The 126,485-nt window shown below is 46.9% G+C and overlaps 4 protein-coding genes across 14 annotated transcripts; 2 read left to right on the top strand and 2 right to left on the bottom strand.

The window, feature by feature from the left end:
* Positions 1-24,666: 24,666 nt before the first annotated feature.
* Positions 24,667-55,072, top strand: NHSL3 (NHS like 3). 4 transcript variants are annotated; one of them, XR_012079332.1, is made up of 8 exons: positions 24,667-25,223; positions 45,118-45,288; positions 45,375-45,430; positions 45,753-45,876; positions 46,467-46,583; positions 46,667-49,204; positions 49,629-49,917; positions 54,941-55,072. XR_012079332.1 is itself a non-coding variant. In XM_072974855.1 (7 exons), the coding sequence occupies exons 1-7, from the start codon at positions 24,989-24,991 to the stop codon at positions 49,649-49,651; spliced, it is 3,264 nt and encodes a 1,087-aa protein (XP_072830956.1). In that variant the 5' UTR covers positions 24,667-24,988; the 3' UTR covers positions 49,652-51,841. The 4 variants fall into 4 exon arrangements, 3 of the variants coding, with proteins under 3 accessions (XP_072830956.1, XP_015096429.1, XP_072830957.1); XM_072974855.1 differs by lacking the exon at positions 54,941-55,072 and having other exon boundaries at positions 49,629-51,841; XM_015240943.3 differs by lacking the exons at positions 24,667-25,223; positions 54,941-55,072 and adding an exon at positions 34,207-34,430 and having other exon boundaries at positions 49,629-51,841.
* Positions 52,121-78,031, bottom strand: YARS1 (tyrosyl-tRNA synthetase 1). Of its 2 annotated transcripts, none has more exons than XM_006196942.4 (13): positions 77,216-78,031; positions 74,204-74,350; positions 73,893-74,068; positions 68,284-68,413; positions 66,016-66,096; positions 62,231-62,323; positions 60,273-60,408; positions 59,713-59,798; positions 56,872-57,007; positions 56,029-56,126; positions 54,971-55,164; positions 54,290-54,431; positions 52,121-52,962 (listed from the first exon to the last, which is right to left on the bottom strand). In XM_006196942.4, the coding sequence occupies exons 1-13, from the start codon at positions 77,270-77,272 to the stop codon at positions 52,852-52,854; spliced, it is 1,587 nt and encodes a 528-aa protein (XP_006197004.1). In that variant the 5' UTR covers positions 77,273-78,031; the 3' UTR covers positions 52,121-52,851. The 2 variants fall into 2 exon arrangements, with proteins under 2 accessions (XP_006197004.1, XP_031539823.1); XM_031683963.2 differs by having other exon boundaries at positions 74,204-74,410; positions 77,216-77,462.
* Positions 77,611-108,367, top strand: S100PBP (S100P binding protein). Of its 4 annotated transcripts, none has more exons than XM_015240967.3 (7): positions 77,611-77,733; positions 83,266-83,381; positions 84,108-84,952; positions 85,612-85,703; positions 86,940-87,043; positions 103,838-103,925; positions 105,767-108,367. In XM_015240967.3, exons 3-7 carry the CDS (start codon positions 84,110-84,112, stop codon positions 105,876-105,878), a joined length of 1,239 nt encoding a protein of 412 aa, XP_015096453.1. In that variant the 5' UTR covers positions 77,611-77,733; positions 83,266-83,381; positions 84,108-84,109; the 3' UTR covers positions 105,879-108,367. The 4 variants fall into 4 exon arrangements, with proteins under 4 accessions (XP_015096453.1, XP_015096446.1, XP_031539828.1 ...); XM_015240960.3 differs by having other exon boundaries at positions 83,266-83,408; XM_031683968.2 differs by lacking the exon at positions 77,611-77,733 and adding an exon at positions 78,163-78,550 and having other exon boundaries at positions 83,266-83,408.
* A 3,168-nt stretch (positions 108,368-111,535) lies between these two features.
* On the bottom strand, positions 111,536-121,095 carry FNDC5 (fibronectin type III domain containing 5). 4 transcript variants are annotated; one of them, XM_072974854.1, is made up of 7 exons: positions 120,973-121,095; positions 118,882-119,187; positions 117,188-117,303; positions 116,519-116,717; positions 116,068-116,157; positions 113,964-114,097; positions 111,536-113,053 (listed from the first exon to the last, which is right to left on the bottom strand). In XM_072974854.1, exons 2-7 carry the CDS (start codon positions 119,087-119,089, stop codon positions 113,015-113,017), a joined length of 786 nt encoding a protein of 261 aa, XP_072830955.1. In that variant the 5' UTR covers positions 119,090-119,187; positions 120,973-121,095; the 3' UTR covers positions 111,536-113,014. The 4 variants fall into 4 exon arrangements, with proteins under 4 accessions (XP_072830955.1, XP_072830954.1, XP_072830952.1 ...); XM_072974853.1 differs by having other exon boundaries at positions 111,536-112,962; XM_072974851.1 differs by lacking the exon at positions 111,536-113,053 and having other exon boundaries at positions 113,663-114,097.
* Positions 121,096-126,485: the final 5,390 nt, after the last annotated feature.

Below are 126,485 nucleotides of genomic sequence, written 5' to 3'. Positions count from 1 at the left end.
GAGTGTGGGAGCGGGTGCTCACAAGCAGATGTCCTGTCTCTGTGATGGGGGCCTGCATATGTGGTCCTTAATCCATGCTTCTGAGTGTGCTGCCTCGGACAGTATATTTAGATCTCTCTGTCTAGTGCGAGGGGGTGGGAGATTAACACCCAGGGCATCCAAATACACCCTTGTATGGTATGCACGAGAAAAAGTCGGGTTTTGGAGGCTGCTGGTCATTTTCTGACTTACCTCTAAAATATTCCAGGGGAGGAGGTTGGCAGAGCCTCAGTGGCTGGTCGTTTGACAGCGGCTGCCAGTCAGGGGGGTGTGGAGAGAACAAGGGAAGGGCCTGCCAGCAGCACTGTTTGCTGCCGTGCTAGGCAACAGGCAGCGAGTGTGACATTAAGACGGGCTGTCTCTTCCCCTCCAACCCCTAGCTCAGGACCTGGTCCCTGGCAGTCCCCAAGACTGAATTCCTTAACCCCTCTCCACCTTCCCTTAGCCCTTCTTTATCTGAATCCCCCAGGGTCCCAAGAACACCTCCAGGCCATTGTTCTTGCTGTTCCCTCTGCCTAGAACACCCTTCCAGCTCTTCATGTCCCAGTTTCTACTCTTCTTCAGGTTTCAGCCTACCTGTCATCTCCTTAGAAAGGCCTTCCCTGACGTGCGCCTCCCCCTCACAAATGTCTATCCACTTACCGTGTGTCCCGTTACCGTTTATTTTCTGTACAGCATGTACTCCCATCTTTAATAATACTGCTCATTTTCCATTTGTTCCTTTTCTGTTTCCCCCACTAGAACAGAAGCCCCATGAATGCAGGGACTTTGTATTTCTTATTCACTGTTGTGTCCCCAGGCCCCAGCACAGGACCTGGGACCTAGTAGGATCTCAAAAACATTGTTGGAAAAAAAAATTGTTGAATGAATAAAGGAAGATGGACGGTCCTACCTAGGCCAATCCAGGCAACATTTGATACCTGCTGTGTGCCAGGCCTGGGCCACTCACCACTAAGGAGACCCAGTGAACTTAGGGAAATGGACATGCACATGTGCCCATACTGTGTATACCAAGGCAGAATGAGGTCAGTGAGGCCATGGGATGCAGTTGACTTGGCAAACATGAGCATTTGGCCTGTGTGAGGCCCTGTGTTAGAGCAAATGGCCTTCTTTGGCCCAGGCCTCTGCCTGCAAAGAGCTCACAGTATAAAGACTGTTAGAATTGTCCCCTAGGGAGACAAACCCATGCAGAGAATAATGCCAAATCACTGAGCTGAGTGATGTGCTAGGCATTGAGAACCAAGGAAACCAGGGATGGGAGAGACTAACTCCAGGACTGGGGACAGCCTTGTGGATGAAGTAATCTGGGCCTGGAAGGAGAGAAAGGGTGTTCCAGCATCAGGCACAGATGCTTAGAGAGATAAGTACAGCCACTTGGTCTCTCAGCCCCTCTGCAAAGCTAAGTCCAGGAAGAGAAGAGAGCCCCCAGGCTGGGCTGGCTACTCTTTGCCTAATTTCCATTTTCAGTGCTCTCTGCTCTGCTCTGTGTTTTCCTGGGATGTCCTGGGATGTCCTGGGACTGGCTCCTGCTGACAGTCTCACCTGGGCCCTCCACCTTATGGTTTCAGGTAAAGTGTGGCCATTAGGAGACACTGCCAGGAGATCAGAGGGAAGGAGGAGAGTGAGATCAGGACAGTTATAATACTGTGATTCAGGCAGGTACTCTGTTCCTCCACTAAAAGCCACGGCTCCTGTTGGGTGGCCTGTACCCACAGGCATGACTCCCGCCAGGTTCATTAACAAGGTTCCCTTCCCTTACTTCTTTAGGCCCTTGGAGTAGTGACTGTTCCACTGTTGTGAGCCCCAGGGTATTTCACCGTGCCTTCCCTCATCTCTGTAAATTGTTCCTTCTTTAAACCCTCTTCTGGCAAATGCTTTTAGTCTTCCCCTGTTTCCTGCTGAAACCACTAAAGTAAGAACTAAACCTAGGGAAGATGAGCCCTTGGCAGAGAATTTGGGGAGAACTTTTTTCTAAATCACCACCCAAAACCAGGTTCAGAAAAGTTGTGAACTACTACAATGCTACAGTAATCAAAACAGTATGGCACTGACTAGTATAAAAACAGACACATAGATCAATAGAACAGAATAGAGAGCCCAGAAATAAACCCACACAATTACTGTCAATTAATCTATGACAAGGGCAGCAAGAATATGCAATGGAGAAAATACAATCTCTTCAATAATTGGTGCTGGGAAAACTGGACAGTTACATGTAAAAGAATGAAATTAAAACATTTTCTCAAACCATATACAAAAATAAACTCAAAATGGATTACAGACCTAAATGTAAGACTAGAAACGATAAAACTCCTAGAAGAAAATGTAGGTGGAACACTCTTTGACATAAATCATAGTAATATTTTCTTGTATCTGATTCCTAAAGCAAAGGAACTAAAAGCAAAAATGGGATCTAGTTAGACTTAAAACCTTTTGCACAGCAAAGGAGACCATTAAGAAAACAAAAAGACAACCTGCTGAATGGGAGAAGATATTTGCAAGCCATATGACCAATAAGGGGTTAATATCTAACATTTATTAAAGGTCATACAACTCAACATGAAAAAACAAACAATCCAATTAAAAAATGGGATGAAGAACTGAATAGATATTTTTCCAAGGAAGACATTCAGATGGCCAACAAGGACATGAAAAGATGTTCAACATCATTCATCATCAGAGAAAAGCAAATTAAAACCACAATGAGATATCACTTCACACCTGTCAGCATGACTATCATCAAAAAGACCACAGATAACAAATGCTGGCAAGGATGTGGAGAAAAAAAACTCTAATACACTGTTGATGAAAATGTAAATTGGTGCAGGCACTGTGGAAAATGGTATGGTGGTTTCTCAAAAAAACTAAAAATGAAACTACTAGATGACCCAGCAATTCCACTTCTGGGTCGATGTCCAAGAAAACCCCTAAAACACTAATTCTGAAAGACACATGCACCCCAGTGTTCATAGCAGCATTATTTACAATTGCCAAGATACGGAAGCAACCTAAGTGTCCATCCATCAACAGATGAATGGGTATTAAATTATTAAAACAAAAAGTATTTTTCAATGTATTTGCTAGTGCTGAATTGGATTTTTTTTAAATAAATGGAAAATTTTGGTGTCCAAAAAAACAGATGAATGGATAAAGATGTGATGCATATATACAATGGACTATTACTCAGCCATTAAAAAGAATGAAATTTTGCCATTTGCAATAAAATGGATGGACTTGGAGGATATTATGCTAAATGAAATAAGGCAGACAGATAAAGACAAATACTGTATGATGTCACTTATATGTGGAATCTGAAAAATAAACTATTGAATATAACAAAAAGGAAACAGAATCACAGTTACAGAGAACAAACTAGTGGTTACCAGTGGGAACAGGGAAGGAGGAGGGGTAAGATAGGAACAGGGGATTAAGAGGTACAAACTATTATGTATAAAATAAATAAGCTACAAGGATATATTTAAACAGGAAATATAGCCAATATTGTATAATAACTATAAATGGAGTATATATAACCTTTAAAAATTGTGAATCACTATGTTGTACACCTGTAAGTTATATAATATTGTACATCAACTATATCTCAATTAAATTTTTAAAAACCATTTTCTACTAAAAAAAAAATTTGTGAACTGATTAAAATCCCATTGTAAGTGAACAGTGAGCTCCTGGCCACAACTCCGAGCAGGGTCCCAACCCAAGAGGTCACTCTTAGCTCACTTTCTGAGGCTTAGGCCTATAGTTACCCTGACCAGGAGAATGGGTCAGGGAGGGGCTGAGTGTGAGGAAGCGACTGGCAGAGGGATAAGCTGGGGAGCAGAGAGGCTCCAGAGGGCAGCAGAGGGAGCATACCCCAAGTGTGCCCTACATAAGCTTGGGAAGGCAACCCTGAACCTCAGTTCCCAGACTGTGAAATGGGCGACTAATACCCTCTTCACAGGATTGTCATGAAAAGCAATGAAATGTGAGGTTCAGCACAGGAGAACTGGAAGTGAACCTGCTCTGAAAGCCGAAAGTAGCACATCCCCCATTATTACTGGGGCAGATGGAGACCATTCTGCTGAGTTTCTGTGTGCCAAGAGCTCCAGCAAACCAGCTAGAGGTGAGAGGAGGATGGTGAGAGACGCCCCACGAAGGCCCTCCAGCACACTGCTTCAAGAGAGCCAGGTTCAAATCCAAGCTTTGGAGATGGCAGGCCCACACCTAAAATCTGCCAGGAAAATCACTCTTATCTCACAGAGATTTTCTTTTCTGTAAAATCCAATAATGCTTTTGACTTCAGGGTTTGCTGTGAGGATGAACTGAGAATATTTAGTTGAGTACCTGATGCAATGTAAGTGCCCAAGAGATATTTACTATTATTTTATTTTTAAAAATTTTCTTAATGGAAATGCAGGGGATTGAATCCGGGACCTCATGCATGGGAAGCATGCACTCTACCACTGAGCTGTACCCTCCACTCTTAACTATAACTTAAAAAATTCCCTTTTTTCCCTCTTACTTTCCCTGAAACTGCAACCAGGGACTGACTGACTGCAGTATGTCCATTCATTCAGTCCTTTATTAGTTCATTCATTTCAACATTTATTAAGCCAGACAATGTGCTAGATCTTAGGAACACAAGACTAGGAAATAATTAAAGCAAGAAAAAAACCCTGTATTTCTTCACTGCTGAATCCCTAACCCCTAGGTTTTAAATAAATAATGACCATATGAGCAAATGGTATTAGCTATTTTCTTGAGCACTTATTACACGCTGGATGCTAAGCTAAGCATTTTGTCTTGCAAAGTATCCTCAGAACAGCCCTAGAGCATAAGGCCTGGGAGTTTGATATTTACAAATGTTAGCCACTATATATAAAAATAGTTTTTTAAAAAGTTTCTGCTATATAGCACAGGGAACTATGTTCAATATCTTGTAACAACCTTTAATAAAAAATATGAAAACGAATATATGTATTACATGCATGACTGGGACATTGTGCTGTACACAAGAAATTGACACATTGCAACTGACAGTACTTCAAAAAAAAAGCTTAAAAAATAGAGCGTAAGTCCTGTAATAAAGCTCATTTACTGATGTTTATGTAAAACTGAGGCTCAGAGGAGTTAAGCATCTTGGCTGTCCAAAGTCACACAGCAGGAAATGGTGGTACTCAGTTTCAGTATACTGCTCTGCTAATGACTGAATTATTTTTTATCATCATTGTCATTGTCATTGTGCGTGACTTCAAGAGACTTATAGCCTAATGAGGGTCTGGTGCCCTTTTCCTTCTCGGACTTACGGGAGAGGAGCTCCTGGCACACACTGGGGCAGAGTTGGGTTCAAATCCGGTTCTGCATCCCTGGGCAAGTTACTTAACCTCCCAGAACCTCAGCTAGGCTGGGTGGGCATTAAATGAGAAAAAGTGGAGGAAATGCCCAGCACCTTGCCTGGTATACAAGAGTCGCAGGTAAGTGTTAATCCCTTTATTTCCTCCTTCCTCCCCGCCCTTTGGGACCGCTGTCTGGGGGCCCTCAGCTTGCCCGCCCTCAGTGCTGACCACCGGTGCAGTGTGCCACGCTCGGCTGTCGGGCTCTGGCAACAATGCGGAACACTGCCTCCAGAGGGCGCCACCACACGACCCCCACGCCCTTGTCCCGGGAGTTGTTGTTCCCACCGCTGCCGCGCGGGGTCGTCTGGACCCGGAGTTTTCAGAGACCGCGGGCCGCGAGGAGGTTCAAGCCTGAGATGAATCAAGGATGTTCTTCCGCATCACAGTGATAATAATAAACAATAATAATAGTAATAGCACCAGATACAGCGGGAACCAGCTGTTATCGATTTAAGAGACGGATTCGCGTGCTGGGACGCTGTGGGACTCAAGGGAAGGAGCCAGGCTTAGTCTCAGACTGCGTTCTATTACACACAGCTCACTGTCGCGTTCTGCTCTGTGACCGTGGGCCTCTCTGCGCCTGCTTCATCAGCATTAAAATGGGAACCATAATAGTATAGTTCTTGAGAGGAATAAATGAGCTCCTGGAGAGCTCATTGGAGAGCAACTTGGTAAGTGTATTTATTGTAATTCTCACCTCCACCTTGTGAGGGAGCTATTATTAAATTCCCTTTACAGCTGAGGATCCATTGGTGGCCTTTCCCAGGCTCCCTCCTTGGGTCTCTCTCAGCACAGCCCAGAGGCCAGTCCAAGAGCTCACGCCCTAAACTCACCACTCAGCAGTGTTTCCTCTCTTCTCTGGAGGTGCGGCTTCACTCTCACACCTTCAGGCTCCTCTGGACACTATCTGTCCATCCCAAGGTACAGACTCAGGCTAGCAGACTTCCTCTTGCTCGTCCCACCACAGCCCCCTCCACCCTTAGACTGAAACTCTGCCCCCTCTCTTTGCCTACCTACCTCTTCCAGACCCCATCCAGTCACCTCCTCCAGAAAATCTTTCCTGGGATTTCTCTCCCCAGGTCCACAGCCTTTACACAGGCTGTTCCCTCTACCTGGAACACCCTTTCCCCCAGCCCTGAAACCTGTTACTCAGGGCACAGCTTCAATATCAGTTCTCCGAGGGAGTCCACCTCCCTATGCTCCTGCAGGCCCCTGTGCTTCCAAGCAGGTTGCAGCATAGGGGACTGCTTTAGTGCTGCATCTACCACCCTTACACAGTGACGCACCCAAGGACAGACACCACACCTATTGAAGGCTCCATAGCATCCCACGTGGAGCCCAGTGACTGGGACAAAGTGATCCTTCAATGAATGCATGTTCATTGAATGAGTGATTAGATCCAACTGGGTCCACTCACTGAGACTTCTCAACAGCCTCAGCTCAGAGGCACATGCCTAGTCACCGAAACAGAGGCAACAGTCACACCCAGAGTCACATGCACACACAGAGTCACAGTCATATGCAAGAGGCATATGCACAGAGCTGAGTTCATCTGTGCTCATCTCTGTTTCTCTTTCTGGGTACCTTTGTGTTATAGATATGTATTCACTCTCTTCTGCTGTGACTTGGGGTCCCTGAGAACAAGAGTTGTGTCTCCCTTCCCAGCCTGCTAGCCCCTAGGAGAGGGTGAACTGCCCTCATCAGACTGGGACCCCCAGGGGAACTGTCTCCCCATGTAGTTTGGGAGCCTGGGCCAGGTAGTGTCTTCCCTACCAGCCTGGGAGCTCTTGGATTAGACTGTCTCCCACATCAGTCTTGGAGCCCTTGGGACAGGGCCATCTCTCCCCACCTGGATAGTCTAGGGCCCCCAGGTCAGAGAACCCTCTTGGGTACTCCAGGAGCAGAGCTGAACTGAATATTCCCCATCAGACTGGTGGTTCCTATGGGCATGTATCCCCCTTTCAACCACTCTCCACCCCTGCCACCTGTCCACCAGCCAGGCCCTCTTCCCACCATGGGACAGTGATCAGGGCTGGGCTGGGCTGCTGGGCTTTGGAAGCAGCAGCAAAACTAACAGCAAATCTGGGAGAGGCTGGACCTGCAGGATCCCCTAGAAGGCACCAGGATCAGAAAGGCTTCAGCAACAGGGGACCTGACCCAACTCAGTGTATCTGACAAGTCCTTCATGTGTCTTCAGTTCATTCACCAAGCCTGTCCAGAGTCCCTAGGCCTGGCCCTGCAGCCTCCACCTCTATTATCTTGTTTAATTCTCTCACCAATCCAATCCCGGGAGGTAGGTGTGATCATCACCCCATTTCTAGATGAGGAAACTGAGGCTCAGAGAAAAGCAGTCACATAGCTGGGAAGTAGCAGAGTTGGGCCTCCCACTGCACAGGCTGACTTCGCCCAGGTTTGAGGAACACTAGGGAGATAGGGTTCTCAGGGTGGGCAGTTACTTGTTTTTGTTTTTGTTTTTTTTAAACATTTTTTTATTGCTTTATAGTCATTTTACAATATGGGCAGTTACTTTGTGTGTGTGTGTGTGTGTGTGTGTGTGTGTGTGTGTGTGTGTGTGTGTTTCTGGTTCAGGTCTGTGTGCTGGCTATGGAGACCGAACTGCCAGGGGATGGGAGTGCCTAGTAGGGAGAATGGGAACAGTGAGGAGAAGCAGGTTCCACAGGCAGCCGGCCAGGGCAGGCAGGAGGCGGGCCTGGGCCTGGAACCCAGTCGTCCCTGTTTGCAGAACCAGCATCCCCTCCCCACCAGCTCCTAGCACTGGAGTCCTGGTTTCAAGTCCCATTCACCATCAGACCCCTCTCTGAGCCTCACTTTCCCCATCAGAGAAACAAGGGCAGGGACCTGGTGGGGACAGAGCCCGGGATTCCTGCCCCTTTAAGCCTTTCTCCCTGGAGGGTGTGGCCTGCTGCAGGTGAGCGGAGTTGCCACATCAGCAGGGCGAGCCCCGCCCAACCCCTCCCCCAGCTCCAGAGGGAGGCCCCAGAGGCCCCAGAGGACAGTGGGAAGTGGGTGGAGAGAGAGCAGAGCCTAGTTGGCTGAAGTGGGGGGATGGTTGCTGGGGTGGGTGAGGGAGGCTGTGTGAGTGTACCTGACCCTGCTATACCTGGCCGAACATCTGTGAATGTTCCAGAACATACAGGAGTGTGTACACACAACAAGTGTGAGGAAGTACTCAAGGGTGCAAGCTTGTATGCCAGCATATGCGAGTGTGTATCTGAGTATGTCTGTGTGCCCCTGTGTTGGCACGCCGATGGCCCTGGGTGTGCAGGAATGGGTAGGATTGTGCCCGAGTGTGTTCCTTTTGGTGTCTGTGTGAATTTGAATGTGCAGTTGTGTGTGTCTTTGAGTTTGCCCTTTTGTCTGTGTGGATGTTGTGGACAGGAGCTTCTTTGAATATGTCTGAAGGTATGCCTTTGTGTGGCTCTTCTTGAAGATAAAAATGTGTGTGGATGAGTTTGTGAAAGTCTCTGAGTGTGTCTTTGTGTCTGGGGGTGACTCTGAATGTCCTGAGTGCACAGCAGTGTGTGACTGTGTCTGTGTGTTTCCAGGGTGCCTTTGTGTGACCACGTGGACAAGGGTGTGGGTGACTGGGTGTGTTTTGCAGAGTCCTATCAGAATAGTCTGAGCTTTTGTGAGTCCACATGGCACAGCAGCCCCCTTCCACTGACCCCTGACACTTCAGAAAAGCCCAGCCCCTGTGCCCTGCTCTCTTCCAGATGATTCACCTCCCTGCCATCTCTGCCCCCCACCAGCCTCCTGCCTTAAAGGGAAGTCCCTCTCTTGTCTACTCTGCCTTCTTCCCAGTCAAGCTTTCTGTGACCAGAGGAGACCTGACATTAGCTAAGCCTGTTGTACCCCCGCTGGACAAATGTAAACACAGGCTCAAAGTCCTGCAGGGACCTGCTGCAGGTCCCATGGTGGGCACACACATTTGATCCCATGACTCCTACAGCTCAAGGTAGGACGCCTGGCCTCCTCCAGCTCCATCAATGGCCTCAGACCAGGACTCTGGGAAAGAGAAAAGGACCTGACACTAAGGGACCCCCAGCAGGTTGTTTAGCCCCTCCTATGTCATCTCACCCACTCCAGTCTTGCTCAGAGAAGTCAGGCAGCTTGCCCAAGTCACAGGCAGGAAGATACTGAGCCAGGACTTGAACCCAGGTCTCTCTAGCTCTGGAGCTCATGCTTCTAGGGGTAGGGGTAAGGGTTGGGGGTCAGTCCGGGGCTGACAGGCCACTAGTCCCCGAGAGAAAGGCACAAAGGTGATGAGACTTGAGTAGAAAGGAGGAAAGGTGCTCAAGACAGTTCCTGTGCAGCATCACACCCAGAGCCGAGGTGACATAGTCTCACGTGAGCCCCTGTGATGTCCTGGCAGGACTTCCTGTTCTAACTGGCTCCCTGTCTCAGGGTCCCTTCCCCTGGACTGAGGAACCGGGTTGAGGAAAATCGTGACTAAGTGGGCACGGCTGCTGGCTGGTCACAAGTGTTTGAAATTCCACCTTTCCTCTGACCTCTGTCCCCAGAGGCTCCCCTTTGAGATCAGAACCCCTGGCTCTGGGGACAGGGCGGCGGCGGCGGGGGGGCGGTGTCTGGGATCACCTCCCAGCCTGAGGGAACTGATTGGAGTGAGGGTCTCAGATGGGTGGAAGTCCTGGATGCCCTTCTGGAACAGGGATGGGAGCAATGAAATGGGACATGGGGCAGGAGGCAGTGTGAAGGGTGGGCCTGGGCAGGAGGCGGAACGCGGAACGGGGCTCTTCACCACAGTCTTGTTTCATCCTCCCAACAGCCCCTGGAGCAGCAGGCTGCACTCCTGTGTTTCTGAGGAGGTAACTGAGGCTCTGAGAGGCAGATACCTGACAAAAAAACAGGACTCATATCTCACCTTTGGACTTCAGGTCCATGGGGGGAAGGCATAGCTCAAGTGGTAGAGTGCATGCTTAGCATGCACAAGGCCGTAGGTTCAATCCCCAGCACCTCCTCTAAAAAAAGAAAAAATGAACTCAATCACCTCCTTCCCCCAAATTAAAAAACAAAACAACGACAACAAAAACAATAATGGACTTCAGGTCCAGGACTGTTGCTAACGTTTGTGGCTCCCTCTGAATCCCAGGGCAGGTCTGAATCCCAGGGCGGGCTGGCTAGGCTGGGAAGAGGCCAGAGAGGCAGGGATGGAGAGGCAGTATCCCTTTGACTCCTTTAGATGAGAAGGACCAGGGAGACTCCCACCCTGTGCAGGAAGTGGGGCTTGTCCTGGGGGATGTGGGGAAGTAAGGAAGACAGGGAAGTGCCCGAACCTCTGGGCTTTACACTGATGTCTCCCTCCCACGGGTGTTCAGGAAGCAAACAGCTCCCCTGACCTGGACTCTCGTCTTGGCCACGGCTCCCAAGTTTGACACTAGTGTCATAGAGGCTTGGTCATTTGGGCCTTCACTTCTGTTCTTCCTGCATGCCCTGCATGTCTAGAGTCCTTGCTGGACTTGGCTCCTGCGGCCTCATGACCCTGTGCCCGGCTCTCTCTCTCTGAGTTGCTCCCTTACTCCCGAAGAGAAGATCTGCTTCACTCAGTGAATCTGATACCTGGAGGGCAGTCTCCAGCCAGACCACTTCACAGGCCCCTGGCCAGCCGGGTGAGAGCCAGGCCAGGCCCACCTCTGGTTCAGTCAGTGGCAGGGCAGGTGGGTCACTCGTTTCATAGTACAATGACCTAAGAAACCCTTAGAAAGGACTGTGGGTGAGGTGTGCATTTAACTTATAAACAACTCTCTTGAATCCAGACCCTGATTTCAGCCACTTCTACGAAGAGGGGGACAGTGCCTTGTCATCTCTTTGCCTCTAGTGGCCAACACAGAGCTGGCAGGGATGAGTTGTGGTGACTGTGTGGAGTCAGACAAGGAGCCTTGGGGCTCTGTTGAAAGCTGCAGCTGTGCTGTGGGGCCTGTGATTCCTATGTCCTTGTCCGAGCCACCCAGGATCACTTTTACCTCCAACCTCTCTGGACATGGGTCTCCCTCCTGTGCTCCTGCGTCCAGGAAATACCTGGAACACCCGGTGACCACCCCTGCCACTCTGGACTCTGGGTATAAGCCACAGCCTCTCCGCCTGCAGGTCTGACTGTAGACTTCTGACCCTGGAGCTCATAGCCTCTCTCCCTTGTTCCTTGGCTGCCTGGGTGTCTTTCTGTTTCTGGCCTCCATGTGTGGCCCTGCCTGACCCTGGCCTGGCCTGAGGGGAGGGGTGGGGGGATGGGAGGGGTGTGCACAGTGCAGCTCTTGTTCAGGGGATCGGGGTGGGACCCACGCCTGCTCGCGTTCCAGACCCTGTCTTGACTCTTGGGGAGCCAGAGGGGGAGCTGCCTCTCTGCCTGCAGGATCATCTCAATATCCTTTCCACTGGCAAAGCAGCCCCTAGTCACGGTGGAAGCTGCCCAAGAAAGCCCTTAGCTGGGCTCTCCTTCTAGGCTATTATTGATCCCTTTGCCTCTGGCTCTTCCATCTTACAACCCATGCCCTGGGCCGTGACAAAGACAAGGATATGGCCGGAATGGCTATGCCAGAGACTGGGTGGACACAACACTGGTCCCAGGGCTGCAGTTTCGAGTGGCTCCTCTAGGAATTTAAAGTTTACCAACAAAGCTACATTAGGGAGATAAGAAATCAGTGAGGGGGTGGGGCTCTGTTCGAAGAATGGGAGCTCAGTGAGGGTGATGGGGACTCAGGCACACAATGTTGCAGAAAAATGTGTTATAGCTCAGTGTTACAGCTTGGAGCTACAGCTCAGTTGTGACAGTAAACTGGATCTGGGGGAGAGACCAAGCGGCACTTGGAGAGTTGGAGAACTCAGGTTACTCAGGTTTATTACGCCAGCTGGGCCAAGAAAAGTTAACACCTCAAACTCTGGACCCTGTCTACAGGTTTACACAGGCTTTTATAGGCTGCCAGTTTACACTTTGCAACATCATATGCAAATAAGGTATAACAAAAGTTGACTAATTAGGAACAAGCTTTGTAGAAACGGACCAATCAGGAGGGAGAGAAATAACCAATCAGGAGTGAGCTCAGGGAACCAATAGAATTATAGGGGTAAGTTCCACTTTCCTAGAAGTAAGCCATATTAGAGGCAAAAAGTGAGATAGAGCCTCTAGGCCAGGGAACCAGATGTTGCTGGCAGGAGAGTAGTGGCCCTGCCTGGGGGTCCTGCCGGTCTTTTTATGGGGCTTCCCACCTCAGCAACACCAAACAGTCCTCAGCAATAGACTATAAGGTCCTAGGGGCTAGAGAGCCAGGGCTGGAAGTGAGCCCCTGGAGACCAGTGAGAGGGAGGTCTGGCCTCGGGCCATGAAGGACAAGGGAAACTTTCCCAGGTTTTCTCATTTCTTAGGAGTGTTCTGTCACTTCTGAGGTCCTGTAGACTGCAGGCAGCTGCCAGAAAGGCCTTTGGAACCCTGGGATGGCCCTATCAGGATCTCCAGGACCACTCCACTTGCTCCTCAGGTTATAGCCCTTGGCAAGCCTCCAGGACTGGGATGGGGAGAAAGGGATGGACAGTGAGACCACACCTCAGATTCTTGAGATTTCTCCCCCTCAGTGAACTCCCTCCCCAGCACCCTCCTCACCATTGAGTCCCTTGTTTTTTATAGAGGACCTCCCCCTTGACTGAGCCCACCCCATCCCTAGAGAGTCCTTAGCTCTCTCTGAGTTTCTGTCCCCTTACTGAGCCCAGGTCCCCTTCACAGAGCCTTTACACCCTGGACCCATCCACCCAAATCAGGCTGAGGCACTATTGCCCAAAGAATTGCAGGGGCTACTAATGAGAGAAGATGTGCTCATTTGCATTTATTTGCATGGGATCATTTAGTATTCAAATTCCAAGCTTGGGCTGGTGAGGAATGGCTTCTAGAATGTATGCTCTTTGCATACTTTATTTTTAGTAAGAAAAACATCCAAACCCTCGTCCCTCTCCAGCTCCCCTGTTAGGAGACTGACTTGAGGAGACCCTTAGTTGGGCTTTGCAGAGAAGGTACAACAATGCAGAACTGTAAATAGGAACTAGTCCCCAGAAGTATGCTGAGGACAGGCCTGGGGGAGGAGAAGGGGCAAGGATGCACTCCACATTCCCCAAAGGAAGCCAGGATCTTGAACAGGGAGTAGAATGAAAAGGGAGAAAGCTTCTTAGAATGTTAAAAACTGAAGTGATTCTTAGGGATTTCTTAGACTACACAGTGGCTACACAGGAGACACACATACTACCACTACTGCGTTCTGCAACTGTAACAGACATGATTAATGGATCATGGCACTCCAAACCCAGAGCCATTTAACTTGATGTGAAATGAAACCTGTCTTCCTTGATTACTTCAGTGCTTTCCTTTCCAGACAGGGAAACTGAGGCCCAGAGAAGATGCAGAAAATGCAGATTATATCCACCCTCAACACTGCCTACCCAGCCTGGAAGCACATGGGTCATTCTTTTGGAGGGTGAGGGAGGGCAACTCCACTCTGTAAGAAAATCATCAGCAAAAGGTGCTTCTGGGTGGAATTACAGGTGATTTTGATTTACAACTTTGTGCTTTTCTGCATCTCTCAGATTCTCTTTGAGCATGAATTCAATCTGTAATCAGAAATCCCTCAATAATACTAGGTATCTGTGTGTGTGTGTGTGTGTGTGTGTGGTTTTTCTTGTTTGTTTGTTTGGTTTTGGTTTTCTGGGGGAGGTTTGTTTGTTTGTTTTAATGGAGGTACTGGGGATTGAACCCAGGAACTTGTGTATATTAAGCATGCTCTACCACTGAGCTATAGACCCTGCCCCCAAGGTATCTTAAAAACAAAACAAACAAACAACAACACTACCTGCTTTAGGCATTATCTAAATCAACCTGACAACCACTCTGATAGGGAGGTGTTATGATTGCTATTTCTGTTTTAAAGAGGAAGAAACCAAGACTTAGGGAAGACTGGACGTTTGCCCAAGGTCACACGGCAAGTGTGTGACTCTAGCCACATTAAATGCAATGAAATCAATGAAAAGTCAATATCAGACACAGTCCAGGGTCTATGGAAGAATGCTGTTTGGAGTGCTCTTCTGTATAGTATATGTGGGCTGCCCCAGCTGGAAGGAGGTCAGTGACTTGCCCAATGTCATTCTGGATGTCATGTGGACAAACGGCCTGGGCCCCAGGGAAGGCTACTGAGCAGCCTGAGAAGAGAGGAGAGGCCTGGCATGACCCCTGCCCCGCCCCCTCCCAGGACCTGGACACCTCTCCGTACTCAAGACAATGGGAACACTGTGCCCTGGCAGAGTGCAGGATAGCAGGACAGTCTGCCAAGGCCCCTGCTATTCCTCTCAGCATGACAGGGTGAGGAGAAGATGAAAGACACTGAGCAATGAGGTAGGGGTGCCTCAGAGCTGAGCCAACAACAGCAGGGGCAGAGGGAATGGGGAGGAAGGAGGGTCTGCCCTCCAAGGGGCTTGGAAAGGAGCCATTTTGGCAGGAGCATGGGCCAAGTGCCTTCCCCGACCCAGCTTTTGCAGGCATCACCCACTCACCTGAGCCCCTCCGCCTCTTTGTCCATTGTTTCCAAACATCAACCCCGCCTGTGTGCCCAGAGCTCTCCAAATCTGTGTGGCCTTGCCCAAGCCACTTTGTCTCTGAGTTTCCTCACCTGTGCCATGGAGACAATAGATTCTACTTTTCAGGGCTGTTCTAAGCATTAAAAGCAAGCACAGAAGCAAACGACCCCAGCTGGAGTGGGTGAAGCAGCCCAGCAAATGCTAATGCTTGTTGTTAATATGACAAGGGCTCTCCTCTCCCAGCCTGCCCTACTCAGCTGGCAAAGAGAGGACTGGCCAGGAGAGCTCGTCGGGGAGGAGTCCTCTTCCTTCCTGCCCCTTCCATCTGGGTATCAAGATCTGAGACCAGATGTGTGGCCGAGTGACTCAGCCCTTTCCTGCCTGGAAACTCCTCCCTGCCTGCCTCACCAGGCTGGGCCGGGGAGGGTGAGACAGCAGATTGGAGGTGGGGGTGGCTGGTCTTGAACCACCTCAGGGAAGCGGTGAGGGCGGGGTAGGGGAGGGAGAAGAAAGGATGAATGAGGCCAGTATGGCTGGGCCTGCAAGATGGGGATGGAACGGAAGAGGAGGCGGGATGATCTCGCGGGGCTGTCAAGGAAAAGATAGAGGATGTCCTTGAGTCCAGTCACTTACTCAACCTAAAATGCTCAGATGCTCACCCCCTCCTCCTCCCACCTGCTTGAATCCCTTCCCCAGTATTTCCAGGCCAGCCTGAACCTGTTTGCCCCATCCTCCCAGACCCACATACCCACAGGGTGCTCCCTTCCTTCCCTTTTCTCTGCTTCTCTTTCTAGCCAACCACCTCCACTTTCTCACCTCCCACTCAGGCAGGTCCTATTACTGACTCCTCGAAGCACGTGGAAGCAGCTCTCTGGAAGGTTGCCTCTTAGTTGCTAAATCCCTCACCCAACCCAGCTTGATCTCTCAGGGACAGTAGGCACTGCTGACCTGGCCCTGCTAGGAGCTCTTTTCTTGGCCTCAAACACCTCCCTGCTGGTTTCCCTTTTATCTCTCGAATGGTTCCCTCTCTGATCTCAGCTTCCTACTCTCCCCCTTAAAGGTATATGTTCGATAAACTCAATCCTCCATAGTCTACCATATGAAGGAGGGATTAAGTGCATGGACTCTGGCACCATGGTTTTAAATCCTGCCTCTGCCATTTACTAGCTATGTAACTTTGGATCAGTTACTTTACCTCTCTGAGCCTCAACTTCCTCCTCCATCAAATGGGTTGATATTACCTATCTCCTGGGGATCAAATGGGATAATGCACATAAAACATTCAGCACTGGGTCTAGCACATAGTTATTATTCAGTCACTGGCAGTTGCTGTGAATATCTTTTCTTCCTGGTCAGTTTTCCTCCCCACCCCACCCCCAACTCCTACCTACCAGGCCTGTCCAGCTGGATGTCCCAGTGGCACCTCAGGCTCCAAATGGCCAAAAGCAAAATCCTATCCCTTGTTTTTCCTCCCCAAATACTAGCTTCTCTTCTTGATGACCCTATTTCTATTAATGTCCCACCATCTTCCACTAGGCCCAGCCCTCGTCATGTCATTCATTTATTCAACAAGTTCCTACTGAGAATGCAAAGCTATGTGCAGGGAAGATAGACTTGAAAAATCATTGTCTTTTGCCCTTAAGGTGCTCACAGTCTGATAAGGGAGACAAGCAATTTAATTAGAGGATATTATCTATACTCTATTTGCACAGAGAAATCCAATCCAGAAAGCCTTCCTGGAGAAGGCATTTGAGTCAGCAAGTGTAGGCTGAGTAGGAGCTTAAAAGGTAGACAAGTCAGGGAGAGTTGAAGAACCAGCCACTGGCAAAGGCATGGCAGTGTGAGGTGTGAGAGAGCAGAGCTTAGCTGGGTCCTTAGATGTGGAGGTGCATGGTAGTATTTTGGAGAGCTCCCTTGGGGCAGCATAGAGGACTGCTGGAAGGAGGCAGAAATGGAGGCAGTGGGGCAGCAGGGAGACCCAGGAGGAGGATTAGGGTCTGAAAGTTTTCCCCACCTTTGCCCTGCATGTGCTGTGCAATCTTGGGAAAGTCACTCGATCTCACTGAGCCTCCATCCCTCATCTGTCAAATAGAGATAATAATAGGCACCCGAGGGGACACTGGGGAGGGCTGGATGAGCTAATGGAAGGGAAAGTGCTGGACAAATGCAAGCTGTTGTTGTAAAAAATCCGCCAGAGCAGGCTGTATTCCAGCCACAGCCCCACCTCAAAAATGGCCTCCTTGAGTCTCCTCCGAGTCAGCCCACATCCTCTCTGGCTCTGGGGTTGAGGGGGTAGGCTGCAGGGGAAGAGATGCTACACATTGACTCTGGATCCTGGCTCACTGGCTGTGTGATCTGGAACCAGTGTCTTTCCCCTGTCTGAGCCTCATTTCTCCAGCTGCAAAAATAGGACTGAGAACCCAACCTGCAGGGCTGTTGGGAGGATTCTATGGCACCTGGTAGGTGGTCATTAACTGTCTGCAGTTCCCTGTCCCCTGCTCTCTGGTCCCCTCCTCCAGGGCCTGGCACCAAGCTGAGCAGAGTGTGAAACAGTAAATATTTAATAACGGATTGGCTGAGAGCTCCTGACGGAAGGGACACGTGGAGGAGCTAGAGGACACCTGCTCCCCCAGCAGGGTCTGCACAGATATCCCTGTGCCCTAGGAACAGCCACATCCCGATCCTGAGGGAACTCTTGCGTTCAGCGGCTTCCTGGGGAATCCCATCTAGCAGGGGCCCTCCCAGGGTGCCCTGACCCCCCAGGTATCTCCTCTGCTCTCCTTATTCTGTCACTCAGGGTGGCAGCAAGTGGGTGGGGACCTCATTTAATAACCATTCACTGAGCCCCTCCTCACTGTCCAAGCCTGTGCTGGCACCAGAAGGAGGCCAGTCCCTGCTCTGCAGAGCTTCTAGTCTAGCTGGGAGGGCAGTGGAAACATGTTTGCTATTACGTGATTGTATGTGACCTGGCCAAGGACTGACTTTTTTTTTAATTAAAAAAATTTTTTTCCTTAATGGAGGTAGTGGGGATTGAACCCAGGACCTTGTGCGTGCTAAGTACACACTCTACCATGGAGCTATCCCCTCCCCACCAAGAACACAACTTTGAGGAAAGCAGCCCTTCAAGAAGGGACTTAAACCTTTCTGGGCCTCCATTTAACCATCTGTGAAGTGCAGACAATACTGATCTCTTTAGGGCTATTGTAAAGATTAAGGGAGGCAATTATGTCATACACTTAGGGCAGGCCTTGGAAGCTGGTCAGTCTGTGGGCAGAGAAGCCATGATGGTGACTATGAGCCTCATGGGGGATGTCTGCTGAGCACACTGTGGGGTGGGGGTTGGGGGGTGGCGTAAGGTGGGGGGGTAATCTGCATGGGGGAGTCAGGGAAGGCTCAGCCAGAGGAACATTTGAGCTGGTCCTAAAGGACAAGTGCTTTGCCAAAGGGAGAGGCAGGTTGTGCCGGAGAGTGAAGGGCCCTGTGTGTCCAAGAGCCTGGGATTTCTACTGGAGTCAACAGGAAGGGATTTAAGCAGCGGAGGGACAAGGTCCAGATTTAGCCTTCAAGGAGAAGGGCCCTTTGGGGCCTGTGGAGAAGGGATTGAGGGAGAGAGAGGTTGGGAGACTGGGGGAAGCTGGAATTGGAGCTGTGCCTGCTCACTTAGTCACCTGCTCACCTGGGGTCAATGATTCAAAGGTTCCCGTCCCAGGAACACATGTGCCCCTTAACAGGAATTTATATGGACAACGCCTTTAGCCAGCGGAGCCACCCAAGGGACCCAGAGTAATCAGGCAGAGAGCCTGTTGGGCCTCCCTTCCTCTCCAGCCCAGAGGTGCAGCCCTTCCCCCTGCTCTGGGCCTCCCCTTTGTGAATTTGTGTCTCTGTGGTTGTCTGTGGGCTGAGGCAGCAGAAAGTGTATTTTGGAGTGAGCCAGAGCTAAATCCAAATCCTGATTCTGCTACTAACCAGCTCTATGGCCTTGGTCACATTTCTTAATCACTCTGAGTTGGTTTTGTGGAAAATGTTCAAACTTGTATTACTTATATTTTTTTTAAATTTATTTTTTGGTGGGGGGTAGGTGATTAGATTTATTTATTTAATTTATTTAATGGAGGTACTGGGGATTGAACCCAGGAACCACATGCATACTAAGAATACACTCTACCACTGAGCTATACCCTCCTGAAACTTGAAATGCTTGTGTATAAATGCATAGAAAAACTGTATCCATACTGCCCACTGACATGAATAGTGGTGGGGTGGGGGTGGGGAACGTGTGTGTGAAGAGGCATTTTCACATCTTACCCTATTTACTTCTGCATTGTTTGGGCCTTTTAGGGGCATGTATTAAAAGGCGGGGATAATACTGCCAACCCCAAATTGTTGGAAGGATTTAAAAAAGATCCTACAGATGTAACTCCTTCCATGCTGCCTGTGCAGAATTGACCCTCACCAAGTGCTAGTTCCCTTCTTGTCTCTTCCTCTTGCCTGGATCTGTGTTGGGTATTTGTGTATCTGTGCTGCTCCTCGTAATTGTCTGTTCATATCTGTGCAACAAGGTCTCCTGTTTGTCTCTCTCTGATTTATTGGCCGGTAGGTATCTGTGAGTGTTGTTTTTGTATCAGTGGATGTCTGTATGAGTGTGCATCGGGAAATGTGGGCCTTTGTGTATCTATGTGTGTTGGTGTATCAGCATGTCTGTATCATTGGGTATGTTTCTGTGTCTGTGTGGGTTTACATCTGTTAAGACATCAAGCTGTCTTAGTGTACCTGGGTGTTTGTGGGTATCTAGCTGGGTCAGTGTGTATCTGGGTTTGTGTTTTGGTGTGTGTACCATGTACCTGGGTACGCTGGTGTGAACTGGTGTGCATGTGGGTGTGTCAACGTGTGTTTGTGTCTCAGTGTGTTTGTGTAGGCCTCTGTGTGGATGGTGGGGATGGGGGATGTCTCTGAGAATCCACACACAGATGTTTCCCTCTGATCATGGGCAGGCAGCTCTGCCCACGCACATCTTGACCTCTCCCCCAGCTTCCAGAAGGCCCTGAGTGTGGGCACTTCCCTCCCAGCCCTGCCCTTGGGCACAGGGCCAGCTTTACTGCCCAGAACTGGTGGAGTGGGTGTCTGCAAATACCTGGAGGCCCCACCCAGCAACTCCCTACACGAAGCCTTATCAGCTTGGCAGGCCAAGCAGGTCATCCTCCTGTTTTGGGGGTTAGAACTGATCCCTCTCCTTGGAGAGCAGTGAGCCCTGTGAATCTAGGGTCAGGAAATCCCGGCTCTCTCAGCCTAGGTCAGTGTCCATCTGGCCCGGTTTTCTGTGCTTGTCAGATGCAGCCAGACAGTTGGGAAACAAAGCATGTCTCCATGGCAACTCGCCTACGCCTTCGAACTTGGGCAGTTAGGTGGTTTTGTGGCCCCTTCTTCAGGCCCAGTGCTGGGATGGAGTGGGCGGTAAGGATGAGTAATAAAGCTTCCATATATGTGTGCTGTCCCACCCCACATACCCCAACACATTCTAATACCTCCACACACACTCTCCTTTTCTAGGTGAAATCGGATGTTCATATGGGGACACTGGTGCCCAGAGAGGGCAAATATCTTGCCCAAGGACACCCAGCAAATTAGTGGCAGGACTGAGATGAGAACCAGGTTAGGCTAACTTTTAACAAGCCAGTAAGCTGGGCTGGATAACCCATTTCTGTGCAGATTTCAGAATCAAACGTCTTCTGATATTTCTACCAAGTTGTTAAAACTCTTACCATTGGCCCCTGCTTGTCTATGCGGTGCAGTATTTTCTAATTACCAACTAAGAGAAACTGCTGCGGAAATTAATTGAACACTGGCTCTCCATTAAAACCATAGCCATCACCTATAACTCAGGGTTTCAAAATTTTAATCTGTCAGCCTTCCATTGGTTTATGTTATGGTAAGTAAACACATTTATACATTTTGATTTATAAAAATAAATTTGGATGTATAAAGCATTGCTTTTATCCATCTTATCTGTCAGATAAAATTCAGGTGGCTTTTGTTTGAAGGGAAAAATAAAAGCTCCACTGCTAAAAAAAAAAAAGGTTGAAACCCACTTGTCTACACTGTGTACAGCTCAGAGAGTGACAATCTGATCACAGACTAACTGGTCAATCTGGAAGCCTCAAGCACAGAGCTGGTGCTCAGGAGATAGTTGTTAAAAGAATGCAAGGAATCAGAATTCAATCCACAATGGAGACTGGGCAGTGGCAACAGTAACCTCTCCTTTCTCTCTGTCTCTCCCTCCCCTCTCTCTTTCCTTCCCTCCCTCAGCCTCCCAGGAGCTGGCAGCAGCTCAGAGTTAGGAGCCCACAGAACTCCATCTCCACTCCAGCCACACACCACTAACACCTTGGGCATTATTTCACTTTTCAACCCAGCAGGGCAAATGGGTGGAATTAGGCTTGGTTTCTAAGGGATGCTGGGAGGATCAAAGATCTCAGCAGGGATGGATGTTGTTTGAAATGCTGACACACTGCCACAGATGCCAAGAGTCACAGAGTAGGGGGCACAGGATTGCCCACTGTGGGGATGAGGCCTGCAGGGTCCCCCATCCTTAGGTTAGGGAGAAGAGAGGTGAAGGGCATTAGATGCAATAAGCCCCTAGCTATCTTCTCCTTCCACTTAAAAGGATCAGAGGGTAGGTTCTTTGTTCACTCTGAAACAGGAACCCCTTTGAGAATCTGGCTAAAGCTGTGGACCCTTTTCCCAGAAAGAATGCATAAAAGTGCATTTGAAGTTAAGCAGAACATTTCTGGAGGTTCCTGGAGGCATAGCTGTGGCCCCAGGATAAACACTTTCCTTTTCCAGGGTGTTCCCTGTCAACCCTTGAAAGCAGCGGGGGTAGGGCAGGGACACAAACAAGTGATCCATTAGGAAATACGTGCACACACACACACACGAAGACATATCAGCTTTAAATTCCACTTCTGTCCAGAGGTAGCTGTGTGCCTGTTGGGAAGTCACTTCATCTCTCTTTAGGCTTTCTTGTCCATTGAAGAGAAGGATTATTAATCTGTCAACTAGCTTTGCAGAACTGCTCTGTCCTCTGACTGGCCTAAGAACTGAGGGAAGCCACAGGGGCTCCCACCAGTGGGTGTGTGATTTATAGGCTCTCTTCCTTCCTGGTGTGGGGAGGCTCAGCCACACCTTGGCCTGGCTGCCTGGTCTGGAGTCTGTGGGTGGAGGTCAGGCCCAGCAGGGGACAAAGCTGGAGCCTGTGGGAGGCAGGTCTTCCAAGGAGGGGGTGTCAAGGAGCATTGGGTGGGCATAAGGGCAACATGGGGTAGTCCTTGGTTTTCTAAAAACAGAGGGAGCAAAGCTGGATGGCCTGGGGGCTGTTGCCCCAAGCCTGGCTGTTGCTGGTTCCTCCCTGGGGACCGGCTGGCAGCTTCCTGCCTGGTCAGGTGACAGCATGACTCCAGGATGGACTTTGGGCCCTGCGGACAGGGGCTGCTGGGAAGTCAATTTCCTTAGCTGCCCAGAGGGCCAGCAAAGAAATGTAGCTGAGCTGAACAATCATGCATCCAGAGAGCAGGGGAGCAGGCTAGCCCTTCTCAGCTAGCCCTCGGGGGCTCAGAAACATACCTGTCCATTAGGCCAGGGGACAGGAAGGAAAGATGGGCTGCTGGCCTGAGGTTGGAGATGGGAGGTAAGAATGTCTGGATGTTAGAGTTAGGAGCAGTGAGGGGAATACAGCCCTAACCTCTCCTCACTCCTCTCTCCTCTTCCCACCTCCAAATCAGGTGACCCAATCTATGCATTGACTCCCGGGGATTGTGTTTTGAGAGAAGCCTTTGCTGATGCATTGGCAGGACCAACTTCATGGGTGTCGCATACAAGGCCTCATACTCAGTTGAATGCTCTGCTGTTGCCCTTCTTGAAATTTTGAAAAATTCTGGAACAAAAGGCCCTGCATCTTCATTTTGCACTGGGTTCTGCAAACTGTGTAGCCAGTCCTGGCCACCGGGAAGAAAGGAGGTGCAAAGGGTTGGTGGGGGGCAAGACTGCCCAACTTTCGTCTTCTGATCACCCCTGCCAAAAGCCAGAGTGTGTTTGTCTTCCTCTGTCCTCCCTACCAACCCACCCAGACTACCCAACAGGGCAAGGCCCTGAGCATCACTCTCTCTCTAAGTCTCAGCCCTGCCTATGACACTCTTCCTCCCATACTCACTAATGGAATGAGAGGTAGGGTCCTTAGGGCTAGTGCTGGGCTGGGCAGAGCACCATGAGGACAGCGCCCACTGTGATGCCTGTGCATGGCACAGTATCTGACCCAGAATGGGTGCTCTGGGATTGTGGGCTGGATCCGAATGAATGGTGGTTAGATGGGAAACTGAACCCTAGCATGGACAGCAGTCTGCCCGAGGGCCCCCAGGTTGGGGGAGTGTCAGTGATGGCCCAGGTTTGCCACAGCTGAGCCCCTGGGGGAACTCAGGGAGCCAAGACAGGTCAGAGAGGTCACACTGCACACTCTAATCATTCTACAATATTGCAGTGAGTGTTGTCTACATTGTGGCACAGCTGACTGGCCTGGTTGAGTCTCCCTGTGGTTCGAGGGAAGCCTAATAGCATCAGGAGAAAGCTGTTATGTGACTTGGGTCAGGTTAGGTGATGAAGACAAATTCTAACTGGTGGGGTGATCACAATGCTTTTCTAAGGACCCAGAGAGGGAGTCCAAGAGCCCTGATCCCACAGTTGGCCCCTAGGGTAAGTTCTAGCTCCTGGGGGCCAGAGAGAGATAGGACCTAGATTGTTGGTCTTAGCTCCTCTGCTGTGGACCACTTCTGTGCTCTTGGATAATCACTATCCTCTCCTGACCTCAATTTCCCTTCTATACTATGGGGGTATCACTCCCTAGTAGCTTGTTGTGGGATCAGATGATATAAAAGTGCTCAGTCAGCTACAATAAAGAGCCAGAGGCCTGGGGGAAACAAGCACAGCATTTTTATGATTCTTAAAGGCTTCCTTCCTTACCAGCTTCCTCAGTCACACTTGGCACCTGCAAAGGATCTCAAAGCACTTTATAAAGCTGTGAGTTCAAGTCCAAGATCAGCCCTAATCCAGACCCAGCCAGGAGTGCTCTCACAGCCTGGCCCAAAGGTAAACTGAGGCACAGCTCTCTTCATCCCAGTTACCAAAGGATGAATCAGGAACCCAGGAGGATTGATGGAGGCTGGGGGAAGGTGTGGTGAGGAAGGGGAAAGGAGCGAAGAGACCACTCCCAGCAGCTAGATGAGAGAGGAAGGCCCACTGTCGGTCACAGGTCTCAGGGGGTTCTGAAGTCTCAATCTCTAGAGCAAAACTTCCAATACTGTCCGGGTCCTGGAATGCATTCTCAAAATTCCCTTATTTCAGAAAAAGAATCCAGAATCCCCCATCTCGTCCCTGACCAAACTTAGGACACTAAGTTCTCTTTGAATCCAACGCCAACATTTCTCTTCCCTCCTTCCCTGAGCACCCCCCACCCTAGTCCCAGTACCTCCCTCTCGGAACGCAGCTTGCTCCCTTTAGTGTCCCCGCCGGGACAGAACCTCAGTACCGCCCCCTCCAGGACCCGCCCCGCGACCCCGCCCTCTCCGACCGGGCCAGTCGGCGCCGCTCTGGGGCGCCGGACCACCTCCCCTAGGGACCCAACCTCGCTGCCCCCAACCCTCGAGCTCCCGGACCCGGGCCGCGGGCAGAGGAGGCGGGGAGGGGCGGCAGGCAGCGCCGCCCCCGCCCCGTGGCCGTTCCCTCCCGGCCGCCTCCACGCCCCGCCCGCCACCCCGCGGCCACTCCCGCCGCCTGCCCGCCCGCTCCTCGCCTGCTCTGCCTCCGCCGCCCAAACTTTTTTCCGGGCGCGTTTCGCGGCGGCGCTGTCTGTCCGCCAGCCCCCGGCCCATGGGCTCCCCGCTGCAGGGGGCCTGAGCCCCGCCGCCAGGTCCGCCCGCCGCGCCATGGCGGCCCGCGCGCCCCCCGCCGCACCTGCGGCCGAGGAGTCGGGGGGTCCAGGGGGCCCCCCGCGCAGGAAGAAGTCCCGCTCCGGCGCGTCCAGCCTCCGCCGCGCCTTCAGCTGGCTGCGGGGCAAGCGGCGCAAGAAGAAGGCGGCGGTGGCCGAGGGCGCCGAACCGGCCGCCCCCCGGGCCAAGAAGGCGGACGACAAGGCCAGGAGGGCCAAGGGCAAAGGCCGAGGTAAGGCGGCTGGGCACCTGGGCAGGCTCCAGGCGGCGCCAAGGGTGCGGCCAGGGTGGCTCCGCTGGAGGTCCGCGGCATATGGGAGGGGGACGACTCCCTAGGCTCGGGTGCTGGGGGATCGAAGAGCCCAGGGCTCAGCCTGAGCACCCCTACTCTGCACTGCCCCGTCCCCAGAATCCCAGACTCAGCCCTGCCCTGCTCGAGGGGCAAGGGTCCCCTGGCTGGGGCAGAGATCCCCTGGGTTAGGCAGGAAGTGCTGGCCGCCGGGCTCCTGGGACGGTGAGGCAGTCCCCTTCCCCCAGGCTCACTCAGATTCTGCCCTCTGCTGAGTCAGGGGGTCAGAGACTTGACTCTGGCGTGGGGCCAATGGGAGAGGCAAGTGGCCTTGCATCTCTGGTGGGGGGGTCCCCCTGGGTCTGGAAGGTCAACTGCACTCAAAAGGTGTATCAGACGTTGAGGTGAATCTGGGTTTCTAGCCCCCAAAAGGACCCAGCACGGAGCATAACATGCTTTAGGTTCTTAACAGTGTTAGCTTTTCCCACCTAGCCCCCCTCACCACTTACCTGGGCCAAACCGCAAACATCCACCTCCTGAGGTGGTGAGCTCAGGATGTGAGCCAACTGCCACTCCTCCCACTCCTTCCCCCAGGCCTGGTAGAAACGTTCTGTGTTGGAAGTGTGCTTGCAGGTGGGGGAAACTGAGGCTCCCGAGTTGTTGGAGAGGCTGTACCTGGGCGGGGGTGGGTACTTGAGGCTACAGCTAATTGCCTGCGTCTAGGCTCCCAATGGCCTGATGGAGGGGCAGCCTGAGGGGAGGGGTGGCTGACCTGGCCCATCCCTACTGGGGTCACTTTTTTTTTGGCCGCTTTTTTGGTTCTTCCCTCATCTTCCTCTCTGTTTCTGTCTCCTGCTTGAGGGGGAGAGCATGGGTCTCTGCAAGAGGGTGGGGCTCCCCTGGGGCCTGCCATCCTAGGAAGTCTGCCTTTCCTGTGCTCCTGCTGCAGTGCTAGAGGTGAGGAAATGGCGGTGTGTTCTGGCCCATCCCATTCTGCCTGTATTTACCCTCCCAGTGTCCTTTAACCACCTTCTCTGGAGGAGAATTGGAAGGAACACTTTAGGGGTCAGGAAGAGGGTGAAAAGCCTCTTGTGTGATTGCATCCGGCCCCATCTTCCTTTTGGACATGGGCCCTGCTCCCCTGCGGCCCAGCCACAAATAGAAGTTGGGTACTGGGGCTGGGATGGCTGAGCCAGGCCCTGAGGAAAGGTTTGTGTAAGGGGTGTTTCCAAGGGCTCTGCAGCCCCAACAACATGTGAAGTCTGTCCCAGGACTGCCTCACTGGGATTCAGTCTCGAGTCATCCCCATCTCACTCAAGGGGGCATGGGTCAGAATAGCAACAGGGTGGATTGTGGTCAGACTGTAAGGACTGGAGACAGAAGGCTAGTGGTGTACCTCAGGGCAGTGGACCCTTTTCCCTTGGGAGACCAGGCTGGAGGCAGGGGCTGGGAAATCTGACTGTAGGTCTCTGCTCTGACAGCCTCAGTTAGGGCTCCTTGGGTCAGTGGCCTGGCCTCCCCCAGCCACTGTGTTTGGTATTGGGTAGCACTGGGCTTTCTGGGCAGCAGGTTGGCCTGATTTGGGCCCACGTGCGTGGGCAACACCTCCCTGCCCCTGGCTGTTGTTTTCTTGAGTCTGAGGGTGGCCCCAGGTACATCTGGAGGAAATCCTGCTCCCTTTTGCTCCCACCTCCTATTATTCCAATTGTTTCCTTGTCACCTGCCTGGCCAAACTTCTTTTCTGTTTATTAAGAGAAATAAATCCGATCTCTCTAATCTCCACTGGCACTGCTGGTGAGAAAAAGGAAGCCCAAAGAAGGCTTAACTCTTTCTGGGGAAAATGTGTAGAATGGAGGTTGGGGGAGATGGGGAGGAGGCACACACAAAATTCCTGGGAGGTCAGGGGCCTTTGCTAGGGAAGTCGCTATCTCCCCCATCCCAGTGGCTGAACCAGACACCCGCAGATGCAGGTCTTCGCTTCCCTATTCTGAGTTTCCTATTATAAATGGGAAAAGAGCTTGGAATAGATTTTGAACATCTGTCTTCCTGGACTCTCCTGCTCTCCTCACTGGCCTGCACAGACTTAGAAAAGAGAGGCAGTCTGACATTTATTGATTATTCTGAATGTGCCAGGAGCCCTGTATCCATTATCTCATTTGCACCCATTTGCAGATGAAAAAATTGAGGCTTAGGGACAATGAGTGATTGATTTGCTCAACTGGGATTTGAACTCAAATCATTTGTCTCCAAAACTGGTCCTGCCTTCATGATTCTTCCAAGGACATGGACTAGGAGGGTAAGGCTTAAAGATCTTTTTATTCAGCCCAGTCTACAGCTAGGAAGAGGCCCAGAGAAAAGTGAGGGAACTGACAGAGTGGGAAGAGTATCAGTCAGGCAAATTAATGAGAGTCCACATCCTGGCCCAGTGGTTAGCAAGCCCCATGACACAGGGCAAGCAAATTCCCTGTGGCCTCACTTATTCCATTACTGTCTCTAGAAGAGAGGGGACCTTTTCACAGGTGTGACCCTCTGGCTGGACATATCCTTGATGGGTCTGTGAGCTTTCTGTCTCTCCAAGTCTCACAAGAAAGGGTGTGAAAATTATATGATGTGAAAATTATATGAATGTGAAGTCACCACAGAAATGTAAGGGGTCGCCGCTATTATTGTGTTTGTGAGTTTAATCATCTGAGTTGTAAGGACCCAGTCTGGAAGGGATGGGCTCTGAGGCTGACAGGACAACTCCATCCTGGTCCCTAGTCTGCCCATCTTGGGCCATGTGACACTAGCAGGTTATTAACCCCTCTAAGCCTCAGTTTCCTTATCTGTAAAACAGAGATAACAAATCTGACTTCACAGGGGTGTTTCAAGGATCAAATTAGGTAACAGACATTCAGGTGCTTTGTGAACTGTGGAGCATGGTCCAGATGGCTGCAGGTTGCTGCCGTTGTGATGCTGAGGACTTGGGCATTAGCTCAGTTTAACCTGACCCATGTTTAGAAAACAACTCTTTGGTTACACCTCAGATGCCCATGATGATTATTGAGGGGGGATCCACAGAAGGTGGAGCCTTTCCTTTTCTGACAGAGGACTCAGGTACTAGAAAAAGAAAGAAAAAAACAAGCAGGAATCCATATTTCCCAGAATATCACCTGGACTCTAGGCAAGCATGTGGGGAGAAGTGTTTCAGGGACAGATGCCAGAAATGGAGCCTCGCAGATAATCTGGGGAGGCTTCCTGGAGGAGGTGAGCAGAGTTTGGAAAGAGGGCAGAGTGCTGGCTCATTTGAAGAGGAACATGAAGGCTGTTAAGTGCCAGACCCTGGCCAGGCATTTTTATGACTGTCTTCCCTTGTCCTCACAACCACCTGGGAAGTAGTCAGTTATTACTATTTATAGGTGAGAAAATAGGCCCAGAGGGTGAAAGTAAGGTGGTCAGAGTCACTCAGCTTCATTCATTTGAAGAAGACCTATTCCTTGCTGTATAATGTCAGGCACTGTTCAGGGTAATGCAAATATTTGGGACAAGATGGCAAGGTTCCCCCTTGCATGGAAGTGATGAACACAGCGTGGCAGTGACAGAACCACTCGGTCTGCTTCCAGAGGCCACACTCTCTAAACAAGATAATATGAGGTTGGATGTGTCTCTGACGCTGGAGGGGAGTAAGTGCTGTAGAATCTTAGGACCGACTTTGGGGAAAGGAGCATACAGCCCTCCTGAAGGTTTCTTTCAGGCAGTGGGCCACTAGTGGCTGGGGGTGGGATGGGGATGGCTGTGGTACTGACAGTGAGAATTTAGGAGCTCCCTCACCAGACTTAGCAGATGTAACCCCATGAATTTTGGCCACTCACTCAGGGAGAACTGTCCTTGGTGTGGGGTTGTGGAGAGACTCCTGAGTTTGAATTCTGCTCTGCCGAGTGCTCCTGCCCCACTCTTGGCAAGACACTGTCTTAACAAAAAGACAGGCTTTAATGGCCTCTGACCATTGATGGCCTCTTCTCATTTTAGAATTCTTTGAGTTTGAGAATGGGCTGGAGGAGCAAGCTGGTAGGGGCTGGGGGCCTGGGGGTGGGAGCTATGTTTAGGAAAGGAGAGCCCACCTCTGGCCAGTCAGTTGGATACAACATTGGGACCCAGTGGCCCGGACATCACAGGAAGGTGGGTGAGGAGAATGCAGTGTGAATAATGCCATCTCTCCCTGCTGAGGAAGGGGCCTGTGTAGCTCTAAGGTAAAGTGAGGACACAAAGGCACTTTGGTTAGTGGGCACTTGGCCTCTCTGAGGTCAGGGTGGCATCTGTTTGCCTTCCAGTAAACACTCCATGTATTTCCACATTCTGTGCCATTGCATGTGCTGTCCCCCACTTAGGATGTGCTTCCCTTCACTTTTCTATCCAGGGAACTCCTCAAGGCCTGGTCCAGTGTCATAATCTCTGTGATACCCCTGGGGAAATTATTGCCCTCAGGCCCTAGAGCAGGGTGCGGAAGAGACTTGGAGTTGGACAGGATATGCTTTCCTGGCTACCTTCTTGGATAGGGCTATCTCAGTGTCCTTAGCCTGGGGCCTGGACTGATATGATGTGGGCAGGGCTCCCTCTGCTGTGGGACACATCCAATGGGGGAGTGGCTTCCACAGAGGAGTCTGGGTCCACCTCCTCCAGGCCCCTCTGAAGGGATGAGCATTGTCTGCCTTGGGTCCAAATGGGAGAGGAAGGGGTCTCACTAATTTATTGCACAAATACTTATTAAGTATTTACTATTAGTAATAAGTACCTACTATGTTCCAGACCCTGTCCTGAGGGTAAATGAAAGACACGGTCCCAGTCCTCATGAACCTCACAATTTGAGGCAGGGTGGCAGACACTGAACAAGTAATTAAGGGTCAAGAAGTGTGACTAAGGAGGGAACAGAGTAACCCCAGGTGGGGTCAGAGACAGCTTCCCCATGAGGTGATACCTGAGCTAAGATGGAAGGATGAGGGGAAGCTGGGGTGGAGGGATTTGCAGAGCTGGAGTTAGGCAAGGCTCCTGCTGGGGGCTGGGACCTGCTGGCTGTTGGGTTCTTTGGGGCACAGGAATTGCCATACTTCACTGTTCCAAACACCCTGAGGGCAGGAGCCATGTTGACAGACTTTTCCCTCTGCACTGCCCAGCACAGGGCCTGGCCTTAATTGGCTTTGGGTGGTAGGTGGGTGATCTGATATGGGCCCCCAGAGCATGGACATCTCCAGATCGTGGGCACTCAGAATGGATGGCCTGAGATGTCACAGGGGGCCCTCATGGCACATACACATGGGCCACTGAGTTCCCGAGGAGGAAGTGGCTTGCTCAAGGCCACACGGTGTTAGAGGCAGAACAGCAGCCCACCCCTGCCAGGCTGACCTCAGCTTCCCCACTCCTTTGTTCTAACTTCAAATGGAAAATCCTTTCCCAGAGAGGTGCCTCTACCAGGGGAGGGATGAGAGGAGCAGGAAGCCAAGAAGGCCTCATCCATCCCCTCCCTTACTTCCGTCACCTTCAGGAACCTGTTCCAACAGCCTCTCCCTCTCCCCCTCCATGGAGGCCCAAATCCCCACCCATGGCACATGGCCCAGGTTCTCTTGGAAACCCCCCTCAGGCTGGGGGGTCATCCCCCCGCCCTACTCTCTCCCTCTCCTGCTCCTGAAGCAGGGCTGCCAGCAGGGTCTGCTGCACTGGGTCAGCTATACCTTGTGGCCGGCAAATCTGTACTCTGGTCTGCAGAGGGCAGGGGGAGAACCTCCCATCGCCCACCTGCCCCTGGGAAATTCCCTTCTCCCCAAACCTTCAAAGCTGTCTCAACTGCTCCTGGCCTGTCACATGCTGAAGAAAACGCATGAGAGGAGGCATTGTATATTGTTCAGGCCGCAGTGAGTGTGGCGGGGTGGGGAGAGCAGGTATACACACCTCCACCTCCCGTCTGCAGACCCCATGGCCACCTCCAACCCTGCGGCTGACTCGGGTAAGGAAGTTGGTGGAAGTAGCTTCCTTGGGCAGGAGGGATGAACTCCTTGTCCAGCTCCCCCGTTACCATACTCCCTGGACTCTGTGCTTTTGTGTTCCACTGTCCTGGGGGCTGGTTCATCAAAGGCTGCCAGCTGCATTCACAGAGTGCTCTGTGGGGGCATGGAGGGGCGATAGCTCAGCCTCCCAGGAGGTTAAGCCCCAAATCTTCTGGCAAAGTGCATGCTGCCCGGGGGCTGCTGGTGGGATCTAGTCCAAGTAGAGCCTCCTGTCTGCTTAAGGACACCCTCTCCTCCAAGCCCCTAGCCAAGCGAGGCCTTTACTGGTCTCCAGGAGAGTCAGGAGACACTCAAGCCCTGCCTTTTGGTTCCAGGAGTTCTGGTCTGTATGTCTTCAGTACCGCCTACTTCTTCCCGCCAGTCCTATCCCAGGCTCTCCCATGCTCTTGGCAGTAGGCTTCCTCCTGGATCCTGGAGCAAGCACAGCCCTTGTAGTGAAGGAATGAAAGACTGGGAGAGTGCCTTGGACTCTCCTCCCTGTGCCTGTTCACCTCCATCAGTACTTAAGTGCCATCATCATCACTTCTGCCAGTTTCTGTTTAATACCTACTATGTGCCAGGTACTGTGCTGAGCCTGGGGTTACTAAGGGGAGTGAGAAGATCACTGCCCTTGGGGAACTTGTTTTCTGGTTGGAAAGGGAGACACCAAAACAAACCCCTGTCTTGAGATAAGTGCTGGGATGTGTTACACAGGGTGCTGGGGAGCCCTGAGGTGTGGTCAGTACTGTATCTGAGGACAGCACTAATGCCTGGGAGCGCTGAGAACTGAACTGGACCAGGGGCAAGGAAGACACTATGGAGGAGGACACTGCTGAGCAGGGCCTTGAGGACAGGCAAAGGTGGAAGAGGAAGGAGCATGTGTGAAGGCCCCGAGGTGTACACTGGGGAGTGGCATGCAGTTCTGTGTGGCTGGTGCTCTGAGAATGAGAGGGCTGTGGTCTGAGATGAGGCTGAACTGGTGGGTGGGGGACTCCTGCAGGGCCTCCTGCTACCCTCCAGACATCCTTCTAAGCTCTTTGTATGCCTGTCCTCACTCAGTTCATGCCAAAGGATTTGGACTTTACCCTTGCATGTCTCTCTGCTTCCCTATACCATCTTTCCCCTTTATGGGCCTCAGTTTCCCCGTCTGTAAATTAAGGGAATTGGCTAGCAGATCTCTGAGGTCTCATCAAACTATGACACTAAGACCCTCTTCTCTGTGCAAAGCAGGGAGCCTGGTGCACACAGTGTGGTATACAGTGTATGCTCAATAAGTATTTCCTGGGTATATGAATAAAATACCAGCTCCTCAGGGACTGCACTGTTCTCAACCTCGGTCTCTTAGCAAGAGATGGGCCTCAGGGAGGGTGTGACTTCAACTCTCCTATTTTGCAGGGAGGGAGCAGGATGTCTTGGAGCCTCTGGGCATAAGAGGCAGTGTGGTATAGTGGAGGGGCTTGCCTAGGTGGCAGAAAAGATGACCATAAGGGGATTAGAACTGAAGGCTGTGGACTCCCAGCCCAGCATGCTCTCTCTCTCTCCACCATGCTGCCTCTGGTTGGAGAGACAGGGTAGTGATGGTAAAGATAAGTCATTGCCCAGTATGAGGGGCCCTGGGCAGGTCCCTGGATACAAGACACTTGTGAGGACATAAGGGTGGGGGCCTTGGGCAGCCTGGAAGGCTTTCAGAAGGGGTGAAACTTAGCCTGCTTTGAAAAACAAAGACTTGTACAAGGAGAGATGAGAGAGGGACAGAGAACTCCACAGATGCACGTAGACATGGGTGGTTCCACGTATGTTTACCTATATGCTGCATTACTTACACATAGACCCCCCACCAATGTAGATATGGGCATATCAACAACAAACAACTGCACAGTCATACTGATACACAAAAGCACATGCAATTACACAGTCTTATAGAGAGACATTTTCACTTACATGCATGCTTACATGTAACAGGCAGGCTGTTACAATTCAAATACACAAAAATCAGTGATATTAAAAAAAAAGTCAATGATATTCAGCCACCTTGAGAGAGACGGTCACAATTATATAGGCAGATACACAAAAGTACACATCCAGATCTATATAAACAGACTCAATTAAATGGATACAGACATGCAGTCACATGCAGATGATTATACGGAGAGGAACCCATAGGTTCAGGGTCACAGATACACAGCTACATAGCCACATTCAAGCACACGATTACAAATGCCCAATTACATGCCCTCCTTCAAGGTCATGCAGAGGCATAGATAAAGTGGAGGGGTGGGTAGCCTGGAGCAGTGAGTACTGGAGTCAGTCTGGGTTTGAGTACTGGCTCTGTAGCTTAATGCTATTTGGCTTTGAGCTAATCAGTTGACTTCATGAAACCTCAATTTTTCCATCTGTAAAATGGGGATGGTATAAGTACCTCCCTCACAGAATTATTTTGTGGATGAAATAAACTAATTCATGAAAACAGTTATCACAGTGCCTGGCACAAAGCGCTATATAAAAGATGCTGTTACTAATTTGAATACTATTACTGCAGAAATACAGTCAGATAGATAATTGTACACACAAGCAGAGACAGGAGATATACACACAGACACATGACACTCACGGGGTGGTGGTTGGTGGGCCCTACGAGCAGCAAGGCTCCGTAACTCGCCTGTCTGGAGCCTGGGCCCCTTGTTCTCTTGGTTCCACTGCAGATCTCAGAGGCAACCCCTGAGTTGGGGGAGCGAGCGATCAGCCAGCCCCACCTGGACAGGCCCGGCCCTTCCCAGAGCGCTCTGGGCGGGGCGGCTCAGCAGGTCTCCCAGGTCCTAGGAGGGGTGGAGCCTATGGGACGTGCGCCAGGCCCCGCCCCTTCTCCGGCCCCGCCCCCGCCCCGGCCATTGGCTGCAGAGCTCGGGGGCGTGGCCGAGCTGGGGCTGGGGGCGCCTGCGGTGGCCGCCCGCGCTTCTCTCTGCCTCCCTCCTGTGGCTGCGGGCCCGGCGGCCGGGCTGGTTGGGCTGCGCTAGGGTTCCCGCGCCTGCTCCCGCGCCCACCATGGGCAACTCACACCACAAGAGGAAGGCCCCCAGCGGCCCCCGGGCCCGCAGCTTCTGGCGGTTCGGGCGGTCGGCGAAGCGGCCGGCAGGTAGGGGCTGGGGGTGGGGGCGGGGCAGGCGGGGAGGAGGGTCTCCCTGCCGCAGCCGCCGCCGCCGGTGCTGCCCCCTCCCGGGGCTTGATGGGTGTGAGTGTGGGGGGCCGGGAATCCCCCTCACAGACCCTACCCCTCACAGGCACACAGAAACAGGTACGCAAAAATACCCACGGACGGGCACACGTACATGTTCACAATTTACACAGTCACATGCACAACACCCACTCAGATGTGCGGACATGCAGACACAATCACATACATATTCACACACACACCATCGCTGTGGGACGTACAGATCCTGAGACACAGGTACATATACCTGTATATAAGGTTTACACAGCCACACGAACTACACCACACGCGCAGATTCAGACACAATCGTACACATCAGTCATGCAGGTACAGTTGCCCAACGTCTTAGGCACATATATGTACACACAGGTTCAAAACTGCATGACCAACTAGACACACAGGCTCAAAGACAGACCCTAAAGCACTTATACACACACACATTCACGCACACTTGTTCCCCAGGCTTTAACCCCCACGGACTGAAAGTTTGCAGGAGGGAGGGGAGACAAAGGTGGAGGGGAGAAGCAGGAAACCAGGGGCTGGAGACTCGGGCCGCCTCCATCTGGCGTGATCGGGAGTCGGACTGGTTCTCTGGGCTCCCTCCCCACCCCCATCCGCGTCGCCACTGCCTCTCTCTGTTCCCCTTCCCCCCACCCGTGGTCCCCGTGGTCGCTGCCGCATCTCCCCCCCTTTCAGTGCAGCCACCGAGCTGGAACGCAGCCTTTGCCGGCGTGCTGCGGGATCCCTCCGCGGGTCACATTCCATCCTCCAAGTCAGGGGGGAGGGGGCAGAATGGGGAAGGCCTCCAACCCCAGGGCTGGGAGCCGGGATTTCTGGTTTTCCCCAGGGAGTGTGGTGATTCAGGGTATCCCCGGGTGCCAAGGGGTGTTGGAGGAGGAGTTGTCGGGGGTGCCTAGTTCTCTCACCTGGTGAAGCCAGACATAGGGTAGGGGCAGGGTGGGGGATCCACTCCCCAAACCACAAGATAAAGAATCTCCAACAGAGTCGGGTATCTGTTGGTCTTTGGGAGTGAGAGAATCCTGAAGAAGGTGGCTTGGGGGAGCTCCCTGCTGTGGTGGGAGAATCCACTCTTGTCTTCCTAGGATGGCCCACATTCCTAGAGGTTCGGAATTAAGCCTGATGATCTCATCCCTCCAAGCAGGGGGCAATAGACAGGGCCTAGGCTGGGAATTATGGGGTCTGGGTTCTCAGTGCGGCTCTGGCTCCGGTATGGGCTCTGCGACCTTGAGCAGATTGCTTTTATTTCCCTGCACCTCTCTGGCTCCTAGAGGGGGGCTGTCTGCGAAATTAGGGCAGCTTAGCTTAGGTGACTTCTTGGGACCCTTACAGTTCTGGCTAGTCATTTCGTGGATGAAGAGATTGAGGTCTAGAGAAGGTAGGTGGGCTTGTCCAAGGTCATCGCGTGCAATGGTTTGAAGAATAATCATGATTATTAGGAAAAGGGTTAATTAAGTTCTGTACACTCTCTGAGATTCCTCAGAAGGTGGGTTGATAAGAGACTCCTGGACCTTCCAGTCATCTCCCTGTCGCAGTAATCCCGAAATCTGGCTGTGCCCACCTGTCTCTCTTGAAATCTGCATGGGGGTGGGGTGGGGTGGGGTGGGGTGGGGCTGGGCTGGGGCTGGGGCTGGGGATCTTCATCTGCCCTCACATGGCCAGTCTAATCTCATGGTTTCCTGAGAACCAACTGTGGGTCCAGACTTGTGACCATTTGTGGTGGGGGCGAGAGAGATTAAGAGGTCTGTGTTTACAGAATCTGCTCACTGGCCCTTGCGGAAGACGCATGGGGCTTCTAGCACCCTTTGTGCTTTTCCAGTTCCTGCTGCAACTCAAGGGTCAACCAGGCTTTAAAGGTGTTCCTAAAGCCAGAAAGCAATGTCAAGGCAACACAGAAGTAAGTGCGGGGGCTGGAGAATAGTCTAGATTATATATTAAAAGACTTTTGGGTTGAGGTCAGTTTTAGAAAACTGGGGAGTTGGTCTTAATTTGGTCTTTGAATTAACGATAGGGTTGGAATTATTCCTAAATTGTTGATTAAATGAGAGAACCTGGCCAGGGATGCATTTCAACTCTGGGGTATGGTCAAGAGCAAAGGCATGGAGTTGAGACAGAGTATGGAGGTTGGAAAGAAAAGTAGTTGAGGCTTCTTCCTTGTGCTTGGGAGGAGAAAAATTTCCATTGTGAATGCAAACTTCAATCCTTTTGGTTTTACTTACGCTGAGGATTCTAAGGCTTCCCTGGACTCAGCCTCTGCTGTCACAGGCCCAGGTATGGGACTGGGGCTTGAGAACTTACTCATTTGATTAGTCTGTGAAGGGATAGGGGAGAGAATGCAAGGCAAGCAGAGAGGGCTGGTGACTACAGGCCATAGGGAGCCAGTGAAGGTGTTTGAGCAGGGGAGGAACCGACGAAAGTAGTGTTTTAGGAAGATGGCAGGTGCATTCAGGACAGGCTGGTGGGGTGGGGCAGTGAGAGTAGAAACTCATAGAACTGTCTGGAGGCTGTTGCAGTAATCTAGGGGAGAGGTGATGAGGTGAGGGCTGGGGACAGGGTGAGGGCTGTGGGAGTGGAGAGGAGTGGCAGCTGCAGAGACACTGTGGAGGAGGTGGGAGAAGTGATAGGACCTGGGATTAATCAGATGTTCAGGATAAGGGCTAGAGAGGGCTGCTTGGCTCAGGGATGGTAGCAGATAATACAGAGATAAACCCTGTGCTAAACCCTTTACATTGATGAATTCATTTGTCGTCCAACAGTCTTACAAGCTAGAAGCTATTATTCTCCCCATTTTACAGATGAGAAAGCTGCAGCTCAGAGAAGTGACGTCACTTGTCCAAGGCCACTCAGCAAGGTTACCAAACGGGGATTCAAACCCAAGCCTGTCAGATTCCAAAGCCTGTGCTCGTCATCATTGTAGGCATAGATGAGTTTTCTCTTATGATGAAGGGGCCTGCACGTCCTCTGGGCAAAGAAAGCCTGAGGCCCTGAGGGATTTGGACTGTGTAGAGACCACATGTGGAGGAAGCACTGTGGGGGAGGGGGCGGAGGAGGGGTTGAGGACTAAGCATTGAAGCCCCCAACAGCTCAGAGAGGGAGCAGGTGGGCAGTGGGAGGGGAAAAACCAAGATTCAAGGAAGAGTTGTTCGATCCTATGTTACAAATACCCTTAGACCACAGACAAGGGTGAGGGTGGATGGGGAGAGGTCTCCCCACTGCTGGAAAGACACCCTAACCTGGTTGGGATTGCTTGGCCTTGGCTCTCAGGCATCCTACTCAACCCTCCCACTCCAGTCCAGCTGGGGGCTTGGTCCCGGGAAGTTAGCGGATTGGTGGAGGATGTAAATTGGAAGTTCAGGGAGTACCCCTACCACTCTGCCCTCCTCCTGTTCCCATGCATTATACTGTCAGGTTTACACACATTGCCCTCCTCCTAGTAGGGTTTATTGTTCCCACTTTGCAGATGAAGAGATTGACTAAGTCATTGGTGGAGTCAGACTCCCCTGCCTCTGGGCTTGAAGTATCAGGGGCCACAGCTGGGGGAAGGCCTGCTCCTGTTACCTCCACTGCCCCCTTTCTTCCTATGTCTCCTCCCCTTTATTAGGGTGGGGAGACCTGTTACCAACTGTATGTCTAGACTTGCTTGTGGGAACCCTGGCTTTCAGATAAGGCACTGGCCCAGCCCTCTCTGGTCTGAGGGATCTGAGATAAGCTGAACCCCCTTGTGCCCCAGGCCCTGAGCAAAGAGTGGGACCACTGCCCTCATTCTAGGGGCAGAGTCATGCATACTAAGGGCTCTTTAAAGATCATCTCTCCTACCCTCCCACCTCACAGATGAAGAAACTGAGGCCCAGAAGAAGGCAGGGCCTGGCTCAGGATCATGCTGCAATTGAGGGGCAGTGAGAGCTCAGGCCTAGCACTCCTGACTCCCAGGCAGCGGGATGCCTGGTCTGGGCTCTGAATTCCCTTTCCTCCCAAACAGGGGTGTTAGGGCTGCCAGACAGGACTAGGCCACTGAGGAGCTGATACTGGAGCTGATGTTAAGTGTCCCTTATCAAACCTTATCTTAACAATGGTTCTTAACTCCACTTGAGATTTGAAGAGCACTCCGGAAGTGGATGGGCTAGGAGGCCTCTGGTGGCATGGGAAGAACATGATTTTGGCAGCCAGTCAGAGCTGGGCTCACATCCCGACTCTGCCATTGCTAGCTGTGTGACCTTGGGCAAGTCATTAACCCTAGGGGAGTGTCTCTGTATGGTGAGGAGGATTTAGTGAGACCATGTGTGTCTCAGTTGGCACTCAGATCCTGGAGAGGCAGAGGCTCCTGATGACGACAGAGACTTTGTGTTTACACTTGGTTGCGTGGCTTTAACTTTCCAAGGCACTCTATGAGGTGTGTATTAGTCCCACTTTACAGATGAGACTGTGGCCCTGAGAGGCTGGTTTGTTTGTCCAAGGCCTGGAATCCAGACCTTCTGACTCCCAGCCTTTTTCTCTCTTGAGTTCATGGTGGCTGCCTCTCCGGCATCTATAAAATGAGGATAATCATGCCTTGAAGGAACAAAGGAAAGAGCTTTGGAAAGTCAGAATTGCACGCTGGCCGAAAGAGATTATTATGTCATTGTCAGCAACAGATACTGACCCGGAAACTCATTATGACATTTATTAATATCATGGTAGCTAATTCCTCCCTGTGTTACTGCCCGTTCCCCCAGGCGCCTGTGGGAAGGGATCCTCCCCTCCTTGTCCCAGGCACTCCCTGCCCCCCAGTATTTACCGTAGAACCGGCCTGTCAGCTCTGCCCTGGCCAGGGTGGGGCTTCACACTGAGAAAAGGAAGGAAGGAGATTCCCCTTCTGCACAGATGGGGTGCAGAGCTCCCCCACTTTGGGCAGGGACTGAGACTGGGACCACCCCTCTGACTCCCCACCCCCTTAATTTCCTGAGACTTAGGATCACTAAGGCATTTGGAGTGAGACCCAGGTTCGAATGTGGGCTTGGTCATTTCCTTGTTGGGTGACCTTGAGCAAGTCACTTTCCCTCCAGCCTCCTTGTGCTCATTTGTAAGAAGGGAACGCACACCTACCTCTCAGGTTTCTTGTTCTGCGAGACTGTAGAAGAGAAAGTTTTTGAAAATTGGAAAGTGCCTCCACCTGAAAGTTATGTCCACTTTCCTTTGTCTTGCCCTTAAGAGAATAAAATCTATACGTGCTCTGGTTTCTGCTCCTATGGGAAGACCCTGGCCCCCTCTGAACCTTGGTTTGTCCACCTGTAGGACAGTGAGGGGTTGAGACTTAGGGTCTCCAAACACCCTGCCTCCTGGCTCCTGAGCGAGGCCACCTGGGCAGCTGAGCCCTCCCCCTTCATTCCTCTCTCCTGAGTCAGGCCGGCCTGGCTGTGGGTGCGCCGCAGCCCCCGCCCCTTGCTCTGGAACAGGACAGGTTGAGGCCTCACCCGGTGCAGGATGTTGCCAAGACTTGCGTACACATGCGCACATCCGCATGTGGCCTTAGACGGCAGGGAGCTCCCTCCATCATTCCTTCCTGTCCCTAGGCTCAGGAAAGCCCCAGAGTGGTGATACATGCACCTGCCTTCATGTACACATAGCCACCCAGCAGGGCCCTGTGTGCGTCCGTGCATTGGCACTCATGTGCATGGAGGACGTGGACTAGGGAGACGTGGGTGTGCTTTGTGGACGTGACCGTGAGAGCACCCGCCTGGAGGGATGGCCCAGTGGGACATTTTGGAGGTGTGTGCCGCACATCTCTGCTGGGGAGCTGTCGCTAAGCTCCTGAACTTGCAGATGTGCTTCCTGATGTGCCCTGTGCCTTGGGAGGTGTGGCCGGGGAGGTGGGCAAGGTGTGTTCTCTGATCCTGAAGCCTCCTCCCCAGCGCAGGTAGGGGAGGCTGAGGCTGCAGCTGCGTGGTGAGCCTCAGCGCCAGGCTGCACCTCTGGACTTTGCCGGGCAGGAAGTCCTGGAACACTCCATGTGGCCTTGGGCAAGGTCCTCCTGCTCTCTGGGCCTTAGTTTCTTTGTGAGGTGCCTGCCCTCCACCTGAGACTCCAGTTGCTGAGCCTCTCCCCCAGACATGCCACAGGTGTGTACACCTGTGCCTGGGGTGTCTCAGAGAGGGCCTGGCTCTGGCCTAGCCTTGGGTGGGTAGGGGGAAGGGTGTTGCTGGGGGAACCAGATGTTATCAAGTGTGAGAGCCTTGGATCTGGCTGGGGAATTTGCAGCTGTGGCCCTGACTGCCTGCTATGGACCTGGGACCTTGAGCTGATGTTCCCCGTCCCCTGACTTAGCAGAGCTCAGCCCTTAGTTTCGCTGGTTGAGGTAAGCTGAGCATGGCTGTATCCTGCATGGTTGAAGGCTCCACTTTTGGGGCCAGCCACAGCGTGGGAAGTCACCCAGCTCTCTGAGCCTCATAGACCCATGGTCAGTTACCAGGAGAATATCTTCGAGTACCCACCTCGAAGTGCTGTTGTCAGATCTGTGAGGGCAGAGACTGCCTTCCACCAGTTCCTGGCAAAGTGCCTGGCATGAATTAATCAGCCTACAAGTGTCAGTCTACTGTTCTTTTCCATTTGAGTGGGACTAATAAGAAGGGTGGATGAGTCTGGCCTACGAAGGAGGGAAGAGGGGACAATGTGGTCAAGAAGCCTCAAATTTGCAGGGATGATATAGGGTCATTCAACCCTTCTTCAGAGGAGAGATCAGGTTTGTAGCTGTCACAGTGGACAGAACATGGCTTTTGGTTTTAAGTGGGTCTTGATTTCAAATGTTGCCCCCCTATTTACCAGCTTTATAATGCTTGCTCTCTCTGGTCTCCATTTCCTAATCTGCAAAATGAAGATAAAAGTGCCTACTTCTTAGGAGTGGTGTTTAGATTTCAATGATCTGTGGATATATACCATCCAGCCCCACAGAATTTTTTCCAGAGAGCCAGGGCTCGGTTGTCTGCATGAGTGGTCCCTGAGAAGTGGCTCAGCAACGGGGAAGGACCAGCAGAACGGTCTTGCAGGGTGGGAGCCACTGCAAATTCTTAGATCGCTAGGGACTCGGAGAGAGAAGGGCGCTGTGAGAGGGGGGTGTCCTCAGGTGAGCTTGGGGGACAGCACTTCCAGTTCACAGGCCTTCTCGTCCACCGTCTCAGCTACTCTTCGGAGTTGCCAGGGGGAATCTCTTTTAACACTGTCAATACCCAGCTTAACCTTCAATATTGACCTCCTGGGTTTCTTTAAATAAAATCCAGACTCTGCCAAGGCCCTACCTGTCCTACCTCCTGCCTCTTCTCATGTCCTGCCATTCTCTCCTTTGCTTACCACGTTCCAGCCACACTGGCCTCCTCTCTGTTCTGGGAAGCCCACCACGCCTGCCTCAAGGCCTTTACATTGCTGCCTCTTTCTAGAAAGCTCTGTGCCCAGCACTTGCCCTAGCTGGCTCCTTCTCGGGTCTCAGTTCCAGTGGCCTTTCTTTGATGTCCCCTAACGGCACCTACTTCCTGTCACAGCTCCTCAGCCCTCACTATATAAAATTATTTTGCTGGTTTATCTAATTCATGTATTCATCAGATATTTATTGAACACATAGTATTTGCCAGACACTGATTTAGACACTAGGGATATACTGGTGAACAAGATGAAAGCTCTCCGTTAGCTGTAGCCCTTAGTACTAATTTAATAAATATTTGCTGATTAAATGAATGGATACAATAGTCTTATAGAGGAGTTATTGGCCTTGTTTCCATACGAAGTCATGACTTGTGTGTGATGGAGCTGGATTTGAACCTGGGCCTGACTTCCCTCCAAGTACATTCCTCCTGGCCCCAGTCTTACTGCCCTCATCTCTGAGCTGTTTCTTGGCTCATTCTGCTCTCTCTGCCTGGTGATCCAACAGAGTCACTGAGTCACAGAATGAGGCCAATGGGAAGAATCCTGGGCTGGAGGAGCATGAGGTCTGCACTGAAGGCCTGTCTGTGTTGTGTGACCTTGGAGAGTTTACACATTACCAAAGTGGGAAAATAATCCTTTGGAAAATCTGGGGCTGCACCTACACATGAGGGGTTATTAGCACCAGCCACTGTGATTCTACTCTGGGCATCTCCTTGGCTTCCCAGCCAGCACTGTGTCCTGGGCTGGCTTCTACGCCTCCAGGGACCTCTGCCAGTGGCCTTGCCATCCCCGCCAGGAGTCCTGGGCTTCTGCCTGACTGATCCATGCTCTGAGCTCCTTCCCCAGGGAATCATCCTCACCAGCCAGGAGGACAGCAGGGGTGGGCACCTTGCCAAGTCTAGTCTAGTAGCTTTTCCACCTACCATCTGGCAGCTGGGACCCCTGCCTTAGCTTTGGACTGCTTAGAAAAGGACTCAGGCACAGGGGTAGTGGGTTGCCCCTGGAATTATATCTTTGAAACTCCTAGAGGTTCTCCAGAGACTCTGGGCCTCAGTTTCCCTGTCGGAGTCTGGGAGGGTTTGTGCCCATGCAGGACACTCGAGGGGCGGGGTCGGTGGATGGGCGGGATCAGCGCTGAAGGTGGGAGGAGGACCTGGAGAGCAGCCCCTCCCCCTCGTCTGCCTGGAGCCGGCGCTCTGCAGCTGGTCGCAGACTCATCCCCTTCGCGCTGGGTCATGGTGAAGGCGTCACCCGGCGTTCTGGAGAGGTCGAAGTAGGGGACGAGCCGAGTGGCGCCCGCAGTCATGGTGGTGTTCCTGGGCCGCCACCTCCCGGCGCTCCTCGGCCTTTTCAAGAAGAAGGGTGAGTGGGTGTGGCTGGGGGGAAGATGAGGTATCCCTGACACCCCCATTTGCCAGACTCTTCTGTAGAATGGGGGATCAAGGCCGGGGAAGGTAAGGGGGTGGGGGATGGGGGCCAGTAATGAGGCCAGACTCCTGTCCGCGGTGGTGCCTTTGTCCAGCTGCTTTCCCACTGCCTTTGTCTGATCTTTTCTTGTTTGGAGGATGGCTCCAGGTGTCTGACCTTGAAGCCCGCAGTCCTCCGGCAGGACTGCTTTCCTCCAGGGGTACCCACACTTTACTGAATACATTCCAGTACCTCAGTTCCAAGAGGTAGGGGACCCCCTTCCAAGTCAGCTCAGTGTGTGGGGAGGATGGGATGTGGGGAGCAGAGTAGAGAGGAAAGTAGTACCCCTGGAAGTTGGGGGTGGAGCAGATAAGCAAACACATGTCTAGAGACCTGGGGGTGAAATTTTGGTGGGAGGGGCCTATGCCAGCTTCCTTCTAGGAACTGGGCTTTCAGGCCTGGAGTAAGATGTGGGGGTCAGAGGACCCCCAGGTTGAGTGGAAACCTCGGGTTTAGTCCTGGTTCTGACTCCGATTTGCTGGGTGACCTTAAGCAAGAACTTTATGCTTGTTTTTGGAGCTGTAAATTCATGAGATTAGGGAGATGGTCCCTGAGAAACCTCCTAGCTCTGACTTTGTGGGATTCCTGAGGATTCCCTGGGCAGGAGCTTGGCTGTTGAAGAATGGGCTGAGGACCGAGGACAGGGCAGGCCAGGTGTCAGCTGAAGACCCGGATCTTGGGGCGTGGCCCTTTAAAGGGCTTGTTTTGTTCCTGTCCTTCTACAAGGTACTGCCAAGGTCACATGACCCTCCCAGAGCTTTTGCTTATGCTGTGGGTTCCATTTAAAGGGGGGCTGGAGCTGCAAAGTGCTGACACAGCCCCCTATTCCTAGGGTTGGATGACCAGCTCCTCCATGGGCGGGGCCTGTAATAAGATCCTTTGTAATGGATCTCTTGGCTCCTCTGCGCCAGGGGCCTGGGCCTCCAGGAGAGGGGGATGCCTGGGACTGTTCCCCCAAGAGAGGCTGGGGCTGCCTCATCTGGGAGTGGAGGGGCCCAGATCCCTTTTCTCCCCTCCCCTGCCTATCCTTCCACTAAGGGACAGCCACATGGGTGAGTAGGGGACCCAAGAGACCATATCCTTGGTTTGGTCCATACCCCAGGACTTCCTGGGAATCTGGGTATGACCCTTGCTAGTGCCCACCCATTCCTAGTGTCCCATGGTGTCTTTTTCTTGGACCTGGGCCAAGGGGGTGTACAAAAAGATGGGTTGTTTTCCTGTAAAGTTTTCGGGATCTGGAGACAAGAGGAATGTATTTGTTATGGGCTCTGTGTACACTGGGGTTCCTTGCATGGGGCCCTGAGTGACAGTTGTGTGTATATTTGGCTATTGTTTGCGTCTGTACAGAATGGGGATTGTGGGTATCGTGTGTACACCTGGGGGCTGGGAGTGCTCTGGTGCGGGTACACAGATGTGGTTATACTTGGATGCTGTTTGTTTGTATACATATTGAAGCCTGGGGGTCTTGTGTGCATATCTGATGGGCATATGGGCCCTGGGTATGGTACCCTTTGTGGGGTGTGGTGCTCAGATAAATGTACCCTTGGATGTAGTTGTGTGTGTTGAATGTATACCCTAGAACTGTGTCCTGAGTAGACTGGGAAGTGGGTGTTGCATGTATGTGCAGGTGCCCTGTGCAGTCTGGGGACTGTGGGTGCCCTTGTTGTGGGGCCTGTGCATCCCCAGGGCCCAGATGCCTTTGGGCCTCACTTTCCTTCCTCCTCCATCCCACCAGGTTCTGCCAAGGCTGAGAGTGACAAACGTCTAAGTGTAGGGCCTGGCCAGGGGCCAGTGTCTGTAGTGGATGAGCACCAGGATAATGTCTTCTTCCCCAGTGGGCGACCACCTCACCTGGAAGAGCTGCACACGCAGGCCCAGGAGGGGCTCCGTTCCCTACAGCACCAAGGTAACTTCTGCCTCCTCCCCTCCAGCGCTGCTCTCAGCTCCTAAGGTCTGGTGCCTTGCTCAGTACAGCTTTCTGGTGTCTTCCAGAAAAACAGAAATTGAACAAGGGTGCTTGGGACCATGGAGACACCCAGAGCATCCAGGTGAGCCCTGCCCCCAGCTCAGTCCTGACTCTACCCTTCCCTCCCTGGTGATCTCAGGCAAGTTTGTCTTTGCAGCCTTCTGGAACTGTTTCCTTTCTGTATCATGAAGGGCTAGACTAGATGCCCCCTGAGGGCTGGTCCAGGATTGTTCTAGCTGATGCCTGCTCAGTACTAGGTGACAATGGCGTGGGGGTGGGAGGAAAGGGAGGTGAACCTGGGTTGAAATTTCCAAAGGGGAGCCTGAGGAGGCAAGGGTAAGCCCCACTCACACCTCTAGGGTGGTTCTGGGTCTGAGGCCAAGGCCTGATCCTTCCCCCAACAGTCCTCCCGGACCGGGCCTGATGAAGATAGCATCTCCTTCTGCAGCCAGACCACGTCCTTCACGGCCGAGAGCTCCACGGCAGAGGACGCTCTCTCTATCCGCTCTGAGATGATCCAGCGCAAAGGTGTCTGCTTACCAGCTGGGATTCTTGCACAGGGGAGAGGGGTGGTGGCCACCATCTGGGTCCCAGCACCTGCAGCTTCCCCTTTTCCTCCTAATCTAGTGTTTCCCAAGGCTCTGTGACTCAGTGAATTCAGGAAATATATAGTACCCTGTGTCCTCCTGGAGATTCATGATGAACATTAACTGAAAAGCAGGCCAGTTAAGAGTTGGGAAACCTGGGTTTGAGCCTAGTGTTACTATTTACAGCTGTGTGATCTTGGGCCAACCCTTAACCTCTGTACTTCTGTTTGATGTTCTATAAAAATGAGGATAGAATACTTACCTTACTGGAATGAATGCCAAGTGCTTAGCATGCTAACACACAATAGGTGTTCGCCAAATGGAAATTACCATTATAGACCTAGTAAAGCCTTCCAGAAGGCTTGCAGAAAAGAAGTCTGTAGCTTTGCCCAGCCTAGCTTTGCCCATGCTTACTTGACTGTGGAAATCTTTTTTCGCAGAGCTCTTCTTAATAGTCTATAGAAGTAGCGCTCTGCAGAATTTGCCCCGAGACCTGCTCTAACAGTTTCTCTCCTCTGGACTGGCCCCTAGGCTCCACCTTCCGACCCCATGACTCATTTCCCAAATCATCTGGAAAGTCAGGGCGGCGGCGGCGGGAGCGGCGGAGCACCGTGCTGGGACTGCCACAGCATGTGCAGAAGGAACTCGGTGAGCCCCCGATGTGGAGGTGTTGGGTGGGGAGCCCTGGCCAACCCCTCTGCTGACTCCCACGTCTTCCCTGTCCGGTCCAGGCCTGCGGAACGAACGTGAGGCTCCAGGTACTCCTCGGCCTTCTGGTCCACGGGAGGCCGTACGCATCCCCACAGTGGATGGCCGCCCGGCGGGAGTAGCCGCAGGGCCAGGGGCCAGGGTGTCCCTGCGGGCACTGGAGGCAGAGGCAGAAGCTGGTGCTGAGGCAGAGGCCATGCTACAGCGCCACATCGACCGTGTCTACCGGGATGACAGCCTTGTGGGCCGGTCCACGGGGGCCCGTCCCTTGCCACTGACCCGGCCCATGTCCCTAGCAGTGCCCGGACTGACAGGAGGGGCAGGGCCGCCGGAACCCCTGAGCCCGGCCATGTCCATCTCGCCCCAGGCCACCTACTTGTCGAAGCTGATCCCACATGCTGTGCTGCCACCTACAGTGGACGTGGTGGCCCTGGGCCGCTGCAGCCTGCGCACACTGAGTCGCTGCAGCCTGCTCTCAGCCAGCCCAGCCTCTGTCCGCTCACTGGGCCGATTCTTCTCAGCCTCCAGCCCGAGGCCCCGCAGCCGCCACCCTTCCTCCTCCAGTGACAACTGGAGCCACTCCCAGTCCTCTGAGACCATCGTATCTGACGGCTCCACCCTCTCCTCTAAGGGTGGCTCTGAGGGCCGGCCGGAGGGCTCTGTGGCCAGCAATAGCGTGGTGCCCCCTCCCCAGGGGGGCAGTGGGAGGGGCTCTCCCAGTGGGGGCAGCACTGCTGAGGCCTCGGACACCATCAGCATTCGGAGTGGTGGGCAGCTGTCTGGCCGCAGTGTGTCCCTACGTAAGCTGAAGCGGCCCCCACCACCTCCCCGCCGGACCCACTCGCTCCATCAGCGTGGCTCAGCAGCACCTGATGGGCCCTTGGGATTGCCCCCCAAGCCCGAGCGGAAGCAGCAGCCACAGCTGCCCCGGCCGCCCACCACAGGCGGGTCAGAAGGGATGGGGGCAGCACCCTGTCCATCCAACTCAGCAGGTGGCTGGGTGCCTGGCTTGTCTCCAGCTGGTTCCCGGCGCCCCCCACGCTCCCCAGAACGGACACTCTCACCCTCCAGTGGATACTCGAGCCAAAGTGGTACCCCTACCCTCCCTCCCAAGGGTCTAGCAGGGGCTTCTGCTTCCCCAGGCAAGATCCAACCCCCTAAACCAGAGCGTGTCACTTCCCTCCGATCTCCTGGGGCTTCTGTGTCCTCCTCTCTCACGTCTCTCTGTTCCTCCTCCTCTGATCCAGCCCCCTCAGATCGTTCTGGTCCACACACATCAACCGCCCTGGGTGACAGGTTCGTCATACCTCCTCACCCCAAGGTGCCTGCACCCTTCTCCCCACCTCCCTCAAAGCCCAAGAGCCCTAACCAAGCTGACCCTGCTCCAGCTGCCCTGGCTGTGATCCCTGGGCCCATCTCTACCACTGCTGCCAGTCCTGAGTCCCCACCCACTCCCCAGGTATCCCTGACCCCACCTAAGGCATCTCCTGTTGCCTCCAAAGCCCCGTCACCCCCACCATCCCCACCCCCATCTTATCATCCACCCCCACCACCCACTAAGAAGCCAGAGGTGGTTGAGGAGGCTCTGTCTGCCCCAGAGACTACTGAGGAGTCCCTTCAAGATCCCAACTGGCCCCCACCCCCACCTCCTGCACCAGAGGAGCAGGACCTCTCCATGGCTGACTTCCCTCCACCCGAGGAGGCCTTTTTCTCTGTGGCTGGCCCTGAGCCTGAAGGCCCTTCACAACCCTTGGAGCCCCCTTCAGCTACTGTCTCCTTCCAGAGCCAGCCCTGTGATACCCCAGACCCTCCTCCAGCTCCACCAGCCCCACCTCCTGCTGGTTCTGTCACAGGGCTTCTGGCCAAGGCCCCTCGAAAGGAACCAGTGGGCTGCAGCAAGGGTGGGGGGCTCCCCAGGGAGGATGCTGGTGCACCCCTGGTCACGCCCTCACTCCTGCAGATGGTTCGGCTGCGCTCTGTGGGCGCCCCCACAGTGGCTCCAAATCCAGCAACAGGGCCATCACCCCCCCAGAAGCCACTACGAAGGGCCCTGTCAGGGCGGGCCAGCCCAGCACCTGCCCCCTCCTCAGGGCTCCATGCTGCTGTGCGACTCAAGGCCTCCAGTCTGGCGGCCAGCGTGGGCCCTGTGAGTGCCCAGCCCAATGGACCACCTGAGGCAGAGCCACGGTCCCCTGCCTCTACGGCCAGCTTCATCTTCTCCAAGGGCACTAAGAAGCTGCAGCTGGAGCGGCCTGTGTCCCCTGAGGCCCAGGCTGACCTCCAGCGGAACCTGGTAGCTGAACTACGGAGCATCTCAGAGCAACGGCCACCCCAGGCCCCAAAGAAGCCACCTAAGGCTCCCCCGCCCGTGGCCCGCAAGCCCTCTGGGGGAGTCCCCCCACCCGCCTCCCCCTGCTTTCCTCGGGCTGAGCCCCTTACTGCTCCTCCTACCAACGGGCTCCCTCATGCAGAGGACAGGACTAAGGAGGAGCTGACAAAGAATGGAGGTGTCCTGCAGCTGGTGGGCCCAGAGGAGCAGAAGCTGGGCCAGCCCGGCTCAGGTACAGTGAGCAGCAGTAGGGTGTGTGTCCCATCACTGGTCATGGGAAATAGGTATCAGAAGTCCTGCCACTAGGGATTTGCTTTTGGATCTTTCAGATTTTTCTGGTCTCAGTGCCTGGGAAGGGTGACCTGTCACCTCTGATGGGCTACAGTGAAGGAGCATGGTGTGTGGAGCTTTGGAATCAGACCTACTAAGTTTGAATTCCAACTTTGCCATTTTATCTACTCATGCTAGCCTCAAGTTCCTCACTGTAATGTGTGGGGCAGTGATATGTTATAGTGGCAGAGGGAACATTTGTGAAATGTCTAGCCCAGTGCTGTTGGCATGGTCAATAAAGTGAGGGGTGAGGATGTGCCCTGGGCTCTTAGTGGCCAAAACCAAGCTGGGAGGCCCCTTGTTGAGTATCTCTTTTCCCCCCACAGACCCACAGAAAGAGTTGGTCTGACCACTGGGCACCTTGCTGGCACTGCTGACCCATCCCAGGAATACAATCTCAGGGACCTGAGTGGCTCCAAGGATGAGAGGATAACGGTGGACACTTAACCTAATAGAGAGGACGCCTGCAGCCTTAACCTCCACGGCCTTCGATATTTATGCAAGCCTGGTATTGATCCTGCCCTCCAAGTCATCCAGCTCTCATGCCTTTTCCTGAGTGGATTCATCTCTGGCAGCTGCAGTCTCAGTCTTGGCCTTAGCCTCATCTTGAAGGAGGTAGCTGGTGGGAGTGGGTGGCTGCGCCCCCTGCTGGCCTCAGGGCCACAGAGTTGGGAACAGAACACCTCACTTGAGTTAAAATTTTTTCTTTTCTTTTTATGTCCAAATCATGCACATACTGTAGTCCAGAATCAAAGCACTTTTGAAAAGTGGCTGCATGTCCATCCTCCAGGGCCCATGAAACCACATTCCGAGGGCCTGTTTACATGGCAGCAGCATCAGTCCCCAGCAGCCAGCCCATGGCTGGGACCGATCTGTCCCTCTCCTCTGATCCACTTTGCTCCTTTTTTTCAGTTCTTGGAGGTGGGCAAATCATTGTATTCCCACAGGCTTCTCCAGGCTGGAGGCAGAAGTGGGGCTGTGGAATTCCAAAGCACAAAAGGTGTAGTGGGGGTGTTAGCCTTCCTGTGCCTCAATGTACCACCACCCACCCTCCTGCCTTCCAGTTCTGCCAGGTGCTCCACGCCGGAACAGGAAGTGGGAGTCTGCCAGGTCCCAGATGCATTGGGGAGAAAGAACCAGAGGGGAGGTCCACAGGTTCGCTCTGTCCTCAGTGAGCAGAACAGAGTAGGGAGTCATCTCAATGGGCACTTGGCCCTATTTCACTTCATCAGGTTGGGGTGGGTGGGCACGACTCTTCAGAGGCAGAAGCCCATGGTCCATGGCAAAGCTGGGTAGGTCCCTTTCAGCTCAGCAGAAGTCCTGAGGACCTGGATGCAGGGGTGGGTCTGGCAAGAAAGAGCTTATTTGGGCAGTGGGCCCAGACCTGGCCCTATGGGTTTCATTCTCTGGCCTTTCTTTCCTCTGGTCCGTGCATGTCCTTTCAGCACAGGTGGCTCCACTGGGGGAGCTGATGCTGAGTGATGTGGATGGCAAGCCAAAGGTACATTCTGTTCCAGACTCTTCCCCTAGTCAGTGAGGGGGCACTCTGCTCCCACAGGCAGACTGGTGGTTGCCCCCTAGACATCAGCCTCTGCTACTCATCCCTTCTCCAGGAATTTCAATGACCTTTCCATTTTCAGCCTGTGCCACTTATCTAGGTAAGCCGGCTTACCCACTGGCCCCAGTGGCTCCACGGGGGTGGCCCTAGTGCCTCCTTCCACTGCAGCGTGGCTGCCACCAGGACCACCCCTTCTGTCTTGATCCTCTTTTCTCAATAGTGACTGGGGCTTGAGCCTGGCGTGGAACCTCGCTTTTAGCTGCTTCTCCTCCACCCAGGAGAGGTTGACCCCTTCCCAGTACAAGAGCTGGGGACAGGGGGAATGTGGTCTGAGAACCCAGGTAGCTCTGGCTCTCACTAGTCTCTCCTTCCTGTCATTATAAACCAGTGTTCTTCTCTGCCCTTTGGGTGATGGAGAGCTGCTGCTGGGTATGCGCTGCACCTGCCCAGTGAGTAGGGGAAAGAGGACAGTTAGTAAGCAGTGCTCAGCTCAGAGCTCCTGACTCAACCCCCTGGGAACCGGGAACCAGGACCAGGCCAAAGCTTCTGTAACACCAGGCCCTGGCAGTAGCCTAGAGCTGCTGGAGGTGGGAAGGAGCCCACCTTGTGTGTCTTTCCCTCCCCTCCTCGTGTTATTTGAGCTCCTTATCTTCAGTTAGAATCTTCTGAGCTTGTTTCCCCACTGGGTGGGACAGAGTACAATGGAGAAAGGATCTCCAAGAGGCAACCCTTCTTTGTCCTCTGGGATAAATGAGCTTGACCTAGTGCACATGGAGAGACCAAAAGCCTCTGATTTTTAATTTCCATAAAAATGTTAGAGAGAGAAGTATATATATATATATATTTCTTTAAATTTTTGAGTCTTTGATATGTCTATACAAACAATCCATTTCCTCTGCCCCAAAGCTGGAGTGAGACACATGGAAAAGCTCTGTGTGGGTTTCATTCAAAGGTGTTAATTAATTAAATGATTAAAACTTGGCTGTGGCTGCTGCTTCTTAATGGGGAGGGACAGGGCAGTGGTCTGGGCCCACGTTTAGAAGGGAAAATGTTCTGGACCCCAAAGTGAGCCTCTTCTGTTTAACATTGCTAAAGGAACAGTCAGAGTGTCCGCCGTCCAGCCTAGTCTACCCCTGCCCCCATTTCAGGGTCAAAAGTCCAAGATCCAAGCAACCCTAGGCTGGGTGAGGGGCCCAGAAGCTGCTATACACTATTCTTCTCTCCTGATATGGTCCAGCTCACAGACAGGTCCCATCCAGACACCCTTATTCAGACATTTTATTTGAATTTACAACAGTGATGCTTGAGATGCCTTATGGAGAATTACTCCACCCTCTCTGAAGAACCAGGCTGTGCCATCCACCCTACTTCTGATGTTAACACACAGCTGCCTTAGGCACCTAGCAGGATCAAGGGAAATTCCAGGAGCCCTGGGGCAGATCCTGTCCCACTCCCCACCTCCTCCCCAAGCCTCAGGGTTGGCAGGCACTGGGGAAAGCTGCCAACCACTTGGTAGACCACTAGGTTCTCTGTTTTCCCTTCCCTTTCCTTTTCAAATCCCACAGTTTCCTGTTGGGGAGAGGCTGTAATTAGCCCAGTTCAGGCACGAGATCCCAGCCAGAGGCACCACTGCTGGGATAACTCTAGGAAAACGGGGAACCAATATTTTTCCAATTAGGAGGATTGTGGCATAAACTTTTTCTGAGTTGTTATATTGAAACCAGATTTCTCAAGTCAGCTGCCAGGGAAAGAAGGCAGAGCTGAGCTCCCTGTGTTGCCTAGCCCTCATCACTGCCTGGGAGGCCAGCCTCTCACTGTGGCCAGACAGGATGATCCTGGATTCTGGGGAGGCTGAGCTGCCCCTTACTGAGGTCCTGTACCAAACTCTTGCTTCAGTGTCCTGAGAGATGGGTAAATGGGTGATGGAGGGAGCAAATTAAGGAGACAGCAGATGACTCAGGATGAGAGACGGGAGGAAGATGCTGGGCTGGCTAGCTGATGTTCCCCCCTTTCAGCGATTTACAGGAGATGGACCCCAGCTTGGTCATGAAGTTGGTTTGCTTCCACTGTGCGATGCAATCCTCAGAAATTTTAAAGTCAGTCTGGACAAGATAAACCAAAAAAAGTGATTATAGTGATGATGGCAAGACGGCAAGAAAACAAAGACTCTGGTACTACTAAAAGAGTAAAGTGACTCAATTTCTCTAAGAGCAGTTTGTGAAAAGCTTTCATGTCAAGGTATTCCTCTCTTTTGCCTAAGGTAAGTTCATTTTAGGGATTTAGTTTAAGAAAATAATTAGAAATAAGTACAAAGAACTAGGTACCAGGACATCCATCGTAGCATTCTAATAGTGAAAAATGGAGAACAACCCCAATGTCAAATCAGGTTTTGGTTAAATTTGATAGTCATGATACAATACTGTATTATAAGATCCACCCTTTCAATATTTAAGAAGATGGGGAAATTTTTGAGGCATAAAGTTAAATTTTTAAAAAAGCAGAATAAATATATGGTATGACTTAAACTGTAAATATAGTATCACTATGCATAGAAAAAGTCTAGAAGGAAATAATCACTAATGACATTTTTCAGTATCACTAGGTGGCAGGACTATGGATATTTTATTTTCTTTGTTTTCCCCTACATTTTAGACATTTCTACCATGAAAATTTATTTTATAGCTTATTTTTATAGCTATAAAACTATTTTTATAGAAATATAACAAAACTTATTTTTATAGAAAAAAATTAGGGAATCAATAAACCAGTGTGGAAAACTAGGAGAGGGAATAGACACAGCCATTTGCCATTTGCAGGAGGATGGACAGAGGTAGACACCACTCTAAATGCCCCCCCCGGAAACACTTTGTCTAAATGAGGAAACAAGGTATTAACTAGAAAAAGTCACACATGTAGTGGTGATTCCACAAGGACAGTGAATCTCTGCTGCCTTATTCATTGATGTAGCTAGGACAGTGCCGGACATTTATGTTAGGGATTCCATGTTTGCTGAATGAATGAATGAATTCGAGGCAGGTCATGCAAGTCAGTGCCCCTCAGGGCAGAGAGAATGAGTGGGCAGGAGGGACCCTGGGAGGGCTCTGAGCCAGGCCTCATCACTTATGGTGACCCTGGGTGGCCTTCGCAGGTATCCTGTGAGGTAAAATGGGGATAATCTATCACAGACTGAAGATCTAATGAGGAAACCTCAAGTCCTTCACACAGTGCCTCACATCATCTGTCAGTGCTCAGTATGTGTGAGGGCCCTCAAGCTCCTTAGGTGCCTCAGTCAGAAAGGTCTGGAATGAAGAAGGAAGAGAGGGGCTTTGATGCAGGAAGGCCCGGCTGGGAAAAGGGCAGATTCTGTAAGAACAGTCTGGGGACACAGTCCAGGTGGCCTGGGTAAGAGGGAAAAAGCGAGTTTTTTACCTGCAACTTCTCAAAGACTTTCTTCTTGGGCTTAAGCTCTTCATCTGGTTGACCCTTCTCATAGCCCTCCACGAATACTCGCTCCCCGGGAGCAGAGCCTGCAGGAGGGTCCAGAGGCTCAACCTGGCGGCTCACCCCTTCTCTGGGAAGACACACAGGACAAGAAAAGAGTGAGGCTATGGAAGGCCTCCAGCTGCTGTGGAGGCCAAAGCATTGGAGCCTTTACCTCGGGGCCCCCACGGGATTTAGGGCACCCCCAGTGCCAGACCCCAGCAGTCTCTCACTGCTGTACTACGTACGTCTTTGGATATCACCAGCACTGGGTTAACTGGGACTAAACTGAAATCCTATGTCAGGAGAGATTCCAAAATCTGGGCTTTTAGGGGAGGAAGTATGACTTAACAGCCAATCAGAACTGGCCTTGAATCCCGGCTCCACCTCTTACTAGTAGTGAGATGTGAGTATGCACACAGCTTTAACTCATCAATTTCTGTTTTTAATAAAGTTATCCTGAGGTGAATTGCTTCCTCCATGGTACTTGCACAACAAATACTTCCTCCATGCCTCATCTTTCAGGTAGTGTTCTCAGGGCCCCCACCTGGCCTGTGGAGTGGCCGTGGGCTAACTCCCTGCTCTTCTTGGCTTTCCCAGGTCCTGTGCCCCGCCCAAGCCCTCACTCACAGAGAAGCACACAGGAGCATGCCTTGGGACTCGACTCCTCTCATCTTCTGGGGCTTCAGATTGCACAGCACCACCACCAGCCTGTCGTGCAGTTCCTCCTGGGGCACAAACTGCACCAGGCCGCTCACCACCGTCCGTGGCTCAGCTTCCCCAACATCAATCTTCTCCACGTACAGGCTGTCGGCATCTGGGTGCTGCCGGCAAGAGATGTCAGTCCTGGAGAGTCTCATAATGGAATGGATCATGGGGCTGGTGAACCCTGTGACTCCAGAAAGGGGACGCCTATGCCCCACAGAGGCTCAGGAGGAACCCTCAGAAGTTAATTCTCCAGGTCCCAGACAGTAGACATGAGGAGGCCCTGAAGAGGCAGATCTGAGTAACAGGAGCCTAATTACTTGTGTTAGAGGCAGAAGGAATCTCTAGCAGAGACAATGGCCTGAACTGCCTGGGTGGCTATCATTAGGTAATGTGTTGCCTTAGGTCAAACTCAATCCCGGGCGGACTGGAGGATTGGGGAGGACAGCTGCTGGTTTAACCACCTGAAACAAGAGCATGAGCAGCTATTTCAAAGTAGTTTGGTGGGTGGTCTATATGGTGAAAAGCAAATCAATACTGGGAGAAAGAAACCCACACCAATGGTCCAGGCCACTGGTTGCATAATCTTCTGTCTCTGGGAAAAAGGAAGGCCTTCTCCCTTCACCATTTTCCGGGGCAGGGAGAAGGAAGGACCAAGGGGCTGATTCAAGATAAGGCCTGCAGCTAGTCCAGACAAGCTGGGAGAGACCAGGTGAGTCCATCAGACTGGACTGGACAGATAAACAAGTTCCCTCTGACTAACATCCCCTCCCAACTCTGAGTTCCTGGCTCTGTTTGGTTGCATAAGGTCCAGAGACAGCAAAGGGAAAAAAAGCCTGACACCTGAAATTAGATGCCCGAGTTCTGACTTGCAATATGACCTCAGGGATGTTACTTCCCATCCCGGGCTAGGTTTCCTCCAGATGGAAACAGACAAACCTGACCTCTGTCTGCCTCTCTAGGATGTGGTGAAAAATGAATACCTTGTCCACACTGATGATTTTCCCCACACGGATATCCAGCCGGGATGGGATGACCTCCTCTGGTTCTGAATTCTTGGGAGGGCCTTTGGCAACGGACTCTGGGAATGAGAAGAATCCAAGTGCTCAGAACTCTCCTCCTTCCCACGACAGGTCAGCTGCTGATCCCACCAAATGAGGATACTTAGTGCGGAATCCCCAGAATCTACCTACTGAATTACACGTCCTTTAAAACAGAGCCGGCAGCCTTTGAGGAGCAACAGGCCAGATTTCACCTCTCTCCCTCGTGTGTCGAGCTGGAGGAGGGGAGGGGCCGGCAGGAGCTATGCTGCCATTCCTGCATTCCGCTTGTATGTACTGAGTCTTTTCTGGGAGGGCCACACAAAACCATCAATGTTAACACCTCAGCATCATGGATACAGGGATAGCCAACTAAGAACCAGTCAGGAGCATGTGGAAGGTAACTGGGCAAATCTAGAGCTGAGCTTCCCTAAGAAGCTGGGCAGTCCCGGCCCGAGCAGCTGCGTGACCCTCTTGGTCTAACCCAACTGGTCTCCTTAACTGAAAGGGTGCATTTTGTGACAGGATCAGGGACATGGCTCAGGCCAGCGCTCAGCAGTGTTGGTAGAGCAGGATGTAATCACTTCATAGGACCAACCAAACCAAAATCAGGAAGACTGGAGTTCCATTCCAGGAGTCAACAGGGCGTGACATTCCTGCACTGTAGACCCCCTGGCTTCTTGGGCCTCAGCTGAAGACAGAGCCTTTTCTGAGACCCACCGACAGGCTGTCTACCCTGATGATGTCAACCCCTCCCTGGCCTTTCCCCTCCCCAGCTGGCCTTACTCTGCTTCGAAGGGTCTGGGTAGGCAGCGCTGGACAGTTTCTTTAGTGCAGGGTTATTAAACTTTTCCCGGATGGGATCCAGCAACTTGTTCAGGGCGACTTCCACAGAATTCTTTAGGTCTCCAGGGTGTACAACCTGCAAGGGTACAAGGCCAGGTGAGACAAGGGACTTGAAAGGCCCACAGGACACCTGAATCCAAGAATAATGCATGTATAGGAATGGAGGGTGTTTTCCTGGCAGAGTCTTACTTGATCCTCTGGACAACCTTGTGAAGCTGGTAGAGCAGAGAAAGCTCTATGGTATCTAACTTGTCTGAGACCCAGGGCTTTGGACCCTGAATTCCATACTAACTTGAGGGGTTTTAGAGGCTGAATGCATTTATTAGTCAAACTCTTCTAGTCCCTCCATTTATGCCCAGAGTAGTGGCATAAACCAGTGCTGTCCACAGGCAGAGGAGCGTTCACAGGGGCAACCCAGAGGTGGGAGACAGCCTGAGGGAGAGCAGATGGGCAAGAAGACAGAACAAGGGCTCTCTAGACCACCTGGGGTCAGCGTCCCAGCCAGCTGGGTGACCCCGAACCACGCACTTCACCCCTCTGAGCTGTGGATTCTTCACTTAAAAAATGAAAATAATGCCACCCATGTCTCCTAGAGCCGGAATGAGAATTAAATCACATAATGTGGGTGAACGTGGTGAGTAGTGAGTGCCAGTACATGGTAGGAGTCCAGTAAGTCCGTTTTCCCTCTCGTGTCCGGTGACTAGCACTTTTCCACCCTAAAGCTGGCCTGAAAGGAAATTCTAGATATTCTGAGGGGGTATCCCTTAGGCATGAATGCCTGTAATAAAACAATGCCCACATTTTTGTTTCTGATGCTACTCCTTCATTTCCTTGGGAATGTTTAATTAATTAAAATTTTTAACAGACCCTTGTAAACTGATTGACTTAATAGATTGCAGCAGCAAGGGAGCTGCTCTGCCACGTACAAAACCCCAGGGAATGTTTCATTTTTTTTTAAACTTTTTTTTATTGAGTTATAGTCATTTTGTTTCATTTTTAAAAACAGTAAAATGTTAGACCTGTTCTGTCCAATATGGTAGCCACAAGCCTCAGTGTGGATATCTAAACATAAATTAAAGTTCAGTTCCTCAGTTGCGCTGGTTACGCTATGAGGTTCAACAGCCACACGTGGCCAGTGGCGGCTGTGTCAGTGCGGACAGAACCCGTCCACCGTCACAGGAGGTGCTGCTGCTGAACGCTGCTCAGGCTCTTTCTCCAGAGCATTTCTTCTATGCCTTCTCATCATTCCCACCAAGGACTGTTCACAAAGCTGAGGAATGGAGTGTGGGTTCTGTGACCTGCCTCAGACTGCAGATGGAAGGCTTTCAGAGAATGGCTGTCAAATATCCAAAATATGGGCCTTAAGGGCCCTCAGACCTCAGAGGTCACTGAGTCCTTTCCTTGGATTTGATGCTCAGACCCTCACACAACATTGTCTCTATCCTCTGGCCTCTGCCCAAACACCTCAGTGATGGGGACACAAGGGCAGGTAAGACAGCTCTGTCCATCACCACACTGCAGTCATTGGAAAGTTCTAAGCCTAATTCAACCTCCTGGTGGTCCCCACCTGTGGTCCTGGTTTAGCCCTCTGGTGCCACAGGAAGAAAGCCAACTCCTCTCCCAGGAGAGCCCTTTGTGCATTTAAGGACGGCTGAACACAGCCTTGCTTCCCAGCTAAACATGCCTGGTTCTTTCAGCTGTGCTTTTGTAACATGGTTTGCAATCTGTTTCCTCTCATGGCATCTTTCCTTTCCCCACCAACACACCTCAGACTGTCAAATTAACCTCATAAAACTGAAGTCCAGGGCTGAACGCACAACCCTGAAGGCACTCGGAACAATGGAGAACTGAGCGGACGGTCAGCTCTCTGGTTCTGGACTCTACATTTCTGATGACTTAGGCCAAGACCTCGTTGCCATTTCTGACAGCCCTGTCACATTGCTGATTCAGCCCAGATTCAGAGTCAGTCATGACCCCCCATGTTATTCCCCACATATACTGTCAGCACTCTTTCCCTCTATGACCTGGCCCTGCCTATCTGCCCCACGGTGCCCCGCCTCACCTTGTAGACACCAGTCAGACCAAACCACTTGTGATTCCTTATGCATCACGCTGTTCCACCTTATCACGTTTGTGCACAACGTATTCCTTCACAGATTTCCTTGTGAACACCTACCTCATCCTCAAGTGAAACAGAGTCTGGATGTTGTCCCCTCCACAAAGCTTTCCCAGACAGCCAGTTAGTCACTTCCTCCTGCTCTACTTCTGGACCATGTATACATCTTTACTGTACAGTAAGCAGTAAATGATGTTTGTTTACATGTCTGCCTCTCCTTCTGGACTACGAGCTTCATGAGGATGGCATCCTCTTTGTAATGCCAGCCCCTAGCATGGTACCTAACACATGGGCACCTAGTAAATCTTTCATTAAACTGTTTGTCGAAATGAATACTATCCTCTATTTGGTCCTTTTATAGTTATGTCTCTTTTCTGAACCTTGATTTTGCATCTGTCCCTGAAATGCTTCAGCTTGCTGGGTTTTGTCCTTTGTTCCAGGTTAAGTCCTTTCGAAAATGATGAAGACACCAGCATATTAGCTTTATGCCACTTGCTAATCCAATCCGTGGACTACCTGAACCCTCATCTAACAAAATTTAACAAAATCTGTAGCCTCGAGAGCATCATGACAGAGCCCTGTGGCACAGAACCAGAAACCTGGTTAGGCCACCACAGAGAGGTTTGTCAGTATGAGCACAGTGGGGATTACTCCTCTGGTATTACCTCATCAGCAAAGTCCTTTTCCAGGTCCAAGTAAGCTGTGTAGGTTTTGTTTCCACCCCATTTTTCATCTCGAAGGATCACAAACTCTGTAAGAAAAAGGATCGATGCCAACAAACTCACTGATAATGGCAAGTCAGCATCCCTGGCCCAAATGTCTGGGTATTTGTAGTTTCTGCCACATATTCTGAACTTCATCATACGGTACTTTATTGTTTTTAAGTTGGATGAGTGGCAATGTTGTACACCCAGCTAGCATCCAAGCTCAAAGGGAAGGACTGTGTCTTACATCCCTTTTGGATTCCCCTGGTCTGACAATGTCTGCCTGCCCCCTTCATATCTACCACCCATGCTGACACCCAACTTAGAATCTAACCTGGTAACAAACACACAGACAGCTCAACGTTATCTCCATTTCAATCACACGTTATGAGAAATCAGAGCGGAGAAATCAGGAAAGCCACCCCCTGGAGCAAGCCTCTGTGATAAACCACAAGCATGATCATGGCACTGGTTTTGCTATTTCAGCCTGGCCTCCAAGGAAAAAATGGAGAGTGCCTCACCAGACTTGAGGGGGAAGAGGACGTGCTTGATGAAGGACAGAACGCCATTGTTCTCCACGTTCCCTGGCTCACAGAAGGCCTTCTTCAGTTTTTTCTTCACATCCTCTTTCCGATCAAGGAGATCAATCTTGGACTCCTAGAAGCCAAGGAGGAAAAGAGGACCTCTTGTGGTTGAAAATGAAAACATGCTCAACTAATTTGTGTGTTTTAATTTTTTTGAACAAAGATTTAAACATTAACTTTAACAAAAGCAGAATTAATCAGAGTGAGGAACCACTCACAATACTGCCACCCAACAAATAAAAATATTTTAATTTTGGGGGGTGGGGGTTATAGCTCAGGTGTAGAGCACATGCTTGGCATGCACAAGGTCCTGGGTTCAATCCCCAATGCCTCCGTTAAGGGGGAAAATAAGATGGAAAAGGCATTAAATTTGTACAATAAAATATTTTTTTTAATTAAAAGGAGAAATTTTTTTTTTCTGTTCTTCCCAGGCCTTGTTGCAGCATATGGAATTGTTACAAATTTGTAGCTGGAGAATAAATGCCCTTTATGTTTTCACTTGAGACTATGTCATAAGTACTTCTGAGTGGCTACGCAGTCTTCATATGTAATTTTCATGCTATTTTATATTCCCAATTATTAGTGACACCATAATTTATTTAGCAATTTCTAAACTGTTAGATTATGAGCTGATTTTTACAAATTATACACAATGCTATGATGAACATCTTTGCAGAGATTCCTTTGCCTTCTCTAGGATTATTTCTTTAAGCTATCAAAAACTGCTAGGCCCCAAACGGTCTTCTAACAGGCGTACACCAAGTGACACTGCCACCAGCAACATGTGAGGATACCTATTCCACAACAAACACCAACACCAGGTAGTATGTATTATTTAGAGCCGTTTTTCCTTTTTAGGGTAACAGGCTTTGTTTCTTATTTTAGAGTGACTGAGCTCACGCTCATTTTTGTGTTCAGTGGTTACCAAGCTCTGGTCCACATGTGACTGGTGTGAATCACCTGGGGTGCTTTAAAAAAACATAAATTACTGGGCTCCACCCAAACCTAATGCATCAGAATTTCCTGGGGTTGGGCCAGGCATTTGTATTTTAAAAAGTGATGCTGATGCAGCCACGTCTGGGAACTGCTGCTAGCACTGGTTTCCAGGATGAAGATATGGTGAATGTTACCAAATAGGATGAGTGATAACACCTTATCAGAGAAGCAACTGACAAGTGGAGCATTTTAATGAAAGAAAAAGGAATGAGTTTATTCCTTTAAAAAGTTTCTATGCTTATATTTACCAGTTTCTAGTCAAAGATCTAGAAATCAGACTTAAGAGAGCTCAATGAGAGCCCAAAAAAGAATCCAATGAGAATCAACTACGAGGATTTGAAAAAAAAATAGATTCCTGAGTTGTTTCCCAGAGCCACGTTACCAGCATCTCTAAGGACAGGGTCTAATCAACTCTCTCTCTCTTTTAAAAGTTCCCCAGGTGATTCTGAAGATCAGCCATGTATGGGAACCCAGCATTTAACATTTTTTTACATCTTTGGGTTCCACTAATTCCTTTATCTGTGATCAAAACAGAGGTGTACTTTCCCTGAGCAGAGGAAACATCACCCTAAGCATCAAGATGCTAACTGGCGAAACGCAATCACAGCCTTCTCACTAACAAGGCTGAATTTTATCACAGTTATATGAGTGAAGACATTACTTTTGCTTGTGTTTTTTACCAGTAGCAGTAAAAGTATTAAAATTGATTGCTTTCTATCAGGACTGCTTCCTGGGTCCTTCAATATTCAAGAACCACTGGAATTAACTGGGTAACTTAAGATTCCTTATGGCTCAAATATTTGAGAATTCTAGTTAGCCAAGTTACTGTTCTTTCTAGTCTTCAATTTCTTCATCTCTCGCTAAAGATTTCCCAACTCAAGTCAGAGTTGGCAACCTACCTCTTCTGAAGAGCTCATTTTGCTGCCAGTTAGTCCTGGAACCATAGGATTCATCAGATGGACCCGTTTTGAGTAGCCAAGTGCAGGGAGGTACTGAGGGGTTAGAAAGAAACACAAAAAAACAGGTATTAGTGTAAATCCTCCTCGGTGCCCCAATCTCATCTAACTTAGCCAGCCACTGAATAGTTTGATATATTCCTTCCAATCTTTTCTCCACTGAATATATAACTTTTCAATGGTAATCATAATATAAACAAAGCTTTTTTCTCCTACTGTTTTTTTTTTATTAGTATTACATTGTGAGGTTACTGGATTCACCCAACCACCATAAACAATTCTAAAAGATGGAAGTACAGTGTAGGGCTACAAATCTTAAGAGAAGGGAAGTTGGGTGACCCCACACCACCCTAGCTTGCTCCCTGATGGCATTTTTTTCAAACTGAGTACTGAGAAAAAGAGACCAAGCAGAGAGCAGCAGTCTGACTAAGCAGAGGAGACAGAGACTGGAGTTCAGGGCTGCCAGGAGGCCAGGATTTGAGAAGCGTTCTAGAGAGAAGGGAGCCCCCTCTAAAAATCTAAGTCAACATTCTCCATTGAGTGCTTGACTGACTCACAGCTGTGTGTGCATTCAGAGACATCAGGAAGCCCAGCAGAAAACAAGCTCTGGGAGGCTGGAGACCTGAGCAGAGGTGTGAGGAGAGGCTGCACAGTGCTGGGGAGACAGAGGTTGAAATTTAGATCCAATCAAAGCAGAGAAGGCTTTGTGAGCACCCTGAGATTTCAGTTTGAGACCCTAGAAAGGCCACAACCTGAGAACAAGGTCCACATCATAGGAATTAAGGCACATTGAAATAGATCTGTTCTAACAAAGTCCAAAACCAATCCCTGACAGGATCAAGGTGATAAGTCAGTAATTTAACAGCCTACAGAAGACATAGCACTCTGTAAGCACAATCCAGAGTCTCTACAGCACATCTACAATGTCTCTGATACAATAAAAAAGTACTAGAAATGGAAAGTAGAAAAAAAGTGACTGATAGTTCGGAGGAAACAGTAAGTAAAAGCAGACACACAAACAATCCAGATATTGGAATAAGCAGATCAGGACGTCAAAATAATAACGATTGGTGCACTAAAGGAAATAGAGGAAAAGACGGAAAAAAGGGAGAAAAGATGGAGAACTGTAAAAGAGAATTAAGAATCTATAAGAAAGAATCAAATGGAAGTTCTAAAATGGCACAGCGTGATGCTGGGTGGCTTTAACAGAAGACACGATTAATGAACATGAAGAAAAGTCAATAGATAATATCCAAACTAAAGCACAAAGGGAACAAAGGAAGGAAAAGAACAGAACAGGCCCTGAGACACATGGGACGTGATTAAGAGGTCTCATCTATGTAAAATTAGCATCTCAGGAGAGGAGAGAGAGAAAGGACAGAAGACATTTTTTTTCCTTTTCATTCTTTAAAAAAATTTTTTTTAAATTGAAGTGTAGTTGATTTACAATGTTAGTTTCAGGTGTACAGCAAAGTGATTCAGTTATACATATACATACGTATATATTTTTTCTTTTCAGATTCTTTTCCATTATATGTTATCATAAGAAATTGAATATAGTTCCCTGTGCTATGCAGTAGGTCCTTGTTGTTTTGTTTATCTATTTTATATATAGTAATGTGTGTCTGTTAATCTCCAACCCCTAATTTATCCCTCCCTGTCCTTTCCCCTTTGGTAACCAATTTGTTTTCTACGTCCTTGAGTCTGTTTTTGGTTTGTAAATAGAATTTGTATCATTTTTTTTTCAATTCTATATATAAGTGATATCATATTTGTCTTTCTCTCTCTGACTTACTTCACTCAATATGATCATCTCTAGGAGGGCAGAAGAAATATTTAAAGGAAATAAGGGGACAGTTAAAGAGGAAAATTTACAAAATTTGATGAAAACATTGACCCACAGACTTAAGCTCAGCAAAATCCAAGCAGGATAAATAAAAACACTGTAGCCAAATTGCTGAAAATCAAAGACAGAGAAAACCTTAAAAGCAGCCAGAGAAGGGGAGGGTATAGCTCAGTGGTAGAGCGTGTGCTTAGCATATGGGAGGTCCTGGGTTCAATTCCTGGTACCTCTGTTTAAAAAAAAAAAAAAAAAAGCAGCCAGAGAAAAGATATATTATCTGCCAAGGAGAAACAAACGATACTTACAGGTGACTTTTCGATGGAAACTATAAAAGCCAGAGACAACAGGACAACTCCTTAAAGTGCAAAAGAAAAATAACTGCAAACCTAGAATTTTATAGCCAGCAAAAGCAAAAGAAAGTTCTCGGACAAAAGAGCTGAAAGGACTCATTACCATGAGACCTGCAATGTAATCCCAAAATACAAGAGGGTCTTTTGGCTGAAGGAAAATGATCCCAAATGGAAGCACAGAGGCACAGAACAGCAGGAAGGAGTCAAGAGCATCAGAAAGGGTAAATATACATGAAAATTGACTGTTTAAAAAACCATTATAGTCAAGTCTTTGGGATTTAAAATATACGTAAAAGTAAAAGTAAAATATATTACTATAGCACAAAGGGCAAGAGGGTATGAAGTGGGGTAAATCTGTTGTACGTTCTTGCATCTTTGGGAAGTTGTAAAAATATCTAACAAACTTTACTAAATTACAGAGATAGATGTTGTAATCTCTAGTGCAGGGCTGGGCAAAACTTTCTTGAAAGGGTCATGTAATAAATACTGTAGGCTTTGTGGGCCACATGTGATCTCTATTGCATATTCTTCATTTGTTTCAAAGCCCTTAAAAAATATGAAAACCATTCTTAGAGCTTTTGAGTCATATAAAAACTGGCCATAGGCCATATCTCTGCTAGAATAATAAAAGAAGGCTCAATTAAAAAATTAATAGAGGAGATAAAATGGAAAAATGAGAAATACTTAAGTAATTAAAAAAACCCCTTGCTTAGTAAACATTTCCCCATTCATTAAATATATCCAACAACCATTTAAAAATATTATATAATATTCCATTCTGAGAATTTATCACCATGGATTTAACCAATCCTTTGCCACTGGATATAAGATTATTTCTAGATTTGCTTTAAATTGATAACATGATAAATATTTTTATACATAATTCAAGTTGTACTTTTAAAATTATTCCTTGAGGACACATTTGTATAATTATTAGGGCAAAGGGTAGAAATATTTCAGAGTCGTCAAATCACCCCCTAGGAATTTACATTTCCAACAGCAGTGTTTTTTCCACACTCTTGCCAATATGAGGTTTTGAAAAGCCTTCAAAAATACCAACCACTTCTCAATAGCCCTTTTCAACTTACTTGAGTTCTTCCCCAGGGAAGAACTAGCATGGGCTTGTGCTGATTTCCTCCTTTTAAACCTGTTAAGCCTCATCTCAGAGATGAGTGGTTATGGAAGATCCAGAGCAATATGGACCACATGCTCTGGGAAAGAACAATGGTTCTGACTGGTGGTTCCTTTCCCTGGAAACTGAGCTGTTAGGAAAGAAGCAAATACAGGTCTGGGGGCAGCTTCCTAGTGGCAGCAAGAGCCCAGGCTTTTGAGTCAGACAGATCTCAGTGCTAATTCCTGCTTAGTCATTAACGGTGACAACCTTCTTATTCTCTCTATCCTCAGTTTTCTCATCTGCAAAACAAAGAGAAAAATACCTACCACACAATATGATTGCTGGGACCAGCACATTTGAGAGACTTTAACTCATACCCCTGAGGCTCAAAAGAGGAAAAGAGAGGAAAGAGAACACTAACCTTCTCTGCAAAGGTGAAAATCTTTCTCTGATCAACGCCTCCAAATTGAGCATCTACTTTCAAATACTCTTCATCCAAGGCCTGTGGAAAGAAACACATGAGCATAAATTCCTACTGTATTTCCTCTGTATGCGTCTGAGAAATCAGATACTTTTGAAAACCATTAGGTTTTTCAGAAGGAAGCAAATAAGCAGCATTCAGCCTCAAGAGCCAGATACACATTTGCTGAGTGCCTGCAAGGAACAGTCCTCCACATGGATGTCACGGGGTAAAATAAGCAGCGTCTCCACCCTCAGGAAGCTCAGAATCCAGAGGGAAGGAGGGAAAGAAATACTATAGTCATGTCAAAGGTACCCAGTGAACAAGGCAGCCTGTGACTAGTGTCAGGTAACTGGCACAAGAAGCAAGTGCTATGAGAGGGCAGGAAAAACAGGGAAGACTGAACTATCACTGATACTAACTGATTATCACTCACTACATGCCAGGCCTAGTGCCAGCCCTGTGGATGCAGAGATGAATCAGACCCAGATTCTTCAAGGAGTCAATCACCCAGTTGAGGAGAGAGACCCGTACCAGGGCATTTCAATACAGGGTGCCAAGAGCTAACCTGCATGCTCACTTATGGAAGATGCTAACATGAAGAAAGAAATGGTTATTTCTATCTGGTCAGACAGGTGGCAGTGAAGGCTTCCGAGAATCAGATTATGGGCTGAGCTTGGTTTTGAAGAATATACAGATGTTTTTCACCATGCAGAGGAAACAGAATGTAAGAAGGCACAGAAGTGTTAAGTGTTTAGGGAAATTATAAGTGATTCATTCTGCAAAAGCACAAATCTCAAGGGATGTGGGAGATGGTGCGTGATAAGGTTAGAAAAGTTGGTGAGGACCCTGAATGGCATGTGAGAATACCTAGCATCATCCTGGCCAGTGAATGATTTGAAGAACGGAAGGAAGAAACATGTCCCGCACGGCAGAAAAATCACACTAGTAAGAGAGTAGAGCGTGGAGTGGTGGCCTATGGGCTGAAGACAAAGAGAACAGCTAAGAGGCTGCGGTGAGAGTACAGGTGAGAAATAATGATGAACCAAGTTAGTGGGGATGTAGAGCAAGAATGGGGGGAGGGTATAGCTCAAGCAGCAGAGCACATGCTTAGCATGCACAAGGTCCTGGGTTTAATCCCCAGCACTACCCCTAAAATTAAATAAATAAATGAACCTAATTATACCCCTCCCCCCAAAAACCTAAATAAATAAATTACTCTTTAAAAAAATGAATTTAACAGATTTTTAAGAAGTAGAATTGATAAAATTCAGTGCCCGATTGGCTAGAGGGGAAGAAAAAGGTGAATAAGCAGTTAGAATCTAGAACAGCACTGTCCAATAGAAGTTTCTGTGAGGATGAAGATATTTTCTATCTCTGCTGTCTGACAGGTTAGCCACTGGCCACACGTGGCTTGTGAGCAACTTGAAACACAGCCAATGAGACAGAAGAATTAAAAATTTTAATGATTACTTTCAACAGCCACATAGGACTATGACTAGGGGCTACCATAGTGGGCAGTGCAGACCTAGAATGTCTGACCAAGGGCAGGCTTGATTTTCTTACATCATTCAAGAAATATACAAAGGAAAAACTAGGTCTATTGACATTTTTTATCCTACCTTCCCTGAGCTAATAACCAGTATTAACAGCTTGGTTTGAATTTTTCCACACTCTCTCCATGCTCATACAAATACACACACACAAGAAGTACGATGTGTTTGTTTTGCTTAATGGAAAATAGGATCATGCCTAAAATTGACTTTTACCCATCACTCTGAAATTAACGTTCTTCAATTAAGGGATTACGATTAACATGAAGAAGATGTGTGAGATGAGCAGTGTTTTTAAAGAAAAATTTTTGGGCGGGGGGTAGTAATTAGATTTATTGATTGATTGATTGATTGATTGATTGATTTTAAAATAGAGGTGGTGGGGATTGAACCCAGGACCTTGTTCATGCTAAGCAAATGCTCTACCACTGAGCTATACCATCCCCCTAGCAGTGTTTTAAAGGACAGACAGGTAGGCGAAGACTTACAGCTGAAGAAGTCAAACAGTGGTCCAGGGAGTCTGGGGAGAGGGGTGTGGGGAAGGAAGACAGGCCGACAGCATGATGAAGGAGCAGCCCGTATGTCAGTCTAACTGGGGCTGAGAGACAGGTTTGCGACCAGTAGTGAGAAACAGTGCAGAAAAAGTCACTGGGCAACTCCATCCCTCCTATGTTACCTGCAGCCCCGGGTACAGCAGGCCACTCAGCAGCGGGTGCTCCACCTGCTTTACCACCTCAGCTCCAGCCTTCTTGGCATCGTGCTGTGTGACCACGGAGGAGAGGCGATACACATCTAGTGTGTACTCTCTGAGGGGGAAACAAGAGCGGACAGCTGTAAGGCTGGGCCCAGGCCTCAGTCTAATCCTAAAGCGCGTTATTACTTCACTCTCCCAGTCTTAAGACATTCAAAAAGAACACTGCCTGGTAGTTTCTAACATGTGAGTGGTCCACCCTCTCATTGAAAATACTACTTTATTTTTATTTTTCCTTTCTTAAGATGGCTTTAATTAATCTATTTCTTTGCTTATCTCTTGAAATACAGCTTCTGTGCCATTCCCCTCCATTCTCTTCTGGAATGCCTATTAAATAAACAGCAGAATTTCTCAATGTATCTTTAATGTCTTTTGTTTTTTTTTTAAACGTAAACACATGTAAGGAATAAAGAACAATATTAAGAATAGAGTAGCCACCACTCAGTTTAAGAAAAGGGACCTAATTACTTCTGATGCTCCCATGCAACCCTCCACGACCCTATCCCACTTCCTCCTTCTCCAGAGTAACCACGAGCCTGAACTTCTGTGTTTCTTTCTAGTTTTATACTATGTTGTATCTCTAAACAATGTGTTATAAATATTCTTACATGTGTATCCTGGTATACATGTGCAAGTTCCTTTATATATGCTCAGGAGTAGAATTTCTGATCATAGGAGATTTGCACCTTGAACTTCAGTTCAACATAACATCAAACTATTTTCCAAAGTGGGTTTTTAAAATCAGTTTTATTACTTAATATTGTTATTATTTTAAATTTTGCCAATTTGGCAAGCATGAGTGGTTTCTTACTGCAGTTTTAATCTACATTTAAAAAAATAATAACCAAGGAGGGTAAGCATTTTTCCATAAACGAACTAGTCATTTGGTTTCTTCTGTGAAATGCCTGTTTAAGTTTTTCCTACTGGACTGATTCATTTTTTTGACAATTGCTTTTGTAGTTTTTGACATATAATACTGGGCATTATCTCTTTGCCAGTTATACGTGTTATAAATATCTTCACCCAGTTGGTGGCTTGTCTTTTTACTTTATCTTACTTTCGATGTACCGAAGGTCTTAATTTTAACGAAGTTGAATTCATCAGTCTTTTCCTGTGATTTGTGCTTTTGGCGTATCTTGTTTAATTTTCCCTGACCTGCGATCATAAGACCGTCTTATATATTGGCTTTTAAATGTTTTATAGTTTGGCCTTTACAATTAAATCTTTAATCCACTTGCATAAAGAGATCATTTTTTTCCCTATGTGGATAACCAACTGTCTCTGCATTACTTTTTCTTAAAAAGTTTATTCTTTCTCTGCTGACCTGCAATGCCAGCCCTGTCATAAATCAAGCTTCCATTATCTGTGAGGATCTATTTCTGAACTTTCTATTCTGTTCCAGTGGTTAATCCTCTTTCCCCATGCTATATTAATGGCATAAGACTTGGTATCCAGAACACTTAAGGAACTCCTAAAAAAAAAAAAAAAGTTAAAAAATGGGCCAAAACACTTGCATAGACACTTGATTGACAGAAGAGGAAACACAGATGGCCAAGAAAAACATGAAAATAATTTTTTTTGATAGATATTTTCAGGTAGTTTACTTCTACACTCGAATGGCAGTTTGGGTGGGTAAAGGTTTTTAGGCTGGAAATTCTTTTCCTTCAGAATTTTAAAGGCTTTGCTTCGTTTTTTGGCTTTCAATGTTCCTTTGGAGAAATGCAAAACCATTCCAATTCCTGACATTTTGTATATGACTTCTTTTGTTCCTTTGGAAGTATGGATAATACTTTCTTTTTGTCCCTAGTGCTTTGAACTTCCAAGAGAATGCACTTTAACGTGGGTTTATTTTCATTCATTGTATTAGGCACTCAATGGACCCTTTCAATCTGGAAACTCATGTCCTTTAGTTGTCCTTACATTTGTATTTCATTGATGATTCCTTCCCTAGTACTTTGTTCTCTTTTCTGGAACACTTATTACTCAAATATTAGACCTCCTGGCCTAGTATTCTAGTTTTTACCTTTTTCTTTCTTTCTTTTTTTTCTTCCCCATTGTGAGCTGTGAGGCCACAAAAACCGAAGTTCAACCACACACAATTCAATGAGGCCCTCATGGTACATGCAGTCTTCAGTGTTCTATTTATCATATTTTACAGATTCTAGGACATATTTTAAAAAAAACATTTAGCGTCTCTGAAATCTAGACGGCTCTTTTAAATAAAGGCATGTTATAGATTAATTAGCAGTGTTTTTAAAGACATCTTCGATCAACTGAAATACAAATTTCTTTGTATTCCTACTTTCACTTCGTTTCTGGCCACTGAGTATTCTTGACTAATTTATCAGTTGATTTACCTGAGGCACTTAGGAAGCTTAAAAAATATTTTATCCAGCATTTTTAAAATGCTTTTCAGCAGGAAGTTCGGTCAGAGTATCTAGTCTGTCAGATTGCTGGAAACAAAAGTCCTTAACCACATCTCAACCACTTACAGTTTTTTTTGTCCATCTCTCTGGGCTGCATTTTAGGTGAATTTCTTAGTACACGCATACCTCGTTTTATTGCACTTTACAGACACTGTTTGCTACAAATTGAAGATTTATGGCAACTTTGCATTGAGCAAGTCTATTGGCACAATTTTTCTAACCGCATTTGTTCATTTTGTGTGTCTGTGTCACATTTTGGTAATTATCTCAATATTTCAAACTTTTTCATTATTATATTTATTATTATAACATTATTATAATATAGTAATCTATGATCAGTGATCTTTCGTGTTACAGGCATACCTTGGGGATATTGTGGGTTCAGTTCCAGACAACCGCAAGTAAGTAAATATCACAATAGAGTGAGTCACACGAGTTTTTTGGTTTCCCAGGGCATGTACAAGTTATATTTATACTGTACTGCAGTCTATTAAATTTACAACAGCATTATGTCTAAAAAAAGTATATACATTAATTTAAAATACTTGATTGCTAAAAAAAAGCTAACCATCATCTGAGCCTTCGGCAAATTGTAATTTTTTGCAATAGTATCATCAATAGGGGTCTGCTAGCTTCAGATTTCATGAGGTTTAAGGAAAGAAGCCGTCTCCATAATATAAAAGTACAAGATGAAGAAGCAAGTGCTGTTGTAGAAGCTGCAGCAAGTCATCCAGAAGATTTAGTTAAGATAATTCATGAAGGTGGTGGCTACACTAAACACCAGATTTTCAGTGGAGATGAAACTGCCTTCTATTGGAAGAAGATGCCATCTGGGACTTTCATAGCTAGAGAGTGCCTGGCTTCAAAGCTTCAAGGACAGGCTAACTCTCTTGTTATGGGCAAATACAGCTCGTAACTTTAAGTTGAAGCCAGTGCTCATTCACCACTCCAAAAATCCTAGGGCCCTTGAGAATTATGCTAAATTGTGGGGAGGGTATAGCTCAGTGATAGACTGTGTGCTTAGCATGCACAAGGTCCTGGGTTCAATCCCCAGTACTTCCTTTAATAAATAAATAAACAAACAAATCTAATTCCTGCCCCCCCAAAACAAAGTGGGGGAAAAAAAAGAATTAGGCTAAATCTACTTTGCCTGTGCTCTATAAATGGAACAACAAAGCTGGGATGACAGCACATCTGTTTATAACATGGTTTACCGAATATTTTAAACCCATTATTGAGACTTACTGCTCAGAAAAAAAGATTCTTTTCAAAACATTACTGCTCATTGACAATGCACCTGGTCACCCAAGAGCTCTGATGGAAATGTACAATGAAATTAATGTTGTTTTCATGCCTGCTAACACAATATCCACTCTGCAGCCCATGGATCAAAGAGTAATTTCGACTTTCAAGTCTCATTATTTATGAAATACATTTTGTAAGACTAGAGCTGCCTTAGATAGTTATTCCTCTGATGGATCTGGGAAAAGTAAATTGAAAACTTTCTGGAAAGGATTCACCATTCGAGATGCCATTAAAAACATTTGTGATTCATGAGAAGGGGTCAAAATACCAACATTAATAGGCGTTTGGAAGAAATCGCTCCCAACCCTCACAGATGACTTTGAGAGGCTCAACATTTCAGCGCAGGAAGCAACTGCACATGTGGTGGAAATAGCAGGAGAACTAGAATTAGAAATGGAGCCCGAACTGCTGCAATCTCATGATAAAACTTCAGTGGATGAAGAGTTTCTTTTTATGGATGAGCAAAGAAGACGGTTTCTTAGATGGAAACCACTCCTCGTGAAGATGCTGTGAAGATTATTGAAATGACAACAAAGGATTTAGAATATTACATAAACTTAGTTGATAAAGTAGTGGCAGGGTTTGAGACGACTGACTCCAGTTCTGAAGGAAGTTCTACTGCGGGTAAAATGCCATCAAAAGGCATTGCAAGCTGCAGAGAAATCGCTTGTGAAAGAGTCAATTGATGTAGCAAACTTCGTTGTTGTCTTATTTTAAGAAACTGCCACGGCCACCCCAGCCTTCAGCAACCACCATCCTGATCAGTCGGCAGCTGTGAAAATCCAGGCAAGATCCTCCACCAGCAAAAAGATTATGACTTGCTGAAGGCTCAGATGATTAGCATTTTTAATAACAAAGTATTCTTAAATTAAAGCATGTACATTTTTTCTTTAGACACAATGCTATTGTACACTTAACAGACTACAGTATAGTGTAAACATAACTTTTATACACACTGGGGAATCAAAATATTTGTGTGACTCACTTTACTATGACATTTGCTTTATTGAGGTGGTCTAGAACTGAACCCACAATATCTCTGAGGTATATACTTTATTTAAAACTCTCAGTGTTTAACAGTAGGAAAATTATGTTAGATGAAGTAAAAAGAGAAATCAGCTTGTAAGGGAGAGATCTGGGTTCACATCATGGCACTTCTACTTACTAGCTGCACAAACTTGGGAGAGTTAGATCTGAAACTATTTCCTTATCTGTGAAATAGGCTAAAACAATATTTACCTTAAAAGTTGTTCTAAGGGTTTAAATGCAAAAGTCATCATTAGGGTGATACATGGCTTATCTGTCAGGTTAAAAATTTTTTTAAATGTGGAAACTGAGGCAGCAGAGGGGAATTACTTAGGAAATTGTAGGCTAAAAGACTAAGACACAAAATTTTATATAGCTAACATTACAAATATGAATAAAATTGATGATAAGAAGCAGTAAAAATTGTGGGGGAGGTAAGAAATATTTCAGATATTTTTCTTTCACATTTCTTTTATCATTATTTGCTGAGGTTGGAGGGAGAATGGGAGGTTGAGCAGTTCACCACTCTTCCATATATATGCTCTGAGGTTTGCATGGCCAAAGACTTTGCTATGGTTACACTCACATTTCCAGCAAATAAAATAGTACCTAGGCATTTACTAGTCAGTAGACTTTTGATGGATGAATTAAAAGGACAAAGGGTATAAATTTTTTAATGGTTCTTAACAGGTAGAGCCCAATAGCTTCTAACCCAGATTTGAATACCCAGGCCAGTAATTAGCTACCCATGAGGCGGGCGGATGATCAAGCACTTACTTGCTGAGCTGGTAATCAGTGCCTTTGATGAACTTGAGCTTCTCCAGGGGCACACCAATGCTCTCCAGCATTGCCTTGATCACATTCTCATAGTAGCTGGTTCGGAGTTCTAAAAGTTCCCACGGGGCTTTCATGTTATCCAGATATGCGTGAAGGTCCGCAAACAGAACCGTTACCTGGTCATACGAGATAAGGGGCCACCAAAATGTGAATTTGTCCAAGTACCTCCAAACAAGTGGGACAACTCTAGTAAAGTTTCTCTTTTGGCCCTTCCGCAAGGCAACTGCTTGGTTTATAATGTTAGTTCTTACCTCACATCCTGCTTTCAGGAAGTCCGCGATCTTAGACATGGGCACGAAGTAAGCCACGTGTGGCTTGCCTGTGGTTGCTGTCCCCCAGTAAACTTTAAGCTCCCGCTCCTTCAGTATCTCCTTCAGCTTCTCTTCCCCGAGAACCTCCTGTTGTGGAAGCAGAAGAGCTGGTTTAATGCCGGTGCCCCACCTTGCTCATCCTTTACCCTGTGACAAGGAAAACAAAGGTAGGCATCACTGAGGGTCCAGGCTCAGAGCCAGCAGGGAGGTCCGGCCAGGCTCTCAGTGCTAAGTGAGAGCCAACCTAAGCCGGTGCTATTGCTAGTACCATTCCAGGGGAATGACACTGACATTAGGGCAATGGACCCTAATGGAACCATGTCCCCAACCGCATCTTCCTCTCCAGCTATCTCTAAATCACACTCTCTCCTTTCATGGCCAACTTCTTGAAAGGTGTCTCTTCTTCTGGTCTCCATTCCTTATTTCCCATTCTAGTTTGAACTCCATACAGCAGCACACCACTGAAAATGCTCTTGCTAAGATGGCCTCCATGTTGCTAAATTCAATGAATACTTTTTAGTCTTTGCTCCCCTCTGAAACAATCTCCTCTTTTGTTCTCCTGTATTTTACATCTTAGTTTTCCTCCTACTTCTCTGGTTGTTCGGTCTAAGATTTCTTTGCAGCTGTTTTCCTTCCTAATCATTAAATACTAACAATCTTTGGGGTCCTATCTCTTCTCTTCTTATTCTCTGTTCTCCCTAACTGATCTTCTGTGCTCAGTTACTACTTATGATCTAGTAACTACCAAATCTCCTGCTCATACCCATATATAAAACAAGTACTTTTTATCAACCCAGTTAATTCAAACTTGACATGTTCAAAATTAAACTGATACTTTCATCTTCCTATCTCACTCCCAACCATCTTTTTCAATTATAGTTTCACACCTAGTGAAGTACATGGTACTATCATTCACTGAGTTGCATAAGTTACTCTGAAACAGCTCTTAAGTCCTCCTACTTCTCTCTACCTCTACACCAACTAGTCTTGGCCACCATTCTATTACACTAAGATTACTACTGTTAATAGCCTCTTAACAGGTCTCCCATATCTACTCTTGTCCCATGTCCCAAAAGAAAGCCGGAGAGGTCTTTAAAATCCAAACATATTTAAATACTTTAGTAGTTTCCTTTTGCCCTAAGACAGTATTAGAAAAATCCTAATAGGCCAGTATGCTGCTGCTAAGATTTTAGTGTTTCTTCAAGTAATGGTTTGGGGAGGCTGCTGGAAGCCATGAAAGACAAAAATTGTTTTGCTGATCTGAATCATCACCTATTAGCAGGACTCGTTAGAATTCTGTTTCAAGCCAGCTGGAGACTAATCCTGCATCCTTTGAGCCTCTGACTATTTGGACACTTGGAGACTTTTCATTACCCAAGGAAAGGTCTTATCACTTACCTTTTAAGACCTAAGTAAGTCAATGCCCCTAGCTTTGTGTGTCATTTGTCCCCAGCCACCACTGTTTTATGGAGAGAGGCTAGGAAACAAAGGATCTAAGGGCAAGCATGCAAGAATCTCTGGTTAAGATCAAGTTATGAGTGAAAATACCCCAAATGTCCATCAACTGACAAACAGAGAAACAAAATATGGTATATCCTTATAATGGAATATTATTCAGCCATAATAAGGAACACAGTTCTGATAAGTGCAACAACATGGATAAAATCCGAAAAAATTATACCAAGTGAAAGAAGCCAGACACAAAAGGCCATGTATAATATGATTCCATTTATATAAAATACCCAGAATATGCAAATTTGAGACAGGAAGCAGATTAGTGTTTCCCTAGGGCTAGGGGGAAAGGAGGAATGGGCAGTGATTGCTAAGGGGTATGGGTTATTTTTGATGATGAAAATGTTCCAGAATTAAATAATGGTGATAATTGCACAATGGTACAACTACACCAAAACCCACTGAATCGCACACTTCAAAAGAGTAGATTTTATAGGATGTGAATTGTATCTCATAAAAAGAGAAAAACAAGCTGTGGCCCAATCCATGTGTCACTGCTCTTAGAATACCCCCCAGTTTTAAACATAGCCTACAAAGCCCTCATGACCTGGTCCCTGCCTCCTAAACAAACACATAAAATATATAGTATGTCAGATGGTGATAAGTTCCACGGAGACACAACGAAGGCAGAGTAAGGGATGGGACAGTTCTGGGGGCAGGGGTTTGTTATTTAAATAAAGCGGTCAGGAAAGGCCTTTCTGATAAGAGAACAATAGAGGCCTGAAAGAGGCAAGGGAATGAGCAATATAAATACTTATTAAATCTTGATCTTCATTTTGCTTCCTCTACTCCAGCCAAGTTAACCTTCTCTCTGAACCTCAGGGTTCTTTCTCCCTTCTGGGTCTTGATCTACCTGACATGTTTTTACCCCTGACTATTCCGGTTAACTTCTACTCCTGCAGTTCTGGGAAACAGCAGGAACATATGTAGAGTGAAGAGGTGATCTGCATCCTTTTGGGCGCAGTTTAGAGGTCACTTCCTCAGCCTTCCCTGACACTCCCCCTCAGCCCTCTCCTTTCAAGAAAGATCTCCACGTAAAGTACCTTCCAGCACTTGTTTCGACTGTAATTAAGTGTTTGGGTTATGGCTCATTTTAAACGTTTGATTTCCTCCAGACAAGCTCCGGGAGGGCATGGCCCTGACGTGTCCCCAGCCCCCAGCACCGCGTCTGGCACATAATAGGGTAGGTAGGGTGGGAGCCCTGGATTCAAATCCTGGCTTGACACAAGTAACTACACACAGGTGAGCCCACTGTGATTTCTGTGGTATCCAGATAATCGCATCTGTACTGACTGACCAGCAGTGAGGACTACAATCTCTCAGAGATGCCTCGGTGCGGAGTCCCCGACCCCACACACTTACGACCCCGTAGCGGGGCTCAGGATCACTGAACCTTGGGCCCCTGTCCCCAATGGCTCACTTCCAACCCCGAGGTCCGACCTGCAGGTTCCGGGTGATAAGGTGCAGCTTCTCTTCAGGGCTCAGAGCGTCCCCCATGGCTCTGTCGCCCCCGACTCCCTCGCTCAGCACGGCACCCCCTTCCCTTTCTCGGTCACCGTAGCCGCCGCCGCCGCCGCCTGCCCGGAACTGTCACGCGGGGCAGGTTAGGTTGCATCAGCTGAGCTCGTCGCTCGGCTTGCTCGGCCTGGACCCTCCTCCTCCTACCAGAGGCCAGAAAAGAGTCAGGAGCAGCGGAGAGTGGAGCGGGTCGATGAGATGAAAAGGGGTGGAGCCAGTAGGTGGGGTAGGCGGTGCGGAGGGCGGGGTTGTGGCGCCTGCGTGGGGCGCAGCCCTCCGAGAGGCGGGGCGGCTTCCTGCCAATCACTGCCTGTTTGCCCTCCCCCTGGCGATTGCCCGGCTGCCTCGGGGTGGAGAAAGTCGGGGAGGGGGCTCTAAAATGGCGCAGGGGGCGGAGTGAGGCGCAGCTGTTCACCTAAGCTTCGGCCCGGCTTCTGGAGGTGAATAGCCGGAGGGACGAGGGGGTCGGCGTTCCTCGGCTGGGAAGGGCATGGGGCCGCCTGTTGCTTTTCCAGAGGGTCGCGCACGCCGTTGGCCCCGCTGAGGGGTTGAGAGGCCCTCGCCCTGCTGGGAGAAGGGCTCCTTTTCGTTACTGAGGTGATGGCGGCGGGAGGGGGGAGTGTCTCTGCCCCCACCTCCACGTCGGCAGGCGATAGATGCTCCTCACCTTGCCGAGGCAAAGGGAGGCGGTCTGGTTACCTGAAAGAGGGGAGCGACGTTAGTGCTCCTAGCCCAGTGGGAGTTGGGGGGTGGAGATGGAGGTGGATGTGGGGGGATGCCTCTGCCCCCTACACCAGGGCGGGGGAGGGTGTTGCCAGGCAGAAGATCGCGGTCTTTCTGGCCGCGCCTTACGGGCGGGGGAGGAAGAGGCTGACCCGCTCACGGGGAAGGCGGGGGCCTGGTCCAGCGGAGGTGTGGGGTGGGCGGCCATCCGAAGGGTGAGGCCTGCCAGGGGGCCGTTTTGGCCCCTGCTGGCTGAAGGGTGGGGAGCCATCCCCGCGCTTCTCCCGCCTTCCGCGGGGAGGCGGGAATTCTCCATCTTTTTGGAGGAGGGGAGCGGGAGGAGGGAAGTACGAAGGCCATGCCCCGAGGGTGATGCGTGCCGCGGCCGTAGTACTTATAAGGGAGAGCTGGAAGAGGCCGAACCGTATCCCACAAAGGGTGGATTGGGCCTCCCCTCTTTCCTCCTAACTCTCGAGAGCCGGAGGGGCCACCAGTTCCTTCCTGGATAGGAGGGCAGGCAATTGGCACCTCAAGGTGGGTCCTGGAGACGGAGTGATTGAATTGCCCGCCGGCTGTCCCAACTTGATTTCCAGTTTCTTGTGGATTTGTGAGAGGCTCCAGGCTTTAGCAAAACCTGTCTAAATCATTTCAAAAACTTTTTTTTTTTAAAGGAAACCTGTTGCTGTAGCTGAGTAATATTTGGTTTCTATACCCATGTGGGAGGAGAGTCCTGGCACTCTTAGCCAAGTGAAACGTAACTTAAAGCAGAGATTTCCCGCCCTGGGTTGTTTATCTGCCTTGCAATGTTCACAGTTACTTCAAAGGAAGTTGCAGAATTCTTACGGATAGTTTCAGTTCACTTTGATTTTGTTTAAACGTTCGCCCGTTTTATGGAGTGATCAAGTCTCCTGAGTGCCTTTGGTGCTGTGTGTCACCCAGGTATATAAGAAAGATTTGAAATCAAAGGGGAGGTCTCTGGAAATAATCCTTGCCCTTACCTGTCAGATCCAACTTCATAATGGTCTTGGTTTTAGAGCCCTGAAAGATATGGGGTTGTGTCTAAATAAAATAAGGCTTTGTGCTTTAAGGCAGTAGGTTTTCTTAGGTATGATAAAAATAGAAAGGAAACCAGTTTCTGAGGTTGCAACCAGGAGGTTAGAGAACAGAGCGAGGGGGTGGTAAACTGAAGTGTGAAGAAGGGGGTGGACAGGTGAGTGAAACGTGGAAGGACAGAATAGGGTCACAGAAGGGGTGGGGAGCAGAAGAATTAAGAGATAGACTTGGGAGATGGGAAGAATATTTTTCCCTTAAGAATAAAGAGATCTTGATATATTAGATCACTATAAAGCAAATGCCAAGAAAGGAAAATGATGGTAGAATGGCAGAGAAGTACTAAGACTGCCTCATGGAACTTCACTTCAGCACTTAAGTTTTAGGGTTTTTTTTTTTCTCTGTTGCAAGTTCATTAAATACCAACTTTCATTAGTATAAGGCTTTTAGGTTTAGAGTGTTTTCATAAACATCCCCTCATTTGATCCTCATGATAATCTATTTGAAGTTAACAGTGAGTAACAATCCCCCATTTTTCAGATAGAAGTTCTCATCTGTATTGAGATTCAGAGACTTCAAGTGAATTACGGAAGTCTCTGAATTTTAGTCTAGTGCCTCTCTATAGAATTTGCCTGATATTTCAGATGTCCATACAGCCACGTGCTCGATCAATTTAGTGTGACAAGATGGTTGACAATATGCTGGGTTAAATTACAAGAGATTGTAGCATACTGGATAATTTTCCAACAAGCAAGGACCAGGGCAAGTTTCCTATGTGTTTAGCTCTCTTTTCCTACCATTCCTATGCTTCCCTTAAGACTGTCTCTTTAGATGTCGGGAAGGTGATGATGATGGGGTAAAATAATAACTATAGCCACTACTTTTTTAGCTTTTACATTGTGCCTGTAGCATACTAAGTGCCTTATGTTCATGATCGCACTTAGTTCTTGCAACATCCTTATGAGGTAGGTACTGTGATGGTCCTTATTTTACAGGGGAGGAGATTTGAAACTTCAGAGTGTAATCATTGTATCTTTCCCTACTGACTTTTTAATTTTAAAATGTTTTTATTATTAAATATTTCAAGCATATAAAATTACAGGAAGTAACATAATAATGTTATTCCTACCACCCAGCTTTATCTTATGTTGCCATTTTTGTTTTAGGTCTTATTAGTGTTTTTTAAAGAAATAAAGCATTACAGATAGAATTGAAGCTATTCATGCCCCTTTACCACTCCTCTTCCCTCCCCACCACCACAAGCAACTTCATCCTAAATTTGATGTTTTATTCCTGTGCATGTTTTTATAATTTAATGGCAATATGTATGTATCCATACACAATTTATGTTATAGTTTCTTTAACAAATAAATTGCAAGGGAAAAAAAGATGGGGAGTCTATAGATTAAAATACTCACAAGACATATCAACCGATTGCAATGTATGGACGATATTTGGATATTGAGTTTTTTAATTTAAAAAAATGACATTTATAAAATAACTGGAAATCTGAGCCGGATATTCTGTGATAAGGAATTCTTGTTATTTACAGATGAAATGATGTGAAGCCTGAGATTTGCTTCAGAATAATATGGTAAAGGGGGCAGTGGATGGGGCAAGATTAGCTGTGGGTTGATAGTTGTTGGGGCTAGATGGTGGGTATGTGGTGATTCATTATACTATTATGTTATTTTTGTATATGTTTTAAATTATTATAAAAAGTTTTTTTTAATGAGGAAATAAGATTGTGAAGAGAATGATTTGTGCAAGTTAAAAATTATGTACGTGGTATTTTTTTTGCATGATTTGCTTCTAGACCTGTCGGAACCTTCTTTGAGAGAAGCTCAGAAGAGCTTCTGTGCCTCTGGATGTCATATGGCATAGCAATTGATGCTTTCAGTGGTTGTGAAGAAAATTGGTCCTGTTGCATAGTAAAGTTTGCAAGTAATGATATTTTTCTTCCAGTGAGATTTGGCCGCATTCAAGAGTACTTCTCGTTCTTCCATTCCATCTGGGAAATCAGGAGAAGCCTGTGCATTATAAAGTGGCTTAAATTATTTTTGCTAAGGGACTTTCGCGTTCTTTGTTGTCTGCATCCTTCATAATATATTAGGGAGTGTACTGAATTTAGAAGGCTCTGCCATTTGCTGACCAACCCTGGGCAAGTCTGTCACAAGGGTGGTAGAAAAAATAGAAGAGAAAACATTGCTTTTGAAATGAGACTTTGGTTTAGATCCTTTTCTAGCATAGCTGCTCTGTATACTTGGTTAGGTTACTGAATACCTCTGAACTTTAGTTTCCCAAGAGTGAAAAATCTGTTGAACTCTTCATTTGAACAAGCAAGTGTTTGGACTAGACCTTTTGGAAGGAGTTGGATAGTTGCCCAAGTGGCTCAGAAAGAGCTTCTCAGAAATGTGGCTTGTTAATCCCAGTGCCTGTGATTCTTGTGCTTGACAACCACATACTTGAAAAAAACTTTTCCAGAAGTAAACTTATTTTTTTCTACTGTTGCCTAAAGAATAACTTTACTCTATAAAATAAACTAGTCACTGGGCAGAGAAATTAATTTTCACTTCACAGGGAACCTGCTTCAGTGCCTAGAACTCCCTCACAACAATTGCAGGAATATTGGTAAAATAAGATTTAAGAAAAAAGTCATAGCAGCATTAAGTTAAATATAACAGAAAACTTTTTTTTTTATAAGATCTGTGTTACAGAGTTATATTGAGGGATTAGAGTTCTAAAACGTATCTTACAGTGCCTGGTTTATAATAAGTACTTAATATTTCTTCCCTTTCTGTCCCACCTCATTTCTAAGATGAGCAAATCTTTTTTTTTAACTTACACACCCCAGTTTTATTGAGGTATAATTGCCATATAACATTGTATTAGTTTAAAGTGTGCAGCATAATGATTTGATATATGTACAAGATGCAAAATGATTGCCACAATAAGTTTAATAAATATACATCACTTCCATAGTTAGAAATTCTTTTCTAGTGGTGAGAACTTTTAAGATGTCTCTCAACAACTTTAAAATAAAACATACAGTTTTGCTAACTATAGTCACCATGCTATACATTACTTAGGTCCCTTCTAATTCTAAAATTCTGTAATCCTTGCCATTTCCTTCTAACGCTTTCTCTAGTACTTTATTGTCTATGCCATTTTGTATTTTCTCATATTGGTGCATAACTTTTAGTGTTGTTTCCCTGGGAAGATTATATATTCTTTGAGGGTGGAAACCAAATCTTTATTTCTTAGAAAACGTATAGAGACATAAAATCTAATGCAGGGCTGTGTGATGATGATAGTAGCTCAGAAAATGTTTTTTGAAAGAATGCATGAACCAAAGCTAAAATTCAGGGTGTGGTATGGAAGGAAGTGGGGTGGGGGGAAATTCACAGTTAAAAGGCTACAAAAATTTTTCCAAATTGTTGAGTTCAGTGTTTAAGTGTTTCTTACAGCTTCTCAGATGTTGACATGTGATATATGAGTATCAACTTTTTATCACCTTTCCCATCTAGAAAATAATTAGAGATTAGGTCCGTCATCAGCTATCTAAGCACTAGGTTTTAATTATACAAGTAATATGCAGATATTCAAGTAAAAAAGTAAAAATACTGGAGTGTCCCCTTGTCCTCTCTGAACTCCCCTCCCCCCTGCAGGTTGTAACAACCATCAATTTTGTATTGTATTGGTTGAGACCTGTTCTTTGTATTTATATATGTGTTGAAAACAAGACTTTTGTATGTATGGTCATGATTATAACTTTCAGACCTTGATGGAATCTTAGACTATCACCTAAATTCCATTCTCCATCCCTTCCCCATTTTATAAAAGAGGAACAAGTACAGATGGTTGAGGCTTGCCCAAATTATTGCAGCTGGTTAGTGACAAGAACCAGGACTACAACCCAGGTCCTTGGACTCCCAAGCCTGTATTCATCTTACTGGAGCAAATGATATTCTTAAGAAAGTATAAATTATTGGGAGGAACAAAAGTAGTTCCTTAGTTGCATAATTTTTCCTCCAAAGATTTTTCTTTGATGTTCTTGACTCAAAATCCAACTTTCTGGTATTTAAAAAAAAATCAAGATCAAAATTAATAGATGGAACACCTTAAAGCATAATGCAGTTGACTTTGTAATTAGAGTTGAAAGTGATGAGAAGATCCTCTAATTTTCTTTGTGCCTGCAGGAAGGTGGGAGTCAATCATTTTGACAAGTCTCCCGAAAGGAACAGCTAACAGGAGCTGAAACCTTTTCCATTTGGTCTCGTGGCAAAGGCAGAGATCACGCCAGCAGCTCCACACAGTATGGAAGACAATTCTTTATCTTCTTGTATGGTTAAAGTTTTTTTTAATTTCAAAAGTAATACATGTTTGTTTTTTAAAAACTATAAACTGTGGAAGTCTACATTTTACATATATATTTCTTTTGTTTGTATGTTGTAGATATTATTCCATGATAGTATATACAAATCTACTTCTTTTTGTTTTTAAATAGTTGTAAAGTGTTCCACAGCATCAATGTACCATGATTTTACTGGAGCCATCTGGTGATGGACATTTAGGTGGTTTCTGATATTTGGATGTTTTGAATAATTCTCCTTTGAACATCCTTGTAAATGTATCCATGTACCTTTGTATAATTACTTCTGCAGGATAAATTTCCAGAAGTAAGATTGCTGGGTCAAATGCTACTGCCAAATTACTCTCCAAAACTATTATGCTGACTTATACTCTCACTGATAGTCATCTTTATCATCTTTAGTGAGGGTCTTTGTTTTTCATATTCTCACCAAACTAGATTATTGTGTCATTTTAAGTTTTACCACTTTGATAGGAAAAAAAAATCCCATTGTTCTGATGAATATTTCCATGATTCTGGTAAGGTTAAATATCTTAAAACTGTTTTTCATGTTACAAGTCACAGTGCAAAAAATTTGAAACACTTAGACACTACCACTCTTTAGAGCAGATTGGCGTTGGTGTGCGTGTATTTCCTATTCATGAGTGAAACTGCCTCTTGTTTCTCCAGATATGACGTGCTCACTAGTGCCCTCTAAACAATCTTCTGGTACCTCTCTCTTGCCTAAAGACAATGCCCCATTTTCTTGGGGTTCCTTGGATGAGGATGGACTGGATGACTCCCTGCTGGAGCTGTCTGATGGAGAAGATGATGGCCATTTCAGTTTCACAGAGGAAGAGATTCAGGAGCTCTTAAAGGATGATGACTTATCAAATGAGCACTTGTCTTGGGGAGGAGAGTTGCTTAAAGATGACAGCAGGAATGTTGAGAAGGAAGGGAGGAATGAAATTCTACTTGATGCTCCCCAAGAGGAAAAATCATTGTACAGCTTGGGACCAGTAGCTGAGACCCCTGGCCTCTTCAAACTACCTCAACTAAGTACATCAGTTGGTCATGGACCAACTCCTACAAAACCATTGAATAGACGCTTTGCACTAGAAAATAATCTTATAAAAATAACAATTGTTGCACCATTTGATCCAACAGTTTGTGATGCTGTACTTGATAAGGACAAGACTGATACATCCAAAGACATTGGAAAACCCTCCTCCCTTGGAGAAGAGTTGAGTGAAGATGAGCTTAGCCCAAATGAGAGCACACTTTGCACAGAATCTGAAGGGATCGGCTCCAGTAACTCTGCCTATGATAGGCCCCCACTCCCTTCTTCAAACAATAACTTTCAACAAACTGTCTCCAATAAAAATATGTCTGACAGTAAGAAACCTGCACTTCTCAGATTCTCTCAAATCTTGGACCATTCAGAGACTTCTAATACAGGGTCATCATGGAGAAATGGATCACATAAATCAAGTTGTGAAATGAGGTTTCCAGTTGTTTCCAGTTCATCAAACAAAGTAAGTATATTTTTCAAAGTGAAGAGAGGAATAAAATATTTTCATTCAGAAGCTGTATAGCAGAGATTTGTATCAGATAAATTGGAATTTGAATACTGACGAGCACTGTGACCCTAGGCAACTTATTTAGCCTCTCTGTTTCCTTACAATTTCTTTGTATCTATAAATTGGAGTAAATATTACTTTATATTTTACACTATATAGTATAGTAAAGGTTAATGAATATATTTACAGTAACTGGTACATATTATTAAACACTGAATAAACTAAGATGATGATTTTACTATTTTTCCTTTCTTTGGGTTTTGGCCTAAGTCTCAATCTTTGGTTGCCATGCTATACATATTAGATAAACCAGCTCTGAGTCAGCCACTGAAGAGCTGAAAAATCTTGGGCAGTTTACCTAACCTCTTTGAGCCTGATTCCCAATCTGCCAAATAGGTATAATAATCCATACCACTTAAGGTTTCTTTTTTTGTCCCCTGCCCTTGAGATTACTGTTACTGTTTCATTTAAAGCACCCATCTTAGTGCCTGGTACACAGTAAGGCTCAAGAATGTGCCTATGTAGACTTTAGTTCAAGAATATTTCCAAAAGTAATGTTTTCAGTTGTTTTCTAAGGGTCATCTTTCCTTCTTTATTCCTTATGCTCTGAGAAGAAGCAGGATGTTCCTGACAAGGATTCTGGGAAGCTGAAAGTCCGTGAGAAAAGACTAGGCAAAGTCATTCCTGTTCTACAAGCCAAAACAAGGTATAGTGAAATATTTTGGTTTCTGTTGGCTCTCTTTGGTTGCTTTCTTCCTCTTCTAAGTTTGTCCTTAATGTGGGGGAAAAACTGTAGCCAAGAGTAAGCATACTTGAAGTTCTGGGACTATCAATAACTGTCAGATATTAACAAGTCAAATATTCTCTGACCTCTGTTTCTTTGTCAATAAAATGAGGCTGATGATGCCTTTTCTGCTGCCTCACAAGGTTATTTTGAAGAGTAAAAAAAATATTAGTGAAACCACTATATAAATGTAAGATTTTTGTTTCCTGTGTGTGTGGAAGCCCGGTCACAGATACAATAGAAAGTTAGAATAATTTTAACAAAAATGTTAAACATAACTATGTAAAAATCATTTAGTCATCTCTCCCAACTTGCATATAACTGTCCTTAGGGAACAAATTTTATAGAGGTTGCAGATTTGGGTCACCTTTTCAGTTGGTTCTCTTGTTGCCAGAAGATGGCAGTGTCTCTTTATGGGCCTTTTCAATTAACAAAGCTGTTTTTTTAGGTTGAGACAGATTAGCTTCCTTACAATGACACTTTTTTTTAAAGTTTTGATAACATAGATACTAAATTTATTCTGCTTAAAATTTTTTCAGTATTACAAATAAGGCTAAGGTCCCCTTTGACTACCACCTCCAATCCCAGTTTTCTGGGGTTTTTTGTTTTTTGCGGTTTTTTTCCTTATATTTTGTTTACTTGAGGGAATTTTGTGAATTGCTTACAATGAAAATTGTACCAAAGTACACAAGTCAGGCTGCTTGGAACAGTAATAAACTTTCTCATCCACAGACTCCTCCGTACAGTGCAATCAGTATGAGCAAGGGCCAGAAATCGTTATTGCCAAGGTCACCAATGTTTTAATTGCCAGATCCAGCTGGTGCTTTCTGGTTTTTACCTTATTCAGTTTTTCTGAAGCTCTGTGAAGTTAGCTATTTCCTGACTAACCTTGAATTACTCTACAAATGCTTTCTTTCTATATGGAGTAGATTGTCTTCATTTTGCTATGCCTTGTTAGTAGGAGGATATATCTATTTCTTCTTTTTCCTCTCAACTCCATACTTGATTTCAACTTCTTACTACATGACTAACACTTTCTTTTGCCTCTGAGTTAGTTGTTGTGACCTGTCTACAGTATGTGAATTCTCTGTCAAAGGAAGCACTATACTCATGGTTCTAATGATTGTTTTTCCTCCTTCTGGTTTTATTTTGTTCAAGGACTCATGTTCCAACGTTTTCACCGTCAGATCTAGAAGAGCAGAAGCAAAGTTATCTCAGGAATGTAATCGCTCATATAGAAGACCCAGTGGATTCTAACCAAGGTAACATGGTAACCAAAGAATAGCATGTGAAAAGATGCAATGGGACTTTTTCCCCCAGTGTAATATAGCTTAAACTGGGAGAGTGTCTTGAATTATCTTAAGTTGGTGAGAAAGATAATTTCCTTACCCAAAGATTTTTCACTTAAAGGGACTGCCTGATCCAGGTAATCCTTAAAGTGGTCTGGGTAGCCAATATTAGGGGGATGGTCCAAGGAGACTCATGCCAGTACATGAAGTGTGTCTCCTGAATGGTAAGGGCTATAACCAAAAGCTTGGGATGTTTTCTGTCTGAAAAATAGAAGTAGATGACCAGGCACTGCTTAGTAATCATTAGTTTTTCATTTGGGATGATTTTCCCTGTTGCCTTCAGCATTTAAATGTAAAAAGTAGGCATTTCAAATGCCATCTTGCATCTTGGCATCTGAATAAAAGCTCTTGAAAGACTTTGATTACCTTCCAGATCCTTCAGTCTGAGTTCTCCCTAGTTCATTAAAAGCTATTGCTAACCAAAATGGCTAGATTCTTTCTCCAGCCCTCAGGAGACTATAGACCATGTTATCATTCATCCTGAACTATTGGCTGATGGGATAACTCCCAAAGGGAAAAACTCGTGAGCTGTACTGAAGGTAAAGAGGTTAGAAAATACTGATAAAAGAATTTGTTCTCATAAAAATCACTCCATATTCTGTCATCTTTAGCTTCTGTCTCTATTCATTCAGCAAAACTTTCAGTGGTGCTCAGTTTGAAGATTAGGGATTGGAAACGTAAGCAGGAGTAAGGTAGAGACTTGGATCCCTGGGAACTGATAGTCCAGAGAGGAAAAGATAATTACACTGCAATATTGACTAGTGCTCTAGTAGAATTACGTTATAAAGTGCAGTAGGAGCAGGGAAGGAGCCCTTCTGTTTGTGTTTGGGCAGAGCGGAAGATGGGGACGGAGGATGCCTTTGACAGGCTCCACAAAGATAATTTAGTTCACTTACTCTAAGATCTATTGTAAATCAGTAGGGAGAGTTTTAGAAGAATTTTTGGCCAAAGATTGAAGGAGAACTCCCCTTTCTTTGACAAATTTTGAATTATTTAGTAATTTTTTTTCTTTTTTGTTGTATAAGGCTATGAGTGAAGGGTTTAGAACTCTTAGATATCAGCCAGAAGGTTTTTATTCCATGTCCTTTTTTCTTTTTCTTTTTGGTCAAAGATTTCATTAAGCAATCAGATGCTACTCATACTGATTGCTCAGGCCTCTGCTTGTGAGATCTCTTTGCTTGAACTATTTTAAAGGTCTTGTGGAACTAGACACACTCTCCCCCTGCTCCCACCCCCGCTGTCATTGGAGGGGCAAATTAAAAGAAGTTTGTCTATATTCAACCTCTGTGGAAGAGATTTGATCGTTGCTTTCCCTGTGTAAGGTGACTTACTTTCTTTTATATACGAGGCAGTTGACACAGATGATACCTGGTCACATTTTCCTTTCTCATTTGGGACATTTAGAAAAGAAAATTTCACAAGATAAGCATTGAGTAGCTGCTCATATTTCTGCATCTTTTCTAATCCCTTCCTCATTCAGGAGTCCCTCTTCAATTTTATCACAACAATCTGTATCCCATAAGGAACAGCTAGAATAACTAGTATAGAGAAAAGTCAGCCTACTTAAGTGGTTGGGAGAACAAAGTCTGGTCTAGAGTTAACTCTGGGTTCTTATCCTAGCACTACTGCTTACTGGCTTGTGACCTTGAGCCAGTACTAAATTGGTTTTCTCATTTATAAAGTGGAGATAATAATGAGGCTTAGTTTATGTGAAAATTATACATGTTAGTAGTTTAATGCATAGAACAGTACCTAACCATAGCAATTAACATTTATTGAATTATTTAGTATTAGCAAGAAAGTGTATCTTCTCATACTGACGTTTTTATAGGTGAAATACTTTAATGTCAGATGTTTGTTTTTAAATCTAAAAACAAAACAAAACAAAAAATCCCAACCTGGAAAATTAGAGAAAACAGCCTTACAAAAATACTGTTAATGAAGCTGAGTGATGGGTATTGAGGGACCGGGAAGCTCATTTTACTATCCCCTACTTTTGTGTATATTTGAAAATTTCCATAATAAAAGTGCATCTTTTAGGGGATTCCTTTTTGGCATCTAAGAATTTTCAACATTACCAATTACTCTAAAAATGTTATGGGCCTTGCTCCTGCCTTCCAGGAACCCAGTGTGATACTAAGTTGTGTGTCACTTTCCACTGCCCAGTATTCACACATCCAAAACTTAAAGATATTTTATACCATATTGCAGGGGGAATGTGGGCATATTCTTCCTCTCGCTCTTTATATATGAATTCACAGGGCAGCCAGAAGCAAAAAGAAGGAGCATTGTGCTTCCTGTCTTTTTGAGATGTTTAGTGCTATTTACCTTGGAAAAGTGTAACTTTTCAGGTTCCTTATTAGACACAGAAATTAATAGAGGGCAGGTTCAAAATTAGTTTCTGTCAATTTAGTTTGAACCCTCTCCATTAAGTTAATCATCTTTCATTTTATCAATAATGTGTATATTTTTAATACAGAATACAATATTGTAAATCATCCTTCAACTGCATCATTCTAATATAATCTCTTTTTGGTTTAGTGCCACATGGGTCTTTAATAGCATTTACAAAGAAGTACCAACCACTTTCTTCCTGACATCCCACCTAAGAGAAAACTTTATATGGGATTGTAAGTTCTTAGAGTAGAAAAGGACCATTAAGATCTTCTCATTAATCGCCTAACATATCAGTCTGTTCTGTGTATCTTTGCCAAATGACTATTCAGCTTTTCCTTAGAGTTCTAATAGTGCAAACCTCATTACCTCGTAAAGCAGGCCATTCATTTTTTAGAAAATTCTCATTGTTGAGCGTTAGTCCTTACACTGAGCCAAACTCTGCTTACTTGTAGTTTCTAGTGGTAGTTCCTAGTTCTGCCCTCTAAGATCACAAAAAATAACTACTCTCTTCCATTTAGTTAATGTATATTAAGGACCTTTCCATGTTAAAGACCTCAAATTAAGGTTTTTAATTAATAAGAATATCATAATTTATTACTTCATCTTGGATAATTAGGCTATGTCCATTTTCATTAATAATGCTGCAGTGAACGTTCTGGTCCATAAATGTTTATGTACAACTCTTATTTCTGTAGGATGAATGCCTAGAAGTGGAATTGCTGGGTAAAGTATATAAACATTTTTAAAACTTTGTTACATGTTTCCAGATTGTCCTGCCCCCCAAAAATTGTATTAATTTTTGTCACCAATTTGATAGGTAAATTTTAACATTTTGTTTTAATAATTAGGTTAACCATTTCTCATGTTTATTGGCAATTTATATTTAATCATAATTTCTTAAAATTATCTATTATCTAATTATATTCCAATTTCCTCAGTTTTCCCAAAATTGTCTTCTTGTGAATTGTTCAAACAGGATCTAGTCAAGGTTCATGTGTTACTTATTGTCTCCTTAGTCTCTCTTAATCTAGGTCACTCGTTTTGTAGATTGTCCCACATTCTGAATTGTGTCTTACTGTTTCCTTGTGGTGGTGTTTAACTTGTTCTTCCATCCCCTGTATTTCCTGTAAACTGGAAGTTGGGTCTGGAGGAGGTGCGAGATTCAGATTAAGCATTTTTTGCTGGAATAATTCATAAGTACCATTGTATATTCATCCTGTATCAAATTAGGAAGCAGCACCTAATGACAGATTGTTCTACTAATAGTCATGCTAGGTTTGATCACTTTGTTAAAATGTTAACTGCCACATTTCCATTGGAAGGTACATTTTCCCCTTTGTAATTAGTAAATCATCTGCGGGGTGATGCCTTGGTATCATTTGAATATCATGTTCCACAACAATTGTTCACCTAATGGTTTGAGCATTCATTGATGATCTTTGCCTTAATCAGCCATCACACAGAGTTGTGTAGAAAATGTTCATTTTCTAAATCATTTTTTCTATAATTATTAGCTAGCATTTTTGTATAAACATTTTAATGTTTTTATTATCACAATTACCTCATGAATTAAAAATCAATATGTTCTAATCAATTATAGGTCATTATTCTTTTTGATGCTCAATTTGTCCCACATTTAACCAATGAGAATTCCTTCATGTGGTCCCCTGTCTTCTGACATGACCCCATTCATCTATTTTTTTTTTTAAATTGTGATTAAAAAAAAAGTAACAAAATTTACCATCTTAGCCATTTTAAGTATACAGTTCAGTAGTACGTTTTTTCACATTGTTGTGAAAAAGATCTCTAGAACTCTTTTATCTTACAAATCTCAAACTCTACCCATTAAAAAATAACTAGCCTTCCCCTACTTATCCTGCAGAAGCCCCTGATAACCACCATTCTACTTTCTGTTTCTATGAATTTGACTACTTTAGATACCTCATAAATGTGGAGTCATACAGTTGCTTGTCTTTCTGTGACTGGTTTATTTCACTTAGCATAATGTCCTCAAGGTTCATCCGTGGTATAGCTTGCGCCAGAATTTCTTTCCTTCTTATGACTGAATAATATTCCATTGTATGTATATACCACATTTTATGTATTTATTCCTCCCTCAGTGAACATTTGAGTTGCTTCCATTTCTTGGCTATTGTGAATAATGCTGCTGTGAATATGGGTATGCAGATATCTCTTTTGAGACCCTGCTTTCAATTCTTTTGAATATGTACCCAGAAGTGGGATTGCTGGGTCATATTGTAGTTCTATTTTTAATTTTTTGAGGAACCTCCATACTGTTTAACATAGTGCACTATTTTACAGTCTCACCAATAGTGCATAAATGTTCCAGTTTCTCTACATCCCCACGGATGCTTGTTATTTTCTGTTTTCTTGTAGTAGCTATCCAAATGATTGTTAGATTAGTATTCATTGCTTGTATTACAACTAAGTAAATATTGTTCACTGCAAAGCCAGGTAGTATAGTACTATCGCTTCATTTTTCTTTCTTGAATTATTTGTTTTTCTGAAGTTGTTAATTACCTCATTTTTTTTTAAACTGCAAATGAATTTATCTTTAATTTTTTTTACAAATGTGACTTATATCCCTATCAATGTTCCCTCTTCCACCCCCCCCACCCCTACAAAATGCTCAGTAACATATCCAGTAATCTATCAATTCATTTTTTATTTTTTTTCTGGAGACCTTCCTAGAGCCTTCTGTTCTTTTGCTCCAATCTGTACTGCTTGTTCTCCAGACCTGCTACAGAGCTATCATCCCTTTGCTCTCCTGGTTTAAATCTTGTTTCCTAGATTCCATTTCTTCCTCTTTCTTGATCTGTGTCTCAGTGGAGCACATCCTCTGAGAATTTCTAAGTAAGGGTGCACAGGAGATAAATTTTGGGAGCTCCTCCATATCTGAAATTGTCTTTATTCTGTCTTCATACTTGACTGATGATTTGATAGAGAATTCTAAATTGAAAAATCATTTTTCCTCAGAACTTTGAAGGCATGCATCTAGTGTTGCTGTTAAGAAGTCTGGTTTGAGTTTAATTTTTATTCTTCGGTATGTGTCTTTTTCTCTCTGAAAGTTCTTGAAGTTTTATCTGTCCAATGCATTCTGATAATTTGTACCAATTATTGAGATCTTGGTGCAGGTCTTTCTTTTTCTTTTTCCTTCCATTCTTTATACTAGATACTCAGTGGGCCTTTTTAATTTGGATATATATCTCTCGGTTCTGAGAATTTATTATGTTAATTGATGATTGTTTCCTCCCTGTATAATCTATTCTCTAAGAAATTCCTAATAGTTAGACATTGAACTTTCAAGAATTGATCTTCTAAGTCTGTTATCTTTTCTTTCCTTTTTCTGCCTCTGTCTTTTCTGTTTTCTATTCTTTTGAATTTTTTATTTTTACATTTACATTTATGATTTCTAAGAGTTCTTTTCTGTTTTATTCCCTTTTCTTACCATGTTCTTATTTTATGAATTAATTTCTTATTTCTCAAGATTTTTTCTTCTTATGAGTTACTAAAATAAAATAAACTGCACAAGTTTTCAAAGTATACAATTTGTTGAATTTTGACATATAGAAATGCCCATGAAACTATCACTACAATTAAGATAAACATACTATAACATCCAAAAGTTTCTTTTGTAATTCTTCCTCCTGCCTTTCCTTGCCCCCTCCAGTCCCTGGGCAACCACTGATCTGCTGTCACTATAGATTAGTTTATAATTTCTAGAGTTCTATAAAAATGGAATTATATAGTATATACTCTTTTTGAGCCTGGCTGCTTTCTCAAAAGATAAGTACTTTGAAATTCATCATTTTCTTGGTAGTTTATTCCTTTTATTGCTGAGTAATATTCCATTATGCAGATATAACACACTTTGTTTATCCATTCACCTATTGATGAGCATTTGGATTATTTCCAATTTTTGGCTATTTAAATAAAGCTGTTATGAACATTCATGTACATATCTTTGTATGGATATGCTTTCATTTCTCTTGAGTAACCATCTAAGAGTAAAATGACTGGGTCATGTAGTAAGTATATGTTTAACTTTTTAAGAAGCTATCAAACTGTCTTCCAAAGTGGTTGTACCATTTTATATATCCACCAACAGTGTATGAATTTCAATTACTCCCATCCTTACTAAGATTGTTCATTGCTAGTATATAGAAATTCAATTGATTTTTGAACATTGATCTTATATTGTACAGCCGTGATAAATTCACTTACTAATTTTAGTACCTATTTTGAAGATTCTAGTTTCTACATATATGATCATGTCCTCAGCAGATGCACTTGCTTGTTCATTTCCAATTTGGATGCCTTTTATTTACTTTTCTTGCCCTATTGCACTGACTAGAAGCTCCAGTACAATGTTGAATACAAGTAATACAAGTAACTTGTTGCTGATCTTAGGAGGAAAATATTTGGTCTTTCACCATTACCTATTATGTTAGCTGTATGTTTCTTTTGGATACCCTTTATCAACTTGAGGACGTTTCCTCATATTTATAATTTGGTGAGAGTTTTTATTAAGAGATGGCTATTAAAAAAAAAGAGATGGCTATTGGGTTTTATTAAATACTTTCTCTGCATCTATTGAGATAATCATATAGTGTTAGAGAATTATTTGATTTTCTAATGTTAAACTAATCTTACATTCCTGGTCTCATGCATTCTGCACTTGGTCTTAAAGTATTATCCTTGTAATAATGTGTTGGGTTGATTTGCTAAAATTTTGTTATAAATCTATCTTCACAAGAGACAATGGTCTGTACTTTTCTTCTAATCTTTTTGTGTGGTCTTGGTATCAGAGTAATGATGGCCTCACAGAATGAACTGGGAAGTATTCCTGCCTCTTCAATTTTCTGGAAGAATTTGTATAGAATTAGTATCTTTTGGGGTGAGCTTTGGTCATTTTTCAAAGAATTTGTTTATTTCATCTAAGTTGTTAAATTTATTGATATACAGTCAATAATATTCCCTTATTGTCCTTTTATATAGTATCTGTGATGATCTTTCCAATTTTTAGTATTAATTTGTGTTTTCCGTTTTCTTCTAATTAGTCTGGAAAAAACTTTATCAACATTATTATTCTTAAAAAAACAGCTTTTGTTTCATTGATTTCTCTGTTTCATTAATTTCCATTCTGATATTTATTACTTCCTTTTTTCTGCTTGCTTTGAGTTTCATTTGCTCTTTTGTAGTTTCCTAAATGGTTGCTAAGATCATTGATTTAAGACTTCAAATTTAGTGAGGGAGAAAGAGGAGATAAACTCACCCTGCTATGTTTATCTGGAAGTATGCCTTAACTTTTTTTCTTTTTTTAAATCAGCTTTATTGTGGTACACTTTACATGCAATACATTTTGGTGAATTTTGACAGATGTATGCACTTGTGAGATAATATAACTATCAAGATTGATAGAACATTCCCACCACCCCCAAAATTTCCCTTGTGCTCTATCCCAGTCAGTCTGTCCTTGGCCTGACTCCAGCTCTGGGAAAGCACTGATTTCTTTTTGGTCATTATAGATAAGTCTTTTCTAGAATTTCATATAAATGGAACCAGCAGTAGTTGCTCTTTTGTGTTTGATTTCTTTTACTTGGAGTAATTTCTTTAAATAGGCATCCATGTTGTTACATGTGTTAGTAGTTCTGTGCTTATACTGCTGAATTTTTCTTTGTATGAATATACCAGTTTGGTCATTTGTTGATGGACATTTCTGTTTCTAGATTTTGGCTTTTATGAATAAAGCATCTTTGAACATTCATATATGGGTTTCTCTGTGAACATGTGTTTTCATTTCTCTAGGTTAAATAATCAGGGGTGGAATTGCTGAGTCAAAAACCATTCTCTAGAGGGGGAGGGTATAGCTCAGTGGCAGAATGCATGCTTAGCATGCACAAGGTCCCAGGTTCAATCCCCAGTACCTCCATTAAAATAAATAAATAAAAACCTAATTACCTCCCCCACCCAAAGAAAAAAAAAGTTCTCCAAAGCGATTATACTGTTTTATGGTCTTTGTAAGGCAAAGGCTTAGGTTCTTTTTCCTCCACCTTTTCCCCCTCCTCATATGGATATCTAGTTGTTCTAGCATCATTTGTTGAAAAGATTATCCTTTCCATGGGGTTTATTTCTGAATTCTCTATTCCATTGATATGTGTTTTTTCTTATGTCAGCATTATACTGTCTTGATTATAGTGTACCTGTTGGGTATTTCACTGGGATGTGTTGACTATAGAACAGTTTGGAGAAAGTTGACATCATAACAGTAATTGAGTCTTCCAATCCATGAACAGGATATATTTCTCCATTTATTTCTTTCTTTCTCAGTAGGTTTTGGTACAGATTGTGTATGAATTTTGTTAAATTCATTCATAAGTATCTTACGCTTTTTCATGGTATTGCAAATGAAAAATTTTAGTTTTCAGTTTCCAGCTGGTCATTGCTAGCATATAGATATACAATTGATTTTTTATGTTGATATCTTGTCCTATAACCGTGCTAAATTTTTCTGTTACTTTTGGTAACTTTTTGATAGATTCCTTAGAAGTTTCTGTGTTAACATGATATTATATGCAAATAAGGACAGTTTATTTCTTTCCAATCTATAAGCCTTTTATTTCTTGCCTTTCAGTGCTGGCTGGGCTTCTAGTACATTAAGTGTGATATTAGATGTAGATTTATCATGGATACCCTTTATCAGGGGAGGAGGTTCCCCTTGTATTTGTAGTTTGGTAGGAGTTTTTATCATGAATGAATGATCGATTTTATCAAGTGAATTTTCTGCATTTGGGCCATATGGTGTTTCTCCTTTATTCTGTAATATGGTGTATCACATTTATTGATTTTTTTTTTTCCTGTTAGGCCAACTTGCATTCCTGGGATAAACTCACTAGTCTTGGTGAATTATCCTTTAGTCAATTTGTAATATTTTTAATGGTTTTTTTGTCTTGTTCATACAGGAATATTGGTCTTTAATTTTTCTTGTATAAATTGTCCACCTCTGGTTGAAGTGTCATGCTTATGCTGGCTTTATAAAATTAGTTGGAAATTGTTTTCTCCTTTGTTTTTTTAGTTTGTGCAGAATTGGTATTGTTTCTTCCTTTAAATGTTTGATAGAATTTATCAATAAAATTATCTGAGCCTGGAGTTTTCTTTTTGGTGGAGTTCTTCACTATAGATGTAATAGATATAGGGCTTTTCAGGATTTCTTTATGTTCTTGAGTCCATTTAGGTGATTTGGGTCTTACAAGGAATTTGTCCGTTTTATCTAAGTTGATTAATTTATTGACATAAAATTATTCATAATATTTCCTTATTATTCCTTTAATTACTGTAAGACCAGTACTGATGTTCAGTGTTTCATTTCTTTTTTTTTTTTTCTTTTTTTTAATTTTTATTTATTTAGGTGAGGGGTTAATGTGGGTTTACTTATTTATTTTTTAGAGGAGGTGCTGGGGATTGAACCCAGGACCTCGTGCATGCTAGGTATGCACTCTACCACTTGAGCTATCCTTTTCCCCTCAGTGTTTCATTTCTAATATTGGTAATTTGTCTTTTTTCCTTAAACAAATCTAATTAAAGGTTTATCAATTTTATTAATTTTTTCCCCAGAGTAAGTTCTTAGTTTCATATTTCTATACTGTTTTTGGCTGTTTTCTTTTCACTTTATTATGTCTTTTCCACTTACTTTGGGTTTAATTTGCTCTTGTTCTGTAGCTTTTTAATACGGAAGCTTAGATCACTGATTTGAGATTTTTCTAATTTCTGTAAGCATTTAAAGTCTCAGATTTCCCTTTAAGTGCTGCTTAGCTGCATCTCATAAATTTTGATATGTTATTTTTCATTTTAATTTTGTTCAAAGCAATTTCTAATGTCCCTTGTGATTTCTTCTTTGGCCTATGGATTATTTAAAGTGTGTTGCATGATTTCCTAATATTTGGGAGTATTTTGCTATCTTTCTATTATTTATGTCTAGTTTAGTTCTTTTGTGGTCAGAGAATATACTTGGTGTGATTACAGTCCTTTTAAATATACTGAGGCTTACTTTATAGGCCAGCATATGTTGTTATAGTGGTGAATGTTCAGTGTGTCCTTGAAAACATATATTCTGATGTTGGTGGAGTGTTCTATAAATTTCAGTGAGGTTTTGTTGGTTGATGGTGATGTTCAATTCTTATCCTTACAGATTGTCTTATTAAAAGAGAAATATTCATATCTCCAGCTCTAGTTGTAGATTTTTCTGTTCCTCCTTTCAGTTCTATTATTTCTGCCTCATGTATTTCAAAACTCTGCCATTGGATGCGTAAACATTTATGGAGATTATGTCCTTGTGATAAATTGACCCCTTTATCATTATGAACTGTCTCTTTTTACTGTTACTCTTTGTTTAGGAGTCTAATTTGTCTGATATTAATATAGCCATTCCAGCTTTCTTTTGACTTATGTTTGTGTATTTTTTTCATCCGTTCACTTTTAACTTATCCATGTCTTTATTTTTAAAGTGGATGTCTTGTAGACAGCATATAGTTGGGTCTTGCTTTTTTCCTTCCAGTCTCACAATCTGCCTTTTAATTTGCATGTTAGTCCAGTCACATGTAATGAAATTATCAGTATGGTTGGATTTAAGTCTACCATCTTACCAGTTGTTTTCTATTTGTCTACCTATTCTTTTTCTTCTTTCATCTTTTCCTTTTTTTTTTGAGTATTTTTTAGTATTCCACTTTATCTCCATGCTTGACTTATTGCCTATACCTCTTTTATTTTCAGTGATTGTTCCAGGGTAGTAGTTCTCAAAATTTTTGGTCTCAGGATTCATTTGCCCTCTTATAGTTTATTCATTCTCTTAAAAATTGAGGACCTCAAAGTGTGTGGGTTATATCTATACCCAACCATATTAAAAGTTATAACTGATAAATTATTAAAATATTTATTAATATATTTTAAGACAATAAATTCATTGCATATTAGCATAATGTTTTTATTAAAATAACTATTTTTCAAAACAAAACGAAAACTTTAGGGAGAGGAATTTACTAATTTACTTTTTTTAAAGTCTGGCTTAATAAAGGATTACCAGATTCTCATATGTGGTTCTGTATTCCATATGATATCATGGAGCCTCTTGAAAACTCCACAGTACACTTTTGAGAGGATGCAAGTAATAAAAACAAATAACATCTTCATGTTGTTTTGAGAATAATTTTGACCACGTGAAGCCTCAGAAGAGTGTTGAGGACTCCCAGGGATCCTGGGACATACTTTGAGAACTGTCACTCTAGTTTACTCTATAGATCTTTAACTTTAATCAGTCTATCTTTAAATAACATACCACTTAACATAAAACATAAGGCCCTAACAACAGTGCTCTTCCAAATCGCCATTTTTTTGTTTTATTTTCCCACATTTCACATATACATATATTTTAAAGTCTTTAATACATTATTGCTTTTATAATACATTGTATCTTTTAAAGACTTTTTTAATGAGAAAAGGCCTTTTATATTTACTCACATATTTACCATTTCCAGTGTTCCTGATTCCTTTTCATCTCATATTTTCTTCTTTCCTCATAAACTCCTTTTAGTTTCTTACAGCGCAAATCTGCTGGTGAAGTCTCTATGCTTTTGTTTACTAATTTACGAAGTGTTTGTTTTGCCTTCATTAAAAAAAAAAACTTTTAATTTTGAAAAATTATAGACTCAAGTTTCAAGGGTTACCTCAGTTGTTTCCCTTCCCTTAGGGATCACAATTCTAAGAAGTCTGAAAACAGTTGTTTCATACATTTTTGCCCAGTCTCTAGTTGTTTACAATGGAGGTAAGCCATTCATTATGATTAGAAGTGGAAGTCTCTGCTTTGTTTTTTACTGAAGATCATGAACAGCAGTGGTTGTGTAAATTCTGATTCTGCAATTGCCATTACTGTTCAGGACATTCATATATCACTCAGTATCCTCTACATAACATAACAGTTCAGAAATGGGTTATGTAATAATTTTTGTTTCTTTTGTTTTTTGCCTTGTATGCGCAGAAAGTTAATCAAGGTTTATACTAGATCATCGCAGTTTGTTGACTTAAAGTTGACACATTTGCATTCTTGCTTTCTACTTAATTTTCTTCCTTTTTATTCCTACTTTTATCAGTCTGTAGAAGCAGTAGCCTCTATTCCTGTAGCACATTATTCTCTTTCCTTCTCTCTTCATCTCCTCCCCTGTATTAGGTATTTTTTGATTGCATTGAATAGAGGTATTGTGATTGCCTTTAAGTAACTGAGTTTAAGGATTTACAGGAAAAGATGAAGATTGGAGGCTCAGCAGCATAGCTAGGCCTCACAGTAAAAAGAGTCAGCCGTAGAGCCAGGCCCCCTCAGAAATGGGGGCCTTTGTTCCCTGTTCAATAGGTTTTCCCCAGCTGAGTTAGTGGTTCTGATACTCCTAGTCATCTGTCTCTATGACTAGTGCTTCTGCTGCTCTCAGTCAGCTATCTCAAGTGTCCGTTCTCTCCTAGAGCCCTGCCTCTGTGTGTGATTCTCTCTCTTGTTCTCATTACTAAAGTTCACATTCACATTCCAAAGGAGAGTATCTGACTGATTCACTTAATCACCTCTTGGTGCCAGGCCAGCTCTTAGGTCATTAGCCAGTGGAGAGTTCCCTGTTTCTTGGGTCATGTGGTACAAAGTGAAGTGATGTATAAAACCTGTCAGAGGTCCATTGGCATAGCAAGCACTCAGCATTATCTCCTCCTTTAGAAAAACTGATTCACTTTTAAGCTACTAAGGAGAGTTATTAGGCCAGATTTTCTCCCAAATCAGTCAGCTACATATTTCTAGATTATGGTTTATATGAACTGATCTCATTCCTGAAATGTTGAGGGTTTTTTTTTCCTCTTAATCTCATCCCTAGCCACAAAATAAAGGACTATCTTCACCACCTTTTAGCCACAACTTAAAATAAATCCATGGTACTGATTGTTGGTCCAAGAAAGCCCATCTGTTAAAACTATGAAGAGAAGAGAAAATTCAGATATTTCCATTCTTGTTAGCATCTCTAAATTTGGAGGAAGAAGAGATTGAAGCTATGAGCTGAAATAAGGTTTTTGGATTAATAGCCCCACAAGGGTTTAAATCCTGGCTTTCCCATTTACTAGATGATAGATAGATGAGTATCTTTTCTAAGCTTCAGTTTATTCATGTATAAAATGGAGATTATAGTATTTGCCTCATGTGATTGTTAGGATTAAATGATGGGATACATGCAAAGCAGTTAGTAAAGTGCCTGGCATATAATAAATGCTTAATAAATATTAGCTCCCATTATCTCTAGATCATTAAGCCTTATTAATAATAAAGGTTACCCTGGTACATCAGTAAGTTCTTCGTGCTAATGAAAACTAACACATCTTGGTGTATTAGCTGAGACCTAGTTATTGATCCTTTGTTTACTCAGCGCTGTGCTAGGTACTAACTGGATATACAAGAGAGATATTGCAGTGTGATTCTTGCTTTCTAATCCCTACAATGAAATATCAGTCCTAGAACATTTTTAAGGAAACTCAACCCTACGATGGTATTGTATTGTTGGAATTTAGGCTTGGTCACTACCTATGTGACCTTGAGCCAGTTACTTTTCTGTGCATCAGTTTCTTCATCTATAAAATGCGGGAAATACCTAATAGGGTTGTTGTAAGGAATGTATAACGAGTTAATATATGTAAAGCACATCGGATAGTGCCTGATAGATGCATGATAAATACTATAGGTAAGTTGCTGCTGCTAGATTATGACTCCTAGCAGTTGAATACTTGAAGGCTCTTTGGGACTAATTGATCAGTCTTTTTCTTCTTTTGGTTTAAAGTGAATAGGTTTTTTTGTAGGAAGTTTATAGTATATCTTTAGTCTCCATTGTCAGGATAGTTTTACTGAATCTAGGTGGTAAGAGATGAATGAGCTGAAGGACATGGTCTGCAGATAATCTTGTTCCATTTTGAGACTGGATGCCGAACTTTTCATATCTCACCAGCCCTCCTTTGGTGATGCTTTAGCAGGAAAAGTGTATCTTGAAATTATTACAAAGCTCATTTCCGCCCCACAGCTGAGATGCCATTTTTGTGGGAGCTAGAGGGAGTGGGGCACGAGTGAATGAAAGTATGGTTAAGGGAGAGACAGTTTGAATAGAGAGCTTCGATTTTAGCTAAAATCAAACAGGCAAGGGATTTTCTAATCAAAAGCTATTTCCCTCTTAAATTAAGGGAAAACTAATTTCTGATTTGTATTTCCTTCTCAAGAAGTAAAATTAATATGTTTTATTTCCATATTAGATTGACCATCTTTTTATTATGTTTATTGATTAGTTATATTACTTTTGTGAATTACCTATTCATGTCCTTGACTTCTTTTATTTGATTTGTTTGATGAGACTTATTTTTGTAGAATAAGAACATTAAACCCTTGCAACTGTGTTTCAGATATATTTTTCATTTTCTCAGTTGTCTTTTGCCCTTGGTTGTGCTTTTTTCTTTTAACTGCATAGAAACTTTTAATATAATAAATCTATAACTTATGCCTGAAAAGTGTCATCTCATTATGGGTAGAGAATTTCTGCTGAGTGTTATAAAACATGTCATAGTTTTTGCGTAGACTGATCATTTAAGAAGCATTTATTTTCTTACAAACAGATGAATGATTTACACAGGATTTTGAAGTCTTTGTAAACTAATATTGTCCTGAGGCTGTAACACTATTATAACAGTAGCTACCATTTACTGCACACTGCCTGTGTGCCAGGCAGTATACCACGTCTTTTATGTACTATATTCCTCATACTCAACCACAACCTAAATATTATTATTATTCCCATGTCATAGATAAGTGGAATGATTTGCTCAGGGTCACAGAACTAGTTAGCGGCTAGATTGGAATTTTAACCCAAGTCTGCCTTACCTCCAAAATATATACTTTTTCCCTACAAACTTTGGGTTCTTGGGGCTTCAAATAAATTAAATTGGTCCTAAAAGTAAATGTATTTTACCAGAACTTGAAAAGATAGCTTGTAGCCTAGTTAGATGACTCTTAGTTCCTAAGGGTAGATGAGGTAATGAGAAGTATGTAAACCAGCTGAAAGAAAGGTCTCCACTGTCTAGGGCAGTGGTTTTCAGAGTGTGGTTCCCAGACCAGCAGCAGCAGCATCACTTGGGCATTTGTTAAAAAAGCAAGTTCTCAGGTCCCACTCCACACCTATAGAATCAGAAACTGGGGTTGGGGCCTAGCAACCTGTTTTATACCTCCAGCTGATTATGATGCATGTTAAAATTTGAGAGCCACTGGTCCAGGGAAATTATTTTATTCTCTCTAACCATAATTTTTGCTTTTGTGAGCTTCAGCCTAAGTCTTAGCCTGTAAGTGCAAAATAATCATTAGAAGCAAAATAGCAAATAGAAGCCAAAAAAAAGCAAATAGTAGCAAAAGCATGGAATCAAACAAGAGCCAGTTTTGAACCCAGTTTGATAAGTGTTGAAGGCAGGTTTACCTCCCTGAGCCACAGTTTCCTGTCTCTAAAACAATGTCAATAAACTGTATCTCCATACAAGATATTTTTTCAGAATTAGTAAGATAATATGTAAAGTGCCTTGCACCTTGCCAGGCTCCCAGGCATTTGAGAAATTGCCTCCAGTGATTTTTCTTAAGCAGAAAGCCCCCACCTGCCTTCTGTTCTCAACTTCTATTGTTTCTTGAATGTATTTTGCTGTCTTGTGTCTCTGCACCTTTGTATTAGCTATTTCTCTTGGACAGCCCCACTTCCCACCCCTTCACCTCACTAATTTCTATACCTCCTTTAGAGTCCTGCTTATGATTTACTTCCCCTGGAGGGAGCATTCTCCGACCCTCACTTCCCAGTCTCTGTGCTCACCATAACAACATGTATTTCTCCTGTCACTGCCCTTACCACAACTTTTGGGATTGCCTGTCTCCTGTATAAACTTCACTGAGGGCAGGTACGGTGTCTTATCTGCACCGTATTGTAGAGACCAGTAAAGTTCCTCTTACATTGTAGGACCTAATAAATGTTGAATGAATGAATAGTGGCTGTCATTATTGCTCCTTCATCATCATCACCATCTGAGAGCAAGCTCCCCTCTCTGGCTTACAGTTTTTGTGCTGACTACTTGTGGTAATCATAAACAGTATTACGACCAGTGCCTGTTTTCTCTTTCCATGAAAGCACACATTTTGACTCAGGCTGATGTGGTAGTTCGCTGAGCTGCTTCCTAACCACTGATCCCTCTGTATCACAGGTACCTTGGGGGAGCTGTGTGCCTTGATGGATCAAGTTCATCACATGCATAACCAAAAATGGCAGCATCCTTCGGACCTCACCAGGCGGTGAGTGGGTGATTAGAAGAAGGAGGAAAAGGGTGGAATTTGGCTGCAGGAGAAACGTGGTAGGGTTGGGGGTTGTAATTGTTGTTTAATTCCGGAAATGGAAAAAGAATTGATATAGTATGATGGAATAAGAGTTGCACTGAAATTCAGGAAACCTGGGTTCTAAGTGCTTTGTACTTTGTAACTACCTATATGATTTTGATCTAATCAATCCACTTCTCTGGTCCTCACAACAATAAAGTTAAGATATTGGACTAACTGATGTCAAAGGGCTTTTCTAGTCCTGACATCTGGATTTTTGATGCAGTGTAGTTTTAGATTTACTCAGCTGCTTTGATCCAATTACTCAGAAATCCAATTACTCATCTGTAGCTCCTTTCTCTCTCACTCCATAGCCAGCCTTTTAGCAAATCCTATAAGCTCTACATATAATATATCCAAATAAAATACATCCCAAACGTGACCACTTCTCAATCATTTTCACCTGGATTGTTGCAAGTCTCCTAAATGGTCTCCCTGCTTCTGCCTTTGCCTGTCTACTGTTCTCAACTCAGCAGCCAAAGGGATTCTTTTAAAGTATAAGTCAGATTCTCTTCTTTGTTCAGAATCTTCCAGTGGCTTCCCATCTCCATGATCCCTTATTTGGGCCTATGTGCTTTGGTCTAGGCTGACTTGGTTAGCTCACTGACCTCATCTCCTGCTATTATTTGGCCTTGCTTATTCTGCTCTAGTCACACTGACTTCTTTGCTGTTTTTCAGATATGTCAGACATCCAAATCAGGGCCTTTAAATTTAGTGTTTCCTCTGTAGTTGCCAAAATGACAGCAGTTCTCAGAAAGGCAGTGTTGTGTAATGGTTATTAAATTCTGGAGTCAGATGTGAATTCAAATCCAGGCTCCTATTCCATTATATGACCTTGGGCAAGTTATTTTACCTAAGGCTCAGTTTCTTAACCTATACAAAGAGTTAATGAGAGAACTCTTCTGGTAGGATTGTCATTAGCATTGAATGAGGTGGGATGTTTAAAGAAGTCATCAAGGATTTACAGATAGGACTAGATAAATGTCAAGTACTCTTAAAATTATTTTCAACCTGGGCTGCTCCCTATAATCACCTATGAAGATGTCTAAAAATACAGATGTCCAAGGGTCTAGGGGTGGAGAGAGGGGCCAAGAATATATATCTTAGGGAAGAAAGAAAGAAAAAAAAAAGCTTTCCAGGTGGTTATTTGGAACAGCTGGAGTTGAGAATGGGATGAAATTATCTCAGAGGGTCCTGTTCAGAACCTCAGCCCAGCACATGACTAAAGGAGACTCTTAAGAAACTTTGAGTCTGTTCAGTCTCTAAGGTTGCAATGTGATACTCACGTGATGACTTACCTTCTCTGGGAATTTTATTCTAATTTTAACTGCTGTGTTCTGAGCAACCTTGAGCTGTGTCAGACAGTGAGGTCCTGCTAGAGGTACAGATCTGATGCAAGCAGTGAAATATAGATCCTCTAAATGTTTTCAGAAGGATAACATGTTTTTTCCTGCTTAAATATTATTATACATTATACATTGAGTTTTCTTGGAACATTTGTATATTTGGACTATATCACCGTAATGCCTGTATGGGAATTGGGTAGCTTTGAAACAAGTTGGAAGGAAATAGCACTTATTGTGTGACTTTTCATATAAATAGTATCAAATTCTAAAATTAAGAGAATTGAAGTAAAATTAATGTCCAATTTCCAAAAGTAACGATATTCTTTAAACAGTTGCCTTGGCCATTTTTATGTGCAAATAGCCAATACAGCTGAAGTCTCATCTGTCCTCTTCACTTTCCCTCTCTCCTGATAGGAACTATGCCCGGTTCCGACAGAAGTCTCTGCAAAGATACAGTCTGACTCAGTGGGTTGACAGGAACATGCGAAGCCACCACCGATTCCAGTGTCTACAGGATTTTCCATAGTCCTTTTGCCTCTTCCCATCAGCCGTGAAGGTCCCTATCCAGGGTCCTGTTCAGAGCAGCATCTTATCTTCTACTGTTTCATGCTTTGTAGATTTTGAATTTTATTTTTCACAACATTTTTATTTAAAGAATCTGTTACCTTTTGGAAATACCCATTGCTGACTTGAAGTTTTTTGTATAAGGTCCTTTCTGTTTGTGTGTGTGTATGCATTTAGGCAATGTTGAGTTGATACAGTTTTAATTTTTAAATTTACATTGAAGGTGGCTGCCTCCTAAAAGCCAGCATTGAGCCAAAACACCCAGGCTCAAGCAAAACACCCACCTCTGCAGAGAGGTGAAGTCTGCTTCTAGTGCCCCAAAAAAGTCATCCTTTAATCTCCTGTGAGGAAGGGATTCTTTATCAGGCTGCAAGCCAGTGTTAGTTATTGCTGATGACTTATAAAATGGATACAAGTCACTTTAAACAATCCCTCCTACTTTTCTATTTGAATCTCTAAGTATCTGTCAGTGTTTTAAAGTTAGTAATCCAGGACTTCTGAAGTAGTTGAAAGGACAAATTAAAAGTATTAATCTCTTTTGTGTACCTACTAGCTGCCTTTATTTTTTTTAGCTTTTTTTCATTCTTCATTAAATTTGTTTTGCACAATAGTGTTTACAAATCTGACACATTTTAACTCTGACAGAAGACCGGTGACTAACAAATAGCTTCTGCTGGTTTGTGGTCTTGTTACTAGTCACCTTCTCTGCCTTTCTTTTTTTCCTCAGTGACCTTTGGGCTCTACCAGCATATTCCTATATCCTGTTAGACACAGATATATGCCTCTTAAGAACAGCATCCCTGTGCTCTTTACTGAAGAGGTGCCCACCTGGAGTCTTGACTCTGTGATAGGCCAGAAAGCCAGTGCTATTGAGAGGTGACAGTTGGTCTTCAGTTTCATCTGCTGAACCCCAGCTTCAAGTATGAGTTGTTGTGTTAATCAGTGAGCCTCCATCCTATGGGAGAGACTCTGGAGAGGCAGTCTTTTGTCTGTATTATTAGTTAACAAGAGGTGCCTTTTGATCCTGGATGCTACCATTTCCTCACTTGGTCAAACCTCTGATGTACAATTTTACAAGACTACTAAAGTGGATCTAATGTAGTTTTGATTAAGCCCGTGTACAAAGTATTACCTGATCTTAAGGATTGGTATTCTGACCCAAGTTGACAGGTTCTGTGCAGCCACCTTACTGGATGTCCTAGGAGTTCGTTATTCTCTTTACAGACAGCTCTAGATATCTCTTGGGAGATTTTGCAGTCGGCATTTGTGCTGTTATTGTTCACTCTCTGTCAAGGTGGTACCCAGCTGCTGTAGCACAGCCTGTGGTACTGAGCTCGCTGACTCTGTCTGGTTTCGTTGTTCAGTCAGCTCCATCTTTGTATGCAAGTAACCCATCTTAAATATCCTACCCTGCTTCAGAAACTGACTTGGGGAAATGCTCGGTCATAGTTTCCAGTAAATTTAGATGGATGTAAACTATTTCTATCTGGTCAAGGATTCTCTCTTCCTTGAACATTTGTTTAGAGTCTGGGACCAAAATGCAAAGGAGAAGTTCTGTTCAAAAGCAAGAGTCAGAATCTATTATTTCAATTGGTATTTATCATAACACTTTTCCAGGCTTCCCTAAATTAGCTTGATGAAGTAAGACAAGCAAGCATCTGCCTTTGGAACTATAGGATAGTTAGAATTAATTGTAGCTGGGTAACTAGCATTGCGGTTATCTTGTTCCCTACAGATAACCAAGAAGTAAAGGGACAGCCTTTTACTTAGTCAAAAGACTAAGACTCGTGTTCCTGCCTTCCTAGTACAGGAGGGTTTAAGTCTGGTGTAATGGGAGCATCGCCTTTGCCAAATCAAATGAGTAACGGGTTAACTAGAAAATGTGACAATCACATTTCCTCTTTGCTCAAATAATTCTGTTTTTCTAAAGCTTTAGCAGCTTAATTAAATCTGTTGGACTGGGGGAGGAGAGAACTGTTCCCTAGCGGTTAACATGGTATTCTTTAAGAAGAAAAAGCCAAAGAAAACTTATTATTAGGCATGTTCGCCTTAAAGATGGTAGTGGGTAGAATCTGGAGTTTTAATCTGTTTTTAAAGCTACATACATTTGGTGTTGGCCGCTAAGTCTAACGTAGAATTCTTGCCATGTTGTTTTATTTTAGTATTGGTTGTGTGCATTTAACTGCCTGCCTAGCTTTTCTTCATCCATGATAACATTCTCACCACAGGGGTCTTAAAGCAGATGAGAAACTGGCTGTTTACATAGTTGACTTGTAAGTATAGAGCCTGAAATAACCTATAGTTTTGCATCTAAGGCAGACCCCAATTTACTTGAGTTGTTGTCAGGATCAATTATGAAACTGAAGTTTGGTGCCTCCTCTTTATCATGTTTTTCCCCTTGTAGCAGTTGTGTTTAATGTCATTAAAAAGAAATAAAAGTTCTTGTCAGTGGCTTATGTACTGTGGCCGTCTGTTGCGGGCTTTAAAGGAGGAGGGTTCCTTCCTTTAAAGGTAGGTAGGTAGGTTAGTGGGTGGTGGGAGGGGGCGGTAGTTAGTAGAATGTGGTTCTGGGGAGGCGAGGGTGCATGCTCCCTGTTCTTTTGAGGGTAAATTACAGTGTTGAGAAAAGCGTTCTAGCAGGTAAGAAATGTTGAAACTGATTGGGATTTGCAGCTACATATAGTGCATGTCAGGAGCCTGACATAGGGAGAGCCTGAAATATCACTGCACTGCTGTTTTTGCAGAGAGGGAGGAGGGCTCAGCTCCATCACCCAGGCATTGCCTCGCACTCTTTCCCGTGGCTGTGAGGCTGACCCCAGTGTCCGTCTGCCTCTCCAGAGCCAGCACTGATCAAGGAAGAACTGAGCTACCTGGGGGCATTCTCCCTTTGAGAAGGATGTGAGAAACCAGAACTGATAGTTGTTCTTAACCCAGCTTCTCCAGAAGTTGCTACTAGAACCTGGGGTGAAGGTTGGATAAGAGTGGGCAGATGTGGGAGACACAGCCTTCCTACGATCTCTTTTGTGAACCTAAGCTTCTTATACTTGCCCCAGGAGCAAGGATGAAATGGGAGGCAGTAATAGCTTGTCACCTGCATTAGCCAGTGCTTGAAAATCTGAACTCGTGCTGAGTAAATACATAGTAACATGTTTGGACAGGCTCTCTGTCCTGCTGTTCTGTAAGTTTTGTTGAGTATGTATTCTACAGTCCAGGCAAAAAGCTTAACATAAATGTTGCTGAATACTCAGCTATTTGGTATTGTCTGAATCTGAGCTTCTCTTGACCTATAGGTGGTATCCATTTCGTCCTGTCAGGAACAGATGTTCCTTTGTCCAGCAATTGCTTATTTTCTTTTTAGCAATGTGTTACTGTAGGCAGCAAAAGTTTCAGAGACCAACCAGGCTGAAATTCTCTGAGATGGTGGTGTCCCTTACCCTCAGTTTGTCTGACATTGCAGAGAAGTGAGGAGAATTTTAACTTCTCTAAAAGCTCATTCTCTGACCAACCTGTTGTGAGCTTTTACAGGAAGAAAAAGTCCCAACCACTAAAACTAGAAAGCAGAATTCCCTGCTTTGCTTAGTGCTGTCCTGCTTTTTTAAGAGAAAGCAATCATTCCTAAGCTGGTTCTAGGGTATGCTTGCTTTATAGGCCAGAGCACCTGTCAGGAGAAAAATGTCCACTTGTCACAGGAAGTATCAGCTGGTCAGTGGTGGAATTCCTCAACGAGCAAGCTCCTGTCTTGTCAATCCTCCCCACCTGTCCTCCCCCTACGACAACTGGAACATGACACAGACAGAAAATCTGACCCTCCCAGCAGCCGTTGAGAAGAGGTAGAATGTAATCTTTTGGATGACCTTTAAAGCTGTCTGTATAATAGTCCTGAAATGCTGTATCATTAAGAAATTATTTGTATATGAAGACGTCCTTCCATTTAGCTTCATATCACATTTGAGGGTTTGGGCCAATAGAGCCTGGTGGGGCTGGAGCTGGGGCAGTGTCCCATTTACAGAAGCGTTTTTTCTTAGAGGTTACTTTTTTAAAAGCAAAATACAGAAACTGTCAAATAGGTTTAAAGAAGATGAGAAATAAAAGTAGAAGTCTGAAACATCACATGACTGGAATGGTGAGATGTTACATATTTCTGTAAAAGGCTGAACTGGAAATCTTAAAAGTGGATTCTAGAGGAGGTCCATACTGAAAAGCTGAGGTTGGGACAAGACTGGAGAGAAAAAAGGACTCCTGCCCCAGCAAACAGCAGTCCCCCTTCTCTCCTCAGACCCTGGGGTCGCCCCCTTGTTCCTATGAGGAAGCCCCTTGGCTCCTACCCGCCTTGGTGGGTGGGGTCTGGGAGTCCTCTGGGTCTTACCCCTTTGGCTTTGACAGACAGGAAACCAAGGCTCCATCAGAGAAGTAACTGACCTAAGGTGTGATGACAAGGCAGGGTCTCCTGCCTCTCAGTCCAGCGTTCCTCTCGTGGGCCTGCTGTGGTCTGCAAGTCCATTCTCTTATTAGTCTCAGAGAACTTGGCCTGGGCCCTTCCCAAGCTGTGATGAATCTGCAGATCTAAGTGAGGGGTGAAGAAAGGACCACAGCCCAGGTCACAGCTGCAGGGTTCTACAGTGCACCTGCAGCTGATTCAGGAAAAGCTCAATTGTTGTAGAACTTGGGGGTTTAGGGAGGTGATGAAAGGGAATGGAGTTTAGTTAGCCAGGAGTGTTGTTCGCTCCTTTCCCCTCATACCCTCAGAGGATGTGCCACGGGCACAGATAAGGTGAAGACAGGAAAGTCCCATCAGCGGGGCTCCCTGGACCTCACTGACATCTGTCTACACCTGATGCTGACCTGGGGCTTCTCCATCGGCAGGCACTAGACAGGGACAGAGGGCCTGGGAAGGACCTCTCTGAGGTCTGGCTTAGAGTTCTTTATGCTAATCCACTTCCCACTTTCCCACTCAGCTTCTAAGACCTGCTTCCCTCAGCTCTCAGAACCTTCCAGAACAGCCTACCCTAAGCCCCGCTCACCTGACATTTTCTCTCTAAGCTCCTCCCAGCTCTGGACAGAATGTTCAAGGTGCCCCATTTACTGATTTTCTCATTGGCTACCAGCACCATTACTCTACCTTTCAGCCTGCTGCGGGATCATAATGATGTTCCTTTAACAGCCCCGAATGGCATGCTGTGAATTCTGAGCTGCAGCAAGCAGCTTCCATGGTTCCTATTCTCTCCCCCCTCAGCCCCCCTCCCCCTCCCCCTGGGGAGAAGCAGGACTGCATTCCTCAGGCCAGGGAAAGCACCAACCCCATCCAGAGAGGAAAACCCGTTGTTTTAAAAACTGAGCTCCAGCCTGCATACCTATGCGGTGAGGCAGCCCAAGCTTGGCTTTGGGGGGGGGGGTGCTCAGTAATAGGATGATAGAGCAGCTATTTTCTCCTCCTACACGTGCACCCCCATCTGTTTGAGATTTCCCTTCCAACTCCAGCTTGGCTGGCAGGCTTGTCCCTAAGAAGCTGCAGGCCAAAATGGAGAGAGAGAACTGACTCCCTCCTCCACACATCCTGACTTGCTGCCAACTGCCAGAAAAAGAGGGCAACATTTGGGCATTTACCAGAAGACAAGGATGTGCCTTTTCATTTGTCTTTTTATTTTACATTTAAAAAGTGGTTATTGCTCTAACTGAATCAGAGGTAAGGACCTCTCCCCTAAGGAGCCTTGGCCTTGCAGCCCCGTTCAGCAGGGATGGAAGTCACAAGACAATGAGTGGGACCTCATGCCCTCCCATGAGGAAGCCCTTAGTACTGCTGACATCTGCCTTCTACCCTGTCTCTCCTCCCTCCCTGTGCTCCACGCTCGGCAAAGCAGAGTGGTGGCTGACCCAGCCCCGAGAGCTCTTATAGACCGGAAGGAAGGGGCGGTCATTGGGTAATGGCTTTCAGCTCTCTGGCTTGGGGGCCATTGCTCTTATCATTCAGTTCAACAGGTATGCACTGGGCACCTACTGTGTGCCAGGTGCAGTCCTCCCACACTCCCGTCCTCAGCCACCAACGGAAGATGGAGAGGTCCATCTCTTCCCATGCAGGCATTCAACAGTCATAGCTTGTCAGTCCGAGGGAAGGGTCTGCCTTCCCTTAGCAAGCACCATTTGTTTTTTAAACCAGAAAGAGGCAGTGGAGAGAGAGACCTGTCACCTCACACCACTCAGGCTCTAGGGAAGGACATGAGGACCCCGGGTAGCTTTCACAGAACCCTGGATGAGATGGCAAGACATGGAGACCCCAGAGGCCAGGACTGCTCTGACTGTCCGTGGTGAATGGCTCAGGCCTGCCTTCCAGCAGCTTCCATCCCAGAGGGTGTGATTCAGCAGCCCCCAGGATGTCTGTCCCACGTGGACGTACCTTTTCAGTTGTGCAAGCCAGCACTGTTGCAACTCCAAGAGACTCTTCCTAAAGAAACGGGGCCAATTTCTTCCAGGTCTCTTTCCCACTTTGTCTTCTTCAGACCCCAGACTGATGATCTCACAGTCAAAATAAGGGCCAAAGAAGACAGAAGATGCAGGCAACCAGCTTTGGGAATCTTGCCCTATGGAGTGAAGCCCTTCGATTGTGTTTTCCAAAAGAGAGAGAACAGATAACACCCTACACACTCGTCAAGTTGTGCTTTGCACCACAAACAAGTCCTTGATGGCTGGATCCAGCAAAGGCTTGATGGCAGCCAGGACCCTGCCCGGCAGGCAGCCCCACGGCTTCCCTGAAAGACACAGCTTCTGTCAGTCTAGGTGCTTGTCATCTCCCAGGAGCTTTGTGCATTTTCTCAAAGAGGCCAGTCCAGGAGAGGCGAGGAGGCAGAAAGAAGGCTGTGTCTCATGCAGCTTTGCCTTTTCCAGAATGGGGCCAGGCCTTTTAGTTTTGTGGCTTGCTTATTTTTTGCAGAATTTGGGTTGGTAGTTCAGCCTTCTTCACCGGACTAGGATGGGGGAGCAGAGGGAGACCTGTGCAGCTAGCTGTGCCTACCCCCTGCCCGGCAGTCCTCTCTCTCCCCGTGCCCATGGACCTGGGGACCAGCAGAGAAGAAAAATGAAATCCTTCTCCCTGCAGACAGGCAGTCATGCTTCGATGATGTTCACCGAGGGCTTGTTTGGAAACTGGGAGGAAAAAAATGAGAGAAGCGGCCAGGGCTAATTGAATAGACTTCTCACAAGGTTGGAAACAGAAAGAGGACACAAGATGGAAGGGGGCAGCAGGGCTGCAGCCTAAAAAGCCAGGCTCTCGTCTCAGGAGGAAGGAAAGGAGAAGCCCTCCCTGGATGTCTTGTCTCTCTGCCTTCTCAAACCCGGCCTTCGGCCTCACTCAGCTGAATGGCCAGGACTGGATCCTGGGCCCACAGCCCCTGGTACCCAGTCCACCCCCAGCAGAGCCATCCCGCTGGCTGGTTCTCTCACATCCTGCAGATCTGCCTCTGAGCGCAGCCCCAGACACTGACATTGTTGAGGTGCTTCTGGAGATGTGGGGTTGGAAAGAGGCTTCAGGAAAGTGCGCCAGAAAGAGAGAAGCTGAGAGAGGACAGTAAGCCAGAGGGTGTAAGGAGATGGAGGGAGGAGGGTCAGATGTTTGTTGGATAATCATCGTCAGAACCATGAGATCCTCTCCCATCCTCTATGTCTTTCTTCAGAGCAAGCACTGAAAGGTTTTCATATCTGTTTTACAGAAGAGGAAATGAAGGTACAAAGAGGTGAAGCACCTGCCCAAGGTCACTCAGCACAGCGGGAGCAGGAATGAGCCCAGAACCTCTCCTCGTGCTGTCCCGCATCAACCAAGAACTCTGCCCTCCCCATTCGTTGCCTTTTTGTAAACCTCTACTGGCCCCTGGCACCCTGCAAAAGGATAGGATCCAAAATCAATTTGCAGTGTCCCCTGTGTCACACAGGCAGCGGCCAAGCTTGGCTCTGCCCAGCTGCAGTCATGCCAGGCCCTGAGCTGACCCCTTCTGCAGCCCAGGGACAACCAGCACGCAAGCCACAGGGCCACCCACCCGGGCCCAGGTCCTGCCCTCACCTTGCTGCGGAGAAGACCCCCGCCTTGGTGCTCTGGTGTGCTGGTTTCTGATGCACTCTTGGTTTTTTCCTTGTTGTTATTGGGTTCATTGTCCTTGATAATGTCATACTGGCGGCAGAAGAGGGCGATGACACCTACAGTGGACAAGGGAGAGCAGTCAAAAGCCAGAGCCACTTCACTCCCACTAGACCTTGCTGAGCTCCTGTGGGTACTGGGCTCCAGGTGGCCTCTCACCTGTACTTCCACAAAAGTCTGCTTCTGTCCCCTGGCTCCTATGTCCACCTGTCCCCCTACCAGCCATCCCTTTCATTGCTGCAGGATTGATCTTCCTACAATATATTTCTGATTGTGTCTCCTCCCTTCCCTTCTTTTAAACCTCAGAGGGCTCCCCTTTTCCTCCAGGGGAAACCAAACCAGTAGCACCTGTCTTGCATGGACCAGGCCCTGTGCTGTGTGCCCATAGCCCATCCCACTGAAGCTCAGTCTCTGGGGGCACCTGGTCCTACCATCCCTAGGTGACGAGTGAGGACACTGAGGCAGAGCCTAGATAACTCACTCAAGCTCACATAGTGGAGCTGGGGCTGTGCACTCCATAGCCTGCACTCTGCTAAATGTTTATTGCTATCAAACTAGTAATACTTTTTGAAAGTCAGTAGTATTAAGGAAGCCAACCCCGATTCTTGTGGGTGTTTTCCCCATTATTGCCTGCATACCTGATTTATAGGGCCATTTACTGATGTATCTGTTTTAGAGATTATCTGTTGACGTCCCACCACGGTAGACAAAGCCTCACAACTCCCTCTACTTCCCTCCCCATCATCCTAACAGAATTACGTCACAATTTGGGGTTAACTCACTACGTTTATATTGTTATGGTTATACGAATACTGTCTGTGCCGAGTCTAACAATGCACCCTAAGCAAACCTCCCCTTTTGTACAATCCTTTGTTTTTCCTGCTTTTTTTTCCCCAAGTGCCTGTTTTTCTGTTTGCCTACAGAACATTTTTTTCCATATGCTTCTACAACAGAACCTGCCCCCTCAACCACAATGCTAATACAGCTTTGACGTGGTGTTTGATTCCCTCAAAAAGGACTGCAGTCCACCTGACAGCCTCTCCATCCCTTAACTACCCCACTTTCTACCTTCCCTCCTGGGTCGCAGCTGCACTGAGTCAGACTGGGCTTAATTCGCTTCTTGAACACACCATGCCCAGAATACCTGCCCCTTTTTTGGCTATCTGGTGAACTCTTATTGATCCTTTAAAGCTCAATTCCCATTTACCTCCTCTCTGTGTTTTTCTTGATTTCTACTCCTAGCCCCAGAATCAATTCCCTGTCCTCTGCTCCCCTACATGGTACCATTAGAGCACTCATCACACTGAGTCCTAGTTAAGTACGAGCCTGGCGTCTCCCCGACAGAGTTCCTTACAAGCACCTGGCTCTTCTTAGTCACGACTTCAGCATTACTCTCTGGAATGGAGTGGCTGTTCAGAAAATTCTGGTTGAGTTGAGTACAAAGATGATGGCCTTTATCCTCAGGGAGCTCACAGACAAGTGGGAAAAGAGAAAGACTTATCTAGGAAGGGCTACGTTTAGAGAGGGTCACACCGTGTGCTATGGGAGCAGCGAGGCAGGAGGCACATTCTCATGGATGGATTGGGGAGGTTTTACAGAGGCGGTCTCAGAGCCCAGCCTAGAAGGATGAGTGAGTTAAGAGGGTGTCCCAAGCCTGAGCTGTCTGCCGAGGCCTGAAACACCTGGAGGCACAGCAACCCAGGGGAGGAAGGAGAGGCTGCTGCAGCCGCTGGAAGGCAAAGGCTGTGGCTGTGTCCACCCCCGGGAGCCTGAGCCGCTCATGAGAGAAGGGGAGGGCAAGCACTCACATAATCCTACAGGACAGCTACCGAGATGCTGTTTTTTTTTTTGGTGAGGGGTGAGTTAGAGAAGGGATCAGATCTGGTCTCCAGAGCAGGACGTGGGCTCCTTAGTCCTTTTCTCTCCCTGCCTACAAGCCCCTCACCTTCTGTTTCTCTGAGAGAAGGGTCTGGTCAGGGTCCTCCATTTCCCTGAGGTTAAGTGAAGAAGGGCCTGGGGCCAGACTTACCGGCCCACATGAACAGGACCACGACAATGATCAGCACCTCGCCCGTCCGCAGCTGCTGGTTTCTTCCCATCTCCTTCATGGTCACCTCATCTGTGAGGGGAGAGACACTGAGTCTGGGGCTCCCTTCTTCCCCCAGCTGCCCTTCTAGGGCCAAGCCTAAGATATTAAGGGCTTATTTCTACAGGAGCCCACACATCTAACAAAAAGAGATTCAAGAACATGCTGACGGCTACTCTGGTGGCAGTGACTGGACTTAATATAAAACTGAGAGTTTGTATCCCATTGTCTTGGGACCAGAGTGAACCTCCCCTCTTCTCAGGGGCCACCGTACTAGGCAGCAGGGGCTGGGGGAGGGATGGGTGTGCACAAGCTTTCCTCAAGCTGCCCCCTGCTCTGACCCCGACCACCCCTCACCGCACCCCTGCCCTTCCTGACAGCCGCCCAGGCCTGCCTTTGTTCTTGGAGGCCATCTTCTCAGCCTCGCGCGGCGTCTTGAAGAGCACCGGCTCGCTAGCCGGACTCTGGCCCTGAATGGAGATGGCTTGCACGTGCACGATGTACTCGGTGTCCTCCTCCAGGTCCCAGAGTGCGCACGAGCGGGTGGTGGTGTTCACCTCCTGGATGAAGCGCAGCATCCGCACATCCTTCTTCTGCAGAAGCAAAAGCCAGGCCCCCTGTTTTCAGGGTACAGGCCCCAGCCCCACTTCTGCCCACCTCTCCAGTGTCATGAGGCCCCACCTGGCTACCAGGCTAAATCCCTGACATCCACAACCTGAATAAGCATTCCATCATCTCCATTTTACAGATACGGAGACAGGTTCAGAGAGGTCAGGGAAGTTGCTCAAGGCCATACATCTAGCGAGAACTGGAGCCAGCTCCCAAACTCAGGTCTGTTTAAGATCAAAATCATGCTCTTCATGCCCAGGTTCCAATCAGAGGCTCCTGAGCCCTCCCTCACTGATCCCTTTCTGGGGCCTCCCTTCCCAGCTATGGGTGCAGCTTTCCACCAGTCTCTGTTGCTCCTCATTCCTTTTTCCTTGCTCTTTCTGCATCCCTTCCTCCCCCACCCTCCACTTCTATCCTGATGTGTTCTTTCCTCCCAGGGAGCCTCGACGGTTACCTGCTGAGAGATGGCAAATCCGATGACCACCTCATCCTCTAAGACGTCCCAGCTGACCACTGCAGAGTTGGCCTTGAGATGCCTGACAGTGACATTCACTGGGGCCGAGGGGCTGTCTGGGGTGGGGAGGCACGGGAGCCTGAGCACCCCCTGCTGTGAGGCCCAGGCTCACTGTCTTATAAGTGTGAAAGGGAAACCTGAGGAAGGCTCTGTGGTGAGGGAAAGAAGAAACCCAGGCCTCCAGCGGGATTGGCACCTGGGGCTCAGTGCCTTAGTGGCTGACGAGCTGGGCCTGAGAGGCCCCAGGCTGCTGGTACCCCGGGCAGGAGGCCCTGCTGGCCACAAGTGGCCCCACTAAGGCTTAAGCTAAAATTGATGGGCCACGTCTAATGGAGGAGGGTGGTGAGAGGTTGGGGGGACAGGTAAGGGGGGACATAGATGGCTGGGGTTGGAGGAGCTGAAGGTTAGTCTGATGAAAAGCCTCCCAGTCTAGTGCTCTTTCTGCAGAACAGCACTGTCAAGTGAGTGACCTTGAGGGAAGGAGAAAGACCCAGAGGTTGAGAAGAGCCAAGCTGAGTGAGCCGTGGGATGGGAGTGAGGATCAGGAAAGGAAGCCCCAGTATTGTGGAGACCCAGGCAGGATGAAGCCTGGGGAAGGGCCTCTCCTCCAACCCTGCCATCCCCAAGAGGCAGATGGGCAGGCAGCAAGGGAAGATGGGGTCACTCAGAGCAGGGCCCCTTCAGTGGAGTCAAGCGTATAGGGAGAGCCTTCTGGATGGGGGGAGAGGAAGAAAGGGATCAGCTGAGAAGGCAGTGATGGAGATGGTGGGGGTCAGGGAAGGAGGAACCTTCTAGGAGAGGGACAGTGGAGTCACACAGCCTCTATATCCCCCAAGGGGCAAGTGCTGGACGGAGAAGAAGACCTGAGCCTGAGCTGCACCCCTCACCCCACAGACGAGTGGACCCCCAAGGGGCTGAGCCTGGGGCCTGGGGAGACAAAGCCAGACATGGTGTGAGAAAAAGACACAGACAGGGGTGGCAGACAGAAGGACAGGACAGTAGGATATCAAGTGGGGTATCAGAGACAGGACGGAAGCAGAGAGAGAGCACTGAGCCAAGGAGAGCCTGGTAGGAGGACATGAGCAAGGTGGCGGCAGCCAGGAGGGACAGCGACAGGGCGTCAGGAGAGGCTGGGCGAGGAGGAGGCCAGGCCCCAGGGGGCAGGCCAAACTCCAGGCTCGGGGTCCGTGCCCCAGCACCCTCTTATGCGGACTTCCATCCCCCTCACACCGGGACCCCATCCCGCTCCGACCTGCAGAGTTGGCCTGCAGTGCTCTGGGGACAGGGACAGAGGCCGAAGGTGGGGGGACCGGTGTCCTCAGCTGCTCCCTGGGCCAGAAAAAGGAGCTTGGGCTCCTGAAGGTAAGGCCTGGGGCCAGGGCCATGGGATGTGGGGACTAGGAATCCCAAGACCCTGGACCCCAGGGCAAGGGTGGTGGGAAGGGGTTGGGACCCCAGAGGTCGGGTCTGGGGGTCAAGAAGGCAGGGAAGCAGCTGGGGGTGGGGCGAAGGGAGCCGTGAGTGTGCCAGAGACAGGGTCTTCAGGGAGCAGGGAAGGGGCCCTAGGACTCCCGCGGCTGGGGCGGCAGAGGAGCCCAGCCGCCCACCCGCGCCCCCCGCCCGGGCCCCCTTACCCGCCTGCACCAGCGCGAGGCAGACGCAGCCCAGCCACAGGCGGAGCGCGGCGCGGGGCGGCCCGGGGTGCATGGCGGCTCCTCCGGCCGGCCGGCCCGGGGCGGCGCAGGGGGACGCGGCTCCGGCGTCCGGCGGCCGCTCGCGCTGGCGCTCCGGCCCGCGGCCCGCCTGGCCCGGCCGCCCCGCGCCGCCCCGCGCCCCCTGCATGTCGGCTCCGCGGACAGCGACTCCCGCGCGGCGGCGGCGGCGGCGGCGGCGGCGGCGGCCGCGTCCACGTCGGGCGCCCGGGGGGCGGGGCGCCCCCGCTGCGGGGAGAGGCGCCGGGGCGGGGTGAGGGGCGGAGGGCGCCCCCACGCCGCCCCCACCCCGATCGCCTGCGACCTGGCCCGCCTGGCTTCGCGAACTAGCGCTCCCACCCTCTCGCCTGTGCGGGAGCCTGCGCCGGGTTCTCCGCGCGCCACTGTGCTCAGTCCCAACCTCGCAGCCCTTCTCCCCGCTACGCAGCCCTGACCTGGCCCCCACCTCAACCCTTTCCCGAGGGAGAGAGAGGGCAAGTGCCACGGAGATGCTCCTCTGTGCTCTCACCGCACTCCACCCCAAAAATGACCTCCCCTCCCTGGCCTGGGGGTCCCCTCCCTGGCCTGAGGGTCCCCACCCCTCACCCCACCCCGATCCAAGGCCTTGCAGGCTGGGGCAGGAGTGAGCAGAGGGGAACAGTCCTAGTGGGGATGGGGGTGCTGAGTAGGTGCTGTAGGTGCTCAGTGTTTACCATGGGGCCGAGAAGAGGGTGCTCTGACTCACTGGAGGGCTTAAAGGCTCTGTGACCCCAGGCCAGTCCTTCCCCTTCTTGGGTCTCCTTTTTTCTCTCCATCATGAGAGTAACAGCGATCATCTCGAGGTGCCAGAATCTTGCTAGGGGCTTTGCTTGCATCATGTCGCTTACTTCTCACTACAGCACTGTAAGGCTCTAATGTCCCCTCTTTGCATAGGAGGAGACTGCAGCCTGGACACTTGACTTGCCCAAGGACCCACAGCAGAGCCAGGATTTAAACACAGGCTGATCTGTCTCCCTATCGTGTGCTTGACCACCCTGGGATCCCTGAGATCCTAGAACTTGCCTGTGCCCGCTCCTTCCCAGACAGAGAACAATCTGGAAAAATCTCTTCCCAACAGTAGGGTGAGGGAGGAGTGCTCTAGCCCCATCCCCACCTCTGGCTGGGCTGAAGGCTGTGAGCAGTGACTGAGCTAAGGACTCGAAAGTGCAGGGGGATTTAGAGATGTGGCCAGCAGCCAACAGTTCAGGAAGGGCTTGGGTGACCCCTCCCTCATTACCCTGGAGACATCCATATGCCTACCACTGTCCCCATCTTGGTCCCACATGCCCTTCTGCCCAATTCACTCTTTTTCTGATCTTGGAGTGGCAGAGAAATGCCCTCACCCTGCACCCACCACCCTCTCCCTAATGAGAGGACCTCTGGAGTGCCAGACAGCTGGGGAAGCCCTCCCTCCAACCCCTGTGTCACTCTCCACCCTGAATCCCAGTCAGGGAAACAAGGCTGAAGAGATAGGCATAGACCAGGGCCCCAGGGCCCTGACATGGAGGGGCCACTCATCTCTCCAAATGAGCCCCCTTCCCCTCTATCTGAAATTCCACCATTAGGGGGGCATTCCTTTGTGTCTTAAAGGCCCTCCGGTCTTTGAGAAGCCCCTGGAAGGGCAAATTCTTTTGGAAAAGGGGACTTCTTGCAAAGCTATCCCACAGAATGCCTTCAAGATACCCCCCCCCACAGCCCACCCCGGGCCTGCCTCCATTTTAGATTAAGAAATTGAGGTCTAGAGGTGGAAAGAGCTGGGTGCAAATTCACACAGTAAGTCAAGAGCTGCAGTAGAGCCTTCATCATCTAATGCCCACCCTGGGACTCCTTGTACGGCCCCTCAGGTTTCTATTTGGTCACCTTGGAAGGGGTGAGATGGGAGGGGGCTCAGAGGTTCTTGCTGAGCAGCGGGATCTAACTGGCTAGCCCCCCCACACACACACCTTGTACCCCCTGGCCTGCTCCATAACCCCTTCTGTTTCCTCAGCCACATACCTTATCCTGGGATGAGCCTCAGTTGGGACCTGCACCTGTTTGGGATAGGAGACAGGGAACCAGAGTACCTCTCTCTCCCTCTCCTTTCTCTCTTCTCTCTTTTTCTCTCCTTTCTTCTTTCTCTCTCTCTCTCCCGGCAGCTGCTTTCAGCCCCACCCCGCGCAGCCCCGCCCCACCAGCTGCAGCTTGTCCCCAGGGACCCTCCTCACCCACAAGGCTGGAAAAAACAACTCGGGGCCTGTAGGAGAAACTGGAGTCTCCTCAGGCCCCATCGCAGGAGCCAGCAGGAAGGAGAGGGGTTGGTTAGAGGTCACAGAGTGCACTTCTGTCCCTGCTGGGGAGAAAAGGAGGGAGGGGCAGGGTCCTGGTGGGGTCTGAAGTCCAGTTCAGCGCCGGGGAAAAGAGAATCTCAGCGCCACCTGCTGGCCGAATCAGGTATAACCCAGGTAGATGTAGGGCACTGGGAGGGGGGAGATGACTGTGTCTGAGGGTTTGAGAGGGATGGGAAAGCGTGGCTGGAGGACCCGGCAGGAAAGGCAGAGAAGATTTGGAAAGTTGTGGTTGTGGGGCTGCAACCTTCCCAGGCCCCGTGACGCATAGGGGTGCTTGGGCATTACCTCAATTCTGGGAAAAGTCCTGATGCCTAGAGCCTGGCAACCAGTGGAAGTGGGGTTCTGGATGGGAAGAGCTGGGAGGATTTAGAGGCCCCCTGGGTGATCTTGGGAAGGAGCTTTCAGGACCAGTTCCTTTATGTGCACCATCTGTACACCATCTCTTAGCACAGGGCTAAGAGCAGTAGACATTCAATAAATGTGGGTTGAATGTAAAAGCTTGTTCTTCCAACGTATTTATTGAGACCTATTATGTACTAGGCTCTGTGCAATATTCTTGGAAAGATAGCAGTGTAAGAATGAATGAATGCATGAATGGGGATCTGGGGAGGGGATGAGGGGTGGATCCTCTGTCCTCCAAAGTTGCATTTGGAGGGCACCACAGACATCTCCTAGGGGGCTGACTGGTCACTTACACATTGGTACCTGGTGAGGTCACAAGCATTTGGATCCCCCTGAGTGTCCAGAGCTGTCCAGTGTCTCAGCCCTTAGCCTAGGCTGCAGGTGCCCCAGCCACATCCCAGGTCACCATTTTGAATGGGAAAGCTCTTCTTTGCCACTTAGACTGGTCATGGCTCTGTCTGGGGGGCCCCCTTGATACTCACACCCTCAAATCACAAGGAGAGTCAGGAGAAGGGCAGGAGATTGCTTTAGGGATACAATAATCAAGCATCTACCAAGAACTTGGCTTCTTGTCCGTGTTATTTTGAGTCTTAGTCTGGTAAGTGTTATTAGCTCCTGTTCCAGGTAGGAAGCTGAGCTCAGAGAGGTATGAGGACTCACCCAGGGTCACACAGCCACTGAATTATGGAGTCATGCCTCAAATTCAGACATGTGGTTTCAAGTCCAGGGCTTGATCCAGTCTGCCTATATCCTCCCTTCAGCTCTAGGGCTCCTCAGGGCAGGAATCCGGGGCCTGGGCTCAATAGAGGATATACATTTTCCTTTCCTGGAGGACTTGAGGGAGTTTGCTGCTTACAGAGGCCCAAGACCATTATCAGCAAAGGGACCCACTCCTCACGCAACAGTTTCCACGTGCCAGCAAATTATATACCAGAGAGGAGCTTCTCTTGAATCCGTACAACCCTGAGAAGTTGGGATTGTTATACTCGTATTACAGATGAGGACACTGAGTCTTAAAGAGAAGAAGATCTGGCCTGTCTAATCCCCAGAGTCCCCATCACAGCAACGATGAGGCCAGCCTAGCTCAATGTTTCCTGAATGCCTGTGCCAGGCCAGCCTGGGGCTGGGTGCCAAAGACATTGTGATGAACCAGATTGGTCCAAGTTCTTGAGGAGCTCCTTAAGGAGAAAGATACTCTTAAAATACAAAGAGAGGACTGCTTTCTGGACCAGGTCCCTACTAAGGATCTGCAGGGGCCAGGACAGAGCATGAACTTAAAAGGAAAGCAGAGAGGGCTTCTGGGATGAGATGACACCTGAGTTAATTAGTACCAACAGTCAGGTGAGAATTAGTCAAATGAGGGGAAAGGGACAGAGGGAAAAAGGTATTGTTGGTCCTTGAGGCCTAGGAGAGCATTGTGTCTCTGGAGAGGAAGCAAGGGAGGCAGAATAGGGTGGCGGGGAGGAGTGGGAGGGGTTGCTACAAGCGCTGAGCTGTGACAGTGGGAGCAGGAAAAATAGGATTGGATTTGAAAGACTGCTCTGAGTTTGCAACAGAAGTCAGGGCTGGGGAGGGCTTTATGCATTCAACAAACACATACTGAGCACCTAAGTGCTAGGTCTTATGCTAGGTCCTGGGGACACAGCTGTGAACAGGATGACAAGGTCCCTGCCTCCATGGATCTCACATTCCAGTGGGAGAGACAGGCAATAAACAAGTGAGCTAATGACTAAGTATCTTCAGAGACCCACAGGGTTGTGAAAAAAAAGGAGGAATGTGGTTGAGAATGGCTGGGTGGGGGAATGTTAAGTAGTGTGGTCTGAGGGGGTGACATCTGAACTAAGAAGGAAAAGGGGGCAGGCATAACACATACTGGGGGTGTTTTAGCCACAGAAACTGCAGGTGCAAAGGTCCTGGGGTGGGAGCAAGCTTGGCATGGTCAGGAAACTTAAAGAAGCCAGTGAAACTGGGGCTTCATGAGGAAGAATTAGGAAATGAAGGTGGCTAGGATTGAAAGCACAGGGCTGAGGGTGTGGAAGGGAGTTTAATTCTACTTGCAATGGAAACTGTCAAAGAAAGATGTGATGTGATCTGACTTACATTTTAAAAGGGTCATTTTACCTGCTTCAGTGTGTAAACCAGGCTGCAGAAATCAGGGCCAGATGATCTGTGGGGAGGCAAGGAGGCTGCTGCAGTCACAGGCCAGAAATGATGGCTCTTGGCCTGAATGGTGACAAGGGACAGGGAGAGAAGCTGATGGAGGATTTGGGGACACTTTCTGATGGACGAGATGTGATGAGTGAGGAGAGAGGAGATGAAGAGAGAACAGGCAAGGGGTCTGTTCTCTAAAGTCTGGATTCTAAGCCAAAACACTTGGTTGGGTGTTGGCACGCCAGTTACTCCACCTCTCTGAGCCTCAAATACCTCCTCTTGAAAGAAAAAGATGATAATATCCACCGCACAGAGTGGAAGCGATAGTAGGGGGTGGAAAAGAGGAGGAAGAGAGAAAGAAATGGGGGTGGGGTGGGCAGGGGCAGGAGGGAGGAGGAAGAGAAGATGTTTGAGTGAAGTCCTTCTAATTCGGTCAAGGAAACTTCCTCAAATTTCTTCAGTCATTTAGAGGCTATAAAGGAACTGATCCCCATCTGACAGTGCTCAGAGAGGTTGGGAATCTTGCCCAACGTGACACAGCCAGTCAGTGGCACCTCCATGCCTCAAGTTGCCTGAAACCATAGACCCCAGATTTACCTTTGGAGACAGATTCTTAGCTACAAACCACAGTCACTGAGATCCCTCAGGAGCAGTGAGGCTAGAGGCCCTATTTTAGGGGGCCCAGATGTGGGTTGGGGGTGGCAGGAAGTGAAGGCTGCTGGAGTAAAACCCCTTCCCCAGGAGGGGTGGAAAGACAGGAGCCTGAGAATCAGACACCCCTTAGATCCAAACCTCAGCTTAGCCCCTGACTGGCTGGGTGACCTCAGGTACCACTATCTGAAGTGACGGTCCAAGGCTCAAGAACCCTCTCACCACCCAGGTACAGGAGGGTCTCCCTCAGCCTGAAAGAAAGTGGTTCTGCAGAACCTGAGCATGGCCAGCAGAGGGCGCCCGCCCTGGCCATAATGAAGCTTGTGCTCCCCAGAACCGGAAAGGCTCCGTCCGGTCCCCGAGCCCTAGCGAGTGAGGCTGCCCTGCCTCTGGTTTTGCTCACTCCGCCCTGGTGCCAGGAGGCCAGCTCCCAGGTGGGCAGACCACAGACTCAACAACCAGGCAGAGGCTGAATGTTGCTGCTGTGCACTGTGCACAAGTCACTGAACCTCTTTGAGCCTCAGTTTCCTTGTCCCTAAATGGGCCTAACAATAGGCAGCCCTATCGTCCCAGGCATCTGTTAGGACTCAGTGAAGACCAACCACACAAGGGCTAAATACACAACAGCTGCTATTTATATTAGCAGTGGTGGCAGGTGTACTGTATCTTAAAGTGCCTGATGCAAATGGTATCCAATCAGTGGTGCTCTGAGGACAATGATGAGGAGAATGATGTAGGACTCAGTCATGGTTTATCTTCAATTTCCTAACCGGGGAGCATTCAGCGCCTACCAACCTGGGATGCCTCTGGTGACAGGGAGCTCACTCCCTCCCCAGCAGCCTATTTTCACTGTCAGATCATCCTTTTGCTGACAGCTGCCTCCTGGAAAGCATCCCACCACCCAGCTCCCTGCTTGGAGGATGACCTGGCTGGTTTAGCCTCTGGCTTTAGGCCTCCTCTTTTCTCCAAGTTCTGCCTGAGCAGCCTGAGAGATTGGGGGACCAGGACTCTGGCCGCTGGATTCCTACCTTGGCAGGAGGGCAGGGAGCTCACAAACGAACCCGGGTGCCTTCACTGGCAGGAGATTCCCAGTGGGTCTTGCTCTTGCTGTTCAAATTCCTTTTCTGCTGACTGGGAAAAGTGGGAGGAGACCCCTTGTGGTCCCCTGGACCTCCCTTCACTCTTCAGACTCAAGAATGGCTAAGAGGCCAGAGAGGGAATCCGATGACCCAGAGCCACAAGCGCAGGAACTCTGACATTCTAGTTGGAGTCCTCAGCTCTGGTCCCACCTGCTGCCATGCACACTTATCTGTATTTGTAGTCCCAGGGTGAATACTCTTAGGTCTGGCACCAAGGGGTCTGTTGGGATGGTGAGGTCCAAACAGTCCTGAGCTCAAATCTTGGCTACTGTGTGACCTCAGGGAAATCACTCTACCTTTCTGAGCCTGTTTCCTCACCAGGTACCTGTCTCAAAGTGGCATTGTGGGGAATCTAAGAGATGTTATATGTGAAAAGGAAAATGCAGTCCTGGGCACATAGTAAGTATCTATAACTATGTTATTATAAAGTGGAAGTCCCTCATTTTCCCAAGACCTTCCCTGCACCTGAATGGGCCAGGGTGGCTGTGGGAGTGGATCACGTCAGGCAGGGTGATGTTCTGACCCTCTCCTTGGTTAGCAGGCACATTGTGCATGTGCTTTCACGTGCAAGAGGGCATGGGTGTGCACACACATGCATGGGTGTGTACTCATGTGCAAGGGTGTGAGTGAATGTGTGTGGGTAGATGTGTGCACGTACCTAAGGGCTGTCCAGCCCAGGGATTCTCAGGGCACATGTGTACCTGCAGGTACCCGTGCAGTATCCCTGCACTGATTCAGGAGGTGCCTCTGTTCACTGTTACTATGGAAACAAAGAGGCAATCCCCAGCCTCAAGATGAGCCTAAAGTGCCAGAAATGAGAGCTGACCCAGTCTTCCTG

Source organism: Vicugna pacos, chromosome 13 (genome assembly GCF_048564905.1).
Source record: "Vicugna pacos chromosome 13, VicPac4, whole genome shotgun sequence".
Classification (NCBI taxonomy): domain Eukaryota; kingdom Metazoa; phylum Chordata; class Mammalia; order Artiodactyla; family Camelidae; genus Vicugna; species Vicugna pacos.
The sequence above is the reverse complement of the archived record's forward strand: the minus strand, read 5'-3'. Positions and strand labels throughout refer to the sequence as shown.

Coding starts and splice junctions, on each gene's coding strand:
- NHSL3 (XM_072974855.1), top strand. CDS start 24,989: ATGGCGGCCCGCGCGCCCCCCGCCGCACCTGCGGCCGAGGAGTCGGGG. Junction 25,224..45,117: donor GGCCAAGGGCAAAGGCCGAG/GTAAGGCGGCTG, acceptor CCATCCCACCAG/GTTCTGCCAAGGCTGAGAGT. Junction 45,431..45,752: donor GAGACACCCAGAGCATCCAG/GTGAGCCCTGCC, acceptor TTCCCCCAACAG/TCCTCCCGGACCGGGCCTGA.
- YARS1 (XM_006196942.4), bottom strand. CDS start 77,272: ATGGGGGACGCTCTGAGCCCTGAAGAGAAGCTGCACCTTATCACCCGG. Junction 56,127..56,871: donor CCCAGACCCTTCGAAGCAGA/GTAAGGCCAGCT, acceptor TCTCATTCCCAG/AGTCCGTTGCCAAAGGCCCT. Junction 55,165..56,028: donor AAATCATCAGTGTGGACAAG/GTATTCATTTTT, acceptor TCTTGCCGGCAG/CACCCAGATGCCGACAGCCT.
- S100PBP (XM_015240960.3), top strand. CDS start 83,384: ATGGAAGACAATTCTTTATCTTCTT. Junction 84,953..85,611: donor TTTCCAGTTCATCAAACAAA/GTAAGTATATTT, acceptor TGCTCTGAGAAG/AAGCAGGATGTTCCTGACAA. Junction 85,704..86,939: donor GTTCTACAAGCCAAAACAAG/GTATAGTGAAAT, acceptor ATTTTGTTCAAG/GACTCATGTTCCAACGTTTT.
- FNDC5 (XM_072974851.1), bottom strand. CDS start 119,089: ATGCAGGGGGCGCGGGGCGGCGCGGGGCGGCCGGGCCAGGCGGGCCGC. Junction 117,304..118,881: donor CCTCGCGCTGGTGCAGGCGG/GTAAGGGGGCCC, acceptor TCCCCACCCCAG/ACAGCCCCTCGGCCCCAGTG. Junction 116,158..116,518: donor GATGGCCTCCAAGAACAAAG/GCAGGCCTGGGC, acceptor CTCCCCTCACAG/ATGAGGTGACCATGAAGGAG.